The sequence below is a fragment of the Bubalus bubalis genome, chromosome 15 (assembly GCF_019923935.1).
Source record: "Bubalus bubalis isolate 160015118507 breed Murrah chromosome 15, NDDB_SH_1, whole genome shotgun sequence".
NCBI classification, from domain to species: domain Eukaryota; kingdom Metazoa; phylum Chordata; class Mammalia; order Artiodactyla; family Bovidae; genus Bubalus; species Bubalus bubalis.
In genome coordinates, this window is record NC_059171.1 from 69,147,210 (window position 1) to 69,291,388 (window position 144,179).

Here is a 144,179-nt window from a genome sequence, read left to right on the forward strand (position 1 = left end):
TAGCATATGACATCCCTTATATGTGGAATCTAAAATGAAATGATACAAATGAACTTACTTACAAAGCAAAAAGAGATTCACAGACTTAGAATGAACTTCTGGTTTCCTGTACACACTGTTATATTTTAAATGGATAACCAACAAGGACCTACTGAATAGCACAGGGAACTCTGCTCAGTGTTATGCGGCAGCCCGGATGACAGAGGAGTTTGGGAGAGAACGAGTACATGTCTGTATGACTGAGTCCTTTTGCTGTCCACCTGAAACTATCCCTACATTGTAAATCAGCTATACTCTAATATGAGATAAAAGTTAAAACAAAACAAAACAGAAAAAGAATCAGTCCGGTAAGTTCCTTTTGTCTCAACACATTCAGCCTTGTGGTTCTCTGAGGTAGAGCCATTTCCCTTCAATCTACAGGAAATCACTACAGAAAAGAACACCTGCCAGTAATGTGCACCACAAGGAGAGATGTCTCCCATAAAGAGTCAGGCAGCAGGTCACGGTGGAAACAGAACGGACTCAGGAATCATGGCCCCTGGATTGGGATTCCAGATCTGTCGCTGACACCACGCACATAGCCGTTAGCTTCTCTAAATCTTGGTGTTCTCATTCACAATGTGGGGATAATTTCTAATTCACAAAGTGACTGAAATGATTTGGAAAGATCACTTGTAGAGAGCTTCTAGCACATTTACTCCCTCAACAAACATTTAATCATGCTTTGTTGTTATCGTTCAGTCGCTAAGTTGTGTCCAACTGTTTGCGACCCCATGGACTGCAGCATGCCAGGCTCCTCTGTCCTCCACTGTCTCCCAGAGTTTGCTCAAATTCACGTCCATTGAGTTGGTGATGCTATCTAACCATCCCATCCTCTGAATCTCCTTTATCCTTTTGCCTTCAATCTTTCCCAGCATCAGGATCTTTTCCAATGAGTTGACTCTTCACATTAGGTGACCAAAGTTTTAGGCACTGTGTTAATTATGGATGAGAATATAAGATAGAGCCTCACAGAACTTTCAGTGGAAAATAAACATAATGAAGTAATAATTTTTTTGAAAGCATGGTAAAATGTGTGATCCATTGTAGGTCCTCATGAAATTCTTGATTTACCCTCCCTTTTACCTTCTCCTAGAGTCCTTCTTGGAGAAGGAAATGGCAACCCACTCCAGTACTCTTGCCTGGAAAATCCCATGGATGGAGGAGCCTGGTGGGCTGAAGTCCATGGGGTTGAGAGTCGGACACGACTGAGTGACTTCACTTTCACTTTTCACTTTCATGCATTGGAGAAGGAAATGGCAACCCACTCCAGTGTTCTTGCCTGGAGAATCCCAGGGATGGGGGAACCTGGTGGGCTGCCGTCTATGGGGTCACACAGAGTCAGACATGACTGAAGCGACTTAGCAGCAGCAGCAGCAGAATCCTTGGTGGTGGTGTTTTTTCTTCAAGACATCTTATTTGACCACTGAAAGCATAGTCACAATGTCCCTCCAATTTCTAGCATATTCTACAAAAAACTGAGCATTAACCATTCCCCATGATGCAAATCCTTTATTTTTATGGGAACATAGAATTTATCTTCCAATTGTGTGCCAGACCTACTTCTCAGAGGCCATGGAAGGGAGGGTGAAAACATTTCTTGCAGAATTTGGTCTGAAACTGCATCATGAAAAGCTGACATTTTTCAACGGATGGCAACAAAACCCTCAGGCTATTTGGAACTTGATGGGGAGTAGTGAGCAGGAGTATTGGTGGCAGTCAGGGCACTTGTACAAATTTGCAGTGCTTAACAGATGGCATCTAAGTCTGATGACTGTCCTGCACCTCCTGATGACGTGGCTTACTGCTGTCTGTCCACTGGTGGCACTTCTGTATGAAATGGTAGTGCCGGGAAATTACAGTGGACCTCAGGAAACCCAGGTTCTATGAAATAATGGGTTGGTCTTTGGTGTGTTACATTTCTCCTTTCTCAGCACCAGTTTCCCCAGACATAAAATAAAGGTAGTGGACTCCATAAGCCTTTTTCCTAGATCTACATTGATTTGATAATAGTCCCTTGTCAACAATAAGCTTCTCAGATGGCGCTAGTGGTAAAGAACCCAACTCTCAAGGTAGGAGATGTAAGAGACGCAGGTTCAACCCCTGGATCTGGAAGATCCCCTGGAGGAGGAAATGGCAACCCACCCCAGTATTCTTGCCTGGAGAATCCCATGGACAGAGGAGCCTGGCGGGCTACAGTCCATAGCGTTGCACAGAGTAGGACACGACTGAAGCGACTTAGCACATATTTCAACAATAACTGCTACCACTATTGAGCACTCTTCCTTACCCACTGCTTTGAACTTTATTTACATTGTTATCCTAATCTGTAAACAAATCTTGAGATAAAGGGCATACTGATGTTCATTTTTTAGGCACAAAAGGTTGTGTGAGCGACCTCCTCAAAGTCAGGGGCAGGACTGTAGTTTGGACTCAGGTCTCTGCTGTTTTAACCTAAGTGATTCTGGAGCTCAGACTTACCGAATGACAAGATATTCCAGAAATACTCAGGGCAAGGGTCATGTCCTATATCACACAAGAAGAATATAAAAATGAAAAATAATTCAGCCAAAAATATTTTAATAGGGATTTTTGCATGATTTATTAGGATTTTTATGTAATTTTAATGTCATTTTTTCCAGCTCCCATCTTACCATCATAGAATCTTAGGAAGTAGATTTGATATCCGTGGACTCAATTCGCCCAAGAGAAAAATTTTAGTAATGCTTACTACAAAGACAAAAAGACTGTCAATTAGAATAGAGAGCACACTTTTCACCTGGGAGGACTCAATATTTGTATGCCCAGAGCACCTTGTCAGCTCCTTTTAAGCTCAGGTATAATCAGAAGTTGAGGATCCCCATTGGACTTCAGAGATTTTGATTTGTCTACAGGAATTGCTGAATGCCTGCTATGTACCAAGCAATGTGTCTAGTCTTCTATACATGCATATTTCATTTTATCTCTCCACATCTAACCGGTGAGAGAAGTGCAATGAAATTTCATTTTGCAAATGAAGAAAATAGGGCTCAGAGCAAGAAAAGGGATTTTTCAAGGTTATACTGCAAGTAAGAGGCTGGAAAGGGATTAGAACCTAAGGCTGACAGTTTCTCTTCATTACACCAAGCCTGCCTCACATGGATGCAGATCTCCCATTGCTTTATTTGGAAAGGTCCGCTCCTCTCCCATTCATGAAAAGGTAACTTTATCTAACAAACCCAGAAGCAGATATGAAGCATGAAATGATGAAACCCAGGTGGCAGCAAGTATGGGTCTTGCCTGGAGTGAGGAGCAGTGAAGTCCTGGCAACATAACCCTGAAAATAACAACGAGCAGCTGAAACTAAGAAGGAAGAATCTTCCAAGGATCCTGAAATTGGATATTTTCTCAAGCCTCACCTATGATCAAAAATAAATCATAAAGCAGGAAAGATGCCAACCTCAAGGAAACACCAGAGTTAAATTCGTGTTGAAAAATCTGGCATTAAGGAAACATGTCATGTCTACATTTCTGGGAGATTAAGACAAACCAAATAACAATTACATCCAAAAGAAAATCAATGAAAAAACTTTTTTAAAAAAGAGACATCAGTGGATTAAGGTTCAGCAGCAGATGACAAGGAGAAATAAGACTTGTATCTTATTCATAACTTATTACCTATACCCTCTAACCTCCAGTACAATCTCTATAAGATAGGTAGTTAGAATTCCCAATTTGTAGATAAGGAAACTTATCTTCAAAGTCTTCATTTGCCCCTTCAGATCTTTTCTCCACCCATCTCCATCTGACCCTTACCCTAGGAAACTGACTTTTATGGACTACATCAATGAGCTCCTTGCCTTCTGGATTCCAGTAGGCTTTTAGTCCATGGGAGCCAGCAGGGAGATTGGAAGATAGGAGGATGACATCTGGCTTTTTATTGCTCCAACTCTTTTCCTGCCAGAACTTGGATTGGCTGCAATCTTCCATTGAAAGTTACAGCTCCCTCCAGGCAGCTCTTCCCTACAGCAATAACAGCTCTCCAAGCTCTGTGAAATGACTCTTCTGCATGTCCTCCGTCCCAGGCTCAGAGTGGTAATGCTTGTACTGTCACTAGCTCTGAGATGCTTCACCATTCCTTATGAGGGTCCTTTAGCTCTGCCTGCATCTTTGCAAACAGTCTTCTCTTTGAACTTCCTCAATCACCGCTTTTAAGGGTTCATGCTGGTTCCTCTGGGAGAAATCCTGACTGATGCTGAATCCAAGACACAGAAAGGTTAAGTAACTGGCACCAAGTCACATAAATCGTCTTAAGTAGCTGAGTCATGTCCGACTCTCTCAAACCCATGGACTGTAGCCCACAAGGCTCCTCTGTCCATGGGATTCTCCAGGCAAGAAAACTGGAGTGGGTTGCTATTTTCTTCTCCAGGCGATCTTCCCCACCCGGGGATCGAACCCAGGTCTCCTGTATTGCAGGCCGATTCTTTACCAACTGAGCTACAAAAGGCAATGCTGTAACATACAAACCCCTAAATCTCAGTGGCTTCAGTCAATATACACTGGTTTCTGACTCACCTGATTCCAAGATGGGGGTTCCTGAGTGGCAGGTGGCCCTTTTCCAAGTGGTCACTTAGGGAATCTAACTCTGATTTTCTGGCTCCACCATATTCATCATTCCTTAAGGAATCAACCCTGAATATTCATTGGAAGAACTGATGCTGAAGCTGAAGCTCCAGTACTCTGGCCACCTGATGCGAAAAGCTGACTCATTGGAAAAGAACTTGATGCTAGGAAAGATTGAGGGCAGGAGGAGAAGGAGACAACAGAGGATGAGATGGTTGGATGGCATCACTGACTCAATGGACATGAGTTTGAGCATACTCTGGGAGATAGTGAAGGACAAGGAAGCCTGGCAGGCTGCAGTCCATGGGGTCAAAAAGAGTCAGTCATGACTTAGCGACTGAAAAACAACATAGTTAACATATGATTTTCCAAGGTGCCCCTGGTCATTGGCATCAGACTGAAAGATATGGAACTTTGAATATGGAAGTGGTGTGCCAGGCCTGAAAGTGGCAGGCAACTCCACCACCTCTATTCCATCAACCAGAGCTCCATCATGTGACTGCCCAATTATGAGAGGCTCAGAGAAGCATGTCCAGGAGGATAAAGGAAAGGGTTTGGGGAAGAGCTGGTCAGTGTCTACTTTGCAGGCTCAAATCCAAAGCTTTCCCATTCAAAATTTAAGGCTTCTAGCTCATGGTATATGTTGTGTATTTAATATGTGCATCAAATAAGAATCAACTCTGTGAGTTCAGAGGACGGAGAGAGAGAGAGTGAGAACAAACTGAATACTTTTGTAGATTCTGTCAAGGAAATATCTGCTCTAGAAAGAACAAGACGGGGAGCAAGCGGCCTCAGCCTGTCTCAGTGAGCACTTGCCTTCATAATTTCAGTGTCTCACTGCCCATGAGTATGATTCCAGCATTTGTGTGCATACGTGCTAAGTCCCTTCAGTGGTGTCTGACTCTTTGCCACCCTGTAGACCCTGTAGCCCAGCAGTCTCCTTTGTCCATGGGATTCTCCAGGCAAGAATACAGTAGTGGGTTGCTGTGCCCTCCTCCAGGGGATCTTCCAACCCAGAGATGGAACCCACGTCTCTTACATCTCCTACATTGGCAGGTAGGCTCTTTGCCACTAGTGCCACCTGGGAAGTCCTAGCATTTAAGGGTACATATTTTTCTGCCATTCAGTCCCTATTTATTGCATAGACACAATCAGAAATGCTACTGTCACAAGATGCTATGAACAAAAATTTGCTTTCTATGATCCACAGTCCCTTTTAGAAATGTCAAGGGTAATTTTGATAACCTATCCACTGAATTTGGAACTTGCCCAATGTATCCCTAATCTCTGCTCCACCCAGACTGTAGATCCTTCTCCCCACTTGCACCTCTGTGGATTTCTCTCTCCTGCGTGTGAGTTTTATAGTGTCAGTACACACCCTCTGAGAATACAGACGGTGCAATTTTTTGCAGTACTCTGTAAATCTGAAGATTCACTACTCAATAAGTGTTGACCTGTTGACATCACCTTTTTCCCACCTTGAAGGCATTTCCAGTGATCCAGGAATTTAGAGAAAGACCATGTTTTATGAAGTTAACTTTTCCTACCCAAATAACCTGAAGGACTCATATAAAAAAGCAATGTTATTTCAAGATTAAAAAAACTATGTATTTGAATCCTTCCTCAGTAAGTAAAAAGTTCCAAAGACCCACTGTATAGCACAGAAAACTCTGTTCAATATTGTGTAACAGCCTAAATAGGAAAATGAATGACTAAGTCACTCTGCTGTACACGTGAAACTGTTACAACATAGTCAATCAGCTGTGTGCGCTCAGTCGCTCCAGTCGTGTCCGACTCTTGGCATCTTCGTGGACCATAGCCCACCAGGCTCCTCTGTCCACAGGATTCTCCAGGCAAGAATATGAGAGTGGGTTGCCATGCCCTCTTCCAGGGTACCTTCCCCACCCAGGGATTGAACCCGTGTTTCTTGCATCTCCTGCATTGGCAGGCTGATTCCTTACCACTGAGCCACCTGGGAAGCCCCCCAAGGCTCATACCTGGGATCAACAAACAATTTTTATCCCCCCCCAAAAAAATAAGATAAATACTGAAGGCAGTCGGGATGTAAAGAACATTGAATCCAGGTGGCATGTTGAAAAGTGTCCTGATATGGAGGACATGACACTTTAGATAGTGGTCAGAAAAGGCCCCAACTGTGACCAGTGGGAAGAAGGAAGAGAGGGTGGGGGCAAGACAGGAGTAAGAGATCAAGAGCTGCAAGCTACTGTGTATAAAATAAATAAGCAACAAGGATATATTTTACAGCACAGGGAAATATAGCCCTATTTGACAATAACTTCAAATGGAGTATAATCTATAAAAATATTGACTGACTACGCTGTACATCTGAAGCTAATATAATATGGTAAATCAACTATACCTCACTTTAAAACAAAGAAAGGACAAGACTCCTCGGAATGAGCAGGAGTGGGTCAGGTGAAGAGTGAGGGAACAGTATTCCAGGCATGAAGATCAATTATTTTGCAATGACCTTGAGCTCAGGTGATTTGTGGAAACTTGGGGAATAACCTGAGCCTGTGGGACTGCAACAGAGATATTGAACATGAGGTGGGAAGGTGACTGGAGTGTTTCCTTGGCCTTTAGAGCCTGTAAGTCAGGGCATCGAGGGTTCAATTGTTCTCTGTGTGTCATAGAAAAGTGCAGAGGGGAGGAGAGTGAGTGATGCAGAGTTATGATCTGTTTGGGGGTTTTTGTTTTGCTTTGTTCTTGCCTGGAGAATCCCAGGGACAGGAGAGCCTGGTGGGCTGCTGTCTATAGGGTCGCATAAAGTCGGACACAACTGAAGCGACTTAGCAGCAGCAGCAGCAGCAGCAGAAATCTCACCATCCATTCTATGCCGAATAAGCTTTAGGGGATTGACAAGGGTAGAAGCAGAGAGGCCAACTAGGAGATGAGAAATAATGCCTTGAACTGCAGTGGTAGATTTGGAGGTCGTGGCCATGGTCAGACTGAAAACTCAGTTCAGGATCTGCTGATGGATATGACATGGGCTGAGAAGGAAAGGAGGACTTTCAGGGGTAACTCTTAGGTTTGGAGCTTTGGTATCTAGCAGAAGTGTTGGCTGTAGCTGACATGGAGGTCCACGGAAGGGGTGTTCCACACTAGTGGTGGAAAATCCACCACTACCTGCCTCATGGCTTTCAAAGGGCTTCTCCGGTACTAGTCACCAGGCATTTGATGTGTATCTATTCAAAGCAAACATGGGCCCTATTTTCAAAGAGTCCTAGGCTGAAAGGAGAAATGGATATACAAACAGATCATCATGCTGAGAGAGAAAGCCCACAGACATTCTAGGAATAAAGGGAGAGACAATGAACCCAGAGTGTAGACTCCAAAGGGCTTTGTGGAGGAGATGACACCTATTAATAGATAAGACGTAAAAGATAAATAAAAGCCAAAGAGATTAGGAAGGGCAATCAGACAGAGCAAACACGTGAGCAAAAGCAGAGGGTGGAACGGCGTGACCACAAAGTGCATGCATTTCACCAGGACAGACTCTAAAGGCAAAAGCAGAGATGGCATGTACATTCTGTTGCCATCTATATAGGTAATTCCATCATGCTTACTGTCATAAAAGCTAGAACTTGTCAAAAATCGAAAACAGGTTTGTTTTAATTATTAATATTTTAGAAGATCTGTGGAAACCTTTTTTCTTTTGCTGCTTATATAAAGATTAATTCCACCACACATGGATATGCATACCCAGCATGCATACACCATACATGCGCACATCACACACACAAGCACACACACGAGTTTAGCCAAAACAAACAATAAAAGAAGCAATTTTCAGCAACTTCTGAGCCAAAGAAAATAGAAATAAACCATACCATGTAATACTAATTACAGCAAAGTGTGTGGGCACTAGGGTCAAACAGTAGAATCTTGGCTCTTTTGCTTGCTGGTGGTGTGATCGTGGGCAAGCTGATTAACCATGCCTCAGTTTCCTTATTTGCCAAAAGGGTATCTGTCTCACTTTAACCTGTAAGTATCTCAAGCAAGAGTCACCCTCTGAGAAGATTTGTGATACTCTTAGGTCTTCATACTGAACTTTATAATGCATTGGCTCTTTTTTGCTCAATTTGACTTCTAATCCACTTATTTTACATGGTTTGGAAATAAGAGTCTAGAATAGATGACTACCTGTTCTATCTCCAATCCCTATTAGCTTTAGTCATGAAATTATAGAGATAAGCTAACCCAAGTTTCTCTTTTTACTTTGGAGATGCTAACTGAATCCCAGAAGAGTCAGGTGCTTTTCTCAAAGTCACAGAGCAAGTCAATGATAAAGCTGAGACAAAAACTTAAAACTTCCAGTACCCAATTCAGTGCCTCTTAGCAAATATTTGCTGAGTGCATATTAATGACCCAGGGCTGGTGGATACAGAGATGATTAAAACACAGTCCCTGCCCACAAATGTCCCACAGTCTGGCAGACTTTATGGAACCCATCAGGTGACCAGTTGCAATGCTACCTAACCTTTTTTGAGAGTGAGTTTGAGAGGGAAGGTAAGAGCCCAGTGATTTCCCAGCTTGGGCTTTGGGCTCTGGAGAGCTGACACCCAGCAACTCAGTATCTACAACCTGGAAATCTAGCCCTCAACCTGTGCCAGTTCCCAGAAGAAACAGTTTCCCAGAAGAAACATTTGCAGCTGTTTTGCATAAGCCTCATATGGAAGACTAGGTTGTTTCTGAGGCAAAAATGCTAAAAGTAAAAAATCAAACCAATCATTTAAACCTGACAGAAAGATGTGATGTATTTAGCAAGATGTCTGGAGGCGAGGGTACCAGGACTGAGTCAGTCCCTCTATGACGCCTTCTGAACATCACATTTGGTCAGATTTTACCCACCATGCCTGGGTCCTCAGAGGCCTGTAACGGAGCTCTGTGACTCACCAGGCCCTGGAGTTCTGCCACGCACTAGGTCTCAGAAGTTCTATCAACACTTGATCTTCAATCCTATCCCCAAATGCTCTCTAGTCCAGCCATCAGTCAAGCCTCAGAGTCTGGTCATCCCAGAACCGCAGTCCATGCCCCTTCTGTTTCTGAGAACTTGAGAACAGGAAGAGAACAGGAAGAACGTTAAGACCCCAAATTAAGAACAGCCGACTCAGTACATCAACGTAGTAGATTCCAAGTAAATTGTCAGTTGCCGAGCAACCTCTCACGATGGCGTTAATGAAAAAACTAAATTCTCAAAGCCAACTCTGGGCCCACCCCTTTGTGACTCTGTCTCCTCCTCCCTCAGCATCTCACTTGGACTATGTCAAGAGTCTGTGCCCTGCGGCGCAGCTTCCCCGAATGAGTAATGACTCCTGTGAGGGGCGAGTCAGGAGTGTCCTGACGGGAAAGTGTGGCCCCCTGCCAGAGGAACTTTTCCCTTTTTCCCTGCCAGAGGAACTTTTCCCTTTTTCCCTCTCACACGCCTCTGCTTCCCTTTTCCTCCTAAAGGGAAAATCTAAGGTAGGTGTTCAGCTTAGTCACCCAGGGGAGTCGTTTTAACTTGTCGGAAGTAAGGACTACTCCAACCTCACTCTTTGACTGACAGACAAGCATGTTGTTTCAACATCACGCTTAAACCTGCTGAAACCTTAAGGCAGCCATCCGTGTTTTCCGTGTTCCAATTAGGTTGGACAAAACACTCTGGGGCAGTGAAAGTTGATGGCTGGTGTCATTCAAAACAAGCCAGATTCCCCATTTTCTAGCTCTGAGTTATTGGTCAAGTTACTCAATGAGCTTCTCATTCACCCCTGCAAAACAGGAATGACAACACTCACATTATTAGATTGCTGTAAGGATTTTAAAACACGTAAGGGAAGCAACATAAAGGCCCATCGACAGATGAATTAATAAAAAAGACGTGGTACGTGTCTAGAATGGAATAGTACATGGCCAGAAAAAGAAACAAAATTCGGTCATTTGTAGTGATACAGATGGATCTAGGGATGGATCTGTCCTACAGAGTGAAGTAAGCCAGAAAAAGAAAAGCGAATATCATATATTAACACATAGGTATGAAATCTAGAAAGATGGTACAGATGAGCCAGTTTGTAGGGCAGGAACAGAGAGAGATGCAGATGTAGGACATGGACTTGTGTGGAGGAGGAAATGGCACCCCCTCCAGTATTCTTGTCTGGAAAGTCCCATGGGCAGAGGAACTGTAGTCTGGCAGGCTACAGTCCATGGACATGACTGAGCACATACAAACCTTTGGAGAACTGAGTCAAGGATTCCCAGGAAAGAAAGAAAAAAGAGAGAGAGAGACTTGTGGACATAGTGGGGGGTGAGGGTGGAGGATGAGATGATCTGGAAGAGTAGGACGGACATATATACACTCCCAAGCATAAAATAGGTACCTAGTGGGAAGCTGCTATATAGCACAGGGAGCTCAGCTCAGTGCTCTGTGATGACCTAGAGGGGTGGGATGGGTGGCAGGGGAGGGAGACTCAAGAGCGAGGGAATATATATATATATATACACATATAACTGATTCACCTGACTGTACAGCAGAAACTAACACAATGTTATAAAGCATTTATACTCCAATAAAATCATTTTAAAAAACAAAATAAATAAATAAAAATAAAAAACATCTAAGAAAAGGGCTTATAATAGTTTCTGGGACATGGCAAGTAATTTTTAAAAACCCTTACACAGAAATGCACGTAGGCTATGAACATGTGTTTGTGCATGGACATATAGACATATATTGACTCATTCATTCATATATATTCAACAAAGATCTTATGCCCACTAAATGCCCAGACTTAATTAAGGTGCTGGATATATAAACATTGAACAAAATAGATAGATGTTCATCTTGGGTGTTACAGAGTGGAGACAGACTGGGTGTTACAGAGTGGAGACAGACAATAAACAAATAAATATGTAGATGACAGGTGTCAATATGAGCTGTGAAGAAAAATAAAGTGTGGGAAAGGAGTAACAGTGTTTGAGGGGACAAGCTGTTAATTTAAACAGGGTGGTCAGAGGCAGTCTCACTGCCTGGAGACGTGAAAGAAAGGAGGGAGGGAGCCGTGTGGCTGTCTGAGAGGAGAATTCCAGACAGCGGGAAGAGCAGGTGCAAAGGCTGAGGGGAAGGGAACCCCATGGCCTGGAGAGGAAGAACAGTGAGGGCAAGAGAGAGCAAGGGGGTCGTGACAGAAGCTCAGAAAGGCAGCGAGGGTTGCTCACATGGGACTTTGTAAGCCAGGTGAAGGTGAGTGGACAGAGGTCTGTTATGTTCCGAATTATGTTTTAAAGGACTTACTCTGGTTGCTCTGTGGAGGGGAGATTAAAGGGTCAAGTACAGGAATGAGGGGAAGAGTTAGCAGGCCTCCAGCCACAGCACAACTGGGAAATGGTGGCTGTCTGCAGTAGAGTGGTCATAAAAGAAGTCCTCAGAAGGCATTGATTAATGGTAATTATTGAGCTTCTCAGGTGGCTCAGTGGTAAAGAATCTTCCTACCAATGCAGGAGATGAAGGTTCAGTCCCTAGATCAGGAAGATCCCCTAGAGGAAGAAATGGCCACCCACTCCAGTATTCTTACCTGGAAAATCCCATGGATAGAGGAACCCGGCAGGCTACAGCCCATAGCATGACAAAGAGTTGGACAAGACTGAGCATGTATGCATGAATTATATAATAAAGGAGGTAGATATTTAAATAATGATAACTATTGAAGTCAGAGCTGAGAGATGTTGCTATTGGGACAGGCATTCCTGGGAAACAAAGCAGTCAAGGATGGCAGCACTATTTACAACAGGCAAGTCATAGAAGCAATCTAAATGCCCATCAACAGATGAATGGATAAAGAAGAGATGGCACATATATACAATGGAATATTACTCAGCCATAAAAAGGAATGAAGTTGGATCATTTGTAATATTGTGGATGAACCTAGAGAGTGTCATACAGTGTGAAGTATGTCAGAAAGAGAAAAACAAATATCATAAATTAACACATGTATGTGGAAAATGGTACATCTAGAAAAATGGTGCAGATGAAACAATTTGCAGGACACAATTAGAGACACAGAAGTAGGTAACAGATATGCGGTGGACATGGGGATGGATGGTAGTGGGATGAACTGGAAGATTGGGATTGAGGTATGGGCACCATCATGTGTAAAACAGATAACTAGTGGGAAGCTGCTGTACAGTCCAGGGAGCTCAGCTCAGAGCTCAGTGATGACCTAGAGGGGTGGGATGGGAGTAGGGTGGGAGGGAGGCTCAAGAGGGAGGGGGTATGTGTATACATACAGCTGATTCACTTTGTTGCCTAGCAGAAATTAACACGACATTATAAAGCAACTAAAACCCAATTTTAGAAAAAAAGAATGTCAGTGAGGATTTTGAACTGAGGAACTCCTAGAATGGAACAATCATTTACTGAAATTGGAAAGACTACAGAAGTAGTTTGGGGTTGGGGGGAGAAATCAAGAGTTCGCTCATCCAGTAGCCCTCTCTCATTCCAGGCATCATGCCTGGGAATACAGTGACGACTGGAGAAAAACAGGTTTCATATTCATGAAGCTCAAGGTGCAAAAATAGACAACATTTATGGAGTCCTTACCAAGAGTCAGGCACTGTGATAAGTATTTTTCCTTTAATGAAGCTCACTGTCTGGTGGGAGAGACAGCCATTAAACAAATAATTACTCAACTACTTAATTATGAGTGGAGAAGTACAGGACATATCCCTAGATAAAATCTGGAAGAACTGCTCCCAAGGCTTCTTAGGGAAGGTTATACTGGGCTGGAGCAGAGGATAGCTATTTTTAAGGACTGACCATCCTGGAAAGATTTTATGTCACACTCAGATTTGAGGCCACCGATCATGTGACAGGCATATGGCCTACCCAATGGTCCCTGGGAGAGAAGCCTGAGCATAATCATTTCATTCTCAGACCCACTCTCACAACTCTGCTGGGAGCCATCTCAAAGACAATTCCTTGTTCTGCTTTTGTATCCTCAGCAGGACATAGTACAATGCCAAGTGCTCAGAGCTGAGATCACTCAAGAGACTGTGAACTGAAGACCTTGCTTGACATCATCTAAAGGAAGATGCTTGGGGGGAAAAAAGTCATCTTGTCAGTACCTAGAGTTCAACCTGACAGGCTAATCAGTATGCCCATGAGCACGAGAAGCACACAGAAAATCAGTTTATTCATTTCCATTGGGAAACATAAATAGACCTAAATGTTCAGGTTGGCCAGTCTGAGTTGGTATAATTCCTTCCTTGGAGCCAAACCATAGGAGAGCTAAGTCACAATTAGAAATCATTTTATTTTATTCTATTCTATGTTATTTTGTTTTTATGAGAAGTCATTTACACAGAAACCAGAAAATAACTGAGCTCCTTACAATGTAGTATAGTTTTTCTGAGGGGAATCATGGCAGCATAAATTACCATTTATAACTAATGGATTTATTTCTCCAACCTGGATAATCTTTCCCATGTATTTTATGGAATCCCATGTAAGACATTTCCCATGTATTTTATGGAATCCAGATTTCTGCTAACTGGAATTGGTATAGGACCCCCTAGAGCTTCTCAGATTAACATCTTTAAGTTGTAAAAGATGACCAGTAAACAATGGGGAACAGACAAGGGGCCTCCCCCTATACTGGGTAGAACCTTAAAATGGGCTAATTTAGGTTCCCCTTTGCTTTTAGGCAGATTTAGAGAGAAAATCTACTACGATATAGATTTCTGACTCAAGAAGGAGAAGCCGAGGACTTGTGTGTTTTAAAAACAATCTTTAGATAACGATGTTTCAGATACCTAGTTTCTGAGACTAGTGGAAATACCTTATCATCAGCAACATCAAGAAACATTAGAAGCATTTAGAAACCATGATGATTTCAGATAGGCCACAAGAAAGCTAAGACTCAACCCCAAAAGTCTCTATTGAGCATCTAGGACTCTTTAGAGTCAATCTCTCTTTTCCGCATTGTCCATCACAATTGAGAAGGTGCTTTCACAAAACTTTGGAAAGGAAAAGAAAACTCACATTCAGGAGCCAGATTTCATGTTTAGGCTTTTGAGGTGTTGGTGCATATGCTCCTTGCTATGACCCTGTGCACTACGGGCTTCCTGTTAGAAGAAAACCACAGTGACGTTGGCTGAGTTACCTCTTGTCAGTAAGTCCAAAGGGACAGAGTGAACAATTGACATCAGAGTTGGGGCCCCTATGACCGAGCTTCTCTCATAGCCTACTTCTTCACCACCTAGCAAAGAGAATCACTCAGATCTGGGTTCAGCTCTGCTGAGGCTGTGGTTTCCAAACTGGTTGCACACAAAATCACTTGAGAAGCTTGTCAGACCCAGATTGCTAAGCCTCACCTCAGAGGTTCTGGGTGTGGTGTGGGCCCCAGGGTTGGGATTTTTGCTTCCAGCCCAGATCAGGCCCAGGGGTTAGCCCTGGGAAGCTGTGGATATGGGCTTCCTGGTAGCTCAGTGGTAAAGAATACGCTGTCAATGCAGGTGACGTGAACTCCATCCCTGGGTTAGAAAGGTGCCTTGGAGAAAGAAATGGCAACCCACTCCAGTATTCTTGCCTGGGAAATCTCATGAACAGAGGAGTCTGGTGGGCTATAGTCCATGTGGTCACAAAACATCAGACACGACTGAGCAACTAAACACGGAGCTGTGGATACTCCAGGTGCCTGCATTCATAGGAAGCACCATGATATAACAGGTAAGAAACAGTCTGGTTCATGCCCCCAGGGTGCATATCTGGCCCAATTCAAGAGTAGCCCTTTGGGTGGTTAGTGTACTCTGCTTCATTTGATAGGCAGTCCATGAAATTGAGGTCAATGGAAAGTTCACTGATCTTGCCATGTACAGAGAGACTTAGACCTAGACACCTAACCTCTCCAAGCTTCAGTGCCTCCTTTAATGCAAATGGCTTATAGTAACCACTCTTATTTAGGTGGCTCGGTGGTAAAGAATCTGCTAGCCAAGCAGGAGATGCCGGTTTGATCCCTGGGTCGGGAACGTCCCCTGGGGAAGGAAATGGCAATCCACTCCAGTATTCTTGCGTAGGAGAATCCCATGGACAGAGGAGCCTGGTGGGCTATAGGGGTCACAAAGAGGCAGACACGACTGAGTAACAAAACAGCAGTACCAGAGGTTCAAATAAGATAACGCTTACACTAGCATTAATAGCCAACATTTAGCAGAGCTAGAGGTTAAGGGCAGATTCTCTAGCCAGACTGCCTGGATTCAGTCCCAAACTTCCTCTCAATGACTATGTCAACTCAGAGGAGTCACTTCTCTGTGCTTTCATGCCATTATCTGTAAAATGGGGAATGATAGTCCTAGTACCGACTCAGAGATTGTTGGAAGAACCAAGTGAACTAACATAAAAAGTGTTTCATTCAGACCTTGGCTTAATGTTAATGAGAAGTTAAGAAATGTTAACAAGTATGTTTTCAGGGCATATACATTCTCATTTAATATTCATCAACACTTTTGGCCACCTCATGCCAAGAGTTGACTCATTGGAAAAGACTCTGATGCTGGGAGGGATTGGGGGCAGGAGGAGAAGGGGACGACAGAGGATGAGAAGGCTGGATGGCATGACCGACTCCATGGATATGAGTTTGAGTGAACTCCGGGAGTTGGTGATGGACAGGGAGGCCTGGCATGCTGTGATTCATGGGGTCGCAAAGAGTCGGACACGACTGAGCGATTGAACTGAACTGAACACTTTTGAGATAATTACCATTAATTTTCCTGAATTTACATTCTGTGTTGACCCAGACCTCACAGCTAGCAAATGGTGGAACTGGATTCTAAACTCAGGCAGGTTCCAGAACTTGGAAGCACGATGCAATATTGCCTCCCAATACAGCCCAAACATTTGTGACAGAAACTCGTTCATAATGCAGAGATCACCTCTCCCTCTGGCTGTAGGTTTCTGAAAGGGTAAACACAAGTCACCCTGTCTGCGCTCAGTCCCTCAGTCATGTCCGACTCTCTGTGACCTCATGGACTGTGGCCTGCCAAACTCCTCTGTCCATAGGATTCCCCAGGCAAGAATCCTGGAGTGCGTAGCCATTCCCTTCTCCAGGGGATCTTCTCAACCCAGGGGCTGAACCCGCATCTCTTGTATCTTCTGCATTAGCAGGTGGATTCTTTACCTCTAGCCTCCAAGTCCCATTGTACCTCCTGCCATTTGATAGAGGCTGGCTCATGTGAGAAGATTAAGCCTTGAAACAGCTAGAAAGATGGAAAACAGGAGTAGTATTTGCCTGTATAGTGGCACACATTTAAACAATTCTGGAAACCCAGTCAGGGGCCCGTGTGTGCACATTTCCTTGACAACTTTTCTTCTCCATTCAGAGCTTAATATGCTTCCACAGAGCTCTGCTAAGGAATAGTGTGCCGTGTTTTACACTCTGCTGCTAAAGTGAAAGGGAAAGTCACTCAGTCGTGGCTGACTCTTTTTGACCCCCTGGACTACACAATCCATGGAATTCTCCAGGTCAGAATACTGGAGTGGGTAGCCTTTTCCTTCTCCAGGGGATCTTCCCAACCCAGGGATTGAACCCAGGTGTTCTGCATTGCAGGTGGATTCTTTACCAGCTGAGCCACCAGGGAAGCCCAAGAATACTGGAGTGGGTAGCCTATCCCTTCTCCAGCAGATCTTCCCCACCCAGGAATCAAACCGGGGTCTCTCATATTTCAGGCAGATTCTTTACCAACTGAGCTATCTAGGGAAGCTCAATAATGTCCCAAAAACTGCTGCTAAAGTCTACTGATGTGACTCTTTATGGAAGTGAGGTCTTTATCCAGAAAAATGAGTCTCCTGTGAAGGAATGCTGATCCTTTGCTACATCAAGTGTTTTCTTAGTCTTAGAACATGTTATAGGCAGAAGAGATCTTTCAGCGCTACAGGTTCTAGTGTTAGTCGCTCAGTCATGTTCTACTCTTTGCAACCCCATGGACTATAGCCTGCCAGGCTCCTCTGTCTGGGGGGATTTTCCAGGCAAGAATACTGGAGTGCGTTCCCATGCCCTTCTTCAGGAAATCTTTCTGACCGGGGATCAAACCTGGGTCTCTCGCACTACAGGCAGATTCTTTACCATCTGAGGCATCAGCGAAGCCCACAGGTTATAGAGTCCAACCCATTACTAGGAAAATGAAGCTCAGAGAGAGAGCTCTATATGACACGGTGGTGGGGCAGTCAACCAAACACTCAGCCTTGTCTTGGGGCCTCCAGCTGGGGGCCGCTGAATCTCGGGGAGATTGAAATCCTAGCACCTTTGCTGGCTCCATCTAAAACTGGCCTTCCCTCCCGCCGTCTGCTTTTACATCCTGATGTTCCCAAGTCAGAGAGATTTCTTGGAAACAGAGCCGGCCCTTCCAGTAAGCATATATAACAGATCCGTGATGGCAGAGAGTGGGGCCCGGTGGAAACAGAACCCAGACACGTAAAATTTGACACCTGAACCGGCATAAGTGCCCAACACTCCCTCACAGTTCCCACTGCCTGCCTCACCCCACCTTCAGGGTGTCCATAATCTTATTTGAAAGAGAGAGAAACCACAACCAGTGCTTATCACCAGGAGCCAAATTCCCTGGCAGCAGCTTTGGTTTTAAAAGGGAGAGATGAAAAAAATTATCAGTACCTATGGGGATTTCTAACACATTAGAAGGGCCTCCCAAAACTGGGCCACACCAAGTATAATATTTTTATTTTCTTTAAGAGCTTTCTTAATTGGTTCCATGCAAAAGGCCTGCAGGTAATGAGTTTTAAATAAATAATAATTATATTCCACAATCCTGTCTGGCCAAAAAGTCAATGTCTTTTGCCCTGACTTACTTCAGTGTGGGGATAGGAAAGAGGCCTATATAAGAAATGTGGGCCTCATTGCCAAAGGCAGGACCTCCATTCTTGGACTCAGACGGAACCCACTCTGACTTAGACACTCAATTCTCTTTCAGTAATTTTGTGCCAAAGCCTGGTGCCAGGTATTGATGAGATGGAGATGACGGGCAGTATATCAGGATGCTAAGAAAAATTAAAATGGTAAGTGCATTTGGGCTTCAGCCTTTCTGAGCCCCTGCAGTTCCTTCTTGGCCTCCAGTTTTTCCACGTGTTGATCTCTGGTCCAGAATACCCTCCTTGAATACCCTGTTTTCTTGAATACCCTCTTTTAGGCATGGTCATCATCCCTGAAAATTTTCTGACTGCTTTTCTTTCAGGATTATGGTAATATTGCACCTCCCATTCACTTGAACTGAGCTATGCCTGTGAAATTTGATTTGGTTAATAATATATAAGTGAAAGCAATGCAGAAGCCATGAGAATGAATATTTATTTTTATCTCACTCCCTCTCTTCTTCTTGTCACTTTCCAGATGGTAAATTCTCCTTCAGCCTGGGTTCTGGAGTAAAGAGACAGAAAGAAAATTTTCAGCTGACCAATTATGGGCCTACTATAAGAAAGAAAGAAACCTTCAGTTCAGTCACTCAGTTGTGTCCGACTCTTTACGACCCCATGAATCGCAGCACGCCAGGCCTCCCTGTCCATCACCAACTCCCGGAGTTCACTCAAACTCACATCCATCGAGTCGGTGATGCCATCCAGCCATCGCATCCTCTGTCGTCCCCTTCTCCTCTTGCCTCCAATCCCTCCCAGCATCAGAGTCTTTTCCCATGAGTCAACTCTTCACATGAGGTGGCCAAAGTACTGGAGTTTCAGCTTTAGCATCATTCCTTCCAAAGAAATCCCAGGGCTGATCTTAATTTATCTTTAATAAAACTTAAATCTTCTAAGATCTAGGAGATGTTTGTTACACAGTATAACCTAGTCTAGATGACTGTTAGATGCCCCCTCCACCCATTCCCATTTAATTGCCCAGGAGCCAAGGGATACATGTGGCCTCTGGAAATTGCCAAAGGCAAAGAAATAGATTCTTTATTAGTTCCTCCAGAAGGAACACAATCCTGCAGACACTTTACTCTTAGCTCAGTGAAACTGATTTTGGATATCAGATTACTAGAACTTTAAAAATATTAAATCTGTGTTGTTTTAAGCTACTAACTTTCTCACAGTAACAGGAAACTAATATACTAATGTTGCCACCAAAAATACAGGGGAACCAGTTAGATTTGAATTTCAGAAAAACAGTGAATAATTTTTTGTCTAAATATATTCTACACAATATTTGTGTGTCTTGTAGCTTCATTTGCTAAATCTTGCCTACCTAACCAACCAAATCCTTCCCCATCTAGCCCCTGAGTCCCCACCAATCCTATTTCCCCTCATATGCTCTAACAGTATCATTATACCTGTCGCTCCAGGGTTAGTCTATGACTCAATAGACTGAAATTGTTAAGACCTCAGACAAATGGCTCTGGGGGAAAGTTATTATTCTATATCATTGCCTATCAATTATTTATAGTTTGTAATGCAACTCCATTTGTAATGGGTAATATGTTTTTCTATTGTGCCGTAATATCATCCAACTCATCACAACAAGCATTATGGAGATGGATTGGTCTGGTGCAAACACCGATGCCTTTTTTTAAAAACAAGCTGTATGCATTTTTTAATCTAAAAATTATTGCTATTTTAGATAAGAGGAAACTCTTCTTTGAATTCAAAGAGAAGGATAAAATTCTCCTTTTCTGATTATTTCTTAAGAAACAGGGCAGGAATTAAGGTGAAGCAAATGTGATACTTAGGGCACCAGATTTAAGGAAGCTTTCACTTTTAGGTGCTGACACTGTGCTTGCATGACCCAGTGAGTGAGTGCTTCCTTAAATTTGGCATTCTGGTAGCCTCACTTGCCTCTCTCTAGTCCTAGCTCTGCTAGAAATCTCATGTCAAGACAACTAACAAAAAAGCAGAGCTCATCTGGCCTTTTAACCTGGCCTGCTGCTACTGCTAAGTCGCTTCAGTTGTGTCCGACTCTGTGTGACTCCATAGATGGCAGCCAACCAGGCTCCCCCGTCCCTGGGATTCTCCAGGCAAGAACACTGGAGTGGGTTGCCATTTCCTTCTCCAATGCATGAAAGTGAAAAGTGAAAGTCAAGTCGTTCAGTTGTATCCAACTCTTTGCAACCCCATGGACTGCAGCCTACCAGGCTCCACCCATGGGATTTTCCAGGCAAGAGTACTGGAGTGGGGTGCCATTGCATTCTCCCTAGAAGAAACCAAATCCCAGAAAGTTATAGACAGGCCAAGATCTAATTATCTGAGTGACTGTGCTGTTACCCAGCATCTTTTGTACTGATCCCCCTCTGGGTTATAGCCAAAAGGCTGAGCTTTTTACTTCACTTCCAGTTCCAGGATTATGCCTTGTCCCAACTTGATTAAAGCAAATTAGTATAGTTGCATATCTCTAGCCTCAGTGATTATAGACCTAAGTCAGTCAACAGATGGTCTGCCCCTGGCCACCATGGTTAGCTCCAGAGTATGCACATGGCCAGAGTAAAACCCATGCATTTTGATTCATGGATAAAGAAAAAGATTCTTCCAGGGGATGGGGAAAACAAATGAAAAGTCTGGAACTGCTGCAACCATTTTATTATGATGAGGAAAGCCAGCATAAGAATGAAGCTGTCACATATGGAAGGGCAAATGTCAAAGAATCATAGGAAGGATGCCAGAATCTCTGTCAAATCTCACCTGAAGATCTGCTAATTTGCAATGGACTGCTTTGGTCATTGTGTGAAAAATAAACTTTTGGGTTCAGAGGAGAATCAAGGTGACAAGTTAGGCTACTTGCTGGGGTCCAGAAAAACAGCAAAATGAAGGTGGCAGAGTTCAGGGTGGCAGCGTTTGAGACGATGGGGCGTTTATTGTATTTGGGATGAGAACTACGAGTTGCTTGCTTTCCTTTGTCTTGGCTCTCACTCCTTTGACCTCAGTCCAGATAAGATCCTGAGTCAGCCTACATCCTCAGGTATCCTCTGTACCTTGACAATAGATCTCCACTCTGTTCTTTCTAAGGAATAAGATGTACTCACCCTCTGGGGCTTCCCAGTTCTTTCCATCAGGATAAAATCCCCTCCTTGCTGAATCCATCATCAGAGCCAGGGTCAGACAAAAATTAGAAGAGCCAAGTCACTTTCCCTCCCTCTTGATTTGTTTCTCCTGTGCAAAATGAAAGATTGCACATGATAGACTTTGGTGTCTCTGTCAATCTAACATTTTAGAGTTGTTTATGAAAGTTAAGTCGCTCAGTCGCATCTGACTCTGTGCGACCCCATGGACTGTAGCCCACCAGACTCCTCTGTCCATGGGATTCTCCAGGCAAGAATACTGGAGTGGGTTGCCATTTCCTTCTCCAGGGGATCTTCCCGACCCAGGGATCGAACCCAGCTCTCCCGCATTGCAGGCAGACGCTTTAACCTCTGAGCCACCAGGGAAGCCCATAGGATAAAAATATAAGGAGAAGGAGGAAGAAGAAGAGGAGGAGGTAGAATCAGAAATTTATTTTATGAGGCCAAAATGAAAATTTCTCACCACAATAAACACTATTGTCTGAGACTTTAGAAACTGGCTAAATGAAACAATAGGAACATGTACACCCACAGGCGAGGACTATGCTCAGAGCAGCATCTTTCACCCGCCTCACTTCTGATCTCCATTCATAACTCTGAAAAGACAGCAAAGATGCTCCCTAAAAAGTCAGAGTCAGAAGCCAGCTGCCTATTCTTTTCCTGGTTAATCTGAGCATAATTCTAGGCTCTGGGCCCCACGGAAAGGATTTGTCTCCTAAGCTGTTTCTGCCTGCCTGCTTGGCAGGCACACTCAGAAGTAATCTCAAGTGTCCCCTCAACCTTCAGGGGGACCTCATGCATCTTAAGAAGCAGTCACGCGGGTGGCCCAGGGCAGCTTACTTTGCACCAGTGTCCTGATTCCCAGGGCCCAGCCTGAATGTCAATGACCCAAATCCCATTACTGACTTTCCACTTCACTCATTACCATGAGTTCATTTCTCCCCATGTTCAGGAAAATATCATTTCCATTTTCAGGAGAAACAACTCTGCTTTACACTTGAGAATTTGCCAGGCCTTGATTTTTATTATTGCTGCAATTTTTTTATTGTATTCTTTAGGTAGGCTTAAAAAAAAAACAAAACAAAAAAACAAAACAAAAAACCTTTATTTATGTAGCTGGAATCAGGGGAATTTTCTCACTAAGAGAGTAAGTAGAGAATGGCAGAAAAATAAAAATTTCAAAGATTCTTTAAGATGGGGAGGGAGATATGACAAGATGGGCTTATATTCTAGAAAAAATAGAGTGTGTCCCTAGAAACACTAGATGGAGAAACGATTATAAATGAGAAAACCCCCTCAGAAGGAAGAGACAAGAAATAATATCACCTTGGTCTTTCAGATTGGGCCCCAGGATGGACACAAGCGCAGAGCAGACTGCCCCAGGGCTACCAGCCTTGTTGTTCTTTACGACGCATAAGCTTTCCAATGAAGACTGAGGAAAATCATGAAATCACTTCTGAATGTGCCTGGGAACAACAGGGCATTGTAGATTGCAACAACAGAGACAAAAAACCTTTCTCACACTTCCCATGCATTGTCCCAAATGGCCTTACAATTGTCCTCCAGGGCAGGGTGTTGTTCAGTCTCTAAGTTGTGTCAGACTCTTTGAGACCCCGTGGACTGCAGCCCTCCAGGCTCCACTATCCTTCACTATTTCCCAGTTTCCTCAAAATCACGTCCATTGCGTCAGGTCAGTGATGCTACCTAACCATCTCATCCTCTGCTGTCCTTTTCTCCTGCTGCCTTCAATCTTCCCCAGCATCAGGATCTTTTCCAATGAGTTGGCTTTTCACATCAGGTGGCCAAAGTATTGGAGCTTCAGCATCAGTGCTTCAGTGAATATTCAAGGTTGATTTCCTGTAGGATTGACTGGTTTGATCTCCTTGCAGTCCAGGAAAGGATAGACAGACTCATTTTAGAGTTGGAGAAACATACTGAGTACCAGTCCAAGTCACCCAGTCTGAAACTGACAAGAGTGAGATTTTATTTTTTCCACCCAATCCTTCTCTCTCTACAATGCAGGACTGCTTTCTGATTGGGAATGTACTAACAGTATTTATAACAGAAATGATAATATTTTTCATATGAAAAAACTGTTAGATACCCTACAAACACTTCCACAGTTATCTTCTCACTTGATTCTCACACTAAACTTGTGGGGTAAATAGCCATCCTCTCCTTCTTAATAAAGAGATCAAGGCTGACATTCCATGTACCTTGTCAGATGGCCCAGAGTAGAGCAAACCTCATTTCAAGTCCTGACTTTGTCATTTCCCAACCTTGTGACTTTGGAAAAGAAGCATATTTTCTCTGCATCTCAATTTTTATATTTGATAATTGGAAGAAAAAAGTACCACCCTCATAGGGAAGTTAATTCATTCTATAAATATTTATGCAGTGTGTACCATGTCCCAAGCTCTGGGGACACAGTTATGAAACAAAGATCCCTATTCTTGAGGGGTTATGTACTAGTTGGGGGGTTGCATAAAATATACATGAAGGTAATAAGAGCTAAGGAGAATAAAATAGGGAAAGAGTGTAGGGAGTTTTGGGGTAAGGGGTTCAGTTCCAGTAAGATCACCATGGAATGCCCATCCCTGAGAAAATGGCATTTAGTGAAGGAGATGGGAATACCAGATCACCTGGCCTCCCTCTTGAGAAACCTATATGCAGGTCAGGAGGCAACAATCAGAACTGGACATGGAACAACAGACTGGTTCCAAATAGGAAAAGGAGCACGTCAAGGCTGTATACTGTCACCCTGTTTATTTAACTTATATGTAGAGTACATCATGAGAAACGCTGGGCTGGAAGAAGCACAAACTGGAATCAAGATTGCTAGGAGAAATATCAATAACCTCAGATATGCAGATGACACCACCCTTATGGCAGAAAGTGAAGAGGAACTAAAAAGCCTCTTGATAAAAGTGACAGAGGAGAGTGAAAAAGTTGGCTTAAAGCTCAACATTCAGAAAAGGAAGATCATGGCATCTGGTCCCACCACTTCATGGGAAATAGATGGGGAAACAGTGGAAACAGTGTCAGACTTTATTTTTCTGGGCTCCAAAATCACTGCAGATGGTGACTGCAGCCATGAAATTAAAAGATGCTTACTCCTTGGAAGGAAAGTTATGACCAACCTAGATAGTATATTGAAAAGCAGAGACATTACTTTGCCAACAAAGGTCCATCTAGTCAAGGCTATGGTTTTTCCAGTGGTCATGTATGGATGTGAGAGTTGGACTGTGAAGAAAGCGGAGTGCCGAAGAATTGATGCTTTTGAACTGCGGTGTTGGAAAAGACTCTTGAGAGTCCCTTGGACTGCAAGGAGATCCAACCAGTCCATTCTGAAGGAGATCAGCCCTGTGTGTTCTTTGGAAAGAATGATGCTAAAGCTGAAACTCCAGTACTTTGGCCACCTCATGAGAAGAGTTGACTCACTGGAAAAGACTCTGATGCTGGGAGGGATTAGGGGTAGGAGGAGAAGGGGACGACAGAGGATGAGATGGCTGGATGACATCACCGACTCGATGGACGTGGGTTTGAGTGAACTCCAGGAGATGGTGATGGACAGGGAGGCCTGGCATGCTGCGATTCATGGGGTTGCAAAGAGTTGGACACGACTGAGCGACTGAACTGAACTGAACAGAACTGAAGGTATCAAAAGGACAATGTCACAAACCTTACAGATAACTGGAGGAAGAGCTCTCCAGGAAGAGGGGACAGCAGGTGCAGAGGACCTGCGGCATGAGGATGGAAGGGTGTGGTCCAGGAACAAGGAGTCCACGTGGCTGCACTGGGATGAATGAGAGAGAAAAAAGTAGGAGAGATGATCAGAGATGTAACTGGAGGTCCAGAGGGTGGGGCATAAATTATGTTGTGCTTTACAGGATGGTTACACGGACTTAGATTGGGAGCCACCAGGGGCTTTTGACAGAGGAGTGCTACAATCTGACTTCAGCTGATCAGGATGCTGAAACTAGACTGGAGATGTCAGGAGTAGAAACAGGACAGTCAAGGAGGAGGTTTGTTTTATCCAATAAGACAGGTTGGTGGCTTGGACCAGGGAGATGATGATGGCTATAGGGAGAAAATAGTGAGAATCCATGTTTATTTTGAAATAGCCAACAGGATTTGCTCATGATTGTATGTGACATATGAAAGAAAGAGTCAAGACTGGAACTTCACTGTTTTCTGGTCTGAGTCACTAGAAGGAAATGGTTGCCTTTCATTGAGAAGGGAAGAGCAGTTCTAGCAACTACGGATGAATTGAGAAATGAATGGACATTTTCTCCAGACATGGTACCTGGCACAGAACATGTGTTCCATAGCAGTTAGATATTATTAACAGTCTTGATTCTGCCCCAACTGGTTAAATATTTCTGGCAACATTTGCCCTACATCTAAGCATTCTCAGAAAATACATGGCTAGGCTATTTTCAACCAGTGAACCACAGAATCTTGGTACCGTAGTGGTTTTCAAAGCCCACTGGCCTACTGGTAACCATTGGTTTGTTCTCTGTATCTGTGAGTCTGCTTCTTTCTTGTTAAATTCAATAGTTTACTGTCAGTTTATTTGTACATTTTTCATTTGTTTTTAAATTTATTGGAGTATAGTCAGAGAGAAGAGGGCAGGGAAAGATAGGGGAAAAGAATTTTTTAAAAGGTTACTATAGGATTATATGAAACCATGTATGATGCTTTTGAAAATTGCAGAGTATAGAATTTAAAGAATCTTTCACTCAATAAAAAAAGTTTAAAAATAAAATGCATGTAAGAAATAAAGTTGAAGGCAGGAGGAGAAGGGGATGACAGAGGATGAGATGGTTGGATGACATCACTGACTCGGACTTGAGTTTGAGCAAGCTCCAGGAATTGGTGATGGACAGGGAAGCCTGGCCTGCTGCAGTCCATGGGGTTGCAAAGAGTTGGACACAACTGAGTGGATTGAACTGAACTGAACTGAAGAAATAAAGTAGTGACAACATTGTGAATTATACTTCAATTTTTTAATGAAAAGAATGTAAAAAACAAGTAAAATATACTTCATTCATTAAAAAAAAAAAAAAGGGCAAAACAAAAAACAAAGCCCATTGGCCACTCAAAATCCCTTTGACCAATCAGGTGCGCGCCAAGTACCAGACACAACAGTGCCCATGTGCACTGCTCTCTCCACACCCACCCCCTTTCCTCCCAGCTTCTCCATCAAGGCTATGAGATGAAGATGTGAACAAAGGCAAGAGCTAGAAGTCAGTGCAGACTCAGGCTTTGGTTTTGCTCAGAGGACATCACTTAGTGCTCAAACAAAATCTCGCTCAGCCTTCCCACATTACAAAAGAGAAAACTGAGGACTAGAAAGGTTGCAACTTCCTCGTCTATAAGATTAGAGAATTGAGTGAAATAATTTCTAAGGCTCCTCCCAACTTTGAGTCCCTCGGCAAATGGAAGGCAACTATAATAATGACCAAACACCCAGGAGTCACATTGATTCTTCTTTTCCTCCTCATTCAGTTCAGTCCCTCAGTCATGTCCGACTCTTTGCGACCCCATGAATCGCAGCACGCCAGGCCTCCCTGTGCATCACCATCTCCCGAAGTTCACTCAGTCTCACGTCCATTGAGTCAGTGATGCCGTCCAGCCATCTCATCCTCTGTCATCCCCTTCTCCTCCTGCCCCCAATCCCTCCCAGCATCAGAGTCTTTTCCAATGAGTCAGTTCTTCGCATGAGGTGGCCAAAGTACTGGAGTTTCAGCTTTAGCATCATTCCTTCCAAAGAACACACAGGGCTGATCTCCTTCAGAATGAACTGGTTGGATCTCCTTGCAGTCCAAGGGACTCTCTCACATCTAAACCACCAGCAAAGTTTGCTGATCTTACCACAGAAACATGTGCCTTTCTGTCCTGCTCTTGCCAGGACGAATCATCACCATCTCTCAGTGAACAGCTACATAAATATCTGACTGGTTTCTCCACTCAGACTTCTAGCCCTTCTCCTACCCATCAGTATGTGACAGCTTGAACCATTTATTTACAGTTTGAGCCAGATACACTTACTTCCCACCAATGACTTCCCACTATGCCTTACCTGGTCCTCTCAAGCCCTACCTGAACTGACCTCTGCCTCCCTCTTTGACCAGTCCTTGCACGGCTGGTCCCCTCACTCACTAAGCTCGAGCCTGTCTGGCCTCTTATCCATGCCATCAATATGTCAGGTTTCCTCCTCCCTGTTGTAGACAGGCTTCTATGATGTGCCCCAACCCTTGTATTCATGCCCTTGTGTAATCCTCTCCCTCACTGGAAAAGGTCAGTTTTCATTCCAATCCCAAAGAAAGGCAACGCCAAAGAATGCTCAAACTACCACACAATTGCACTCATCTCACACGCTAGTAAAGTAATGCTCAAAATTCTCCAAGCCAGGCTTCAGCAATACGTGAACCGTGAACTTCCTGATGTTCAAGCTGGTTTTAGAAAAGGCAGAGGAACCAGAGATCAAATTGCCAACATCCGCTGGATCATGGAAAAAGCAAGAGAGTTCCAGAAAAACATCTATTTCTGCTTTATTGACTATGCCAAAGCCTTTGACTGTGTGGATCACAATAAACTGTGGAAAATTGTGAAAGAGATGGGAATACCAGACCACCTGACCTGCCTTTTGAGAAATCTGTATGCAGGTCAGGAAGCAACAGTTAGAACTGGACATGGAACAACAGACTGGTTCCAAATAGGAAAAGGAATACGTCAAGGCTGTATGTTGTCACCCTGTTTATTTAACTTATATGCAGAGTACATCATGAGAAACGCTGGGTCGGAAGAAGCACAAGCTGGAATCAAGATTGCTGGGAGAAGTATCAATAACCTCAGATATGCAGATGACACCACCCTTATGGCAGAAAGTGAAGAGGAACTAAAAAGCCTCTTGATAAAAGTGACAGAGGAGAGTGAAAAAGTTGGCTTAAAGCTCAACATTCAGAAAAGGAAGATCATGGCATCTGGTCCCACCACTTCATGGGAAATAGATGGGGAAACAGTGGAAACAGTGTCAGACTTTATTTTTTTGGGCTCCAAAATCACTGCAGATGGTGACTGCAGCCATGAAATTAAAAGATGCTTACTCCTTGGAAGGAAAGTTATGACCAACCTAGATAGTATATTGAAAAGCAGAGACATTACTTTGCCAACAAAGGTTCATCTAGTCAAGGCTATGGTTTTTCCTGTGGTCATGTATGGATGTGAGAGTCAAACTGTGAAGAAAGCTGAGTGCCGAAGAATTGATGCTTTTGAACTGTGGTATTGGAGAAGACTCTTGAGAGTCCCTTGGACTGCAAGGAGATCCAACCAGTCCATTCTGAAGGAGATCAGCCCTGGGTGTTCTTTGGAAGGAATGATGCTAAAGCTGAAACTCCAGTACTTTGGCCACCTCATGCAAAGAGTTGACTCATTGGAAAAGACTCTGATGCTGGGAGGGATTGGGGGCAGGAGGAGAAGGGGATGACAGAGGATGAGAAGGCTGGATGGCATCACTGACTAGATGGACATGAGTCTGAGTGAACTCCAGGAGTTGGTGAGGGACAGGGAGGCCTGGCATGTCGCAAAGAGTCGGACATGACTGAGCGACTGAACTGAACTGAACTGTGTGTAGTCTGGACCTGGTGACTTTCTTCTAAAGAAGAACAGAACAAGGCAAAGGGGATAGGATGCCACAGCCAAGATTAGGTTACAAAAGACTGTAACTTCCATCTTGTGCGCTCTCTCTCTCCTCACTTACTGACTCAGAAGAAGCAAGCTACCGTGCTGTGAGCTGTCCAAAGGAGAGTCCTTATGGCTGTGGATGAAGGGTGGCCTCCAGCCAACAGCCAACAAGGAACTCAGGCTGTCAGTCCAACAGCCCAGGAGAAATTGGATTGTGCCAACAACCATGCAAGTGAGCTTGGAAGCAGATCAGTTCCCAGTGCAACCATACAATGACTACAGCCTTGGCCAATACCTTAATTGTAGCTTGGTAAGGGGCCCTGAGCCAGAGGATACAGATAAGCCAGGCCCAGATTCCAGGCCCATAGAAACTGTGAGATAATAAATGTTTATTGCTTTAACCATGAAGTTATGGAATAATGTGTTCATGACAATAGATAAGTAAGACATCAGTTCAGAGCATGTGATCCTGCTGTTCCCTCAGCTGGAAATTCTCTTTACATCCAGATCCTCCAATCCAAGCTTCATCATTCAGCCTTTTAGCTCAGATGACCAGTTTCCAGAATTCTTTCCCTGGCCAACCCAATACTTAACCCATTACTCTATTTTATTGTATTTATCCACTTTTAACTAGCCGTACAATTGTATTTTAGATATAGATAACATCACTGACTCAATGGACATGAACTTGAGCAAATTTGGGGAGATAGTGAAGGACAGGGAAGCCTGATGTGCTGCAGTTCATGGTGCTGCAAAGAGTCGGACATGGCTTAGCAATTGAACAACAACAATTGCAAGTATTTACTGGTATATCTGTCTCCCCCATCAAAATAAAAGCACCATAAGTAGAGAGACCTTCTCTGACATGTCCACAGCTGAATCCCAGCTCCTAAAACAGAACATGACACTTAATATCCTCTCAGTAAGTATGTGCTCAGTAAATGAATCAATGAGTGATGAAGGAAAGAGAGTTGTGAAAGAGAGATGGAGAGAATGAAGAAGCACTAAAACATGATTTTTTAAAAGCTCTTGGCCCACCAGCCAGCATTTGTTCTCATAATTCAACCCATCTGTCTCCTTGAAACATTTTAATTTTGAAGGATCCCAGAGTTGTTTGTTTCTTTCAAAAAATCACCCCACCATCTCAATTTCCCTACTTGAGTTTCCTGCAGATTTCAGCTGAATTTTAGGGTGGCAAAAACCCACATCCTCTTCCTCCTGGCTTCCCCTCTCTCTTTTCCTCCTCCATAACTCACCGACCAGTTTCAACACATCTCCTCTTTTAAGCAAAGAATATTTAAAAGATTGTAAAGCTTATTGAACTCTCACCACACAACATTTATGCTCGTTAAGTGCCAATGACTCAAAAACAGATTAGTCTCTCCTGAAATTCATGTGGTTTTACAAATTAGGGAGAAAGTTCTAGGCTCAGAATAAATTGCCAAGTTGTAAAACCTTGTTATGCACCTTCAGAAAGGCTGTTTTCTTCCTACTTGTATTTAGTCTGTAGCTTAAGGCAATAAAGAGAACTAAATCCCCCTATCCTCACAGAGAACAGAGAATAAAAGATCAAGAGTACCTTGGAGAAAAATGGGGAATTTTTGTTTATTCTTGAATGCAAATTATAAGTGAGAACTTTGCCTTAGATGGTAAAGAATTTGCCTGCAATGCAGAAGACCTGAATTCAAACTCTGGGTTGGGAAGATCCCCTGGAGAAGGGAATGGCTACCCACACCAGTATTCTTGCCTGGAGAATTCCATGGACAGAGGAGCCTGCAGTCTATGATGTCACAAAAAGCAGAACATGTCTGAGTGACTAACACTTTCACTTTCACTTTTCAACCCAGCTCTAGAGCAGAGTCAGGCAACTACAAATTGATCTATGAGCCAAATCCGGCCTCCCCGATTTTGTGTACTTTCTGAGTTTAAAATAGCTTTAAATGAATGTATATTAAATAGACAAGTAAGTCTTTATAAAAAGTTCTCAGTGTTGATTCTTAGCCCTCAAAACCTAAGAAATGTATTATTTGGTCTTTTATCAGAAGGAATTTGTGCTTCCCTACTCTTGAGTGTCTCAACCACTGTGAAACAGTTCCTCTCTAACTTTGAAATCATTACATGTGGCCACAAACATAATCTGCAACCTACAGCACTAAAATGATTTACTATCAACACAACAGTGATGTTGTCAAACTCATCCACTGCTACACCTGATTATGGGTGATGTGTGGGGTGAGGCATGTGGCATCGTACACAGGATCGCCTGTCATCAGGGCCATGAATACCCTGAGCACTTGGCGTGAGCACTGAAGCAAATGCAGTGGTAGAAGACACCATCTTCACCCTGGAGATTCACCACTGAAGTTTCCTGAAATAGAGCATTAAGACTCAAGAAAACCATTTTCTGGTAGATTATAAAGCCAACTAAAGAGGACAAATCAGGCAGACACTTAACCTCTGTGTGACTTTGAGAAAATTTTTTACCTGCTCTGTGCCTCCATTTTCTTATCTGTACAATGGGGCTGACTATGGTATAACATCATAGATACACTGTGGGATTTGATTGGGATTGTATACGTAAAGTACTTAAGTAAGTTAGCACCTTATTTGGCACACACTCTGTTCCAATAAATGGCTGCTCCTGTGCTGCTGTTTGTCGCTAAGTCATGTCTGACTCTTTGTGGCCCCATGGACTATAGCCCACCAGACTCCTGTCCATAGGATTTTCCAGGCAGGAATACTGCAGTGGGTTGCCATTTCCTCCTCCAGGGGATCTTCCCAACCCAGGGGTTGAACCTGCATTGCAGGTGGATTCTTTTTTTTTTTTTTTTTTTTTAATTGGAGGCTAATTACTTTACAATATTGTAGTCACTTTCGCCAAACATCGACACGAATAAACCATGGATGTACATGTGTCCCCCATCCTGAACCCCCCTCCCACCTCCCTCCCCATCCCATCCCTCAGGGTACAGGTGGATTCTTTACCATTGAGCCACCTGGGAAGCCCAATAAATGGCAATATTGCTATTATTTTTAGCCCAGCATATCTTAACTTTGTGGCAAACGCATCCCCCTGCATATGGGCATCAGCAGGTTCACAGACATCCAAAACTACATGTAAATTTTAAACTTAATATGCATCTTTCTGGAGAGAGGCTACCTAACTTCAGATTCTCTAAAGGACCTGGGACTCAAAAAATGTTAAGAAACACTGGGGTTCAAAGTGATACCAGCTGTGGCAAGTTCCAGAAGACTCTTAGTAGAATGACATGTGCACCTCTAGGGATGCCCAGTCTGAGGGCACCATGGGAGCATGTCAGCTGCTGCTTCTCTGTCCTCTTCACCCTCAACACATACATCCTCTTCCTAGGCTCAACGATTCAGGCAAAGAGAAAGAGGCAAAAGCCAAGGGCTGCACCTCTGAGGTCACTGCTTTCTGGAAGGGGTTTCCCAGGTGGTGCTCATGGTAAAGAATCTATCTGACAATTCAGGAGACACAAGAGACATGAGTTCGATCCCTGGGTTGGGAAGATTCTCTGGGGGAGGAAATGACAACCCCCTCCAGTATTCTTGCTTGGCGAATCCTCATGGACTGAGAAGCCTACAGTCCATGGGGTCGCAGAGAGTCAGACACAACTGAGCAATGGAGCACACACACAATGCATAACGCATAGTGTTCTCTGGAAGTCTCCTCAGAGAGGCCGTCTCTCCCAGGCTTTCCTCCTTGACACCCACTCATCATCACCATTCCTCGTAAATTTATTCCGGACCCCTTTTCCATGGATACCTGAAATCACCCTATTTATGCATTTACTTACATACTATCTCTGTCTACCACATAGGTTTCAAGATGATGAGGATTTGGTCTGTCTTGTGCAGACATATTTATTATGATAAATATGTAATCAACTAGTAAAGAGACCCAGTGGTCCACAGGAAATTTCGATTCAGCTTGAATATAAACCTTAAAAGGCAACCTGGGGCTCTTGACTATACTAGGGCAGCCAAACATTCTCCTTGACCAAAGTTGCCAAACATCACCTAAAGGATATGTCAGGATACATATTATGCATATTTTATGGGGAAACAGGAAGAGTAAGGGCATACCCCTTGTTACATTTGAGGGTCCTGAGTGTATAACATCCAGGTTGTTCTGACACCTGGGCTTATTTCATTTGACTGCTGCTACTCTCCTCTACTACCCTCCAGGGTAGAGCAGCTTACTTTCAAAAGTAAAATCCTAGTTTAATGAGAGGACAGATATCCTAGCTGAGGCTGTCTTTTTAAAAATTCTTGAATTTCTTTTCATTTTTGTTCATTCAACAAATATTTATTGAGCATTACTTTGCCCCAGGTACTGGGGACTCAGATGTGAACAAGAGAGATAAATCTTTACACTTGTAATGTTTTATTCAAGACAAAGACTTAGTAGAACAGCCCTTCATATCTGGTTGGTTAATCAACTCCCCCCCTCAACACGTTTAGCATAAAAAGTATACACACAGACATCCCTGGTGGTCCAGCAGTTAACAATCACTTACCAATATATGCAACATGGGATTGATCCCTGGTCCGGGAAGATTCCACACGCTGTGGGGCAACTAAGCTCGTGCACCACAACTACTGAAGCCCGAGCACCTAGAGCCCATGCTCCACAAGAAGAGAAGCCACAGCCGTGAGAAGCCCGAGCACCACAACCAGAGGGTAGCCCCCACTAGCCACAGCTAGAGAAAGCCCACCCAGACCAATGAAGACCCAGCACAGCCATAAATAAAGTGCGTATACCCACGCATCACCGACTCAGTGGACATGAGTTTGAGTAAGCTCCAGGAGTTGATGATGGACAGGGAAGCCTGGTGTGCTGCAGTCCATGGGGTTGCAAAGAGTCAGACATGATCAGTCAACCAAACTGACCTGAACTGAGTACCCATGGTACACCAAACATCTTAGGGCCTACGGCTGTGGTTCTCAACCAGTGATTGATTTTGCCCTCCAGGGGATATTTAGTAGTACCCAGAGATATTTGCGTGATCACAACAGGGGTCAGTACTGTTGGGTAGAGACCAGAGAAGTGGCTAACACTCTGCAGCCCACAGGACAGCTCTTCACAACAAATTATCTGGTCTCAAATCTCAAGAGTGATGAGACTAAGAAGTCCTACAGTCTAGGTCTATTAGTAGACCCAGGCAGCATTTCAAGAAATTAAAATACATGCAGCCATGAAATTAAAAGATGTTTACTCCTTGGAAGGAAACTTATGACCAACTTAGACAACATATTAAAAAGCAGAGACATTACTTTGCCAACAAAGGTCCGTCTAGTCAAGGCTATGGTTTTTCCAGTAGTCATGTATGGATGTGAGAGTTGGACTATAAAGAAAGCTGAGTGCTGAAGAATTGATGCTTTTGAACTGTGGTGTTGGAGAAAACTCTTGAGAGTCCCTTGGACTGCAAGGAGATCCAACCAGTCCATCCTGAAGGAAATCAGTCCTGAATATTCATTGGAAGGACAGATGTTGACGCTGAAACTCCACTACTTTGGCCACCTGATACAAAGAGCTGACTCATTTGAAAAGACCTTGATGCTGGAAAAGATTGAAGGCCGGAGGAGAAGGGGATGATAAAGAATGAGATGGTTGGATGGCATCACCAACTCAATGGACATGAGTTTGTGTAAACTCCAGGAGTTGGTGATGGACAGGGAGGCCTGGCGTGCTGCAGTCCATGAGGTCCCAAAGAGTTGGTCATGACTGAGCGACTGAACTGAACTGAAGGCAGCATTTCTACTGTCTCAGTTTTTTTTTTGTTGTTTTGTTTTTTTTTTTTTATGTTATCCAGCATTAAAAATCTCTAGTAAACATTTGGAGTTTCCCATGCTTGAGAATTTTCCACATATTTCCCACCCTCCCTTGCAACATACAACTTCAGCCCACCAATCACATACCCCTAGAGCTTCACAGAGAACAAAGAGATGAGAAATCAGACACCGGGTGAAAATCATTTTTTGACAAGAATTGAGTGACTGGCTCCTAGGAGCAACAGAAGTGAGGTTTCTGGCATCCCGAGCCTGATACGAGCTGTGGTCTTTGCGCTCAACAGCAGTGACGGGGCCTCGGCCGGCACATGCTCACGATGTGATTGGGAAGCGGCCCTTGTTCATAGGTAGAGCCTCCAAGTGTGACTTCAGCCTCTCAGAAGTCCAGGGAAATATCTAATATGCTTTTTAAGCCCACTAAAATGATTCTGTTAACTATTTTCACTGTCTGATAATAGTGAACACAAACATGTTCATGGTCAATCTATGATCCAAAGGGGATATGTTTATATTCACTTGGATCTCAATCACTCGCTCACCCAGTCACTTTACTTTGAAGTGAGAATCACCTTGACTGCTAACATAGTAAAATATCCTAGTGTGCATTGCATGGGGAAAAAAAACACTGCAGAGGTTTAATAACTTCATCAACAGCAAAAGAAGAAACCTTGCTCTCGCCCTGTGAAGTAGCCGGTATCTCCATCCAGCCAGGAATCAGCCCTGGCTGTAAATACTACCTACGTGCTTGTATCCCTTTTTTGCAAGCAGAAGAAGTAGGAGTCGTAAGCCACCTATGCAACCTTTCATATCAAACTTAAAAAGAAGAGAGAGTAAGATAATGAAAGAGTGAGTGGGAAAAGAAAACCTCAATAAAGATTTTAAAGCCAGACTGTCTTTGAACAATCTTGAAGTTTAGTTCAAGTGGCTTGTAACCCTCAGCTTGCTGAGGATATACCCTATGGCAGGCAAGGAGGAAAGTCATTCCATGGAAGATGCACCCAATTTGTCTTTGCTACTTTGGAGGAGGGCTGATAAATCAATCGCCAGCCCACCTTCTGCTCACCAGCTCATCTTTTGCTAGAAGAAAGAATGGGAGTAGAATTCTGCTCATTGTCCTTGCAGTAGTAGGATAAGCACAGAGGTCGTGATCTAAGCAGTTAGTTTCATAGCAACAGCCCAATCACCCAGAAAACAGGGTCTAAAATCACAAGTATATACAAGGCAATGGCTGCCACTTATGCTTCATAAGTGGTGCCCCTGATACACTCCTTGCATTATCTCTAATCTCCAATGGGTACATGATAAGGCATATTAGCACCATTTTATAGGTGAGGAAACTGGGCTTCTAAGAGAATATGTGATTTACCTAAGATCCCACAGCAATATCTTAGGAGAGTCTTCTGAATTCACCGCCATTTTTTTTTTTTTTTGCTGTATCATGATTCATCTCCATTCCCCTCCAACTGCATCTTCAAATCCTCTCCTCACTCACTAAATGACAACATTACATTTTCAGTCAAAGAATCTGGACAGTCATCTCTGTATCACCCCAGCAGTGACAACAGTGTTTTGACTACAATGGAAGATCATTGTACAGGCTTGTCCACTGAGATCCAGTTTCTTGTCTTGGTCCCTGGCACCAAACACAACCAAATACCTATGTGCGTTGTATACTCCCTTCAGTTTCCTAGGCTTTAACGTCCTTATTTATAAAACAAGGGTATTGGATCAAAAGTCTTGAAGGATCACTTCAAATAGTTTATTTGTCTGATAAAATGCTTTTTACTAATTGTGTTGATATACTCCCCAAACACACACTTAAAGAAACACACATGTGCATATACACAAGCTTTACCTAATGGTTTTATCCATTAGCTCAATGTATAAAAACTTTCTCCCCCTGAAACATAGACACAAACATTCTGTCTATAGAAAAATATTCACCATTTCTATAGAAAAATATTCACCATCTCCTTGGCCTAATCATAAGGCAATGTGGAGAAGCTAAGAGAGACAAAAAAAAAGTGAAACTGCAGCAAATTGCATTTGCATTTTTTCCCCAAGATTTATTCTCCTTTTCCTTTGTATGTATAAGAAGACTATTCATCTCTGCCCATTGGCATGTGCTTGAGTTGCCTCCATGGAAGAAATATACCTCTTTGTCGCATTAATAATGGATTGGTCACATGTCTTACTTCAGCCAAAAGAATGTGAGTGAGCACAATTTTGTGTGCATGTCTGAGCAGAAGCCATAAAATAATTGCCTGGTTCACGACTACCTCTAACATGGAACCAGCATGTTCTAGATAGAGACTGAAATCAGCCTTGACCCCATAGTGAGAAGATATCTGAGGCAAAGCTATAGCTGACCAGCAGTTGACATATAGCATGAATAAGAAATAAAACTTTTAGATGGTAAGCCATTGAAATTTTGGAGTTGTTATAGCAGCATAACCTGTCAAAGTCTGACTGATAAAGCAATATATTCAGATACAGTCAATCCTTATCATTCACCATAGCTGTGTTCTATCAAGTTGCCACAAACACTGAATTAGCAAATACTGGCTCATTGCTCTTAGCTTAAATCCTTCAAGCTCTGGTCAAAACATTTACATCAACAAAGTAATATGTAAGCTTGCTTTATGTTTGCTTCTATTTACAGACACCTTATTAAACATACGTTGTTGATTCATTAACAGTGAAGTCAAAGACAGCTGTGGTGTAACTCACACCTGATGAAGTTTATCTAACATGTACTTTATTCATAAGGCACCTTACTGCCTTCTCACACATAGGAACCCTAGACAACATTTCAGCCCTGTGACATGTTAAACAGCCAGCTCACCAACAAGCATAAAAATGCAAAAAACATGGCACTAAATAGACTGCCAAAGAGACACTTGTTCATTATGGGAGAGTTAAAACAAGAAGCCACAGAATCTTCTTGTTCAAACTCAGTTAGGTGACTCAAATTCTCACTGCTCTGTACCTGTCCACAAATGTCCATGGAAGCACAGCCCATATTGACTTGGCGGTTACAAGTCAACTTAAGCAAGCAGGTGAGTTCACCAAAATGAAATCCACTAATAACGAAGATCCTCTGTACTCACATGTGCTACTTCACCTAATTCTCAGAACAACTCCACAAGGTGGATATTTTTATCACACTATTATTTTGCAAAAAATAAAAGTTGAGATTCTGAAGATGAAATACCTTTCCCGAAGACATAACTAATTAGTGGTAAAAAGCATGGTCTAAACTCAGGTCGGCCTGTATCCAAAGCCACAGTGCTATTCCTTTTGAGTCGCCATATTGCTTCCCAGAAGATGAAAGACCTACCTGTGATGCCAGCTCGCGATTCCTCCACCTGAATTTCAAGACCCTGATTGCTTGTTCCTTGTGGCCTTTCTTACTCTCCATCCCTCCAGTCTTCACCAACCAATTTCTTCCTAGTGAAGAGTTTCTCTCCTATTTATGACCTACCTTTATTGCTAGTTCTTCTTCCACACCTAATATACTCTTCTGAAAGGTATCTTGTTCACATTTTTAAAGCTAATTAGGAACTTGGGGATTATCTAGTTCAACCTGATTGTTTTCAGATCAGACCCAGAGACTGTCATTGATTTGCCCAGTGTTAATGCGAGTTAGAGGGCTTCCGTGGTGGCTCAGTGGTAAAGAATCCACTGGCTAATTCAGGAGACAGGGGTTCAATCCCTGGGTCAGGAAGATCCCCTGGAGAAGAAAATGGCAACCCACTGCAGTATTCCTTCCTGGAAAATCCCATGGACAGAGGAGCTTGGAGGGCTACAGTCCATGGGGTCAAAAAGAGTTGGACACAACTTCGCAACTAAAACAACAACATTGAGAGAGTCAAAACTTGAACCCAGATCTACTGATCATCAGGAATTTATCCCTAGGATTGTTTCACTTTTCCTCTGTCCCCAAAAGCAATTACTTTCAACCTCAGAGCAATCAAATGAAGCAGAGGAGGGGCAGGAAGCATGAGAAAGGAAAGCAACGCCACTCAAAGGTGACTTCACATCATTTCAAAGGGCTCTTAGAAAGGAGACAGAGCTGACAACTATGTCTGCGGGTCAGGCAACCTCCTGCTCTCAAAGAGTCCAACCAGCCACTGAAGAGTAATAGCTTAGAGCTTCTAGGTTTTGAATTTTTACAGCACCTTTCATCTCTGAATCTCAAGGCTCCTTCCAGACATTATCTCATTCTTCTTCCCAGAACACAAGCAGAGGATGGTTGCAAGTATCATACCCACTTTATTGAATTTTAGAAAAACTAAACCTTGAAGACAGTAAGGGATTTTCTCAGAACTAGGCAAAACAAGAACCTCATTCTGAAGAAGCAGACAAATCTTGACTAGCACCAAAGCTCAGCCCTTTCCAATCCCAGCCTAATGCTCATAAACAGTTGTCTAGAAATGAGACAGAAGCAGCACGACTAGTGTTTGTCAAAGGCTTGCTAGGTGCCAAGTACCTTACATAGAAAGTATCACTGATACTTGACGTCCATCCTGTGAAATAAAAATTGTTATTTTCATTCTGCAGACAGGGAAAGTGAAGTTGAAGGAAGATTAAGGAAGAAGTTGCTCAAAGTGGTAAGTTGCATGATTTCATCATAGCTCTCCATGACCTCAAGGTTCATTGTTTATGAAAATGCAGTGTCTCATATGTGCAGAGCACTGTTCTAGGCACAGGAGATAGACAATGAAGCACAGGATGAACCCATGCAAGACCGTGTTATCCGCCAGGCACCAGAGGCCCAGAGAGAATTAGGACACCGTTCAGAAGCTAACACTCTACTTAAAGAGAGAAGAGAAGCATGTGAAAAACAGTTCAGAAAATGCTCTTTCATTTATTCAGTGACTTGTTCCTGAGTGTTTCCTATTGGCCAGGCACTGGGCTAGAGGCTAGAGATCCATCAGGAGGAAAAACACAGCCCTTGGCCTCACATAGCTGGCCACATTATTGCCAAGATAATCCTAGAAACACTGCATATCCGCCACCTCAGGGCAGTCACAGGGGAAGGGGGAGAACTTTGTGTTTTATCTCAAAGTCATGCCAAATTGTCATCCTGCTTTGTATCAAGATTCATTTTAAGGTTGCTATATATTTCCTTATAATTCAACAATTAGGTCCCCTGCCTATTTTTTCACAGTTTCTCAGGAAGAGTTGAGACTTTGGGATGAATAACTCTTAGCACACCGAACTGTATCACAGGACATAAGCCCAATTTAAAATGTCTAATCCACAGTCACAGTTCAGTTCCATCCAGGCTGCTTTGGTTGAATGTCCTCAGTATCTCTTATGTGCTAAGCAGGGGAGAAACAAAAACAAAACCTTGTATCCTGGAGAAGACAAACTCAAAGGATTTCTATCCACTGAGGCCAGAGTCATGCCCAAAATCGCCACAGGGGATCAGGGGAGTAAAAGAGGGGATACACAGCCTAGGCTAATAAGTTCTGGGGTCCTTTCATATTTGCACATTATAATCACACAATAAAACTTTTTCACTGATAGGTTCACTTCAGTTTTGCCCTAAGCTTGAGACTCTTTGTCTCTTGCAAAGGACATGCTTACAGCTAGGCTTGCAGCTTGCTATTAAGACGCAGACATGGGAGGTCTGCTTTCTGGATGTAGGTGTATGACTAAATGTTTCTCTGCAAGGCAGCCCAGTCCACCATCCATCCGTCACCCACCCCAACTCGTGGACATGCCCTTTGGCAGCACCTACAGGAGCAATTGCCTTCCTGCTGCCCAAGCAAAGAACATTTCTCACGTGGTGATTTTATGGATTTCTCTGCTCATGATTTCTCTGGTTCTTAATCCTATTACCTTCTGGGTTGGACTGACAGCTGCCGAAAAAAAGGATTTCCTCATGCCCCTGGGAAATAAATCTTCTCTCTGGCTAGGGCTTCTTTCTATGTTGCCATAGCTAGAGCAATTGAAAACACAACAAATGAATCATCACATTCTATCTACATCTAAATCCTTTTTTTTTTCTTCCTAGTTATAAACTGGCCCCCAAACCTCACTCTTCCTACATTTTCTGCCATCGTGTATGTTCATATTCAACTAATATTTATTGAGAACTGACTATATATCTCTCATGTTTATAAATAATATTTAATTGTGTCCCTGGATAGCCCCAGGAGGTAGATTATTGTTATTGTACAGACAGGTCCCCAGTGACTGAAAGAAAGCTACTATCTCTGTTACTAATCAGTGGCAGAGCTTCCATAATTCCAGCTCAAGTCTCCAAACTCCAGGGCTCCTTTCCCAATGGCATTGTCCGGACTTCTGGATGGATGGATGGATGGATGGAAGGATGGATTGTTAGATGGATGGATGAATAAGATAGAAAGATGGATAGATAGAGAGATAATTTTCTTTTTTTATTCTAGAGGCTCACCCTGAAACTACTGAATCAGAACTTCTAGAGTCTTGGACACCTATCCCAGCTGTTTCTGCAAACTGGAATTTACGAGCCACCGCAGGACACTACGTGCAGTTTCGTCTGAAGCAAATTCTTCATTTCAAGCACATAGGCTGGGCAGTGGCATGAGCAGCATGCTGTACTGCCCACCCCCAAGGGGGGAAAAAAAAAGAATGATGATGGCATTGCAAAGGGAAGATATGTAAAATGCACTATGAGAAAGAAGAAGAGCCTGATAGAAAGAAATCTTTGGGTAATTTCTCTGTATTCAGAATGGGGCCTGGGGGCACCAGAAGAGAATCTGAACGAAAGAGAAATTAACGTGAAGGGCAAAGACTTTGCAGAATTCTTTGCCTTCTCTTTTTCTCATGCTGCTTCCCTGACACAGGAAGACCTGAACTGGATAGAAGAGATTTCACCAAGCTGGCGATAAATAGAGACATGTTTGTTTTCTACATGGAATTTGAAATGATGGATGGTTTGTCCCCACCTTTTCCCACCCACAGTTATTTCCAATGTCAAAGTCAGCCCTGGATAGACTGGTTGACGCAGCCTCAAACATCCTGAAATTATCCCACTGCAAAGGAATGGAACTGATACCAATAAACCCACTCCTTATTCCAGAAGGCCAGGGTGAGGCCATGGAAGGGAAGTATTAGGGTTGGCGCCTTGAAGAAATGGACCATCATTCCTACCACTCACAATGTTAACCCCAAATATTGTGAAGTAAGAGTTTGGCTCCTCCCCATCCCCAGGTCCCCTCCTCCTCCGCTCAGGGACCATTAGCCCTCTGCAGTCTGCAGTAAATTGCTGGTGCTTTCTCTCAGCCCCTGCCTATTGAGAGAACTCTGCATCCAGAAACATCCTTCCTCTCTCCATCCGACTCTGCCATGCTCCTTGCCTCCCTGCAGAAGCCCTCCACGCCCCCCTCCATCGTTATTTCTCTAAGAGGGCTGTGTCACTCCCCTTAAACTCATTTGCCACCAGACATCTCATTCTAAATTGTAAATACCCCGTCTACCATCTTCCATCCGTTCCCTGGTGTGGCACGTTGCACAGCCTTGGCCCCCAGTGACACTTGGCCAGTGCGCCATCCATACCATTCGCAGGGGGCTACTGGTGGCAAGCTCATGCTTACTTTTAACCTCTCCAGGCATTTATCCTTGCCATTCTCTCTGCCTGGAATGACATCCTCAGCATCGATACCAAGAGATCTACTGAAGTCGATCCATGACTACGTCTGTCTTGTTCTGCCTGTGTCCTCAGGAAGCACCTCTGTGTCTAGCAAGTAAACAGGTGTTCAAGGTTATATGTTGAATAAGTGAGTGGCATGTGAGGGAACAAGAGAGAATGAAGGAATCCTTGAAGAGCCAATACCTTCTCTTAGCAGGCTTCTCCAGGTCTTGAGGGACAATGCCACAATTGTTCCTCTGTGCTTCCACAGCACATGAAACGAGTTGCCAGTCCAGGTTCTATGCACGATACTGGATGCTTGGGGCTGGTGCACCGGGACGACCCAGAGGGATGGTATGGGGAGGGAGGAGGGTTCAGGATGGGGAACACATGTATACCTGTGGCGGATTCATTTTGATATTTGGCAAAACTAATACAATTATGTAAAGTTTAAAAATAAAAAAAAATAAAAAAAAAAAAAACCCTTTGCTGTCACCTTATCAACCCACATCACATTGGACACTAGCTTCCCTTCTTGAGGGCATTCTGTGCCTTATTTCTATATCAGTAGCACATAACAACCACCTAATCCATAATCACTAACTACTTAATTGTAGGCACCCATTTGACCTACTTTTCTTATATTCATCACCTCTTTCTACAGCTTTGCCTAAGTCCCTACCTTTCACCCTATTTTTCTTACCTTGAGAAGGTTCTAGACCTTACTCTCTTACTCTAGGATTACAGGCTTAAATGTCTTCCCCAAACCCTTTCCTCTGCTCATTCAGACCCTGTACTGTTCACAGCTAGCAGACACCATCCCCTGACCCTCTTCACCCTTCAGAAACACCTTGCCCAGGTCATATACAGGCCTCTTTGGCAACAGTCATGCTAAGCGTCATGGCAACAAGTTTTGAGTTCCAGAATGAATCACAGGTACTTTATAGAGAACATAAATATACTCATTTCTGTAATCTCCCACACAATTTGGAAAGACAAGCAACTGAGGCACAAACGGGTTAACTACTTTTCTCAAAGACAAGCAAGTGATAAATGATAGAGGCAGTGTTTGAATCTGGCCATGGTTCATTCACACATTCATTTATAGAACAAGTATTTACTGAGTGCCTAGGAGGTATTTCTTCCAGACTTTGACACTTTGGGGGGAATCATTCATCTGGCAAACATAACCAATTCTGCTGTTTAGACAAAACAAAGGCAGACAAAGGAAAGAAACCAGAAGGGATTACAGACTAATTGACCCACACAGGAAAAGAGGATGAAGGGGGAGGCAAGTTTCAGGTGAGATCTTTGAAAAGAGGAGAGTTCTTAGGGAGTAGCTTCCCTCTTCGGGGGCTCCTGGTTGAATGAATTCCCTGAACTGAGGAACGAGTGTCGAGACTTGTTTTATTGGTATTTACAAAAGTAGGTTTTAAAGGATCAGCGATTTGCAGATTCCTTTTGGATGTGTCACACCCATCTTTCGTTCATCACCCAAAGAGAGCAGGGAAATGTGAAGGCAGAGACTTTGAAAGCCTGGAAACTGTGAGAGGGGCGACCTGAGATTCCAGTGGATGTTTTTTTTCCAGGACTTTGTTTTGTCCAGGAAGCAGCCGTGCCCTGGGCAGGGGTTTCTTTCCCTCTCTCATCTTCCAGGCAGTTAGGAGCTTGTCAATTAACCCTTTCAGGCTATACTCAGTCGGGGTTAGAGCTGAACAGAGATCACCTCTCTTCTTCGGCAGATGCAAGCAGCAACAGAAACTGCTCTGTTCATCTTTCGCCTGCCTCAGTACCCAGCACGGCACCTAGCACCACGCTGATAAGAGTTTGTAGGAAGCAAGGGACGGGGGAGAGAAGAAAAGGAGGGAAGGATAAACGGAAACCAAGGATATCTATTCGATACTTTACAAGGTAGTATTAATAGAACACACTCAAGGGTTCTGGGTTCAAATTCAAGTTTTGGTAGTTGTCTGTACACCTGAGCCGGTCACTCAGACTCTGAGAGCCTCAGTGTCTTATCTGGCAAGGTGGAAATAATAGTGCCTGTTTTATCAGGTCATTTGGAGAATGAAATGACAGTGGTTTGGATAATGCTTTGTAAAACTGTCCAATTGTATATGTTAAAATTGTTATTGATAAATGGTCTGATAAGAAAGAAGTGTACTGTCAGAATTTGAAGCCAGAGGCTTTTACCAGGATGTTTTCTGGCTTAGATGGGCCATGTTTCTTTTTTAAATACCCTAGGTGACCAGTAAACTCATAGCCTGAAAGGTGTGATATTTAAATAAGAGATGTTTGGAGTGTGGATCAAAGAGAAAAGCTCCAGCATACCGCTGTCCAGAGCAACACAGGCTGTGTTTCACAGTGAGTGAATTCGGTTACTTCCACCAGCGTGGAGCATTTACTATCTATGAGACTTTCAGAAGCCTACTGATAAGGACCAGAGAGCAAAGATAATTAAGATGCATGTTGGTGGAGGAGGATGAATTGTGAGATTAGGATTGACATATATACACTATTGGTACTATGTATAAAATAGATGAGTAGTGAGAACCTACCGTATAGCACAGGAAACTCTAAGTGCTCTGTGGTGACCTAAATGGGAAGGAAATCCAAAATAAGAGGATATATGTATACGTGGGGCTTCCCAGGTGGCACCAGTGTTAAAGAACCTGTCTGTCAATGCAGGAGACCTAAGAGACGTGGGTTTGACCCCTGGCTGGGGAAGATCCCCTGGTGGAGGACACGGCAACCCTCTCCAGTATTCTTCCCTGGGGAATCCCATGGACAGAGGAGCCTGGCAGGCTACAGTCCATGGGGTCACAAAGAGTTGAATACGACTGAAGTAACTTCGCACGCACACACACATGTGTATAGTATAGTTAATTCATTTTGCCGTACAGTAGGAAAAAGCAACATTGTAAAGCAACTATACTCCAATAGAAATGAATTTTTAAAAAAGATGCATATCATGTCCCGTGATGCTCAGTCTGCTTCCTCCCCTATGCCTGGTTTCTTGGTATGCCAAGTAAGAGATTTGATAGAACAGTCCCCAAGAAACTCCCTAAATACTTTCTACCACGACCTTTTGCATGTAATTCTCCAGTGCCAGAGTTCAAAGGGTAACTGTGATTACCTCTTTCTAGATGATTCTTCTGAGGTAAAGCTCTCTACTAGGAACCCCAAACGGATGATAACCCCAAAAATGGCATTTAGGCAATTCACAAAGCACGCTCTAATGCATTTGTTAACTGGACCCTCACCACCACCCTGCAAGGTAAAGTATCCTTCAAGCTACTGACAGAGGAAATTAATTGAGTCTTACAGGCAGCTAAATTATTTGCCCAGGTCAGTGAGAAAGAAATCAGCTGGACCAGAGCATGAAACCAGATTTTCTATTTCTAAACATAAATTTTTCTATCCCCTCCACCCTGCAAGAGCATTTTTTGACTAAGAGACTGAAAAGCGTAAGCTCAGGGAGGCTGAATTTAACCAAAGAAGCAGGTAGAACCACTCTGAAAGCCTGCAGATCCTCCCCAAACACTCTCAAGCCCAGAGTGGGTTAAGTCTTCCCTGGCTTGGTCCCAATCGACATTAAATTCACCTGTGCTTGCTCTGAAATAAATCAGTGTCCCTTTCTGCTGCTGCTGTTGTCTGGAAATAATGTAAATGCAATTGGCCTGCGCTGACATTGTGCTGCCCTGGAATGATCCACATAATAAATTGTCCCTTAATGCTGTTAAAGAGACGTTTTCCTCTTACTCAGGAGCTTTTGAGGTTGGACTGGGCGACTCACCCCGGGAGGAGGAGGCAGGGATGCCTGGTCCCTGAGCTCAGTTATTCTTGTGGCCGCTCCCTGCCCTCCGGCTCACTGCATTGCTAAGTTCAAGGATGCATTTCCCAGCCCCCAAGTTGAGCCACAGGACTTGCCAGCAATCTCGGTGGGTTTCACCGTTCGTGATTTGAATTCATTGTGCTGTATGGGATGCAGTTCTATGTTTACTTATTTGGATGCTTGAACGCTGAGGAAAACTGGCACTCCTGGGCCACGCCATTCATCATTTGGAAAAATGCCAAGCTGTTTCCACAGAGGACAGAAGGCATGGGTCTCCCCTGCAGGAAGCCACTGCTGCTCCTTAATTGTTTGCTAGAGGAAGAATCAAGAGTAAAATTTAAAGTAAATGGCTGGCCGGGATGGACTCATTCATCAAAGCATGTTTCCAGCCGGTAGTCAGAGCGTGCATCAGCCCCCGGCGCCACCACCTTCTAGGAGAAGGGGAAGCCAGCAGACCTCCAAGCAGATGAAATCATTAGGAGGCATTCGGCAGTGCTTGAAAAGCAAGGGGAGAGGAGGCGGGGATTTCTGTGCACGCTCTCTTTGGCCACATGGGGAAACACCAGTTGTCTGTGACCTAGTTATCTGGGAGAGGAAGCAGGGAACTCACAAAACTGTTCACTGCACGGGAACCCCATCCTTCAAGGCACCTTGCGTGCTGAGAAAACAATTAGAGCTTCTTAGTTTGACTCTATGCATTTCGCTTAGAACTTTTCTGGTAGTATTAAAGACAAGTCCACTTAAGATCACTTAAGAAAAGGGGGATTTTACACGGATACACCATGGACAGGAAATAAAACCCAGGTTCATTAGAGATTAGAGTGGGAACAGTAAAGCTTACAGAAAATCATCAGCATCTCCTCTCTCTGTGTCTGTCTCTCTCAATATGTGATCCCTTGTCCATGCAATACTTCTCCGTGAAGTCTCCTTGCTTTTAAGCATGCAATCATGGATTCACTCAGTAAATATGGAATCCTTCCATGAGACTGGCACTGTTCAGGAGGCTGGTGACATAGCAATGAAAAAATTGGGCAAAAATCCCTGCCCTTGTGAAATGTACATTGCAGTGGGGAGCCAGACACCAAATAGATAAAGAACTCCAGTGTGTTAGAAAGCAGTGAGTGCTTAGATCAGAATGAGAAATGAAACACTGGGAAGGCAGTTGAAGGCTTGTATAGGATGGCCATGGGGAAAATTCACTGACAAGGTTATTTTTAATAAAGATGTGAAGGGAGGAAGGGAAGTAGCCCCACAGATGACAAGCAGAGTGCACTGGGCAGAAGAAACAGCAGGTGCAAGGGGCCTGGGGTGGTTCACAGAGAAGCAAGAAGGCCAGTGGAGGGGGTACGAATGAGAAGAGGAGGACTAGTGAGAGATGAAATCATAGTCATAGGTCTTGTAAGTCATTGTGAGGACTTTGGCTTTTACCCTGAGTGAGATGGGAAGATCCAGAAAGGCCAACTCAGCTTGCATCACCCCATGGTCCACCCAATCAGGGGGTTGTTTGTTACTGATCACTTACAGAATCAAACTCTTTGCCTTCAAAAGAGAGAATTCAAGAGACAATGTCTGCATATAGAGTCATCCTGAGTTCTCAAGAATTACCCAAGTATCTGTACTGCTAACTAGGCTTAAGTCCCACCTGGATAATCAGTGTCTGTATAGAAGTGTGTCATTTCTTCCTGTTTGTCCCCAGAATGAAGAACAGTGTGTTCAGCTAGTCAGAGTTCAGGGGTGGAGACCCAGCTACAGCTCTCAATCTCCTTGTTTCTCTTTTTCTCTCTCATCCTACTTATCTTTCTTTTCTCTTCCACCTTGTCAGAATACTTGAGAAAGAGTAGAGGGTACAGCAAAAAACTTAGTTTCTGAGAGAAGATGCCCAGCCTGGCAAACACGGGGTCTCACAGAATCTTTGCTGAGGGAATGAATTGGCAGGTGCCAATAAGCATATCTGCATATCTGAAGTTATTGATATTTCTCCCGGCAATCTTGATTCCAGCTTGTGCTTCTTCCAGCCCAACATTTCTCATGATGTACTCTGCATAGAAGTTAAATAAGCAGGGTGACAATATACAGCCTTGACGTACTCCTTTTCCTATTTGGAACCAATCTGTTGTTCCATGTCCAGTTCTAACTGTTGCTTCCTGACCTGCATACAGGTTTCTCAAGAGGCAGGTCAGGTGGTCTGGTATTCCCATCTCTTTCAGAATTTTCCACAGTTTATTGCGATCCACACAGTCAAAGGCTTTGGCATAGTCAATAAAGCAGAAATAGATGTTTTTCTGGAACTCTCTTTCTTTTTCCATGATCCAGCAGATGTTGGCAATTTGATCTCTGGTTCCTCTGCCTTTTCTAAAACCAGCTTGAACATCAGGAAGTTCACGGTTCACGTATTGCTGAAGCCTGGCTTGGAGAATTTTGAGCATTACTTTACTAGCGTGTGAGATAAGTGCAATTGTGCAGTAGTTTGAGCATTCTTTGGCATTGCCTTTCTTTGGGATTGGAATGAAAACTGACCTTTTCCAGTCCGTGAAGAGGAACTAAAAAGCCTCTTGATGAAAGTGAAAGAGGAGAGTGAAAAAGGTGGCTTAAAGCTCAACATTCAGAAAACGAAGATCATGGTGGCATCTGGCCCCATCACTTCATGGGAAATAGATGGGGAAACAGTAGAAACAGTGTCAGACTCTAATTTTTGGGGCTCCAAAATCACTGCAGATGGTGACTGCAGCCATGAAATTAAAAGACACTTACTCCTTGGAAGAAAAGTTATGACCAACCTAGATAGCATATTGAAAAGCAGAAACATTACTTTGCCAACAAAGGTCCATCTAGTCAAGGCTATGGTTTTTCCAGTAGTCATGTATGGATGCGAGAGTTGGACTGTGAAGAAAGCTGAGTGTCGAAGAATTGATGCTTTTGAACTGTGTTGTTGGAGAAGACTCTTGAGAGTCCCTTGAACTGCAAGGAGATCCAACCAGTCCATTCTGAAGGAGATCAGCCCTGGGATTTCTTTGGAAGGAATGATGCTAAAGCTGAAACTCCAATACTCTGGCCACCTCATGTGAAGAGTTGACTCATTGGAAAAGACTCTGATGCTGGGAGGGATTGGGGGCAGGAGGAAAAGGGGACGACAGAGGATGAGATGGCAGGATGGCATTACCGACTCGATGGACGTGAGTTTAAGTGAACTCCGGGAGATGGTGATGGACAGGGAGGCCTGGCGTGCTGAGGTTCATGGGGTCACAAAAAGCTGGACACTGAGCGACTGAACTGAACTGAACTGAACTGAATAAGCACATCAGGGCTTTTCCAGTAGCTCAGTGATGAAAGAATCCACCTGCAATGCAGATGTGAGAGATGTGGGTTCAGTCCCTGAGTTAGGAAGATCCACTGGAGGAAAGAACGGCAACCCACTCCAGTATACTTCCCAGGACAGTCTCAGGGACAGAGGAGCCTGGCAGGCTGCAGTCCGTGGGGTCACAAAGAGTTGAACAGGACTGAGCATGAGTGCAATAAGCATACTAGGACCTCAAGAAGTAGAGATCCCTTGTGAACATTCTGATTTTCTAGAAAGATTTTCACATCACATCTCACACAAAAACAAAATTAGAATATGTTTATTCTCAGCAATCTTCTCAGCCAGAAAGTCCTCAGATGTGGCAGAAGGATCCGCGAGAGTTGCCATGAGCAGCAGTGAGGGGTGCCAGTCGCGTTACTATGAATAGATGCCATGCTGAAATCGGACATGTTTTTCCATAAATTAGAATGAATTCAATATTAACCCCCAAATATCATTATTCTCACTCCCCAGCATTCTAATATCCTTTTACGAGTGGAAGAAAAACAGTTGGGGTAAGGCTGGACTATCCAAACTGCACTTAACCTCAGGTGTGCCTTACATACAATAAAAATGCCCCTCAGTCTTATGTCTTTTGGTGGAAAATAACAAGAGAAATAACTTCCATGGGAAACCAGACAGTGCAAGAAGGTACTTATTTGCAGAATGACACTTCCTTTTCAGATGCCAGCCTCAAGGACAGACATGTTCTAGAACTTTTTTCTCCCTTGTTCTAAGAGTACTGAGCTCATGGAAAGACCAAAGAGACAAGGATCTTTTCCTAACAGCCATTTCAAAATGTTTTACGATGCCATTCTCGTAATGATATGCAAGAAAGTTACCATCTGTAGTTGAGCCATGGCTCTTCACATGGAAGAGGAAATGACTAAATATATATTTACATATCTCTCATGAATATGCATTTTGTAAATGCACAAATATGTACAATTACTTGATAGACTGTTTTGGTTCCTATCTTTCGAATATTTAATACAACTATAAATGTTTAATTCATATTTACTGGGTTGATTGAACAGTTTCCAAATTATGCCAAGTCTTGCTAGAAACGAGATTGAATGTCTCTAGCACATTGTGCAGCAGGACTTGGCCAGCAACATCCACGCTGACTAGTGTAATGATGGTTTTCTTATAAAGTATATTGAACAAAGCTGCTGGTGAAAATTGGCTTGCTGACTCTGGCTTAGAGAAACGGCACTGGGTTTACATTTCCCAGTTGCCTAGCGAGCCCCTGGTAATTTGGCTTCTCTGTTACCTCTTTGCAGCTCCTTCTACTCTGCCCCTCATCACTCAGCCATAAACAACCCACATTCCACCCGAAGTCCTCTCCACAGCGGACCCCAGGCCCAGTATGCTCTCTGCATAGACATCAAGACTTTGCTCTCACATCGCTTTCTCCATGAGGCTTATTCTTACCAACCCATTTAAACTGTAGGCACCACAAGCCTGAGGACACCTGATGGCCTCTTATGCACCTCTATTTTCACTTTTTCCACAGCCCTCACCTCTCATCCACAATATTATTTATTAATTTTAAATGTTCGTGAGTTAGTCTGTCTCTATCTTTCTGCAGTGCAAGGTAAATACCATGAGAGCAGAAATCTGTCTTGTTCACTAAAGCATCAGTCCCTAACGTTTTTGGCACCAGGGATTGGTTTCGCGGAAGACAGTTTTTCCACGGGCTGAGTAAGGGGCAGTGAGGTGGCATCAGGATGATTCAAATACTTTACATTTAGGGTGCACTTTATTTCCAATCTAATGCTGCTGCTGATCTGACAGGAGGTACCAGTCCACAGCCCAAATATTGGTGACTCCTGCACTGAAGGACCCCAAAAGCTGATACTTCCTAAGTGCTCCAGTGAAAGAAGGAAGGAAAGTCAAGAGACATGGGTTCAAATCCAGCATGGGAAAGAGACAAGGCCAGAACAGAACAGCAGTAGAAATCTCCCCTGAGCTCAGGTAGAGACCACCTGGGTGACTATCAGGAGAGCTTGTCTAGGGGATAACTTTCAGCCATCTGTGTAGGAAGGCTTTGTCATCATATCATGTACATGCAAAATGGGAATTGTAACATCTCTTTCTGTGAGTGATCTGAAAATTAAATGGGGGTCAAGTAAATGAAAATGTATCATATATAAGAACAGAGGAAGAATTTAAAAAGGAACAGAAGATTTTTCATTAAGTAGAGGATTATCTTTTAGGATAATGCATTCAGCCAAAAGCCAGGAGGGACTATAAAATATGACCCATCGCTGCAGTACAGACTGGTACTTCAAAGTGCGACTGCTGCCGCGGACGTATTCTGCAATAAAAGTATTAGGGAAAACCACGTCTCCTTGGGGTCAAGTGTTGCACATACCCAACAACAGCAAATAAGAAAGATTATCACCGCAACTATAGAAAAAGAGTAGATGAAGATGGTAGATCCTAACGTGTATTTTCAGCAGTTTGTGACAGACTGCATCATATTTATGACAGAGTGAGAATGAACATAGTACCTCAAACCCAAACTAAAATGAAGGCATCATTAAAACGTGGAGAGAAACTGTATGCAATTGAATGGGACAGGAACACAATGTGAGAATAACAGAGAGAGAACAAAGAACAAAGGTTAAAAGGAGGCAGCTGGGACTTCCTTGTCTGTCCAGTGGTTAAGACTTTGCCTTCCAATGCAGGGGGTTGCAGGTTTGATCCCTGGTTGGGGAGCTAAAATACCACATGCCTGGCAGCCAAAAAAACAAAATGTAAAAGAGAAGCAATTTTGTAACAGATTCAATAAAGATTTTAAAAATGGTCCACATCAAAAAAAAAAAAAAATAGCTTAATAACAAGGAGGGGCTATCCCAGAATCAGCGTAGAGATAGCCTCCCTAACTCTCCTGTATATGAATGTCACCAGTGTCCTAGTGAAGAAAATTGGTGATAATCACAGAAAGCACACACACTAGTTATAAATGAATATTATTTATAGCTTGTCATTCATGTGCTTGAATACTTTAAAGGATATTTCATGAAATGCAAATAGCGTGGGTTCTGTTCTGCCTAGCTAATCATATATGCCTTAACTACATATTGTATTACTAATTGCATTACTCAAGTAAATACCAGCCTTTGATTTATCAGAAAGAGATATCTGAACTAAATGGAACCGAACAGTCAAACTCCTGTTACCCTTAAGGGCAGGAGTACTTTCATACTCTCCGAGTGGCATTATAAACTGGTTGAAAGGAAGCACACTTCTGGGAAGTCATTTTGCAATTATTTCTCAAAGACTGTAAAAATGTTCATAACATTTATCCCTTGACTCCTCTCTCTCCACTCTTGCACTATAACTTCTGGGAATACAGTCTACAGAAATGATACAAGTCCCTGGAGAAACAAAAGTGATTTGCTCGCAGGTATCTGTGACTGCAGTGTTTTGCATAGTGAAAAATGAAAAACAACGTAAACATTCAATTATTTTGGGTATGGTTAAGTAGAGCAGGATGTTTCCTTTTTGTTTTTATTAAACTGAGTTTATGGAGGTAGAATTTACGTACTGTTTTATACGTTTTGAAAAGTGTGTACAGTTGTGTAATCACCACCACTGTTCAGATATAGAACATCTTCATTATCTTAAAATGTCCCTGGAGTAGCCAATCCCAACCCCTGGGATCCACTGATATGATTCTTTCCCTGTAATTTTGCTTTTCCCAGATCATTATATGAACAGAACCATAGGGCACGTAAACTGTTATGTATGCTTCCTCTCACTTAGCATCATGTATTTGAGATTCATCCAAGTCGTTGCTAAGTAGCGATTCATTACATGAACGTGCCAAAATGTGTTTATTCATTCACTATCCATTTCATTTAAAAAAAAAAAACTTTTTTAAAATTTTGAAATAATTACAAATTCATGATCTATAAGGATTAATTATCTGTAGTAAGGTCTGGAAAGGTTCCTGTACCCTTCTCTGAGATTTCTCCCGTGGGTATACCTTACGTAATTATATCAAACAACATCAAAACCAGGAAAGAACCACAGTGCAAAACGTGTATAGCGTGCCCACGATGAGTGTGCCATGTGCTCACGTGTTGACCCCGATAAACACCGCTGTAGTCAAGCTGCAGAACTATCCCGTCACAATGACCTCTCCTGTTTCCCCTGCATACTCACACAGTGCCAGCTTTACTTCCATCTGCCCTCTATAATCGATAAAATAATATTTTAAATATTTCCTGCTTTGCCATCCTTGATAACCACATCAGACAGTGCTATAATTTTTGTTTCAACCACCAAACATAATTTAGTAATCTCAGGAGAAAAAGGAAAGTCTGTCGTATTTAGACATATTTTTACTCTTTTGTTATCTTTTCTTCCTTTTTTAATCTTCCAAGATTCCTTTTTTGTCTTTTATTTTCCTTTTAGGGGAATTCCTTTAGAGAATTTCTTTTGCTGGTAATGAATTTCCTTAGTTGTCCTTCACCTTAGAATATTTTCACTTCAAGTTCTTTCTACCAAGATTTTCTGTCAACTGTGGTTAATAATTTTTATATTACATATTCAAAGAAAAGGACTGAAAGGAAATAAGCCAAATGTCAACAGATACTGAGTTAGTGAAAGAGAATGATGAAGTCTTTCTCCTCTATCTTCCAATGTTTTATAGAATAACAACATGAGATTAAAAATATAAATTCAAAGAATAACAAAAGTGATTCAGTCAACCAGACATGTAAAGCAGAAGCTTTTTTAAAAATGGAAGCATACTTTTCAACTGCAAGAGACTGCCATTCTAAATAAAACAAAAACAAAGCAAGGAAGTAAAGAAAACAAAAATTACTAATAAATAACTAATAAATAAACAAAACAGGACCTGCAGAGGATTCCCTTCCAGAATGACTGTGTTACACATCTATGAAACTCCATTGTAACCTTCATCCTTTATGAAGTACGGCGGCACTAGTGGTAAGGAACCTGCCTGCCAAATGCCGGAGACGTAAGAGACACAGGTTCGATCCCTTGGTCAGGAAGATCCTCTGGAGGAGGCCATGGCAACCCACTCCAATATTCTTGCCTGGAGAATCTCCGTGGACAATGGAGCCTGGCAGGCTATAGTCCATGGGGTCATACAGAGTCAGACACGACTGAAGCAATGTAGCGAGCATGGTTGTTGCTTTATGTTGAACAAATCAGCAGCTCTTTGAATGAGGAGAGTAATATGGTCAGTGGAAAGCACTTGAACTGAATCATCAGAGAAATAAGCATGTATTCTCTGGCACAAACGTGCAATAAATTGAAATGGATACCAACAGTTGGCTCAAAAATAATCAACTGCGAGTATGCTCAATGTACAAGCATTTTCCCTGACAGAGTCACAAGGCTTGCTCTGCATTGTTCCTCATAGCTCTTCAGAAGTTACCAGATGCAGTTCAAGCTAAAATAACACAGCGAGGTACAAGTTAATTACATAGTTACCAGCAAAATCACACACATTTTTTTGCAATAATAATGTGGTAAATAAATACACGCTCACTCCAGGGGAAATGATGGCAATTATCAAGAACACATGTTCACACCATCATATTGCTTACTGATAATTGTGCAATTAACCAATGGCAGCCAGCATGCTAAAATGGATATTTATTCTTCTTTGAGCTTTACATGCTATGCAGGATGCATGTGAAAAGCACATATGGGGAGTTTCAAGGGTGAAACTCAAGTGTGGGAGCATTTTTTGCGGTCACACCTCAGCCTCCAAATGTTTCCAGAAGGCAGCTTCTGCTTTTTAATAATGTCCATCTATTTTTAACCAATTGCCTAGCACGCAATTAATGCCCAATAAACTCTTTGTTAAATGAACTAATAAAAGGTAATAAAAGACTTGTGAGTAATCCAAAAGGAACAAATAAACTTGAAATACTTTGTGTGTTGGTATTTCGGGAGGAACTTTGCATTTGAAATCAGAAGTTCCTAATCCAAACACTGGGTCTACTGATGGCTAATTAAGGAATTTCAAACAAATTACTTCCAGTCTTTGAATTTCAGTTTTCTCGAGTATAAAGGGGAAGTAAAGAAGTTTGTTATGTCACTCAAATGAGATAATATGTGTGCAAACCTTTGTAAACCAAACAAACATTATGCACGTAGGAAATAGTCTTGGTAATGTGTTCCTATTTCAACAGCAGGAAATCCAGACCTATCTTCAAAGAGGTATGTGTTACCTAAGGACCTCTCGTTGGTGGCAAAAGAGAGAGAGTGAGAGAGTCAGCACAATAATTAATCGGGAAGGTGAGAGGGTAGCATAGAGGAATCCATAATGGGTCATGTGCAGAGTGAAAGAGACACAAAACAAATGTTGGATGAGATGGTTCAAGTTCAGAACCAAGTCAATGGCAGGAAGCTCCTAAAAATACAAAAGCAGTGTGATTTTGTGAATTTCCATGTCCGATGGCTCAATGGTAAAGAACCCACCTTGCAATGCAGGAGACGCAGGAGCTGTGGATTCGATTCCCAGGTCAGGCATATCCCCTAAAGGAGGATATGGCAACCCACTCCAGTATTCTTGTTTGGAGAATCCCAAGGGCAGAGGAGCCTAGAGGGCTACAGTCCATGGGGTCACAAAGAGTCGGACACGACTGAGCAACTGAACACACACACATGTCATATACATCAGCTCAGATAATCTGTATTTCTCATCTCAGCGAACTCATTAGGGAAAAACAATACATTTTTCAGATCATAAGAATAAAAAAGAATAAGCATCTGTGGACATTTATTGCCTACAAACCAACAATTTCTATAGCTCTTTAAATTTCTGCTTCATGCCATCAAGAACAACACACTGATTCTTAAGTTAACTGCAGTCAGAGAACCACATCTAGAAGAGGTTCTGCAAGCTGGAAAGAATTCCACAGCTAACTTGCTCTCATTTATTGCAGTTTACCCACACTATAGGACTCTTATTTAATATGAATGGATCTGAAAGTTGGTGGGTTAGTTAAAAATTTTGTTAAAATATATAAATATATTGTATCAATATATGTTTTATTATAGTTGAAAATATATAAATGTTCAATTGGTGACTCATCATTTAACTTAAGGGCCAAGTTTTTCCTTTATAGGTCTGTGATTGAAGACTTAATCATGTTTCCGTAAAATACACCCATTTTGCTTTGTCTACTAGTCCTAATCTTTCCCTGAAGTGGAGTGGTAACTTATAATACTGGGAAAGAAATTTGAGTACAGATTTCTTATAGATTTATTTATAGATTTGTATGGATTTTTAAATTAATTGTTTCCTCAATTATACCTAATTGAGGTTTAATTGTTTCCTCAATTATACCTAATTCAATTATCAGGAAGTCTTTATCAAGACTTTCTAGAACATTCAGTCTAAGTTTCACAGACACATCAACTCTCTTTTTGTACTCATATTTCATTAGTTTACATTAATAATTAACTAACATGATAACAATAAACAATATAGCTGTCATAAACAAATTTATGCACAAACACAACCAAGTACAGAATTAAGCACCAAATGTCTACCTTGCCTTTTCTGACAAGCACAGAAGTACAGACTAAGAAGAAAGCCTTTCTTTTTTTTTTAATTAATTTAATTTTAACTGGAGGATAATCGCTTTATAATATTGTGTTGGTTTCTGCCATACATCATCATGAATCAGCCACAGGTATACATATGTCCCCTCCCTCTTGAACCTCCCTCCCAACTCCCACTCCCTCCCAACTCTCGCTCCATCCCACCCCTCTAGGTTGTCACAGATTACTAGATTTGAGCTTCCTGCATCACGCAGCAAATTCTCACGGGCTACCTATTTTGCATATGGTAATGTGTATGTTTCAACGCTACTCTGATTGTCCCTCCTTCTCCTTCCCCCACTGTGTCTACAAGTCTGTTCTGTACGTCTGTGTCTCCACTGCTGCCTGCAAATAGGTTCATCAGTACCATCTTTCTAGATTCCATATATATGTGCTAATATACAATATTTGTTTTTCTCTGACTTACTTTACTCTGTATAATAGGCTCTAGGTTCATCTACCTCATTAGAACAGACTCAAATGCATTCCTTTTATGGCTGAGTAATTTTCCATTGTGTATATATAACACTTCTTTATCCATTCCTCTGTTGATGGACACCTAGGTTGCTTCCATGTCCTAGCTATTGTTAATAGTGTTGCAATGAATATTGGGGCGCCCATGCCTTTTTCAGTTATATTTTTCTCAGGGTATATGCCTAGTAGTGCTATTTCTGGGTGATATGGTAGTTTTAGTTCTAGTTTTTTAAGGACTCTCCATACTGTTCTCCATAGTGGCTGTATCCATTTACATTCCCATGAACAGTTCAAGAGGGTTCCCTTTTTTCCACACTCTTCCCAGCATTTATTGCTTGTAGATTTTTTGATGATGGCCATTCTGACCTGTGTGAGGCGATACCTCTTTGTAGTTTTGATTACTGTCTGAGCCTTCTTTCCTTTCCTTGTCCACACAAAATCACTAGAGTTTGGAATACATTTTGGGACAAATATGTACTTGTTTAATTAACGAACCTCAAAGATTTGGTGGCTGAGACGAACTAGAGAAATAAGGTGCTTTAAAACTCATCAACTACAACAAAAAAAATTAGTCTTGGTTTTCAGGGTAGTAATCAGGCATTACTGGAGGAAGTAATCAGACATTATATGCTTCAATATAGCCACCTCAATTTTCTTGAGCAAAAGCAGAAGTCATACTTCTAAGATTTTCAAGTACTTTATAAAGGGTAAGTATTCATATTCTCTTGCCCTTCAAACAATATAGGATCAGTATTTTCTCGGTTCCGTTGATACTAGATAGAGCTATTGACTCTTTTTTATGGCACCATAAAACATGTTGTACTGAAATAAAGGTTTACTTTGCAACTGAGAATTCATGGGCAAGGCTTCCTGCTGACTTCTGAGAACCTTGAACAAGTGTGTCACTGCTGTTGGAGATATTTTTAGAATGAATTAAATATCTTTTACAGAGTACACACACACACACACACACACACACACACACACAGAAATGCACGTGCTGCTGAAGAAAGAGAAAGTGTACCATGCACACACGAGTAATTAGATTTCTGCTAAATTAAAAGTTTGCTGAAGTTACAGTTTGCACTGAGACAATCTGTTTCCATTCTGCTAACTTCTGCTCAAAGCAGCCGCTGACCATAAAACCATCTTGCTTTCTTATTCCCCAGAGGCTAGAGAAGATTTTTGTCTCCTGGTAGGGAAAGGAAACTTTGCCAATTTTCTTCTGTGCCTGTAAAGAACAGACAGAAGACAGAGAGTGTTCAAAAGAAGATATTCAGCCAAGGAACTTAAGCTCAAGACATTGACTTTGTGGTTCTTCATTCCTTTGACTAAAAGTACAGCATTTGAGTTTCAATGTCATGAGGTTGTGAAGCAGGAAGGGAACTTTGTGATCAGCTAGGCAGAGAGGTATCATGAAAAAGAGACGGGCTCTGGAGTCAGGATTTCTGGACTTGAGTTCTATCACGATCATGTCCTAGCTATGTGGCTTTGGGCAAGATGCTCTGTGTCCTTGGAGGCTCATTTTCCACATCTGTAAATAGGGGACAGCAAATATTAAGGGTAACATGCTGCTTTCCCCACCAAATTGGGTCGAAGATCTCGTGAGTTGTGAAACAGGTATCTGTGAACTGTAAAGAATTAGAGAAATGGACTTTGTTAATCCTACCCAGTTTCACCCCCCTTTTCCCCAAAAGGAAACAAGGACCTAGAGAGGGGAAAGGACTTTTCAAGGTCAGCAGCCTGACTACCACCTAGAGGTCTGCTCCCAGGTCAGGAAACTTCCACACAAAAGTGTGCGAAGAACTTTCCAATTATGCAAATTTCTGCCAACGGAGCTATGTTCATCTACGATGTCAAATTCAAGCCTGGGGAACCAGTCTCCTCGAACCCAGCAGTCAACATTTAGATGGCTAACTCAGAGTGTCCAGGCTTATACTTTTTTTTACTTTAAACCAAACCATTTAATCAAAGAACTGGAGCATTTCTTTTCCCCAGCCACCTCATTCTCAGAATTACAGTTGCTGATACAAGTGAACTACTAGTTCCAGTTTGTCTAAGACTTTCCATCTTTTAACACTGAAAGTTCCCAGGAACCTTTTCAGCCATGAGAAGACTGAGACAGTTAGATACCCTCAGTTTCCACTTTTCGCTGAATGTCTATATTGTGACAGACACTTTGCTGAGTACTTATATTCTTCTTTTTCATTCCAAAAATTATGTGGGGCAGGTACAATTATTTCCACTTCACAAGATGAGGAACCCCAGTTCAGGGTGATCAAAATCATATGTCTCACGTCACACAGCCAACATGCTTTGGAGCCAGGACCCAGGGTGTTTTGAATCTAGAGTCTGTGTTTTTACCGGCACAGGTCACTGACTCCCAATATGTCTTGAACATTCTCAGGAAGAGGAGAAGAGCAGACTGCTTTTAAACCAGATTGTTTTACAATCAGCCAGTCGTCATGGTCCTGGATGAGTCGGAAGCAACTGTAGTATTTAAACTTGGGAGTCAAGTGTGTTAGTGAAAAGACAGATAAGAAGGGGTCAAAATCTCAGTTTGAGTTTCTACCGCCTTGCTTCCTGACTTTACCTCTTAAAGCCTTTTTTCCTTATCATACAAAGTGGGGATAATAAAACCTGTATCAACGTAGTGAGACTCAAAGTAAGTGTTATAAAAAACACTTTGTAACCAGAAAAACATTAGTAAAAAGAGGTTAACTTGTTCACTGAAGTTTAAATATGGTGTTACTACAGAAAGCTAAATACTTTATCTGCCTCTATTTTTTATTTCCCAAAATGTATCCCCACTGTTGCCATCTTTCAAAAATTCTGCACCAGACACGTGTGGTTGCCTACGCAGCAGGCATTCTGTCCCTTCCTCATTTTAACAGGATCCTGATTTCCAAATGGGATCAGCACCCTTTCTGATTTCTAATTAGGCTTTATCCAATAAGAGCATGAGTCAATCAGAATCATTGAGACATATGTTAGAGCGTCTGAGAAACTGAAGTTCCCTTCACCTTCCCTGGCAAATTTTTCTCTTTCCTATTGGATATTAAGGACAGCTTGAACCTCTAAAACTAACAGAGGTCTTGGAAATATCGAATGAAGGACAGAAGACCCCACATACCATGGAAGCAAAACCCCAAACTGAATATTGATCGTATCAGTTTAGCCTAAAGTCAGAGCAAGCACAAATTTCATGTCTGCCTCTTAATGGCCAAGTAACCTTGGAAATGGCCATTATTTCTCTGAGTTTTTGTTTCCTCCTCTGTAAGAGAGAGATAGTTATATAGTTCTCTTAATGTTGTGGTGAGTGTTCAATTAGACGAGAATTGTCAAATGCCTAGAACAGGACCTGACAATGAGTGAGTTCTCTGGCGCTACTGGTAAAGAACTCACCTGCCAATGCAGGAAATATGAGAGACACGGGCCTGATCCCTGGGAATGGAGGATCCCCTGGAAGAGGAAAGGGCAACCCATTTCAGTATTCTTGCCTGGAGAATTCCATGGACAGAGGAGCCTGGCGGGCTACAGTATACAGGGTTGCAAAGAGTTGGACATAACCAAAGTGACTTGGCCCACTTGCACGCACAGCTATTGAAGGCTTTCCTCATTGCCTGGCTCCTAGAGGAGAGACCAGGGCAGTGATGTTTGACTCAAAAATGAGATTCTTATTTGGAGTCTTATAAGAAGCGAAGGACTTTGCTCATGCTACTTTGTGTAATATTACACCTCTGCAAAGAAAGGGAGGAGGGGCATGCTAGGCTAAATGATTTCTTACTGCCTTATTTTCATATCTGTTTGCATAGTTCAATTTGCATGTTAATTTTCATATTGATTCACTTCCCAAGAACAACCCTGGACCAATCCCAGATGTAGCATAATATGCTTGTGTGTGTTTGTGTGTGTGTGTGTGTGTGTGTGTGTGTGTAATGTAAAGTGTGTATTTGGGGAGAGGACAGACATAATCCTGAGAAACAGGTGGCTAGGAGGTACAATTTCTGATTACAGCCATCCTGAACCTCCTCATTTCCAATCTCTTTGACCAAATAGTAAGGTCCTGGTCTCAGTGTAGAACTGTCTAATCTTAGTAAATGTGAGTGAGAGAGAGAGAGACAGAGAGATCTTATTCTTAGGAGAGACAAGCTCTTCTAGGTCTTCTCTTTCTGCTCAGATGTGTCTTGGAAACCCAAGGGCCCAGCTGACTTCTCTTCAACAACAGCAGTAGATAAGGAAGCAACATGTCTGACCCACTGGAACATCATCCAAAAGGAAATCCTCTCCATGCCTGCAGGAAACTCCCAAGACGACATCTGGCAAGAGAATACAGGCAGCAAGAGGCAGCAACTTTTGAGGGCAGGAACACAAAATCAGAAACTTACAGGCAGCTCTGCCCCTACTGTGCATTTCCCCTTCCCCAGCCCCAGGTCCCTGCCTGTAGAGTGGGCTTTCCTAGATAAAGAGGAGTAAGAAATGATGTCAACATCAGCTCTACTGCTCCCAGCACAATCCTGCAAGCTTGCGTTCTAGACCCATGGGACAATAGGAGTAGTGGACCCAGCAGGACTACCATAACCACCCCACTACTCCTTCCAGAACTCCTCCTTTTATTTCACGGGATCTTTCCTTTCCAACAAAAATCTTCTCTGTGTGATATTACCAGGTAAACCCAGTCATTCTCTGCTCCCAGTCCCATAATTCTCAAAATATCCGAAAGGTCCTAATGCATGATTGTTCTCAATGCTTGTCTCCTCTGCCTGGTTGTGAGTCTTCATTTGAATGTTTCAGAGTCTTCATCAAAACACTGAAGAATCAAAGTTCAAAACAGACATAAAGCACAGAAGTAGCAGAGATGTATCTTAGCTGTGAGCTGCGCCACTTCCTGCCATTAGAATAGATGCTTAGCCATGGGACCCACTTTCCAGCCATGCAATGAATATGTGCTTGCCTTCTCCAACTACGTTCACCCCAGAGCTGCACAACACACTTGCTGAGAGCCCCACGTGCTTCTTCAGTGCAGTGGCCCATGCCAGGAGGGAGAGTACTGTCTGTCAGGAATATCACAAGAGTTGCGGGTGCACACCCAGAGAATTCCACAGCCATGATCATGAATCGTTAGTAACCAGAGTCTCATGGAAAGAACAGACCTAGAAGCTCTTTGAGCAGTCACTTGGTGTCTCCATCGCCAGCTTCTTCAATGTGTCACACTATTCTATACATAAGCACATTTCTGAAATCTCTAACACATTTCCCATGAAGCCAAGGAGGATAAGAAGATGGGACCGAGTGTGGATGAATGAGCAGATGGAGACATGTAGATCCACTCAGGGTGGTTATTTCATGGTGACTTGGTGGAATGTTGTAGGACTGATCAGTGCACAGAATAATGCTCACCTTCAAGGTGATGGTCTGGACCCTGCTGCTCCCATATCATCCACGTGTCCTGCTCTGGTTTATGGCTCTGTCTCTGGTCCCCTATTAACATCAGTTAGAGCCAGCACTTTACAGTCTGAATCTCTGCAACAGAAAACAGCCATTCTCAGGACTGGGTTAGCATCCACAGAAATGACGATGCACAGAAAAGGAGCACATTCTCTGGACCATCCCCTTCTGCCCTGATGAAAAACTATGAATCTTCTTTGACTTCTTTTCAGTAAATGCTGGCCCTCACGCCTCAATGGTATAGTCCTACTTTTCTCCATATCCATTCTTAGCATTTGGGTCTAAGGCACCAGGGTTCTCTACCTTTCTCCTGCACTTCAGCTTCCACCCTTGCCCCCTGTATTCCATCATCCACCAGCAGCCAGAGTGCACTTGCAGAAACAGGAATGAGATAATCATGTCACTCCTTTATGTTAAAATAGCTCAATGGCTTCCATCACTCTGAGAACAAAATCAAAACTGTCTACCAAGGACCACATGATTTGTCCAGCCTCCCCAACATCCTCTTGAGCCATTCACTTCCTTTGCTGTGCTTCAGCTCTGTTGTTTGCAAACATACTCATTTTGCTCCTACTTCAGGAACTTTGCACTGCTGACTCGTCCTGCCTAAAATCTTCCCCACCCTATGTCCCAGTTCTTGGGACAGTCTTCTCTTATTTGACTCTTACTAAGCTTTCTACTTTCTGCCACAAACACATCATCTAGTTTAATTCTCTAAATAATATTTATTGCCCGTGCTCGTTCTTGTGTTCAGTCGCTCAGTCATGTCTGACTCTTTGCAACCCCCATGGACTGTAGCCCGCCAGGATCCTCTGTCCATGGGATTCCCCAGGCAAAAATACTGGAGTGGGTTGCCATTTCCTCTTACAGGGGATCATCCTGTACTAGGGATCAAACTTGCGTCTCTTGCCCTGCAGGCAGATTCTTTACCACTGAGCCACCAGAGAAGCCACACATAATATATCTTCAGTTCAGTTCAGTACAGTTCAGTCGCTCAGTCGTGTTCAACTCTTTGGGACCCCATGAATCACAACACGCCAAGCCTCCCTGTCCATCACCAACTCCTGGAGTTAACCCAAACTCATGCCCATTGAGTCGGTGATGCCATCCAGCCATCTCATCCTCTGTCATCCCCTTCTCCTCCTGCCCCCAATCCTTCCCAGCATCAGGGTCTTTCCCAATGAGTCAACTCTTCACATGAAGTGGCCAAAGTATTGGAGCTTCAGCCTCAACATCAGTCCTTCCAATGAACACCCAGGACTGATCTCCTTTAGGGTGGACTGGTTGGATCTCCTTGCAGTCCAAGGGACTCTCAAGAGTCCTCCCCAACACCACAGTTCAAAAGCATCAAATTTTCAGCTCTCAGCTTTCTTCACAGTCCAAATCTCACATCCATACATGACCACAGGAAAAACCATAGCCTTGATTACACAGACTTTTGTTGGCAAAGTAATGTCTCTGCTTTTCAATATGCTGTCTAGGTTGGTCATAACTTTCCTTCCAAGGAGTAAGGGTCTTTTAATTTCATGGCTGTAATCACCATCTGCAGTGATACTGGAGCCCAAAAAAATAAAGTCTGACACTGCTTCCCCAACTATTTCCCATGGAGTGATGGGACCGGAAGCCATGATCTTAATTTTCTGAATGTTGAGCTTTAAGCCAACTTTTTCACTCTCCTCTTTCACTTTCATCAAGAGGCTCTTTAGTTCCTCTTCACTTTCTGCCATAAGGGTGGTGTCATCTGCATATCTGAGGTTATTGATATTTCTCCTGGCAATCTTGATTCCAGCTTGTGCTTGTTCCAGCCCGGCATTTCTCATGATGTACTCTGCATAGAAGTTAAATAAGCAGGGTGACAATATACAGCCTTGATGTACTCCTTTTCCAATTTGGAACCAGTCTGTTGTTCCATGTCCAGTTCTAACTGTTGCTTCCTGACCTGCATACAGGTTTCTCAAGAGGCAGGTCAGGTGGTCTGGTATTCCCATCTCTTGCAGAATTTTCCACAGTTTATTGTGATTCACACAGTCAAAGGTTTTGGCATAGTCAATAAAGCAGAAATAGATGTTTTTCTGGAACCCTCTTGCTTTTTCCATGATCCAGCGGATGTTGGCAATTTGATCTCTGGTTCCTCTGCCTTTTCTAAAACCAGCTTGAACATCTAGAAGTTCACGGTTCACGTATTGCTGAAGCCTGGCTTGGAGAATTTTGAGCATTACTTTATAGCATGTGAGATGAGTGCAATTGTGTGGTAGTTTGAGCATTCTCTGGCATTGCCTTTCTTTGGGATTGGAATGAAAATTGACCTTTTCCAGTCCTGTGGCCACTGCTGAGTTTTCCAAATTTGCTGGCACAGTGAGTGCAACATTTTCACAGCATCATCTTTCAGGATTTGAAATAGCTCAACTGGAATTCCATCACCTCCACTAGCTTTATTTGTAGTGATGCTTTCTAAGGCCCACTTGACTTCACATTCCAGGATGTCTGGCTCTAGGTGAGTCATCACACCATTGTGATTATCTGGGTCATGAAGATCTTTTTTGTATAGTTCTTCTGTGTCTTCTTGCCACCTCTTCTTAATATCTTCTGCTTCTGTTAGGTCCATACCATTTCTGTCCTTTATCGAGCCCATCTTTGCATGAAATGTTCCCTTGGTATCTCTGATTTTCTTGAAGAGATCTCTAGTCTTTGCCATTCTATTGTTTTCCTCTATTTCTTTGCATTGATCACTGAGGAAGGTTTTCTTATCTCTCCTTGCTATTCTTTGGAACTCTGCATTCAGAAGCTTATATCTTTCCTTTTCTCCTTTGCTTTTCGCTTCTCTTCTTTTCACAGCTATTTGTAAGGCCTCCCCAGACAGCCATTTTGCTTTTTTGCATTTCTTTTCCATGGGGATGGTCTTGATCCCTGTCTCCTGTTCAATGTCACGAACCTCCATCCATAGTTCATCAGGCACTCTATCTATCAGATCTAGTCCCTTAAATCTATTTCTCCCTCCCACTGTATAATCATAAGGGATTTTATTTAGGTCATACCTGAATGGTCTAGTGGTTTTCCCTACTTTCTTCAATTTAAGTCTGAATTTGGCCATAAGGAGTTCATGATCTAAGCCACAGTTAGCTCCCAGTCTTATTTTTGCTGACTGTTTAGAGCTTCTCCATCCTTGGCTGCAAAAAATATAATCAATCTGATTCGGTGTTGATCATCTGGCGATGTCCATGTGTAGAGTCTTCTCTTGTGTTGTTGGAAGAGGGTGTTTGCTATGACTAGTGCGTTCTCTTGGCAAAACTCTATTAGCCTTTGCCCTGCTTCATTCCGTATTCCAAGGCCAAATTTGCCTGTTACTCCAGGTGTCTCCTGACTTCCTACTTTTGCATTCTAGTCCCCTATAATGCAAAGGACATCTTTTGGGGGTGTTAGTTCTAAAAGGTCTTGTAGGTCCTCATAGAACTGTTCAACTTCGGCTTCTTCAGCGTTACTGGTTGGGGCATAGGCTTGTATTACCGTGATATTGAATGGTTTGCCTTGGAAATGAACAGAGATCATTCTGTCATTTATGAGATTGCATCCAAGCACTGCATTTTGGACTCTTTTGTTGACCACGATAGCTACTCCATTTCTTCTAAGGGATTCCTGTCCACAGTAGTAGATACAATGGTCATCTGAGTTAAATTCATCCATTCCAGTTCATTTTAGTTCACTGATTCCTAGAATGTTGACATTCACTCTTGCCATCTCCTTTTTGACCACTTCCAATTTGCCTTGATTCATGGACCTAACATTCCAGGTTCCTATGCAATATTGCTCTTTACAGCATCGGATTTTGCTTCTATTACCAGTCACATCCACAACTGGGTATTGTTTTTGCTTTGGCTCCAGCCCTTCATTCTTTCTGGAGTTATTTCTCCACTGATCTCCAGTAGCATATTGGGCACCTACTGACCTGGGGAGTTCCTCTTTCAGTATCCTATCATTTTGCTTTTTCATACTGTTCATGGGGTTCTCAAGGTAAGAATACTGAAGTGGTTTGCCATTCCCTTCTCCAGTGGACCACATTCTGTTAGACCTCTCCACCATGACCACCCATCTTGGGTGGCCCCACATGGCCTGGCTTAGTTTCATTGAGTTAGACAAGGCTGTGGTCCTAGTGTGATCAGACTGGCTAGTTTTCTGTGTTTATGGTTTCAGTGTGTCTGCCCTCTGATGCCCTCTTGCAACACCTACCCTCTTACTTGGGTTTCTCTTACCTTGGACGTGGGGTTTCTCTTCACAGCTGCTCCAGCAAAGCGCAGCCACTGATCCTTACCTTGGACGAGGGGTTTCTCCTCATGGTTGCCCCTCCTGACTTTGAACGTGGAGTAGCTCCTCTCGGCCCGCCTGCACCCACACAGCCGCTGCTCCTTGGACGTGGGGTACTCCACATGGGGTAGTAATAATATATATTGCTAGCTCTTAAATCTATTGTCTCATATGTTTATGAATTGTCTGTCTCCTTCCAAAAGAAAACAAAATTTATAAGAGATCAAATGCTTTAACACCTTCATTTAAAGTATATCCCCCAGAAGCTACTACATTGCTTGGCAATGTCAATCAGTATTCTTTTAATGCATTTCTGAGTGAATGGACAAAACTCAAGCTTAAATTAATGCCAGCATTTCTTAACTACTGTTCTTTAATCTATTACTAAGTGCTAGGGCAATGGCACCCCACTCCAGTACTCTTGCCTGGAAAATCCCATGGATGCAGGAGCCTGGTAGGCTGCAGTCCATGGGGTCGCTAAGAGTCAGACACAACTGAGCGACTTCACTTTCATGCATTGGAAAAGGAAATGGCAACCCACTCCAGTGTTCTTGCCTTGAGAATCCCAGGGACAGGGGAGCCTGGTGGGCTGCTGTCTATGGGGTTGCACAGAGTCGGACATGACTGAAGTGACTTAGCAGCAGCAGCAGCAGCAGCAGTAGATTACAGATTACTAATGCAATCTCAAATCATCAAAGAGTGACAAGAAATTTCTTAAAGAAGTGATTCTGAATCCCAGTCTCACCACTGACTCTATGATTCTGGACAAGTCTCTGGAATTCTCTGTGTTGATTGTCACTTCTAAAATGGAGGAAATAGAAGAAACAGAAATACCTGCCTTATGGAGATGATGCTGATGAGGTAAGTAAGTACAAGTTGGGTGTTCTGAACAGTACCTGGTCCAGGTGATCAATGCAGAAGTAGAATTCATAGGATCTGGCTGTTTCAGATATTGGAGGAGTCAAAGATAAGAGATTGAGAATTCAAATCTGGTCAACTGAAGGAAGGATTCACACACAACCACATGTCAACATGGCAGATGCTCAGGGTACAAAAAATTCACCCAACCTGTGTACCCTTTCTTGGGGAACTCGAGTTCAAACAGGAAAAATCAACAGAGACTAAAACTAAGAATTGATGAGTGTTATCTTGGAGGTATGAACGAAAGGCTATAATTCACAGAATGAGATTTGATCCCTTCCAGTCATACAAGGTTTGTGTAGACATAGCAGAAAGAGCGACAGCCTCAGCCTTTGAACTGAATCCCTTACAGTGTGTCTCAGAACACTGGTGGGGGTGCCAAAAGCATGCCGAAACCATGAAGAGGAGAATCAGGAGCTAAAAGGACAATTCCACTTAAGCAAATAGCACAAGTCTACCTCTGCTCTAAGCCCCATTCATCTCAGATCTAGCTTAGCCTCCTACAGTGTCTGTCTGTTGGCCAAAGCTAGTTTACAATGCTAAAAGACTAAACTCATCAGGGTGGAAGACAGCACAAACCTGGATAAAACTGGCAACTGGAAAGACTAAATCATCAGTTATAGTCCTGGTCATTGAACTATATTAACATGAGTCAACAAGCATTAATTAAGTAAGTTCCCTGCATTACACTGAAAGCCAGTTATACCCTTGGAGTAAGTAACTTCCCTGGCTTGAATTTTGTTCTTTTCTCAAATCTCTAAGGTGTTAAAGTTAATTGCATTCATAAACATTTTAAAATCCTTCTCAACTGTACGAAGCACTTCCTTGCTGCTTGAAGGAGAAGATATAGCCACAATTTTACCTTATCTTAGTGATGCGTTGTTAAAAACATTAATTTTTTCTCTATTTAAATAGTGTACAGCTATATTTTCTTAAGGCTCCCATCGGCTGTGTGCTTATGTCTGTTATTTTAGTACCTCTGTCATGTTCACACTGCTAGTCTGTCCACTGTCACTTTTCCCAATACTCCATATATCTGCCCCTAAAAACTGTTCCCTTAATTCTAATTGTGCTGCTTCTAATCAGATAGCACCTAGATACTAGATAAGCATGTTCACAAGAATTGTTTATCAAAGGGAGACCAAGTGTCCTGGAATAATCATTAAGACTTCCCTATTTCACTGACAAAAGTGTTTAGGTTTGTACAGTAAAAAAAATATATAATTATCCAATTTATTTATAGAAGCTGGGAAACAAGAGAAGAATAGAGGTGAGAAGTAAGTTTCCCAAGTTCATAGAAGTGGTGACAATCGATTTTGTTTCCTGGGATCTTTTTTCAGTTTTTCAGTAAGGCTGGGAATGGTCAGGTTGTAAAAGAACTAAGTATTGGTTAGAAATAAGATTATCCATAGTAATTTTGGGGCTTCTTTGGTGGCTCAGAAGGCAAAGAATCTGCCTGCAGTGCAGAAGATGCAAGAGATTCTAGTTCAGTCCCTGGGTCAGGAAGATCCCCTAAAGAACCCACTCCCGTCTTCCTGCCTGGAGAATCCCATGGACAGAGGAGGCTGGTGGGCTACAGTCCATGGGGTCGCAAAGAGTCGGACACGACTAAGCAACTAACACTTTCATTTTCGTTTTGATAGTAATTTTTAACACAGCAAACACAACTAGGTGTATATACAATAGTAAGCTTTCAATTACCAGCAGGCTGGGAGACAAAATTCCATGTGCCAGATACTTGTTTGAAACTAGCCTACATTAACCCAAACTCCCAAAATGAATCCATTGACGTCTGTTATTCTTACCCAGAAGAGTTTACTTTGACACATTTCCTCTTTCTTCTGATGCATTTCCTATTTTTCATACTCTTGTTCTTTCTGCCTTGACTGGGGCCTTGCTCAGTCTTTTAACTCTTCTTCTTGGAAGATATGACTCAGGGCCATTAAAGCATAATCCCACCTATACAAAAGCTGTTCACCAGAACCTGGTAGCCAGCCTGTAATATCTGAAGTATCCCTGACTTATCCCAGACTTGGCTCCATGGCCTTGAGCTTTCAGATTGTCCCTTTCAGGACACTGAGGACAGTGGACTGAAAGGTGGGATTGGAGTCAGACAGATAGAGGCTCTAGGTATAGCAACTTTGCTTGCTGAATTTAAGACCTGGGGCAATGACATTTCTTCTTTAAGCTTCAATTTCCTAATTTGAAAAAATAAAATAGTAATGCCAACCTAATAGGGCTTTTTTGAACTGTGGTGTTGGAGAAGACTCTTGAGAGTCCCTTGGACTGCAAGGAGATCCAACCAGTCCATCCTAAAGGAGACCAGTCCTGAATGTTCATTGGACAGACTGATGCTGAAGCTGAAGCTCCAATACTTTGGCCACCTGATGCAAAGAACTGACTCATTGGAAAAGACGCTGATGCTGGGAAAGATTGAAGGCAGGAGGAGAAGGGGACAACAGAGAATGAGATGGTTGAATGTCATCACTGACTCGATGGACATGAGTTTGAATAAGCTCCGGGATTTGGTGATGGACAGGGAGGCCTGGTGTGCTGCAGTCCATGGGGTCACAAAGAATAGGACATAACTGAACTCAACTGAACTGAATAAATAGGGCTTTTTCCTGTATTCTCTGCCTCTCTTGGCCTTCTTGGCCAAGATGCTGGCTGACTGAAACTTGATTAAGTTCCAGGAGGTCCATGATGGGGTAAGGATTGCTACTGAAGGCAGCTCATGGGGTGAAGACTTAGAACAAGTTAATTCCAGATCTTTGGGGAAATTTTAGATTTCAGTGTTAGAAGGACTGGATGGTGTCTAGGGGAACATTTTGTCCTCCTAATCATCCTCACATAAGCCAACCAAGCATCAAGCAATTGATTTGGAAACGCAAAGATCCTAGGAACCCAAAAGAATGACAGCCACAGACCATTAAAATCAGCAAAGGCCTAAGATGCAACAAGAATGAAACCAGATACCTTAAAAACTATGTTTCCCTCTCCAAGATCCCCAGTGCAGCTCAGCACCGTCCTTACTGAGGATGCTCTTACGCCAAGGGTTTGAAACTCTTGAGTTCTCCTGTATGTAACTGGACAAAGTTGAGATATCCAGAAGTTAAACCCTTTCATTTATCTGGAAAGAAATATTCTGAGTTGGGGGGTTGGAGCACAATCACAGAATGCAAAAATGTTCATTTCACTGGTGAGTGCCACTGGGGCTGGATTCAGAAGAGAGTTATAGATTCGTATTACTTAATAAAGAGGCTCCCATCTGGGACATATTTTTTTTTACTTGGGGTGTAGTTGCTTTACAACACTGTGTTAGTTCCTTCTGTACAACAAAGTGAATCAGATATGATCCAGGCAAAGAAAGCATATTGTTCTGACATTTCTGACTGAGTTTTTAACTCTTTCTTCTCATTACCAGGATTTGGTCTAGAGACTTTGGTCCTGTCGTAAGTAGTTTCTCTTAGTTGTCATCTGGATCCCAGAAATAATTGTGAAGGCATTTAATTTTCATTTCTGTTTAAAAAAAAATTGTGTGCACTATTGCTGTGTGGTGTTAATTACAAAGCTTTAGAGAGAAAAAAATATTAAACCCAAAGAATGGCAAAGAAGAATGAGTTCCACGGAGAACACTGGGAAGGAGGTGAACTCTGAGCTAACACCTTAACATGATTGAGTAGGAAATGACCTCTTAAGGAATCACAGTTGCTTCAGTTAAACTAATACTAATTTGGCAAAAAAAAAAAAAAAAAAAAAAAAGAAGAAGAAGAAGCCTCTGCCCTTGAGTAGGTTACCCTTCTACTGGAAGAACGAAAGTACACCAGGAGTAACAAATTCAAATGCCTTCAGGGCTTCCAGTTGCAGCAAGATGAATTGTAACAAAGACATGGGAATGCCTGTGAAAAAGCAAAGTATTCACACCCTTTTTAAAGGTCCTCAAAGTCAGAAATAGTTTACATTTCATGATTGGCAAATAATACCCTTTGGGTGCTGAATTTTCATAACCTCACACAAATCCCCTTAGAACAGAGTTTCTCAACCTGAGCCCTACTGACATCTGGGGCCAGATAATTTCCTGTTACAAGAGACTGTTCCTTGTAGGATGTTGAGAAGTATCCTTGACCTTTATGCACCAAATGCCACCTGAGAAAGAAGTGCTAAATGTCACAATAGCGAAGAACAACACAAGAAGACAGCCCCACCCCCATCCAATGGTTTTGCAATCAGCTTTCATCCCCCAGCAGTTGGGTCAGGAAAAACCTATTATCCTCAATGAACAAATAGAGAAGCAGATGCAGAGTCAAGTTACAGCTGGATATGACAGCGTCACTATTTAAATCAAGCTTCTTTTGACCTAAAGCTGTGTTTTAACCCATCTGACATCATGCCTCAAGCAGAGGATGTTTCAAAGGATAGCATCATTGAGCGGAGACTCAGAGAAAGGACTGGTCTTACCTTCTGTGTTTGAAACATCTCTCCTGCCCTTTCTCTCTCTGCTATTGAAGATGAGCTGAAGAGACAATAGAGCAGTCCAGAGGCTGCTGCTGTCATGCTGATGATAAGCAACAAGGATCTGCACTTAACCACTGGCGTAGGGATATAGAAGATACAGAAAATATTAGGAAGAAAAAATTGTCAGGACTGGTGATTGGTTAAATTAGGGCATTAAAAAAAAAAGAACACAGATTCCAGAATCCTAGAAGGCTCTGGCATTAGTTAGATCAACACCAAAATCAACATCAGTTGCTTTTACAAACATTTCAAATATCTCAGCAACTTAACAAAGTCAAGGTTATTTCTCATTCACATCATAGGCCAATTAGGTATCTGGCCAGAAGACTTGGATGCTGTAAACCCCTGCTTCCTGTAATGCCATCATCCTCCAAGTCAGAGTTCAGCGAACTATAGTCTATGGACTCAATCCAGCCCCTCCCTGTTTTATAAATAAAGTTTTATTGGAACACAGTCAAATTCATTTGTTTACATAGCACTCGTGTCTGATTTCACTCTACAGTGGTAGCACTGAGTAATTGCTGCAGACACCAGATAGCCAGCAAAGCCTATAATATTTACTTTCTGGTTTCTTACAGAAAAAACTACTTCTTGGCATCTTCTACTAAATACCCTTCAATCAAGCAATGACTAATAAAAGAAAGTAAGAAAGATCCCCCAAGAGGTTTTAAGCCAGGTCTGGACATGGCGTAGAACATTTCTGGGGCCATAGATCTTTCGGCCAGAACTTGTCACAGGGCTGCCCTCCCTGGCAAGGGAGGCTGGACCATGTGGAGGACTCCATGGCTAAGGCTGGGAACTACCAGTCCATCCCATTGATCCATGGCTCTAGACAAAATTCTTTTTGCTTGATTATCATCCCGTGGTTTCCTTAGAATGGAAAAAACCCGCATATTCTTGCAAAGTGCTGTAAACAACCATATCTCACTGAGACGCATTAATGACCAACATAAACTGCTGAACCCTAAGTTTAAACAAATGTATTATGTGAGTTGATAATAGTAGAATAAACATGACCCCAATTAATGAATTTCCTCAAGAAAATTTTTCCTGAGGAAAATCCCGAGCAAAATTTTTGGCCAACTCAATATATGTTCTTTATTAGTTCAAATAAGGGCATAAATGGAAATTCAGTGTAACTCCATAATATGAATATCTGCTTCATGCTCAGTGCTGTGCCAAGCAGAAAGGAAAATAAAGACATATGGGTACCTGCCGGGGTCTCATTTTAGGCATGAAATATACAAATATAGAAAAAACAAAAGAAGCATTATTTCTTTTCCAAAAGAGTACAGGTTTATCTTTTCATCAGCCTAAAGAAAGAATATACCATGAGGAGTAGGGTGGTTGAGATACACTTCCTGGAGAAGAAAAATAAAAGCCATTATGATTTTTGTGATTTCCATAAAAATTAAAATAAGAGTGAATGGTGATAAAACTTGAAAAATGCTTTGCAATTTAGAAGTCATTATCACTATGTAATATCCTTTCATATTCATCAAAATCCCATGAATTCAGTATCCTCAAGACTAACTCACTTTCACTGAGAACCAGTAAGGGGCTGAGACCTGCTCTGTGAAACACCGCTTGTCAGGAAAACAGTAGGCCTGAAACGAGGGTTAGATTTATCTTTTTCCTTATCTTTTTTTCTTTTCCTGATTTCTCATCCTGGGCTCTTTCAACTTTGCCACATTGTCATTAAAAAAAAAAAAAGGTGTCCTTTGAAAGACTTGCACCGAGGTAAGAAGAAGAACTCGTGGTGTGCTCCAAAGCAAACAGCAGTCAGGAGAAAGCTTTCCACACAAAGACAGTGAAATTTCTATTGGCTCGAAGATGCCCCAGCCAGGGGCGAGAGAAACGAAGCCGCAGGCTGCAATCACTCCCCGAGGATTGCTCCATCCAGTTCTCAGGCTGAAGGCAGCTTTGAAGTTAAAACACAACCATCCAGACAGGTAAAGGAAGTGAAACTCCGATGGCTGTCAGTTTTGTCAGGTTCAGATAATGAATTGGGTACAGAATAGTTGACCAAGAATAGAGCACCCTTTGTGGATGGCTCAGAGGAACTCTGGCTTCTACCTGCTGTCATGTTACTTGACATCCAGGCCCCTTCCATTTGTCATCTTGACTCACAGGCAACTAAGACATTAAACTCCTGAACAGCAGAAGAGGTCTGAGTGTGTGACATACACACACACAGCCCGAGCCAGCAGCAGGCTCTCCCAGGAGGCCGGTGGAACAGAGAAATGCCATGTCATGGTGGAAGAAAGACCTGTTATGGTCCATTTGAGCCAAGCATTCCCTTAGGATGAACTAGAGCAATCACAAGGACCAGTTGGGCAAGATTTCTGTTTGGGTGAGGCTACCAATGGAAATGGGAAGTGAAATGAAATCCAGTTTGCCTTGATCCTAAGGGATAAAGTCCACACCCCTAGCATGACTATAGGCTATCCGTGTCCTGGTCCCTGTCAAGCTGAACAGTCTTTCTATACCCAAATCTTCCTTCCCTGTTTTCCACCAATAGGAGCCTCTCAACACATCACTTACCACATACCTGGGCTTGCTCCCAATTCCAGTTTCCACTATTTGGTATGCCCTTCCCACTGTCTCCACCTGACAAACTCCTATCCATCTTCCATACTCAGCATTCAATCACAGTTCATCTGTGACAATTTCTGCAACTTGTCCTTTCAGCCATTAGGAAGCCACTCCCTTCACTTTGCAGCCACAGCACCTTCTATGTCTCACTGCTACAGCACACATCACATTCCATTGAGAAAATGTGTGTTCTTGCGTGGCTCCCTCACTGGTCCAGAAAGTTGAGTGGCACGTAGGAGCCGACACGCAAACAGAAATGAGGTAGAAAAATGCGGTTGGATGTTAAAGGTTGTATGTGTGTGTGTGTGTGTTAATTGCTGAGTTGTGTCCAACTCTTTCTGACTCCATGGACTGTAACCCACCAGACTCCTCTGTCCATGGAATTCACCAGGCAAGAATATTGGAGTGGGCTGCCATTCCCTTCCCCAGGAGATCTTCCCAACCCAGGAATTGAACCCAGGTCTCCTACATTGCAGGCAGATTCTTTGCCATCTGAGCCACCAGGGAAGTCAAAAGGTTTTAACATGCTGTGGACTTGATCTGTAGCAAGTGGGGAGCCATTGAAGGATTTAGCATCCAGGAAGAACTTGGTCAAAGTTGGAGCTTGCATGCCTCAATTGATCAGGCTGTTAGGTGAGTTTCCAGCCCTTCCTTCCATGGAGGAATGAGAGACTGCAGTTCAACAGTGGTCTGTGGATGGGCTTCCAGCGGCCTCCTCATTCTAGGCAAGAAATCACCACTCACAGCCGAAGTCCTTGCAGCCACTGGAAAAAAGCAACTGGACCAGAGACAAGAATAATAGCACATGAAAGACCCTGGAATAATCCCCCTAGTGCGACCTCTGGCCCTGGGACACCTGCCTGTGAGAGAAACTGTGCCTGCATCTGTGCCATGTCTCACATTCCCTGAGCCTGGATCCCTTCCAAGCACAATATGTGCAGCCAGTGTCAAGCAGAAGAAGAGATAATCAAGTTATTCAGGAGAGGATGGAAAGAGAAAGATAATTTTCCAATGTGGGCTTACACAGTGGATCAGGGTTTGTGTTGTTTTCTCACTTTCCCCAAACCTCCATGATATCTTCTTCACCCTAAGAAAAAAAGGGATTAGGAAATGATTCATATAGAAGGAATGGCTGTGTGAGAAGGTTGCCCCAGGAAACCGTGCCAAAACTCTTCCTGATGAGCCCCTCTGCTAATGGGACCACTTGACCAAAGAGGGCAGTTTCCTATTTTTGTTCCTGAAACTTCCAAATGTCATGAAAGAGGGAACAGAACCAGACTGCAGCTTGACATGCACAGAAATCCAGAAAGGACTCATTGCCTCTCAGAGGCAGCCTCTTCTCATAGGAAAGTGTGGGTTTTCTGGGTGGACAGACACAGGTCCAAGCCTAGATCTCAAACCCTGCTTCCTATGTGACCTCAGCCCACTTGCTAAGCTTTTCTAAGTTTCGTTTTTATCATCTATAAAATGAGGATAATTCTTATGTTTCTGTAATGTTATAGCTAAACTAAGTTACATATTTTAAGTGAGCAGCATGGTATTTAGAATGCACCCAACACATTATATTTATTATTAGAATAGGGTTCCCACTTGAAAACATCACATGCAAGATGAATTCCCAGGTTCCAATTTAGTCAGGTAGGATGTACTTAAAAAAATAAAAACCCTGTAACATGAAAATCTTATTGTACTAAAAGATGTTTGAGGAGATAGCTATTCTATTACTATACAAGATTTTTTCACAGAATCCTTGACTGGCATATAGGAGGTACTCAGGAAATTTTGTTGAATGGTTAGATAAGCAAATTGTTTACTTAAGCAATTTACTACACCATACAAGTAGACGTGAAGAATATAAGCCTACAGAAAACAAGTTTGAATGTACAGGAAGTTTATATATACTGGTAAGATTGCAAAAGTAAAATTGCCAAAGGATTGAAAGAACAACTCAGAAAAGAGAAATCTGAAATCCTGCAAAACAATGTTCAATAAACCCACAGTTCTATAAACAAAGATACAATAAAGTAGAAATGATTTTTAAGCCAATAGCATTCAGTGATGGTCTGGGTCTGGTGAAATGAGACAATTCATTCACAGTTAATCAGAATGTACATGTGTTAAACTTTCTGAAAGGCCATTTATCAGTACAATTAAAATCCCTGAAAGTGTCTCTACTTTTTTACCCAATAATTCTACTCCTAGAAATCTATAGTAGAGAAACATTAGAGCCGTAGACAAAGAATGTCTCTATAGGAATGTTCATCATACTATTATTTATATAATAGCAAACAAAGAGGATGAAGAGCGAGAAAGAGAGGAGAATGAAAAGAAGAAAAAGAAAGGGGAGGAGGAGGAAGAGGAAAGCAGAGAAGCAGAGTAGAGGTTGGTGAGATAGAATTAAGACAAGGCAGCTCTGGTAAGGAGTTAGATGAGAAATAATCAGAATTAAAGTGTTACATATTTTTATGTTGTTCCAAGGTATAGTATAGAGAAGGCAATGGCACCCACTCCAGTACTCTTGCCTGGAAAATCCCATGGATGGAGGAGCCTGGTGGGCTGCAGTCCATGGGGTCACAAAGAGTCGGACACAGCTGAGCAACTTCACTTTCACTTTTCTCTTTCATGCATTGGAGAAGCAAATGGCAACCCACTCCAGTGTTCTTGCCTGGAGAATCCCAGGGATGGGGGAGCCTGGTGGGCTGCCGTCTATGGGGTCGCACAGAATCAGACACGAATGAAGCGACTTAGCAGTAGCAGAAGGTATAGTAAAGATACAAAATTTTGACTTTGTTAACATTTGTGTTAAAAGAGCTAGTTGACTCCTAAAATTACAGTCATAGAGCATATAACTGCCTAATGAGTAGAGGAAAAAATGGAAAGATAAATAATTTTAACAATCATAATAAACTTAAGATTGAAAAAAACGAAACAGAAAAGGACAATTTGCAAGTGTATAATCAAATTAGAAAATAAATCCAAATATATCAATGTCTTAGCGGACTCTAGGTGCCATAATAAAATACCATAAACCAGGGGTTCCCAGCCCCTAGGCCGCTTGGCCACCTATAAGGAACCGGCGCAAAGCAGGAGGTGAGGGGTGCAGGAGAGCAAGCCAGGCTTCACCTGCTGCTCCCCATCGCTCCCGTTGCCCCCAAACCATCCCCACACTTCCCAACCCTGGTCCGTGGAAAAACTGTCTTCCACCAAACCAGTGCCTGGTCCCAAAAATGTGGGAACCTCTGCCTTTGTCTAAGTGGCTTAAGCAGTAGAAATTGACTTCTTAAAATTCTGGAGGATGGAAGTCTGAGATCTGGGTTCTAGCATGGTCAAGTTCTGGTGACAACACTCTTGCTGGCTGGAAGACGGCCACCTTCTCGCTGTGTGTTCACATGGCCTTTCCTTGGTACATGCGTTCAGAGACAGAGAGGCAGAGAGGTTGATCTTCCTCTTCTTATAAGGTCGCCAATCCTATTGGAATTTGGATCTCACCCTTCTGACCTAGTTTAACCTTATGTGTGTGTGTGTGTGCTCAGTCATGTCTGAGTCTTTGTGACTATATGGACTACAAGGGGCTAGAGAACTAGCCAGCCAGGCTCCTCCGTCCATCGAATTTTCCAGGCAAGATATACTGGAATGCGTTGCCCTTTTCTCCTCCAGGGCATCTTCCCAACCCAGAGATCGAACCCACATCTCCCGCATTGCAGGCAGATTCTTTACCACTGCAGCATCTGGAAAGACCCATTTAACCTTAATTACCCCCTTAAAAATCCTAACTCCAGTACAGTCCCATGGAGGGAGGTGCTACGGCTTCACCATAATAATTTGGAAGGGACTTAATGCAGTTGCATACCAAAGAAAAAGCATCTTATTCTTTATCCTCCAAAAAATAGGACACAGATTTGTTATTCACATGTGATATACTAAAATTAAACCATTCCTGATTGTGGAAAGGTTAAGAATTCAGTCAGAATCATAAACAAAAAGAGTATGAAAGACAAAGAGAAAGAGCAAATCAATTTTTTCCAGTAAAAACAAGAGAGAAAATATAGTTCTAATGAGATATTTACAGTAACATTATAAAATGTAATGTACACAATAATTAACAAAAATGTGTATGCCATTTACTGGTATTATAAAACTTAATGGAAAGACATTAAAGAAAGTCTAAATAAATGTGAACCATAAAATATTCTAAGACTCAATATCTTACAGATGTTAATTCTCCCCAAATTTGATCTATTGTTTTAATGTTATTTCACTAAAAATCCTAATAGCATTTTTTTTCTTTTACTTGATTAACTGATTCTAAATTTGATGAGGGTATAGCACAAGGTTATGGGACTTCAAGTATTGGACATCAAGAACTGTTATAAAAATACAGAAATTAAGCAAGCGTGTTAGTGCAGAAACTAACAACAACAACAACAAAAAAAAAAAAAACCACAAGAAAACTAATAAAGAGGAAGAAAATAGCCTATGAACAAACATACACACACACAAACAGAAATTTAATTGTCACAGAATAGTAATTGCAGATGACTGGGGAAATGATAAACTATTTAATAAATTCTATTGTGATGATGGCTATTCATAAACTCTAATATAATATTTGATCCCTTGCCAAAATTCAGTTCTAGCAAAATGAAGATTTAAATGTAAAGAATAAAATTATAAGCCTTTAGAAGCAATATGAAAGAATATATATATACAGTTTGGGGTAAAGAAGTATTTTTTAACAAAACACAAAAATCACAAACCTTAAAAGAAAATATTGATAAATTTCCTTGTCTAGAAGTTTATAATTTTGTTCATCAAAAGACTCAATAAAGAAGGGAAAAGCTAATAAATAAATAATAATATTTTAAAATAAAATTATTATAACTTTAATCTAGGTAAAGATTTTTAAAACCAATAAAGGTTTTGTATCTGCTGAATATAAATATTTCCTACAAATCAAAAAATGTTTAAAGATGAATGACCAAACAAAAAAAGTTCAAAAAATGTATTTCACAGAAGAGAATGAAAAAATAGTCCAAAAATATAAGATGCTTAATCTCTTTGGTTGAGGCAAATTTTCATCAAGGAAGTACAAATAAAACCCACAAGTTACCATTTCACACATAACAAAGAAGCAAAAAATTAAAAAGTGGACAACATCAAGTGTTGGTAAAATTATGGAACAATGGAACTTCTATCCCATTACTGGTGAAAAAGCGTTTTGGTGTGGCCATTTGGGAATTGTTTTGGGCACTGAACAGTAAAGTCGAGCATGCATGTTCTTCCCTCCTTAGTAACTCTATTACCAGTTGCTTGTGGTTGAAAAGAGTTTCCTGCTGGATGCACTGTAAGATTCTGATACCCTGAGATCCTGGGGTGACCAGGTGAGGCCTAGGTAGCCATAAACTTTCCCACTCCAACCCAGCCCCCACCAGCATCATGCTTCAGTTTCCTTCTGACAGATTCTTCTAGATGCAACACAAGAGCAGATGAGTGATATCTGTGATCGTTCCTCCACGAGGAAGTGCTTAGAAAGGACAAAGATGCCACCAAGGCCACCGGGTCTGTGCCTCAAGGCCAGCATCCAGTAACACATGGCCAACACATGACCACTGGCTGTCAGAGACTGGAGTAAGGAAGGCTGGGTGCGGTGAGGTCCTACCGTGCACAGCTGGCAGTGGTGGTTCCATATCTGCGGCCTTTCCTTGTAGCCATCACATATTCGCGTCTATTTCCATTCACTGCGCCTTCTCAGTAGCACCCAAGCCAGCCCAGAAGAGCTGCGCATGAACCCTAGCTGGTGCGTTCATCCTGAACCTCCACATACATTAAAACTAGAGTTCACTGCGGTTTTGAAGTACTTGATAAGAACCTGCTAATAAGATTTAAAATGTATTTGCATCATGACAAACAATTGAACTAATAAAAGAGTTACTAGGTCCTGTCATTGCTGTAAAATTTTAGAGCTGAACAATGTAATGTTAATTTTATATCATCTACGTGTGCAGTTTCTTGTGTAGAGTGCCCATCAAGAATTTGAAGAGACTGCCCTTAGAAAGTTTCATGAGAAAAGATATATAACCACTTTAGGTGTATGCCTGATAAAAAGAAATGGTATTTATTTTTATCATACCTCATTTTTATCATGAGGAAACAGGCTCATGTTCCTCATTAAAATTTTGAAATTACGTCTTTTGATTTTATTTTTTCCTATCATATTTCTGTAACATACATAAAATTCATGAATGCCATATCAGTTTCCTCTGTGCTCTACTAATAGTATTATCAGTTTCATGAAGTAAAAAATATTAGGAACCCCCGCTGGACAGAAATCACACCTATGCACCAGGACACACATTCGAGTGTGTCCTTCACAATTATTGTCATCATAGCAAAAAATGGAAACTCTCCCACCTGTCCATCAACCAGCACAGTATATGGTGGCCTAATCCATACTCTGCGATCTACACAGCAGTGACAAGGAATAAACCACATGTGCGCGATTGTGGACAGAATGACGAGAGAGAGAAACACGTTGCAGAAGAATGTATAAAGTATAATTCTGATCACTAAAAGCCTCAAACAGAAAAAGCTAAACATTAAATTTTGGGAATTTTATATAGGTGGCCATGTTATCAAGAAACTCAATGGAGTGATTAACACAAGGGGAAGGAGAGGCAAGTGGCAGCTGCCCTCTCAAGAAATCATGATATGTTCCTTAAGCTCAAGGGTTGATACACAAATGTTCTTTATTAATTCAAAAATGTGTGTTAATTAATTAAATAGTTAAATAATCAAAGAAAAATAGAGGCTGTTGTATTTACCTGCAATTTGGACCAATAGTGTTAAAAATAGATAACCAACAAGGATCTAATATAAAAAAAAATTTTTAACTTTTTTTAATAGATAAAATTGAAGCAGAGGATGGAGGGGTGTAAGGAGGGAGTGACTGGCAGGGAAGCAAGGGAGAACAAGAGAGAATAAAACAGATAAGTACATTGAGGTTCATTATTTAAGAGTAAATTCCCCAATGTTTCCTTTACTGAGTTCTGCATAGGCTGTAACTACCTTTGCCCTAAATTGTTGCCAGGGCTCCCCTGATAGCTCAGTTGGTAAAGAATCTGCCTGCAATTCAGGAAACCCTGGTTCGATTCCTGGGTCAGAAAGATCCCCTGGAGAAGGGATAGGCTACCCACTCCAGTATTCTTGGGCTTCCCTTGTGGCTCAGCTGGGAAAGAATTTGCTGGCAACACAGCAGACTCCCTTGGGTTCGATCCCTGGATTGAGAAGATTCCCTGGAGAAGAGAAAGGCTACCCACTCCAGTATTCTGGCCTGGAGAATTCCATGAACTATATAGTCCATGGGATCACAAAGAGCTGGACATGAGTGACTTTCATTCTTTACTTCACTGGAAATTTCAACTTACATGTTGATAATGACCCTTCAAAGCACATGGTTCTAAAGGGAAAATACTATTTTAGAGAAATAAGCCTGTTATCAAAATCCATTCTGCTCCAAACCATCCAAACACACTGGCCTTAAAATGGGAAAAAACACTTAAGAGATGAATCAAGAGAAGAACTTCCAATAAGTAGAGAAAAGGCAGTTCTAATGTGTAACTCACTCCCCGTAAATCGGTGTCCTTATCTACCTCTTTCTATCACTCTGCATTTTGTGATGTCTATCACCACGGCACCAAGGCCATTAGCCAGGAGATATTAAGATTGGTAGAGAGCTGTGAAATAAATAGGGCTTTAGAGAACCTAATGAAATGTACTTTCCATATACAACAGGCCCTCGGAGGGAAGAATAGCCAGTTTACAGATGATTTATATGCTCCCTGAAGTTAGGTAGAGGCCAGATTTTCAGTGCTGGGTAAACTCACTTAATTCTATATTTATTAGGCTTAGGTGAATAATTTCTGACCATTTTAATGCTGACCCTAGCGCAGAGCAGGGGAAATAGAAGTGAGTGCTAGGCCAAACACTGTAATTCAGCAACTGTGATACTTTGGTTGAAACATTGAACTGAACTGCCGCTTTGTGTTAATATAATCACACATAAAGCCTGCGCCACTGATCTATGGAGTTTCAGTTCAGTTCAGTTTAGCCACTCAGTCATGTCCAACTCTTTGCAACCCCATGGACTGCAGCATGCCAGGCTTCCCTGTCCATCACCAACTCCCGGAGTTTACTCAAACTCACGTCCATTGAGTCAGTGATGCCATCCAGCCATCTCATCCTCTGTCATCAATCTTTCCTGCGTTCAATCTTTCCCAGCATCAGGGTCTTTTCCAATGAGTGGACTTTTCACATCAGGTGGCCAAAGTATTGGAGCTTCAGTCCTTCCAGTGAATATTCAGGACTGATTTCCTTTAGGATGGACTGGTTGGATCTCCTTGCAGTCCAAGCGACTCTCAAGAGTCTTCTCCAACACCATGGTTCAAAAGCATCAATTCTTCGGTGCTCAGCTTTCTTTGTAGTATATGGAGTTTTATGTGTGTCAAATGGTTTGATAGCAAAAAAACTTAGACCAATTAAAATGGACAATCATGTACACTGAAATTCTGGGATCTCAAAATTTTAGGGTGGGTTCTTTTCATCTTTGGAAAAAAAAAAATCAGCTGATGATACCTAAGGAGCAAGGAATAAAATTGCTGTGACCTTCCAAAGCAAGACCACTGTATGCGAGACAGCGAAAGAGACACAGATGTAAAGAATAGACTTTGGACTCTGTGGGAGAAGGCGAAGGTGGGATGATTTGAGAGAATAGCACTGAAACATGTATATTACCATATGTGAAATAGATTGCCAGTCCAGGTTCGATGCATGAGACAGGGAGCTCAGGGCCAGGGCACTGTGAAGGGGTCGGGGGGAGCTGGAGGGGGGTTCAAGATGGGGGACACATGTACACCCATGGCTGATTCATGTGAATGTATGGCAAAAACCACTACAACATTGTAAAGTAATTGGCCTGTAATTAAAATAATTAATTAAAAAAAAAACCAGATTCCCACTTAGACTGACCAACATGTTATCTTTAAAAAAATTTTTTTTGAAGTGGACACTTTTTAAAGTCTTCATTGAATTTTCTACAATATTGCTGTTTTACGTTTGGCTTTTCAGCCCCAAAGCAGGTAGGATCTTGGCTCCCTCACCAAGAATAGAACCTGTGTGCACCGGAAGAAGTCTTAAACACTGAACCACCAGGGAAGTCCCTGGACTTACCAACATGTGAATTCCAATGCGGTCATATCCTGATCTTATAAAATGGGGAGTGGGGAGATGAAGGGAGGATGCAGGGTTATAGATGCTTGTGTGCATTCCTAGTAAGTCCAATTGTACAACTGTCTCTTTAGAATAAAATCCACTATACACTACAGTAAAGTCCAAAATAGAGAGGGAAAAAATCTGCACAGAAATACTCATTGCAGAATGATTTATAATGAAAAAAAGGAAAGAGGGGAATAAGCCATATATGAAATAATCAATGAATTATGAATACCCATTGTGTGCCAGCCACTGTCCTGGACATTTTAAGCATATATTCTCATATAGTCCTCACACTTACCCTATGAGACACTTGATGGAGGAGGAAACTGAGGCTCTGAGACAGTAACTCTCAAGTAACACATCTAAGGATGCACGCCTAGACTAGGTCTATGTGAATTCTTGCCCTTATTCCCCAGAGTGTAGACTCTGAAGAGGGGTCATAGGTGAGACTGCCTGTGGTTAGGTGGTGTGCCAGGTATCTTCTCTGTGCCCTCTCACCTCCACTCAGCCTCCTTCTCTACCTGTGGGGGCTTCATCAGTGCACTCTCTCCATCCCTCTGGCTGCCACGGGGCAAGAGATCAGAAGGAGGAGACAGTGAAGTCAGGATATTGGGTTAAGTGCTGGCCACATCCCTCACACCAAGGTGACAGGTCCTGCCAAGTGATGCTCTCTCTCCAGGTCCTGGAACTATATTTCACCTGTTGAGGCCATGGGATAACACAGTCCCACTGTGATAGCTCAGGATTCTGCACAGGTAGCTCAGGATTCTGCACAGGTAAACCGCAGCATCACACATTTATATAAATAGTCCCTTTCTGGAACTCCCCTTGGTTATAGAATTAGCCTGTGCCATTGGTTCCTTGTACAGACCCCAATGATACAGGTGACAAGAAAATCCAAATAGAAGATGGACAGAGATCAGAGTAGAGCCAAAGCTGAGTGAGGATTTAGGACAGCACTAGGGATATCCCAAGTGGTTCCTTTTCAGTTAAGTCAGTACCACACAGATTTACTGTATGCTCTGGTCAAGAAGATCCCCTGGAGTAGGCAATGGCAACCTTCTCCAGTATTCTTGCCTGGAAAATTCCATAGACAGAGGGGCCTGGCAGGCTACCATCCTTGGGTGGCAAAAAGTCGGACACAACTGAGCGAGCACACGCACACATACATGCTCTGGTCCAAATGGGGTGTTACGATGGAGACAGGGATGTCATAAACAAGCAGAGCAGGACGGTGACAGGTACCACATCGTGGTAAGAACAAAGTCTTGAGAATGGATGGGAAAGGGAGTATTAACTCTGCCTTAAAGCAAAGGCTTCAAGGAGGAAACGACATTTGAAGGATGAGTAGAATTTTGCAGGCAGAAAGAGTGAGAGGACATCTAGTAGGTATCAACAAGGGCCCATTGCCCCCTAGATTCTCGTATCTAAGTAGATTCAGACCCTCGCCCAGCTTCCTCTCAAGGGGACATTTATGTCTCCAGACCCCGGGTTAACTATGACAGCCTTGTTCTCAGCCCTTGGCCCAGGACTAGATGAAGCTAGTTTCTCTGCACACGAGTGCTAAGTCACTTCAGTCGTGTCCAACTCTTTGTGACCCTACAGACTGAAGCCCACCAGGCTCCTCTGTCCATGGGATTTTCCAGCAAGAATATGGAAAGGGGTTGCCATTTCTTCCTCCAGGAGATCTTCCCAACCCAGGAATCAAACCCATGTCTCTTAGGTCTCCTGCATTGGCAGGTGGGTCTTTACCACTAGTGCCACCTAGGAAGCCCAGGTTCTCAGCACGAGACCTATTTTCCTGGCAGTCTTAAAGACAATCTTCTGTCATATAACCTGTCTTGGGCCCAGAATTGTAGAATTCTGCATTAATTAACACATAAAACCACTCAACATATACATGCTTCATTAATGTTCAGATACATAAATTCCACCCAGGGTAAGTGACACTGTCCCCTCTTAAACACAACTCCAGAGGGAATCAAGACTACGAAACCAGCTCAATCTTCCAACACATTGAAGTTTATGCCTCTCCCTCTCTACAGAGTGGTGTGCAGCTCAGTGTGCATCAAAAGCAAAGTATTAGTCAAGAACAAGGTGGTCTTGGGTTCCTAAATGTCCAGAAAGCTGACCCTCTCTGGAGGATAAAAATGGTCACTGATGTTTGTGGTTGAGAATTTCTTAAATTGCTGTGGTTTTATTCCCACCATCCCTACTCCAGAAGCTTCAGCAAAACAGTAGGTCCGGTGACCTATTTCCCAGAGAGACAGAGTTTTCTTTCCTCTGGACCTCACAGTGATACAGATGCTGTCTTTGGCTATATTTAATCCCTTAATTTTTACCCAGGGAATGGTAATATTAGTCTAATGAACATGGCAGGTGTCTGCGCCAAGAGCAGGATTAGGGCTTGCATGTAGCCTGGGAGTCCAACAGATGTAGATTCAGTTCCCTGACTCATTAGCTGACCTTGGGCAATCCACTTAGCAAATCCATTCCTCAGTTTCTCCACTTATAAAACAAGGATAATCATAGTTCCCACCAGAGATACTCTTTGTTAGGAACTTTGATGTCAGTTTCCATGGACCAAGAGCTGCTATAATTATCCTGGATGCAGTAATGAGGAAGGCAAAAAGCCAGACTGATTTTTATAAGACTTCTCAGGTACCAGTTTCCGGCTGCTGTTCGTGAGTCACGCTGGATAATGGGTCCAACTTGTCATCTACTGTAGCAGACTCCCACTGGTGAGGAGCAGTGGATGCTTTTTTCAAAAGCTGATGGATGCTTTTTTCAAGCTTCCTACATTTGAAGAGCTATGATGATTGAATGAGCTTCCCCAATGGCTCAGCAATAAAAAATTCACCTGCAAATGCGGGAGACACAGGTTCCATCCCTGGGTCGAGAAGATCCCCTGGAGGAGGAAATGGCAACCCACTCTAGTATTCTTGCCTAAAAAAACCCCATGGACAGAAGTCTGGCGGGCTGCAGTCTGTGGGGTCACAAAGAGTGGGGCACGACTGAGCACACACACGATGACTGAGTGAAGGCAAACATGATCTTCAGAACCTGACATATTTCTGTTCCTTTGCTTACTTTTCTGTGACCTTGAACAAGTGCTTATATTTTCTGAGCCTGAGTTCTTTAACCTGCTACTGGAGGCTGATGAAAGGATCAATGAAGTAGTGTATGCACAGTGCCCACCATAAAACCTGAAACATTGTGGATACTAAAATGTTGATTTCTTCTCTTCAAAAAAAAAAAAAATAATAATAATTTTCAAGTAGTTTTAGGTTCATAACAATATAGGGTAAAAAGTACAGAGAGCTCTCCTATATCCCACCCACAGCTTTCCCCACTATCCACTTCCCACACCAAAATGGTACATTGTTACAATCTATGAACCTTGATAATGAATGTTGAACAATGATAATGAACACTGATGTATCATTCTCACCCAAAGCCCATAGTTTCCATTAAGGTTCTCTCTTAGTATCATACTTTGAATAATTTCGGAAAATGTATCAATATAATGACAAGTATCCATCATTAGAGTATCATACAGATTAGTATCAGTTCAGTTCAGTTCAGTCGCTCAGTCATCTCCAACTCTTTGCGACCCCATGAATCGCAGTACGCCAAGCCTCCCTGTCCATCACCATCTCCCGGAGTTCACTCAAACTCACGTCCATCAACTCCATGATGCCATCCAGCCATCTCATCCTCTGTCATCCCCTTCTCCTCCTGCCCCCAATCCCTCCCAGCATTAGAGTCTTTTCCAATGAGTAACTCTTCGCATGAGGTGGCCAAAGTACTGGAGTTTCAGCTTTAGCATCATTCTTTCCAAAGAACACCCAGGGCTGATCTCCTTTAGAATGGACTGGTTGGATCTCCTTGCAGTCCAAGGGACTCTCAAGAGTCTTCTCCAACACCACAGTTCAAAAGCATCAATTCTTTGGCACTCAGCTTTCTTCACAGTCCAACTCTCACATCCATACATGACCACTGGAAAAACCACAGCCTTGACTAGACAGGGCCCTGAATTTCCTCTGTGCTCCAGTTATTCATCCTTCCCTTCCTCCTGCTGCTAAGTCGCTTCAGTCGTGTCCGATTCTGTGCGACCCCATAGATGGTAGCTCACCGGGCTCCCCCATCCCTGGGATTCTCCAGGCAAGAATACTGGAGTGGGTTGCCGTTACTGTCTTCATAGCTCTGCTTTTTCTGGAATGTCATATAGATAGAATCATTCTGTATGTAGCCTTTTCAGATTGGCTTCTTTCACTTAGCAATATGCATTTAAAGTCCCCCCCAACCTCGCATGTCATTTTGCGCCCTGATTAGCTCATTTCTTGTGAGTACTGAATAACATTCTATTGGTTAGAGGCACCACAACCTAAGTTTCCATTTAGAAGAACATCTTAGTTGCTTCCAAGTCTCAGCAATAATGAATAAAACTGCTATAAACATCGGTGTGCAGCTTCTATATGGACATATACTTTCAATTCCTTTGTGTAAATACCAAGGAATGAAATTTCTAGACTGCATTGTAAAAGTATGTTGAGCAATATAAGAAACTGCCCAACTATCTCTCAATGTGGCTGTACCATCTTGCACTCCCAACAGTGATGAATGAGAGTTCATATTGCTCTACATCCTCACCAGCCTTTGGTATTGTCAGGGTTTTAGATTTCAGTATTCTAATGGGTGTGTGGGCTTCCCTGGTGGCTCAGTCAGTAAAGAATCCACCTGCAATGCAGAAGACCTGGGTTCAATCCCTGGGTTGGGAACATTCCCTGCAAGAGTGCATAGCAACCCACTCCAGTATTCTTGCCGAAGAATCCCTACAGACAGAGGAGTCTTGCTGGTTACAGTCCATAGGGTCTCAAAGAGATGACTGAGAGACTAAGCATGATGGGTGTGTACATCCTGTTTTTAGGAATCACAAATATTATGAGATCAACCCGAGAATCTCAAACAGTCTGACATATAAGCCAAGAGACAGAGGGGGGAAGTACCCCCAAATATTAATATACTTCCACCTCTAAATTTTACAGAGCAAATAACAACTGATATTTATTTCACTTCCTGTCTCGATGGCATTACAGTTTCTCTTTAGCCAAAGACTCCCTGTCAAGTATCAGCAGATACACTCTGATCAAGCCCAGAGGGGGGAAAAAAAGTGAGCAAAAGTTTAGAATTACACAGCCACCTGCTTTCCATTTATTTCATCTGAGGCATCCTCAGAGTAAGAGTCAGATTCAGATTGGGCAAGGGTTGAAGTATTTCCACTCAGAGAAAGTCACATAAGCCAAGAGATTGAGAAAGGCTTGCTCTTGGGACAGGAAGATGAGGACAAGAATGGCAAAGACTCTAACCTGTCTAGACTGGAACTGGATCATGTGTAGCACCATCTAACTGGATTAGGATCCTCAGTGCTGATCAAAGATAGTTTAGAGAAAAGGTCTGTGCTTTGATCAATACACTTTGCATAGGGACACCTGCTGAGATCTCATGGAACACACTTCCATCTCATTTGCTATGGCACATTGCTTCCGTTAGCCTGTGCTGACAGCATTTTCAAACTTATTTAAATAAAATGGAAAACAGAGCTACGTCTATGCAGTTTAACTAAAATAGAGGCCAATTTGGGTGGCCATTCAGTCCAAATATTTGACATTCTGGTTTTCTTTCTTTGTGTTTTTTGTTTATTTTAGTTTGTGTCTCTCCAAAACAAGGACATTGGAGGGAATAAAATCTTAGGTCCTTATTATTCTATGCAAAAATAATTTTGTCCGAAGGCAAGGTAAAATAATTTGTCTCATTTGACAACCCAGTATTTTGTCTATCATCTCAACCAGAAATTCAGATTAGTATATGACTGGAGAAGGAAATGGCAACCCACTCCAGTATTCTTGTCTGGAGAATCCCATGGACGGAGGAGCCTGGTGGGCCACAGTCCACGGGGTCGTAAAGAGTCGGACTCGACTGAGCGATTTCACTTTCACTTAAGGTCAAAAGGGAAGTTTATGACATAATCTAGGACAAGGACATGAGTCAAGCTCTTTGTCTGGTTATTTGCCGTATTGAATATTACTGGCAAAAATGAACAGCACATTATAATTGGAAAGGTAGCTGATTTTGACTGAAAATAAAAGAGATGACTGAAATTCATCTTTCCTCAGACCATGAGAGTAATTTGCCAAGCTTTATTAATGGGCATCTTCACATTCTTAGTAACCTTAATTGCCAATTAATTAAGAGATGATTGGATAAACAATAGATTGTACTACATAATGAAGATAGTGAAATTTACTGTCATGGTGCCTAATGAACGTTCTTTATCCTATGCCCTATTAATCTTTCAGTGCCTTGATTTCTGAAGTAAAGAAACCCAAGAGCCATTTTCTAAAAATTAGAGTTAAATCAGATCAACATTAAAGGACTTCTGGGTCAAACTGTGTTGAGGGCCAGCCCCAGGCAATCATAATTTAATTAGAAGAGGAAAAAAAAAATCACAGCAAGTGAAACAGCCTGCAATAATGACAAGAGCCTTAGTCTTAAAATCATGCCTGCGTCTCATACATTTACTATTACAGACATTGTTGACAGATACTTTGATTTCTCTGAGCTTCACTTTTCTCCTCGGCAAAATGGAGATGACAAGTTCAGCTGAAAGAGACACAAAATAAGAGCAGTCAAAACAAGATAGAAGTTTATGTCTCTAACTTATAAAAGATCCAGAGGCAGTCGAGAACGAATGGCGGCTCTGCTCCACAGAGGTTTCCAAGCCTAGATTCACTCTATCTGGTTTTGCTTCCAGTGCCAAGATTGCCTCATAGTCTAAAAAGACTGCTCCAGCACCAGCCTTTACGACCACATTCCAGCCAATGGAAATAAATGCACCATGAAAAGGCACCAAAACACCTACACCAGATGACTACTAAGGGAAGACTGTTAGAAGCCTCCAGACAACACTCCAGCCTAAATCCCGTTGACCAGAACTTAGACATGTGGCCACATCTGTCTGCAGGGAAGACTGGAAAATTTAGTGTTGTTCTGGACAGGATGGGAGGTTTTACCAGTGTACGAAAAATAGGGAGTGGAAATTGGAGGATACCTAACTGTCTCTAACCCAAGACATAGTTCAAAGGGTTGTTATGAAAGGCCAGTGAAGTAATGGATATGACATAGCTAGCAAAGTGTCTGGCTCATATATTCAATAACTGCTGGCTGAAGCTGACAGACAAAAAGAGAAAGTTCCTGAACATGTTGAACCCTCTAAGGAGTAATGGAAGTGGGTCCCTTAGAACCCACACATGCAACGGGATCTAGATTCCCCAGGGGCACTGGTGAGCCAGGGAATGGCCTGTCTGTGAAGCAAGCTTCTCTTCAGGGGACCAGAAAGTGCTCAGTGTCTTCTGCAACCAATTTCTCCTCATCTCTGACTGTATGGTTTTCTCTTTCAAAAATCTTCTCTTGCTCCTTTTTCACCTTGCCAGGCTCCTCTGTCCAGGGGATTCTCCAGGCCAGAATACTAGAGTGAGTAGCCATACACAGAATCATTTCAATATAAGGTGAGTGCATATGAATCTGATGTAAACACTAAATTTGATCTTGAGTTGCTTTAGTAAAAGCAAAGAACTCTGAAAGAGGGAGGTAGTCATTGTTCTATGTGCTATCCTCATCAGAACACAGCAGGGAATATTGGATTCAGTCCCAGCAATCTCATTTCAGGGGCAAAGGAGAGCAGCCAGAATAGGGTGGGGCAAATAAAACAGGCCTGCTCCCTTCTTCAATGAACCAGGAAATGTGGCTGGACATCTGCTATGGTCCACACATGTACACACAGAGCTGGCTGAGACACTGATGCTTCTTTTAGAAATTGACGTTCTAGTGAAGAAGCCAACGTGTTAACATACAGTATCACAAAACATACAGGGTTGTCTTGAATAGCAGATCTGTGTTTTTGAGGTTTATGGAGTCACAAAATAAAGTATAAAGAGGTGACTCCTGTGTTAGGAGTGCTGTTCTGAATCTCTGTATTATTCAGTTGCTAAGTTGTGTTCAACTCTTTGGGGACCCCAGGGACGGTAGCCCACCAGGCTCCTCTGTCTGTGGGATTTCCCAGGCAAAAATAGTGGAGTGGGTTGGGCTGCCATTTCCTTCTCCAGGGGATCTTCCTGACACAGGGATCGAAGTTATGTTTTAGAAAGATGACCCTCATGGCAGAAGTGGTGAGACTCTTCTGGTAACAGAAATGGAGAGGAGGGATGTATTAAGAAACAGTCAGAAAGTACAAACATGGGAGGATAGGGAGAGAAAGATATCCAGGATAAATCTAGCTTAAAATATGAAAAAAGGATGATATAACATTGAAAGTTTAGCTTCAGAAAGAAGACTTCTGGGAGGCAGCCTGTTATTTCTATGTAAAAAGAGTTTATCTCATGAAAAAAAAAGTGCGGGGTTTCTTTTGTGTGGTACCAAAGGTTAAATCTAGAACCAGGGATGGATATTAAGAAAAAATTTTCTTGCATGACAGGAGGAATTTTCTGAGATTTATTGCTTGTTTTGCGGTCGTCAAGTTGTGTCTGACTCTTCACAGCTCCGTAACTGCAGCATGCCAGTCTTCCCTGTTCTTCACCATCTCCCAGGGTTTACCCAAGTTCATGTCTATTGCATCAGTGATGCTATCCAATCATCTCATCCTCTGTCACCTTCTTCTCCTCTTGCCTTCACTCTTTCCCAGTGTCCAGGTCTTTCCAATGGGTCAGTTCTTCACATCAGGTGGCCAAACTACTGGAGCTTCAACTTCAGCATCAGTCCTTCCAATGAGTATCAGGGTTGATTTCCTTTAGGATCAACTGGTTGGATCTCCTGCCTGTCCAAGGGACTCTCAAGAATCTTCTCCAGCCCCACAGTTTGAAGGCATCAATTTATTGCTATCCGAAAACTAACACAAGTGTTCTGCAGAAGATGGTGAATTTATTGAGACAGAAACCAGGAAGCCATTGGACAGCTGTCCTGGAGGACATATATAGAGGGTGAGCCTGCCCCTCATCTCGCCTCTTCTGGTAGCATCCTGCCTGTCTTTGGAGAACCACTCCTTCTCCCTCTCAGTCCATGTGATTCAGATAAGATGCTCCACACTCTTGCTCCAAAGGTGGTCCTGTGATCCAAGTCTGCACAGTGAAGAGTCTCAGAAAAGGCCATGAAGTGAGCACATACTCCTAACCAGGCACATCAGCCCCCTCATCAGATTCTGGACAGGAATCATAAGGAAGATTTGCACTCTTTATGGAGAACAGCTATGATGGCAGATGGAAAATGAGTGTGGGGTTACCCTGGGGGTCACCCAGCCACAACCTAGTAACAGTGGTCTGGAAATAAACATGACACAGAGAAAAGCCAAGTGTAGATGAGGAGAGAGATTGAGACAAAGGGAAAGAGAGATTAAAGATTCAGAGAGCAAGAGAGAGGTTGAGAGAGAGGGAGAGAAAGAAATAGAGGGAGTGGAGAGAGAAAGACTTTCTTTAAAAAAAATTTTTTTTTGTTTAATTTATTTATTACTTTTGGCTGTATTAGGTCTGATTTCAGTGTTGACCATCTGGTGATGTCCATGTGTAGAGTCTCCTCTTATGTTGTTGGAAGAGGGTGTTTGCTATGACCTGTGTGTTCTCTTGGCAAAACTCTATTAGCCTTTGCCCTGCTTCATTCTGTACTCCAAGGCCAAATTTGCCTGTTACTCCAGGTGTTTCTTGACTTCCTACTTTTTCATTCCAGTCCCCTATAATGAAAAGGACATCTTTTTGGGGTGTTAGTTCTAGAAGGTCTCATAGATCTTCATAGAACTATTCAATTTCAGCTTCTTCAGCGTTACTGGTCAGGGCATAGACTTGGGTTACCGTGATATTGAAAGGTTTGCCTTGGAAACAAACAGAGATAGTTCTGTTCTTTTTGAGATTGCATCCAAGTACTCCATTTTGGACTCCTTTGTTGAGCATGATGGCTACTCCATTTCTTCTAAGGGATTCTGGCCCACAGTAGTAGATATAATGATCATCTGAGTTAAATTCACCCATGCTGAAGTCCAATGCTGGAGACACAGGTTTGATCCCTGGTCCAGGAGGATTCCACATGCCCCAGAGCAACTAAGCCGGTGCACCACAACTACTGAGCCTTTCCTTTAGAGCCTGGGAGCCACAGCTACTGAAAATCCTGAGCTCTAGAGCCCCTGCCCCAAATCAAGAGAAGCCACCACACTGAGAAGCCTGTGCAATGCAACTGGAGAGCAGCCCCTGCTCGCTGAACTAGAGAAAGGCCAAGGGCAGCAATGAAGACCCAACACAGTTCAGTTCAGTTCAGCCACTCAGTCGTGTCCAACGCTTTGTGACTCCATGAATCGCAGCACGCCAGGCCTCCCTGTCCATCACCAACTCCCGGAGTTCACTGAGACTCACGTCCATCGAGTTGGTGATGCCATCCAACCATCTCATCCTATGTCGTCCCCTTTTCCCACCTTCAATCTTTCCCAGCATCAAGATCTTTAGCCAGCCAGTTTGATAGGTTTATTATTATTTGACCCCCAAAAGAATCCTTATTGTGGACGTTGTATAGGAAATCCAAGCATAAAATGAGAAGCGGCTTCCAGACAAAAGAGCAATGTCAATGAAGCTTTGAGACTAGTCTATTTTTGTAACAACTGGGCATCTTCAGGTTAAAAAAAAATAAAAAATAATATTTGACATGCTAAAAAGATGAAAATAAACCTGGACAATAATAGTAACAAAGAAACCTTTCATCACAATGGTACTTAGAGAATTTACCAAGCACCTCTCGGGGCATCAAAGGGGAACACATTTCTCTACTGGTTCCGGTGATTATTTTTAAAATTATAGTACTTCCTTTCAGGAATTTACTAACAGGAAAAAAAGAAAGAAAGAAAACAGTAAAAGCAGGAAAAGCTTCCAAACCTTAAACAACTGAATTGGAACAACTATATATATTCCATATACATGGAGCAAAAAGCATGTTTTAATTCTAAATACTTTGGACCTTGCAAGCATCATAACATCTCGGTGTGAATCTTTCTCATTAAGGATGCCTCTCAGCGCCTTTTAGCACCTCCTCCTAAGACCAATAGCATACTAAGTAGAACCGAAACCTTCTTTATTACACCACTGGATCATTCTTTTAATAGAGGATATAATCTCATTACAAGCTCTAATAGTCACCCAGATTACAATCTTAATTGCCAGTATAGGTAAAAGTGTAATAATGTACATGTATCCTTTTTTTTTTTGTAACAGCATAATTAAAGAAGAAATTTTTTTCTGTAAGCAAGCCTTCTTGGCATCAAGTTATGCTGACTTTCCCCCACATTTAAATGTGGAATTTCTGTGGTATCAATTCTTGGGAAACTACACAGTATTTTAGGGGTTCTCTTACATTTTAGCACAGTCATGAAGCAGATCTCTCTCTCCACTCCCAGATGCTCTCCTTCCTTCCTTCTGATCAAACATTGCCATGTAAACACTGATAGAAAATGAACTTGGGGAGCAAAAGGTCCGTGCTCATGGGTTGGAGTTTCATCGCTTTCTACTCCTGTTGACCTTCAGTCAGCCAGTCAATGTTCTGAGACTCAGTTTTCTTCATCCATTATATGGGACTGTAAATGCCTTCTACACATGTGGGCCCAATGGGAAAAAAAAACATGTAAGCATTCTTCTCAAACCGTACACTATTATACCACTTTAAAATGAGTTTTTTATCAAGGGCTGGCTACAAGTAATACATTGAGGTCACAGTGTTATCTACTTTTCCCTCTTCTAATACAGCCCTAAGAGTTTGAAGGGATCTTAAGGACTCTTCCTCTTATAGTTTCTTTTATTTCGTATGGGCTTTATTTATTTATTTTTAAATTAATTTTTATTGGAGCATAGTTGCTTTACAATGTTATGTTAATTTCTCCTGTACAGCAAAGTGAATGGGCCATAAAAATACATACATCACTTCCCTTTCAGACTTCTCTCCCATTCAGGTCTCCACAGTGTATTCAGTAGAGTTCCCTGTGCTATATAGTGTATTGTTATTAGTTATCTATTTTATGCATAATATCAATAGTGTATGTGCATCAATCCCAGTATCCCAATTCCTCCCACCCCTCCCTTCCCCCTCTTGGTATCCATATACTTAAACCAGTGTCAAGCTGCTATAGCAGAAAGGATCTGAGCATGCAGTATGAAATAATATGGCCAAGACTGGAACCCAACCTTAGAGTCTTGGGCAGGAACGTATTGCTAAGTTGCTTCAGTCGTGTCCAACTTTGTGTGACCCCATAGACGGCAGCCCACCAGGCTCCCCTGTCCCTGGGATTCTCCAGGCAAGAATACTGGAGTGGGTTGCCATTTCCTTCTCCAATGCATGAAAGTGAAAAGTGAAAGTGAAGTCACTCAGTTGTGTCTGACTCTTAGCCGACCCCATGGACTGCAGCCCACCAGGCTCCTCCATCCATGGGATTTTCCAGGCAAGAGTACTGGAGTGGGGTGCCATTGCCTTCTGCGAGGAAGGTATTAGCAGGTATGAATAAAGTTCAGAAGCGGAACACACATGAGCTAGTGATGGAGATCAGGTCAAGATGGAGGAATGGACATATGCTCAATACAGAGTATGAAGGTGATATCCAGGAGCCAGGAGTGGGTTAGAACCAAGGATCATGAGACAAGAGACACCAGCGATCTGGATGGGAGAGGAAGATCCTCAAGACTTGGTAAAGTTTTAGAACCTATTTGGCTTATTAAACTTTTGGATATTGAAGGCCCCTAGGTTCACTTTCACTTTTCACTTTCATGCACTGGAGAAGGAAATAGCAACCCACTCCAGTGTTCTTGCCTGGAGAATCCCAGGGACAGGGGAGCCTGGTGGGCTGCCGTCTGTGGGTTCACACGGAGTTGGACACGACTGAAGCGACTTAGCAGCAGCAGCAGCAGGTGAATCAGAACAAGTCCTCAAGTCATTACTACCTTCTGTACACCCCTAGCTCAGGAAAGATCCAGGAGACTCAATTTGAATGACTGCATGAACTTTTAGTCACATAATTACAGATGACTTCAAATTTCTCTAACTGCTTTTCTTGCTCTTCCCTCTTTCTGACTCTAATACTGGTACTCAATGCGTAGTCAGGATGGAGCACAGCCCCCAACAAAAGATTAATAACTATAAATTTAGATCTCTCACATGCCATGCACTGAGCTTAGCAAGCAAAATATGAAACTGAAAAGACAGGCATGGCTCCTCTCTCACAGAATTCATGGCTGACCGTGGAGACAGGCACTTAGAAGCAATTCTCTAAAGTAATCCTTCACTACTGTTGATAAACCACTGAGCATGGAATGGGGTGGACACAAAGCGGAGACAATTCGCTGGGATGGGATTGATGGACACAGATGCAGCAGCTGGAGGAAGCGCCTGGTTAGAGACCCCAGCCCTCAGAAGCGTGGCAAGTGCAGTCAAGTTCAATCCAGTCATTGGACCTAAGAAAGATTGTCATTGGGGATGAGCATGAGACTTCAGCTTATAAAGAGTGCATGTGCGCATGCTCAGTCACTCAGCGTTGTGTCAGACTCTTGTGACCCTATGAACTATAGCCCACCAGTCTCATCTGTCCATGGAGTTTTCCAGGCAGGAATACTGGAGTGGTTGCCATTTCCTCTTCCAGGGGATCTTCCCGACCCAGGGATCGAACCTGCAGCTACTGCACTGCAAGCAGTTTCTTTACCATATGAGTCACCTGCTGCTGCTGCTGCTGCTAAGTCGCTTCAGTCTGTCCGACTCTGTGCGACCCCATAGACGGCAGCCCACCAGGCTCCCCCATCCCTGGGATTCTCCAGGCAAGAACGCTGGAGTGGGTTGCCATTTCCTTCTCCAGTGCATGAAAGTGAAAAGTGAAAGTGAAGTCGCTCAGTTGAGTCCGACTCTTAGCGACCCCATGGACTGCAGCCCACCTGGCTCCTCTGTCCATGGGATTTTCCAGGCAAGAGTACCAGAGTGGGTTGCCATTGCCTTCCTAGGAAGCCCCTTATAAAGGGTGAAGCAGAGCAAAGCTACCATAAATGGTCACATCAGTGTGCTCAGCTCCACCGACCTCAATTCACGGCCTTGCAACCAAGAAGACAGGGCAGCAGATGTTAACCAAGGACCTAAGCGGTCCAGCCGAGAAGGGTTAGCAGAAGTGTCCCTCCTTTCAGTTTGGGGATCAATTAGGGCAGCCAAGTTAACCAATGGGATTTTTCTAGGATAAGGCATGGAGGGGAGAAGAGAATTGAGCTCCATGAAGGTTATGCTGGCCTATATGGTAGGCAGTCATGTAGGAGAATCAACAATAACCTAAGATTTACTGGACATCTACATGTCCTCAGCACTATCTTAAAATACACATGTACCTTAAAATAGAACACATTCAACATGTATCTTAGAATAGATATTCATTTGCGTGTGTGTGTGTTTAGGAACATTCATTTAATCTTCATAGCAAACCTATAAGACAGGTACTATATTATTGCCATTTGACAGATGAGAAGACTGAGACTCAGAGAGGTCAGATAGCTGCCAAAGGTCAGATAGCTAGGAATGGGGCTGGGCGCAAACCAGGCAGTTTAGTTCCAGAGCCCATGAGAACAAGGGCCTCGGGAAGGGAGAGATAGTTAATCACCAAGGACCTAAGTGGTGCAGCAGAGAAGGGTTAGCAGAAGTGTCCCTCCTCTCACTTTGGGGATCAGCACTTTTTGCTGTGCTTATGGGTCCTGGGGTATATAGCCATCCTCTCAGGAATAATGTGACAGAAACCTAATTCGGAACCCAACGGTTCATGAAAAAGGACTGCTGATACCATGGCTTCTGTCAATCTAGAAAGCCCTGGAATAACCTACATCTCACTGGATGCTTCTGAGAAGCGGCTGGGGTGGGGGCAGCTGACCTGTCTTGACAGGGGCCTCAGGCAGCATCAACACAAATAACAATTCTGAATTGGAGTTAATGTGCATCTAGCTTTGGTCAACTGTCCCAAAAATCAAATTCAGGTCCAAAACAACTAGCCTATATTAACCTTTTATGTCTCCAAATTGTAGCCTTAATCTCTTTCCATCAGCTCACTTATAATTGCATCAGAGACCCCACAAACCTATCATTATTCCTCTCTGAGGCCCTGAGGCAAATCATTTGTGTGCTCTCTGATTGAGTGCCCTGCTAGTTAAGTGCAGAAAAGGGAAAAACCTTCCTCACCACAATGCTGTGAGAATTCACAGGATGCTTACATACTGTGCTTTGAAGGTATATTATTCCCTTCAAAGAAAACTTGCCCCTTGATTATCAGGCTGCTTGGGGTGTAGGAGGAAAGGGAAAGCCAAGGTTTGTCACTGATTCTTGCTAACATAAACCTCTCATTTATTTATAAAAATAATAATAATAATTCTTGCACTCTTATTATCTACCAGATACTGTCCCAGGTGCTAAGGAGACACTGGTGAGCAAATCCCATCTTCAAACAGCCCTGAAGCAGCTGATTGGCTACTCAGAGCAGTGGTTCTTTGTCCTGGTTCCACATTGCAATAGTCTTTTTAAAAATCCCGTGCCCAGTGACCTCGCCTTAGGCCAATTAAATCAGATCTATGAAGTTAGGACTCTGGCATTTGTATTTTTCAATCTTCCTAAATGAGTGTGTTCCCTAAAAAGGCTTGAGAACCACTGATCTAGAATGAATGAATCATCCTTTCTCTCTGCCCTGGGCAGAGCATTTGTTTGAATACTTGATTACAATTGTAGGAGACCCTTGGCATCTGCAAGAAAGACCCCCTTGTCATTTTGTTTAAATAAGAGTCAAGTGGCTACTTGTAGCTTCTTGAGCCATGAGTTGGAATTCTTGAGTTGGAAGGCTGAGTGTAGAAACGAAGTCAGCACCTAGTGACCCAGCCTGGGCAACTCTTGGGTACCCATGAGTCTGTGAAGAAGGGATTCACATCAATCTTCACATTCTCTGTGCATAAGAGATCAATTAATACATAAGGGTGGGATGGCCATGTTTTGCTTTGATTTACCTGGATCCTTTCTTGCAAGGATTCTTCTCTACCATTTGAAGAATTCCTCCTCCTCTCTCTATATATATTCATGTGATTTTTGATAGGTTGCCCTCAGCCTCTTAGCTCCAAAAGATATAACCAGCCCCAGGTCAAGCTAGTGTGCGACACTGTATATACACTCTGCCTATGACCTATGCCAGACCAGTTACTGTCCATCGTAACCTTTCTCTAGAACAATCAGACATCATGTCTGTCCCTGGTTACTCAGCTGGCATGTGGTAATAGAGTTGCTGGTTCTAGTGGACTTAGCCATCAACTGGGGAGATTCTGGCTGAGAATAAGGTCAAAGCAGGCTCCTGATTATCTGATTTGAACACCTCGATCCAGGTGGGCTTAAACATCTACTCTTGATCTTTTCATTTGAGATGATAATTTTCCATTTTTGGTATAGCTTATCTGAACTCGATTTCATCTCTTATAATCAAAAGAGTGTTCTCTAATATAGTATATAAGTGAATGAATTATCTACTTCCTTACTCTTCAAGTTGTTGTTGTTTGGTCGCTAATTTGTGTCCAACTCTTGTGACCCTGTGGACTGTAGCCCACTAGGCTCCTCTGTCCATGGGACAATTTCATGTCCCATTCTTGCCCAGGCAAGAATTCTTGTCCGGGCAAGAATTCAATACTAGAGTGGGTTACCATTTCCTTCTCCAGCGGCTGTCCCTGACCTAGGGATCAAACCCATGTCCCCGGCGTTGCAGGTAGATTCTTGACCCCTGAGCCACCTGGGAAGCCCTACTCTTCAAGTAAGAAAACTGAAATGAAACAAGCATGGCTTCTCCACTTGCCTTCAAAATTAATGAGGGTATGGTGACAACTGAAAGCAGTCATCTGTTTGTTGAAAAAAACTTTTCCCAAAGTATGCTCCCCAGAATATTAAATTTTCCCATGTTCAAACAAGTTTAGGGTAAAACTGTTAAACAGTATGTAGAAGGCAAAATTTTTCAAACCTTACTGTATCCATGAGAACCATAAATCTGTCCCAAGAACTGGAATATACTGCATTTTCCCAATGTATTTGAGTACAGGGCTCTTTTTTGGTCCTGTGTCTCCTGGGACTAGAGCTTTGGAGGCAAGGTCATTCAAGCTGCAACCTAAAGAATGTTCTTCCCTCTTCCTGGAACACTCTCCCCACATGCTCACTCCCAAGCCTGTCCAGTAACTACTCAGCCGTCATGCCTCATGTTAAATATTATTTTTTTCCAGAAAGTCTTTAACAGAACGCCTACTGTCACCACCCTCCAAATCCCAGGAGATGGTTATTTATACTCGTTTGTTCTCTTAAACTTAATCCTTCCTCTTTTACAGTATTTAACACGGAGAGTAAATATTACTGAACCCTTTCACACTTAGAATGCATGGAGACCGTGCTACATTATGGCCCCCAGTGTTCCTCAGCTCCTGGTCTCCACGCCCTTCTGTGGCACCTCTCATAATGAATCATGGTTGGCCCGATAAACTGTGGCAGAAGTGAAGATATGGGACTCCAAGTTTAGGTCATAAAAGGCACTGAGGCTTCTGCCTTAGGTTCTTGAGTTGCTCCTTCCAGTGAAGGTCAGTCACCGTGCCATGAGGACACTCAGGCAACCTTGTGAAGAGGCACCGAAGCCCCTGGCCAACAAGCAGCACCCACGTACCAGTCCTGTGAGAGAGCCAACTCGGACGGGGATCCCCTAGTAAAGACGCCAGAAGAATGAAGCTCCAGGCAACATCTGACTACAATCCGGTAGGAGACCACTGAAAGGTCTGTCCAGCTGAGCCTTCCCCAAATTTCTAACCTGCAGAAACCGTGAGATTACAAATCCCTGAAAACTGAATTGCTTGCCATTGCACTACACTCCCCCCACACCCAGGTGGCGCTAGCAGTAAAGAGCCTGCCTGCCGGTGCAGGAGACTCAAGAGTTCACTCCCTGGGTCGGAAAGATCCCCTGGAGTAGGATGTGGCAACCCACTCCAGCATTTTTGCCTGGGAAATCCCAAGGACAGTAGAGCCTGGCGGGCTACAGCCCACGGGACTGCAAAGAGTCGGACACTACTGAGACACTGAGCACACACACACAGACACTCCGCAACACACTTGCATAGGGCGAGCACAAACACAATACAAGGATCCCAGTTACAGCACGCAGAAGGCACTCAACATTGTAAAATGGATAAGTAGCAACCAATGAACAAAATAGTCTCTCTCTCTCTCTGCTAACTCGCTTCAGTCATGTCTGACTGTGTGCAACCCCGTAGATGGCAGCCCACCAGGCTCCCCCATCCCTGGGATTCTCCAGGCAAGATCTCTCTCTCTCTCTCTCTCTCTCTCTCTATATATATATATATATATATATACACACACACACACATGCTGTGTGCTTAGTTACTCAGATGTGTCCAGCTCTTTGTGACCCCATGGACTATACAGTCCATGGAATTCTCCAGGCCAGAATACTGGAGAGGATAGCCTTTCCCTTCTCCAGGGGGTCTTTCCAACCCAGGAATCAAACCCAGGTCTCCCGCATTGCAGGTGGACTCTTTACCAATTGAGCCACAAGGGAAGCCCAAGAATACTGGAGTGGGTAGCGTTTTCCTACTCCAGAGGATCTTCCTGACCCAGGAATCGAACTGGGGTTTCCTGCATTGCAGGAGGATTCTTTACCAACTGATCTATCAGGGAAGCCTATATATATATATATATATATATGTATATATATATATATACACACACACACACAAATATATGGGCTTCCCAGGTAGCTCAGTGATAAAGAATCTGCTGGCTAAGCAGGAGGCATGGGTTTGATCTCTGGGTCGGCAAGACCACCAGAAGAGGAAATGGCAACCCACTCCTGTATTCTTGCCTGGGAAATCCCATGGACAGAGGAGCCTGGTGGGCTACAGTCTGTGGGGTCGCAAAAGAGTTGGACATGACTTAGCAGCTAAACACATACACAAGTGTATACAGATGTAGTGGCTGACAGATAATTTGGATTACGAAGTAAGAGAGGAGAAACATTCCTTCTAAGTTATTCAATACTTAAATCCTTATAAGACTCTCAAGAAAGAATTCGAATATCTCACTGTGACAATGGCCCCAAACTAGGAAATCTGGGAGCCCTCATTTTGGCATCAGAGCTGCATGGTTCCAGGCAAGTATCATACCCTCCCTGGGTTCAGCCCTCTGAGATAGAAACGAAGGAGTCAGACAAACGTATCTTCAAAGGTCTTGTCAGCTCTAATATCCTGTGATGCCAGCTCGGTGGAGGTTGGGTACAAACAGAGTCAGAGCAAGGTGGGAGTGGAACTCAGCTTGACTTACACAGGGTCCTTTTGTGATAGAAGGACAGAAGTATGGAAAGGAGACTATGTCACCTGCTAAATTCCTGTCTGGGCCTGCATTTCGGTCTTGGACTGGGCAGAACTGATAGGTCTCCGGTCTGTAGGAAGCAGACAGACACTGTCAGGACAACTGTCAGATCTCTGGAGCGTGCCAGCCTCCCAGGCTTGTGTCAGTGGTGCTGGTGGCCTTGGGTGGAGGAGGTGGTGGCCGTGTAGTCATCCACAGACAGACTTTGGTGCCCTAAGTCTTGGGGTCAATCCTCAGAACGGCTCCTGCCAACGGTTTCACACAGTCAGCTCTTAGCAGAAACAACAGCTGCTTTCTAAGAACACAGTGTAGCTTTTAGGCAGTCTGCCTAGAAATTCTTCTGCACCGAGTTCCTGGAAGAAGCTGCCCAATTTTCTCCACACCCAAGGCTCAGAGGAGCCCAGCTGACCAGAGAGCCAAGAACTGCACCTGATGAAATGGCGTCTGCGCAGCCTGGCTTGCCTGGGGGTGGAGGGGAGGCTCTGCAAAGATCTGGCAAATGTCACCCAGGGAAGCAGAGCCCATCATTTCCCTTCGTGTTGGGAGAGGACAGTGGGGACTGGAGTCAGGGCCATAATTTTGGCTGAGTACTTGCCTTATGTCAGGTCCATTACATTTGTATCTCGTTTAGTTCTTCTCAGAGTCCCGAAAGGTATACATATTTTTATTCATTTTGGGATTCACAGAATAGTGGGTTGAGTACCCAGAATGGTCTTGTCACAGTTCACGTCCTCCTTCACCTTTAGGCTATCTTGCTTCCTAAACAGAGTCACTGAGGATGTGAGTGCAAGTGTGTGTGTGTGTACATATGGCATAGAGGAAAGGGTAGAAAAATAGACACATTCTAGAGCTGCTGCTGCTGCTGCTAAGTTGCTTCAGTCATGTCCGACTCTGTGTGACCCCATAGATGGCAGCCCACCAGGGGTTGGCAAACCATGGCCCGTGGGCCGATCCAGCAGGCCACTTGATTTTATCAAGTTTTACTGGAATACCGCCATGCTGAGTGGAGAAGACAATGGCACCCCACTCCAGTACTCTTGCTAGGAAAATCCCATGGACAGAGGAGCCTGGTAGGCTGCAGTCCATGGGGTCGCAAAGAGTCGGACATGAATTCACTTTCACTTTCACTTTTCACTTTCATGCATTGGAAAAGGAAATGGCAACCCACTCCAGTGCTCTTGCCTGGAGAATCCCAGGGACGGGGGAGCCTGTTACTGCCATCTATGGGGTCGCACAGAGTCGGACACGACTGAAGTGACTTAGCAGCAGCAGCAGCAGCAGCTATGCTGAGTGAAGTTACCATCCTAGGGGTTGTCTCACACTGTGAGCTGAAGGAGTCAGTGGCATTTTAATTTAAAAGAGCTACCGCCCTAACCCATTCTGTGGGGTGATTGAACTACTCATGAGGGAAAAAGAAAAAATGCTGATGAGGCTGAATCAGTGGCAAGTGTCCCAATGCCCAGCCGTCTGCCTTCCCACCGCTAGCCTGCAAGCCCAGAGCACAAAGCCCTCCAGCAGAATTCTTGAGATCAAAGTGCAAGGGAAGCGGGAATATCAGAGGTTGAAACCACAGAAGGACTCCAAAGATCAACATCTTTCAGCAGAAATAAAAGCTTTGAGAAGGCAAGAAACTGGCCTGAAGGCACATGGCCACGATGGGGCAAAAGCTGTCATCCACATTCCCAAAGCCCAGTGCAGATCTACTCAAGTCTGAGCAGAGATGCTCAGAGGCAAACAAGAAACTTCTCAGTGGCACCTGCTCTCTGCCCTAAAAGCACAATATGGGCCTGGGTCAGTTTTTCCCAACCTTCAAACATTTCTGAAACACCTTTACAATTTTAACAGGTCTGTGACCTGCACATACTAGCATTGATTTCATATATTTGAGTCACTTTGGTCTTAATTTACTATACAAAAAAAAAAAAAATACCATTGCCATAAATGTAAAATCAGTAATAGTCACACTAAATAGAAAATACTATGTGAATACAGCAAAGCTATTCAATTCCAGGTGGACAACATGACTCGCTCTGTTCCTCAGACCTTTTCATTCCTTCTTTAGAAAGAATGGAGCAAATGTTGGAAAGGTTTTGGGAATGACACCAAACTGAGAATCTCCCCAGAAGGATAGAAAGAGAATTTTTTAAAGTATAACTTTCTCACAATCTCATACCATTAGTAGTCGTCTCCCCAGACATTTGGGAAACGCTGAAACCAGACAGTCTGATTTCGTGAGAATTACAAAGCCAGCCAAAGAGTTGGGAAGAGGGAGTAGAAAACAAGAAAGATTCCCTTCCTAAAATGGATTAAATCCCTCTAGCTTCCTTGTTGGAGTCTCATGCATAGCAGACACATGATCAATACTTGTTAACCCCAATGGAAATGACATTGTGTACTAGATGGAGTTTGGTCATCAGGGTCAGACCTAACTTTGGATCCTGATTACCATTTTTTGACTTCATGACTTTTCACAGGCTATGTATCCTCTCTGAGTCTGTGTTCTCCCTTACTAAAAAAGAATAGGCAGATTTGGGGGGGAATGATGCAGGAAGGGATATTAAGGAGTTTGGCATGGATGTGTATACACTACCGGGGAAGTATTAGTCTCTCTCAATCGTGTCCAACTCTTTGCAACCTCATGGACCATAGCCCACCAGGCTCCTCTGTCCAGGGGATTTCCCAGGCAAGAATACTGGAGTGGGTTGCTATTCCCTTCTCCAGAGGATCTTCCTAAACCAGGGACTGAACCCAGGTCTCTTGCATTGCAGACCGATTCTTCACCATCTGAGCCACCAGAGAAGCCCAATGTATACACTGCTATACTTAAAATGGATAAACAACAAGGACCTACTGTATGCCACATGGAACTCTGCTCAACATTATATGGCAGCCTGAATGGGAGGAGGATTTGAGGGACAATGGATACATGTGTATATATGGCTGAGTCCCCAAAACTATCACAACATTGTTTGCTAATTGGCTATAACACAAGACAAAATTAAAAAAAAAAAAATAGACAGATTTGTAGGAACATGGATGGACCTAGAGATGATCATACCAAGTGAAGTAGGCCAGACAGAGGAAGACAAGCATCTTCCTTGTCCGGTGTGTTTGGTGTGACGGCCCTCTTCTTCCTTCTCTACCACAGAATAGCTGGATTTTGTCTCCTTCACAGTCTCTGTTGTTGGGTCAGAGATCAGGCCCCTGCTTCCAGGCTAATGAGAACAATTGGTCCTCACCCCCTTCAGCACATCCTTTCATGTGTCTGCTACGGTCTGAACACCTCACCTGGCTCAGCAAGACTCATCTTTCTCAACCTCTGCACATAAATCCAACTCCCCAAACCTTTTATCACTCTCTACTGCTCTCCTTTTAACTGGTTCCAATCCCTCAGCGTCTGCCAGGATGTCCAGGACCAATGGCAGTCTGCCCGAAGGTCCGGAAGCCACACCAACCCTGAGCGGAGTGGTTACCTGGCGCATTGTGAAAACAAGTCTAACTGATTCCAGCAACGAGAGGATGCCAACCACGGCTCAAGGTGAAAACCTTGAAAAGTGTTGGCAAGAAAGGTAGATGGTGGATCAGCGATAAAGAACCCGCCTGCCAATGCAGGGGATGCTGGTTTGATCCCTGGTCAGAAAGATCCTCTGGAGAAGGGAATGGCTACCCACTCTAGTATTCTGGCCTGGAGAATCCCACGGACAGAGGAGCCTAGTGGGCTACAGTCCATGGGGTCGCAAAAGAGTAGAATACCACTGAGCGACTTAACAACAGCAAAGAAACATAGATAGAGGTAACCCGGTTGTTCATAGGTGTGAACATGGAAGTCAAACCCATGCAACAAAAGCACTGAATGTTAAGTAAGCAGAAGGCATGTCCGGGGTACAAAGATGAGGAGAATTGAGATACAAAGAAAAATAAAACACCTTTCCTTTCTCTGAAGGAACTCACTGTCCAGCTCGCCACTGGCCAGCACACAAGTCACTTGCCAAGTTGGTTAGCAGAACTTAGAGTAAGGCTGGTTGAAACTGAGATGTGCTGTGACGTGTGCACTCGAGTTTGAAGACTTAAGATGAAAAAGGTATGTGAAATACTGCAGTAATAACCTTTACACTGATTACCAGTTGAACTGATTCATATTTTTAATATATCGGGTTAAATACATTATTAAAATTAATTTCCTCTGTTTCTTTTTACTGTTTTTTTTTTAATATGAGGCTATTTGAAAATCTAAAATTAAAACAAAAAGAAAATCTGAAATTGCATGTGTGGCCCACACTGTATTCCTGTTGAACAACACTGATCGACTCAGCAAGGTTGGCATGGGGTCGACACACAAAACTAGTCAAACGATGACACATATTTAACCAGACACAATTCTCTATCATGGGGAGAGGGCCGGCAATCCAACTGGGGAAAAGCACAGTATTCACTTAGTTACATAATTCACATCATCTTCACAACTATTTCCTGCCAAGTTTTCTTTAACCCTTTTCTGATTATTTCCCTTATGTATGGTTAGATTAGTACTCTTGCCTGGAGAATTCCATAGACAGAGGAGCCTGGAGGGCTACAGTCCATAGGGTTGCAAAGAGTCAGACTCAACTGATGCTTTTACTTAGCATATACACACATGGCTAGATCAGAGAAAAAAACTCTGCACAAGATGGTATTGTCTTCATTTTTTAGTCATCCACCACCCAGAAGCTACTACAATCCAAGGCACATAAGGAATGCATGTAGAAGTGGATGAAGCCAATGCATGTTTATCTAGATCTTATTTCACATGAGCCAGTTTCTATGCAGACAATGTAGCAGACCATGTAGTAGAAAAAGACTATTGACTGAATGTAGACAGAATAGAGACCAGGAGTTTATCAAAGAGAGGAGCAGGGGCTTTTGCTGCTTGTTACGCATCAGGCTCTTAGCTGGGTGCTTAGTGTATAATAGCTGACATGAGCTTTAAAACAGACCCTGTAAAAAAGCTAATCTTGTCCTATTTTACAGATGAGAAAACGGAGGCCTCAGAGGTTACACAACTGCCTTAAGAACAGTTAATAAGAGGGCAGTGCTGGGAAGAGATCGAGTCTACCTGACTTCAAAGCTCAGAAATTTTCCCTTATGGGGCTCCCGACACTAGGATGTCAGCTTCTGCTTGAGATAATACTGCTGACTATTGTACAAGCAGTTCGTCTGAGTATTTGGGGAAAGGTGTGTAAGCACCCACATCCTCTCTATAGGAGGAAAATGCAGAGGGATACAGGTGGAGTAACTCTGTTCTCTGCTGGGTCCAACTGCCAAAGAGTAGCCTTCCTCTGTGACTCCAAACTGTGCTTTATCCCACAGGTTCACAGGGTTTGGGAGTCTACGTGTTTAGACTCCCAAATCCTAGACTCCCAAACCCATAGCCCAGGACTTGGATGCCAGCCAGTGGGAGGAGGGAGGAAAAGAATCTTTTCATAATTGCTACAAGAACTTTCCAAGAGCTATTCCTGGAGCTGGGGAGTGTTGACACCAGGCTGTCAGAGAGAGAACAAGGGAGGACTCTAATTTAGAAACATTTCACACTGTGTGCTTGACAATGCATGCTAGGTGTCAAAAAAAAAAAAAAAAAAGAAAGAAAGAAAAACCAGTGACAGAGACAGACTGGGTAACTGGATATGGGCTGGTTCATTGGTGGCCTGGTTAGTACAATAATCCCATCTAACGAAAGGTGAAGAGAGCCACTCTGTAGTGACCTAGAGGGGTGGAATGGGTAGGGAACGAAGGAGGCTCAAGAGGAAGGGGATATACAGATATAGAGATCGATATGACAGATTCACACTGGTGTACGGCCGAGATCACCACCACATTTAAAGCAATTATGCTCCAATTAAAAAAATGTGATGTGGGGTATTGGTTAAAAAAAAAAAAAAGTGTTCGTCACTCAGTTGTGTCCAACTCTTTGCAACCCCATGGACTGTAGCCCACCAAGCTCCTCTGTCCTTAGGATTTCCCAGGCAAGAATATTGGAGTGAGTTGCCCTTCCCTTCCCCAGGGGATTTTCCTTACCCAGAGATCAAACCCTGATCTCCCACATTGCAGGCAGATTCTTTACCATCTGCTCCATCAGGGAAGCCAAGGGTACTGGTTGGTGGGGTTCAAATCCTAGCTTTGCTGCTTGCCATCCAGTTGACTTTGAATAAATCAAGCTCTGTATACCTCATTTCCTCATCTATAAAATGTGAGCAACAATAATCTCTGTCTCATGCAGTTACTGTAAGATTTAAATCCACGTATATATTGTACTTTCAATAGTGGAAGCGGTAGCTGTTCTCCTTATCTTAATTTTTAGTGGGTTCTCCTAGCTGATAGCTCCAGCATCTTCAACAGAGACAGATAAAACCAGCATCACACTGTTCAAAAACACGCTGTTCCCAATGATGGATGGAAATGGTGATATGTTCTTCTTATATCTACACTTAGCACGGAAAGAAGTAGAAAACGTTGGTTGACTATGAGAAAGACTGATGAAAACATAAAAGAATTAGAAAGAAATTATTAAGAATGTAAATGTTTTTAAAAGAATGTAAACTTTACATAAGATGGGCTCTTAAACTTTCTAGGTCAGTGTGATCACAATCTTTCCCCCTCTCCATGCCTCTTTTGGTTATTTTCCCCCTATACACCATGTTTTGAAATGATGGATCCTTATTGAGTAATAATTGCAAAGCTAAAAATACTATGTGTTATTTAGAGGTGGAACTGACTGCCCAAGAGAAGTCCTGAAAAGACTGAGAGCACTAAGTTCTCTTGAATTGATAGAATTCTCTTGGAAGAATAGTGTGGTATCATGAACTGGATAAAATGCACGGTGGATTCTTTAAGAATTTGAAGCCGATTAAACCCATCATGAACAGCAGGCTGAAACAGAATGTCAGGAACCACCGTATCTAGAGCTATTTCTCTTCCCCTGATTTGTCAGAAAGAGCTCAGACACAAAGCTCTGAGTAATTGCAGAGCTGGACAACAATTTTCAGATTGATGGTGTTTGGACCCTAATCTGTAGCTATTTCACAAGCAATGTTTGCGTTGAACAGCTATTTTCTTATAAAGTAATTTTATATTACATCTCACTTGTTTTTAACACTGGAGAGAAAGATAAACAGGGGAGTGAACAACAAGGAAATCACTCTCTCATGATTGCTCCCTCCAAGTAGGTGTATGCCTCTTCTGTGTGATTAGTGTTCAGCGGACAAATAGGACTTTCTTCAGTGAAATGCCATTACCACCCCTCATCACAGTGTGACCATAAAACATCCAGTTTCACCATGTGTGAAATGACGCTTAAAGCACTGACTCTTGATATGAAATTTGAGGATCAGGTCTGCAACTTGAATCTATGTTTGTTCTTTCCCTCTCCAAGAGCTGCAGCTAAACAAAAAAAAGCAATCATGGTTGAGATCATGGGATTTAAAACCAACTCTGAGGTCTGGATCCCAGCTCCATCATCTCATCTCTGTCACCCTGAGGAAGTTTCACTCTCTGAGTTTCCTCATCCCTAAGGTGGTACTCACACAGTTGTCATGAGGACTTCGGGAGGTGTTAAGTGATGGGCACGCTGTCTGACAAATAGTGAGCAGAAAATTCATATCAGCTATGCTCTCATTTTTAGCTGATGAATGAAGCTCTGATAAGGTCAGCACGTCTTTCATGGATGTCAGTAGAGACAATGAACCAAAGTATTTGAGGCATTGTGTGCTAGAGCCCAGGGCAATGGTCCAGCAGGAGAAGTCCTTGATAAAATTTCTTCTGCTTTTGAATGTCACAGGTCACCAGGCTACGTGATTAAAGCCCAGGTGAGCCAACATCTTGGCTTCTCTTGCTTGAACTTCCCCCAGTCAAAGGATGTGGAAGAAGAAACTCACTCCCAGCTCTGTCTGAACTTCCAAATGTGTATGCTGGAAGGAGGGAGAGGTCCCATTTGTTCATCCCTGTCTCATTCCAGCCTCTTTCCTGAGGACCCTCCATGGCTGAGTACCTGACCTCTGATCAACCAAGCCTACTTTCCAGCTGGAGGAGGCTGGCAAAGAAGGGGCTGTGTCATAAGAAGGGGCTCACACCAAAGAAGAAACCTGCGGTAGGCTTGGGAGGCTGATTGTATTACCTAATTATGAAAGTGCTAGATACAATGGAAGCTAGCACTGTAGAAGATACAAATGGGTTCACCAAGTCAACAGTGAAAACAATTCAAAAACCTCCAGCCCTGACCCTGGGGGACCCGCATGCTTTGAGTCTACAGTCCAGAGTAATCTCCCCACTTCAAGATCTTTAATCCCATCTGCAAACTCCCCTTTTCCATGTAAGGTTACATATCCACAGGTCACAGGGAGTAAGACGTGGATATCTTTGTGGGGGCATTTCTCTGCCTGCTACAGTGATTGATGACAATCCAGGAGATAAATGAGATCATTTAGAGGGGATGTTTGCCTCTGAAAGAGAAGTGAGAGGAGAATAGCACTTAAGGGAACATTTAAATGAAGGGTCAGCAAAGGAAGGAGATGTTGAGGAAAGCTGGGAGAAAAGCGGGTGGGTATATTTCCTTCAAAGAGGGAATTTCCAAATTCTTGAGGCACAGAGTCAAGTTCTCAGAATATAGGAGCAGGCAGAGGGCTTCCCACGTGGCACTAGTGGTAAAGAATCTGCCTGCCCATGCAGGAGACATAAGAGACACAGGTCCAATCCTTGGGTCGGGAAGATGCCCTGGAGAAGGGCATGGCAACCCACTCCAGCGTTCTTACCTGGAGCATCCCATGGACAGAGGAGCCTGGCGGGCTATAGTCCACAGGATGCCAAAGAGTCAAACACGACTGAAGTGACTTAGCATGCACAGAGAGCTACAATGTCATGTGGGCACCCACCAGTGACCTTAGCAAAAGGGAGGTTTGGGCAGGGGTGGTGGCAAAATGGAAGCCACACTGCTTGGTCGGGCTCAGCCCAAACCCTCCGCTCAAGAGAAGCCCCCCACCACTGCCTCTTACCCTGGACCATCCCTCCAGACTGTACATGAAGCTTACTGGGACACAAAGCACGCAGCTGTCGTGTGTGCCTGTGTGCTCAGTCACTCATTTGTGTCCCATTCTTGGAGACCCCATGGACTGTAGTCTGCCAGGCTTCTCTGTCTATTGGGATTTTCCAAGCAAGAATACTGGAGTGGGTTGCCATTTCCTCCTCTAGGGCTCTTCCCAACCAGGGGATCGAACGCACGTCTCCTGCAACTCTTGCATTGCAGGCAGATTCTTTACCGCTGAGCCATCGGGGAAGCCTGCAGCTGTCACCCAGATGTAATTTGAAAAGTCAGGAGTTAACCTTTGGAAAAGTTGCTTCAGACAGCAAGAATGTTTTAGCTCAGGGAGAAATATATTCATCTGATGAAAGGGGTGGAGACCAGGGACGGGAGGGAAGCAAGATTCCCTCTGTACCTCCTGGAGCCTCTGCAGCCATTGTTTTATTTTACGAGGCATCGCTGTCATCTTCTGAGAAAAAATGGCATGACTGTTCAATGCATATTTCATCGTGGAGGGGTTCTTTTCCCTGCTGTGCCTTCAGTCCCCTGGCTCAAGTCTTTCTAAAGCCAAAACTCCGCTTATCAGACCCCAAAAGCGACAGCTTCTCCTCTCCACACTGGGACTGTGGCACAGACTTCAGCTTAGGTTCTGAGCAACAGATGGCTGATTAGCAGCAAGGGACATTTTGCAAAGATACCAATTGATGGAGGCCTAGATTATCCCCAGGGAAGACCATTAAATCTCAGAAGCCATTTGGCAGTCCTGTGGAGGCACCTGGATGCAGAGGTCGCAGCCAACAAACTGGTCTCGATTAGGTTCACGCAAAGCAATTTCTCCCTGCTGTCCTCACTGACCTGTTCAGAATGCCGAGGAAGAGCTCAAGACACCCACTGAGTGATGGAGAGAGAAGCAAGTCTGATGAGATTACAGGGGAAATCTTTCCTCCACCTCCACTTGGGCGGAAGAAACAAATGCAACAACACCTCTTGCTTTAGGAAGGTGAGAAGGATCATAACAATAGACAACTGGCATTGCTCTTGTCCTTACTACACAGCATCCCATGACACACCCATCCCAGAGATGCTGGACTAGTTTTATCCCATTGTTAGGTAGGTGGAAATTCAGGCTTAGATAGGTTAGGCAAGTCTCTGAGTTCCCAAATATGATGAGTCACAGCATCAACGTTCAAGGCTCAAGCTTTCTCTATCTGATTTCAGAGTTGATGTGAGTATACACCACAGCACACTGATCCTTGTGGGGCCAGACTCTGAGGATGGAGCATGGGAAGGAGGTTCAAGAGTGAGGGGATATATGTATGCGTATAGCTGGCCGCCTGATGCGAAGAGCCAACTCATTGGAAAAGACTCTTATGACTCGGGAAGATTAAAGGCAGGAGGAGAAGGGGACGATAGAGGATGAGATGGATGGATGGCATCACCGACTCAATGGACATGAGTTTGCATGAACTCCTGGAGATAGTGAAGGGCAGGGAAGCCTGGCGTGCTGCAGTCCATGGGGTGGCAAAGAGTCGGACACGACTTGGCAACTGAACAACAACAAATAGCGGATTCACTTCATTGTACAGCAAAAACACAACATTATGAAGCAAATACATCCCCCCAAAAAATAAAAGTCCTTAAGCACAAGATCTCTGTCCTGTCTCACTTGTCATTTTACCTGACTCGTTCCCCACCCACCCACCCACCAGGCAAGCAGAGGGCTAGGCATGATGAGCAAGTTTCTTCCCCACTTTGAGCCAGGAGTTCTCCATCTGGAAAATGGGGGTGAGAACACCCACCAGGGGATGCCGTAGATTCCAGTCCATCTTCATGAAAGATGCCAAGGCCTGCATATCTCTGCAACAAGCACTGAGCAAGCACAGCTGTGGGTGCCGGGCTGGGAGTGGTGCAGAGAGTTAGGGAGATGGACGTAATGAAGGCTCAGCAGGAAGATGTGAGCACTGCTGCTCAGCCCTGCTTGTGCTTCCACTCTGCTTGTTGCTGTGCCAATCGCCTTGCGCTGCTCTTGTTTTTCAGTCGCTAAGTCCGGTCTCTTTGTGACCCCATGGACTACAGCACGCCAGACTCCTCTCTCCTCCATTGTCTCCTGGAGTTTGCTCAAATTTGTGTTCATTGAGTCAGTGATGCTATCTAACCGTCTCTTCCTCTGCCTTCTCCCTTTGCCTTCAATCTTTCCCAGTATCAGGGTCTTTTTCAATGGGTCAGCTTGCATGCTTTATCTCATTTAATAGGGGTGTGCATGTGTTTGTGTGTATATGTGCACATGTGCGTGCCTGTTCAAGAGAAAGAGAGGGAGAGGACATTCCTGCTGGGTAAATAGGAGGAGCAAAGTTTCCAAGGTAGGAACACGCAGTGCATGTAAAGAGGACTGAATAAGTTCAGAACATTCTTTCACTTATTTGCTTAACAAATATTTACTGACATTGTCTATGTATCAGGCAGAATGAGAAAGGGCAAAGAATCAGATATGGTCCAGGAGGGAGATTGATAGCAAACACTTTGAAATCACCATAACTGTGATAAAGTTACAAAGTTAATCAGTAAGAACACAAGATGGTGGAGAGGTAAGGGGTTCACCTTGTCTGAGAAGTTAGGGAAAGCTTCATTGAAATGACAGTAAGTATGAAAATAGGGCTTTCCCCTCCTGGCTATGGGGTAAACATTAATTTAGCAAGAAGCTCCTGAGGGAGCTAAGTCTTGGAATCTGGCCATGCCAGCACTGGGGTGAAATGGGAAGCAGGAACTAGCCTGCAGCTTCGTCTGCAGCCAGAAGATGTGGCATCAATCAAGTGAGACTCGAAGCAGGATTGGGACTGCAAATCTCAGACCAGGGCCAAGAACACAGGCCTCCCAGGAGGGTGCCAGGCTCATGGAAGAAGCACCGTGCATTTGAGTAGCTCCAGGACCTTTTCCAGACACTTTCCCTCTGGATGTTTAACACGAATTATCTCATCTGAGCCTCATGGCAGACGAAAGGAGGTGGGAGTGACCAGAAGTGTCCTCACCTGACCCTGGAGAGCCCAGACAGGAGAGCTGCCTGGAGGCACCACACTCCTGGGATTAGACACGGCCCTTTCCACCCTCAACCAAAACCCCAAGCTCAGACCTTGGTCATCAACCTGCTACTCAAACCCAAGTGCTACTTTTGTTTTCTGTTTATAATAACCACATAAACAACATTTGCTTCCTGTTTCACTTTTATTTTCTTAGGCACTCTCCTTTCCATTTTCTCACTGAGGCATTCTCAACAATTCTGTTATAAAGGCTAAAAAACAACAACAAAACCCCACAAGGTTCAGACATGTAATTTGCCCAAAGCCACTCAAGTAAAACAAAAGTGAAAAGAAAGTGAAAGTCACTCAGTCATGTCTGACTCTGCAACCCCATAGACTGTAACCTATCAGCCTCCTCTGTCTGTAGAATTCTCCAGGCAAGAACACTGGAGCAGGTTGCCATTTCCTCATCCAGGGGATCTTCCCAACCCAGGGACAGAACCTGGGTCTCCTTCAAGGCAGGCAGATTCTTTACCATCTGAGTCACCAGGAAAGCCCATGGTAAAGCAATGGAGAAACCAAATTGTGGATTCAGGCTCTTCCAGAGAACGCTTTGCTCTCTCAAATCCATCCTATCACACTGTCCCTCAGTCCATTTATTCCACAAACACTCATTGAAAAGCTCCTTTGTGCCCACCACTGTTCCAGGTACTGGAGATGCAATTCTTTTAAGGAATTCACAGTAGCAAACAACCTGACCCATTCCTGAATCAGGGTGGCAGCTAAGTGCTGAGGGTTGGAGTATCCAAGGAGCAACAAAGCCTGAGTGATGAGGGCACAGGGAAATGGGGAGGGCCCCTAAAAGAGCAGGCACTGGGGCTGAGACATGATAGAGGAGGGGAGGAGTTGTCCAGGCCAACCCAGCAGGGCAAATATTTGAGGCAGAAGGAACTATGGCACAGTTGTGGGCAGGCTTGACAACGATTCAGGGAACGTGGCTAAGACTGGGGACAGGAGACTGATGAGCTAAGAAGCCGGAAAGGAGGGAGCCAGACTTGATACCACAAGCAAAGGAAACCATGGAAGTGTTTCCAGCAAGCGGTACCACATTCAGCTTTGTGATTTGAGGAAATAGGCAGCATGGAATTTGGAGTAAGTGGTCAGGAAAGAGCCTGGAAACTAAAAACGCAGGTAAATGATGAGGGGGCAGTGCAGAAAGGATATTGTACCTAAGAGAAATCTGGGACCACACTGAACAAAACTTAGTGACCTATTGGCTAAGGTTGTGAGAGAGAAGTGACACCAAGCCTTCCTTGAGAGGCTAGACAAGCAGCAGAGTCTCTGAGAAGATCCATTTCCTCAAACACACACGCACAAGCACACAGTACATAAATAAAAGACAAATGGAAATACTTCTGCATGTCAGCTGTACTTAGTCTTGAACAACAAGTACTTTCCAGAAATTTCCAAGTGTTCTAAAATTAACATGTGCTATAATCAGAAAAGGTAACATTATTTTTTAATTTCTACCCATAATAATAGCTATGTTTTTTAATATCTTCTACATCCTCACATTTTTATGAGCTAAGGACATTATCCCCATTTTTACAGAGGAAAAGCTGAGACTCAGAGAAGTGAAGTAACCTTCCCGACCACATATACCTCTTAAGTGGCCAAGTCATGATTTGAGTCCATCATCTGTTTGACTCCAGAAGTTGAGGTCCGACAGAATACCCAGTGCTGCTGTACGAAGAACCTGAAAGTCACTGAAAAAGGTTTGAGGCATCCCAGAGACAACTGGAGATGTCAGAGGAGCAGGTTAAATTTTGAACCTGGAGTTGGAGAGGAAACTCCTCATTGGGAATGTGGATTCGGGAGTTATCTCCACAACAATGGGAAGAGAAAACCATCCAGGGATAACGTACAAACAGATAAGACTAAGAAACTGCCCCAAAGAGAAGAGAAGTAGCAGGACAGACATGAGAAGCTTGGAAGCCAAGAGGAAGGGGAATTTTGGTGAGCTAAGAGTGTCACATGGAACAGAATGGTTTTTGGCTGGAGTCTTGCGATGAGCTTGACAGAGAGCATAAACCAGGCTGTACCAGGTCAAGGTGGGAAGGAGAGAAAGTCCATTCAAGAAAGGGGTTGATTAGGGCTTCCTTGGTGGCTCAGTGGTGAAGAATCTGCCTGCCAATGCAGGGGACATGGGTTCAATCCTTGGTCTGGGAAGATCTCACATGACATGAAGCAACCAAGAGGAATACATTTCAAAGTCTCCGAAGTTGCCGTCTTTGAATAGTGTGATTTTTAGCTTCTATTACTTATCTGTATATTTTGTTTGCATCTTATATATTGATGATATATTAGAAGCATTTTTTAATGAAGCCATTCTCAAAGGAGCTTAATCAGCCCTTGGACTTGACCTTTTTCAGGACAAGTCCAGGGGCAGCATCAGCTGGGTGGAAACAGAAACTAAACATCTGCCAGGCACGTACCAAGGGTTGCATACTTGGCACCACCTTGTCTGAGAGATGAGATTCCCACACCGTGGGGTTGAATCAGACCTTACGCCAAGCAGAGGAACTGACATGGGCTGAGAAGGTCATGGAGATGCCACATCGCAGGGTGGGTGAGGAGACCCAAGGTGTCACTGAGCATCACGCCTCAGCATTGAGTGCACGGGACTGTGACCAAATGCCCCAGGTCAAAAATCTTGCCTGCCTTTCTTGACATAACAAACTTGATGCTGGTTGAAGGTCCTTTCTACCTTCTGAAACTCCTCCAAGATGTTACCAACTCATACTTGAAAGACGGTAAGTGCATCTTAGAACCACAGCAGCCGCCCCCCTGAGATCACAGCCCTAGCCTATAAAGATTTAAATTAGGGTTTTATTCGTGGAAAGGAAAATGTCATCATTGTAATGCAAGTTGAAATTTTTAAATAGCAGGCCTTGATTTTGCTTTCAAGGAAACATAAAACATAGGTTCAAATCCAACTAAGCCTTATTGAGAACAGTGTCTGGCACTGTGCCTGGTTGCTTGCCATAAATGTGTATTTCTGTCTTCCCAGTAGTCACCCTGCCTTCCTCTGTCAACCCAAAACCAGGTGGGGCCAGACAGTGTTGTCTGAATTCAGCGGCCACATTCACCCAGAATCTAGTTGACCTTGGTTGCACAATGCATTGGGGTGAGGAGTCCGGGGACCAGCCTCCGCTTAGACACTGTAACACGAGGAGAAAAGGCTGAGGAACAGGACCAGGTGTCTCCAAGACCCTTCCAATCCTAAGTGTCTGTGCTTCTTCAAGTCACAGATACAAACCCGTCTCTTGTTACATCATAGACGCCCTTCATCTGTCATCCGACAGCTACACACCCACAAATTACCCCCCAGGAGACACACAAACACACCTTCACACACACACGCCAAACCACACCCCTGCGGCCAGCAGCCCCACCCAGGTTCACCCACCAGGAGAAACCACCAGCATCAGCAACCAACCCTAGCGCTCCCAAGAGGTTGTTCCTCTCAGTTCTTCCAGGTAGAAGAGATGTATTCCCCTCCCTGAAACTTCCTTCCCATAAGAGGAGGGTTGAAGCCCCCCTACTCTCTGCCTCCTCCTTATCTGGAATTTCACCCTATTTATTTTAATTGCCTGTTTACCTACTTATATGTTTCACCAGACTGTGAAACCCATAAGGAAGAGCTGTGTGTCATTTTATTGAGTGTTTTGGCTCCAGTAACTGGCTTGAGCTGGGGGTAGAGGAGTGCGTGCTGGGTGTTGTCATTACCTCTCCAGAGAGTGTTAGTGGCTGTCAGTCGTGTCCAACTCTTTGCGACCCCATGGACTGTAGCCCGTCAGGCTTCTCTGTTCATGGAATTCTCTAGGCAAGAATACTGGAGTGGGTAGCCATACCCTTCTCCAGGGGATCTTCCTGACCCAGGGATTGGACCTGTGTCTCCTGTATTGCAAACAGATTCTTTACCATCTGGACCACTAGGGACACCCCCATCACCTCTCTGGGCCCACACTCCTTGTGGATGAAAAATGGCCCCGTGTTCTGAGACTTCTCCCATCATGAGGTGGGGTCTACATCCTCTTCCCTTCAGTCTGGGCAGGCAGATGTCAATCTTGTTATTCCTGGTCTATAGGCAGGAATCTGGGGCACAGAGATGTGAAGCATCTTACTCAGGGCCACTCAGCTAATAAGTGGTAGAGACAGGATTTGAGCCAAGTCTGTCTAACTCCAAAGTTCAAGTCCTCTGTAACCACTCGGGCATCTCTCCTCCTAAACAAAGGTGCTGAGAGTGCATGTCCATGTGACTTTAAGGGAAGTACAGAAAAAAACAAACACCTCCCACAGCAAGGGTTGACAAAGGACAGCCTCTGGGTCAAATCCAGCCCGTGTTTATATATAACATTTGATTGAGATGCAGTCAAGCTCATTTCTTTAGATACTGTCTGTGGCTATTTTCACACTGCCACAGTCAAGTTGAGTGGTTGCAACAGAGACCATGTGTTCACAAAGTCCAAAGTGTTCATTATCTGATCCTTTAATGAAGATTTGCTGCTGCCTGTTCTCAAGGACCAGGGAAAAGCATCACTGACATCCCAGACTCGAGGGTACTACAGGCCTTGTTCACCAAAGGTCACCTTGTGTGTGATTTGTTTTTAATTTTTATTTATTTGGCTGCACTGGGTCATTGTTTCTTCACACCGACTTTCTTGGGGGCTACTCTTTGTTTCGGTGAGGAGACTTCTCACTGCAGCGGCTTCTCCTGTTGCAGAGCACAGGCTCTAGGGCTCGTGGGCTTCAGTAGCTGAGGTGCATGGGCTCAGTAGATGTGGCCCTCCTGGCTCTCACACGCTGGCTCAGTAGTGCAGCACATGGAATCTTCCGACCAGGGAACAACGGACTGGCAGGCAGATTCTTACCCACTGCACCACCGGGCAAGTCCAGCGCATCATGTGGTGCATCTAGCGATCACCTTGTCCTCGTTTGCCTGGGACTTCCTTGTTTTTTCTCGGGGAACCCCCACCTCCAGCCCTGTCCCGGGCAAACCAGGACAGCTGGCCACGCCCATTCTAGATCATGCAGCACAGACTCCAGGCAAGGGCACAACCCTGCCCCAGCCGGAAATGCCCTACACCCTGCTTCCCTACATGCTGATGGGAAATCAACACCCTGAGCCCAGGAAGGCATTTCCTCTTCTCCCCAAGTCCTGCCCCAGAGGTGACCCAAGGCAAAGCTGCATTGTTAATGAACTTAATTAGATTGTGCCAGCCGGGCCATGAGCTCATTGTCCCTGTCAACGCTTTGCCTTCAAGAGCCAAGAAAAATTCCTGGAAGAAGCAACGATGACACGCTGCCTGAGCCCTTCTTCTCCTTCCCTCCCCACCTGGAGCCTTCAAGTAGCCCGGGACAATAGGAGTGATTGTCACTGATGCAAACTTCTTAAGAAGTTGCATCTGAATAAACAATAAGGACCTACTGTATAGCACAGGGAGCTATATTCAATATCTTGTAAAAGCCTATAATGGAAAATAATCTGAAATATATATATGTATGTATAACTGGATCACTTAAATTTAACTTAACACTAAAATAAAGTTTGGGGTTTTCCTTGTTTTTTAACTATAGAACTACCTTTTTTAAGATTTTTTTTTATTTTAATGTGGGCCATTTTTAAAGTCTTTATTGAATTTGTTACAATATTGCTTCTGCTTTATGCTTTGGTTTTGGCCATGAAGCATGTGGAACTGAACCCGCATTCCCTGTATTGCATGGTGAAGTTTTAACCACTGGACTGTCAGGGAAATCCCTTAACCATGTGACTTTCAGGTTATTGGGGTGTGTCTGATAGGATCAGAGTAGGTGGCTGTGAGACTGAGTGATGTGTAGATGTGTTGTCTATGCAAATTTGTTTTCAGAAGCACAAATTTTGTAAGCTGAAAGCCTCGGGGACTGCTCACCTTTGAGATTTGGTTCTTAATGTGCAGGAATTGATATAAATGAAGTTGTATGGACAAGCCACTGGTTAGTGTAATTGTCAGGACGTGGCACTAACTAGCTGGGGGCACCTGAGGTTGAAGTAGCCCTGCCTGTGCTATTAACAGAGGGAGTCAGGACTGTGTGGACAAGACCAAGAACAGTGCCTCTTGCCTCAAGTGCTAAGCAAGGGTGGAACTCTCAAAGGATGGGCTCAGCTTCCGCAGTCCCAGGGACAGAGCCCCGAGAAGGGAGAAAAGCCTAGAACAGGGAGAAAAGCCTAGAACTACAGACTGCAGGCCACATCATGCCTGCCACCTGTTTTGGTACAGCCCAAGAGCTAAGGATATTTTTTTACACTTTTAAGTTCAAAAAAATGCAAGAAAGAATATTTTGTGAAATGCAAAAATTATAGGAAATTTAAATTTTAGCCCCCATCAGTAAAATGTTATTGGAACACAGCCAAGTCCATTTGTGTCTGTTTCCCATTTTACAGATGAAGAAACTGAGGTCCAGGGAAACAAAATAAATAAACTATTCCTAGATAATTTGAGCCCAGAACTTGTCAACAGACACACTGTAACTCTGACAAGTCTCCTTCTTGAAAGAGTCAAAGAAGCTGGCTCTCAAGTGAGTGAATGGGTGGAGAATGACCGACAAGAACACAGGCCTGAGATACAATTCAGCTTTAATGGCCGTCTAAAGTGGAATGCTCAAACAGAAGAAAACCCAACCGACACAGAAAGAGACACTGAAAAATACTCCACACAAGCCCTTCATTTTATAGACAAAGAAAGAAAACATGAGAGAATTTGCCCTAAAGCATCCGGGCAGTCAGAACAAGATGCAGAAACCACCTTACCATCAACTCCAAGGGTGGGAATTGGAAAGCTGCTGCAGAAACGGAGTCAGATGACAATCTACCAGCACCAAGTGCTCTGGCGGGCTGATTTTGTTTCCACAGGTGACCCCGGGCAAGGTAAGAGATAATATGTGAGTCAGAGGCCGAACTGAAACAGAATCCACTACCCTTATTTTTCCAAATTTCCAGAAGATAAAATAAATTACTATTTGGAATAATACATGTGAAATAAATTGCGTATGGGAAACTGATCTATTTGAAAAGGAAATGTCATGAGAAGGACCCCACTTCAGAGCCCACTATTTACACTTAGAAAGTGAGCACCACTGACCAACTCCTTCCACGTATGTGAATTGTATCTCCTTTTCCAGCTTGGACTGACCAGAGAATCAGAAGCTGGAACACAGAGAAGAAAGCCGTGTGCAAAAGTCAGCAACCCCGAGAGCAGGCATCAGTTGTGCGTTGGGTACCCTGGTGCAGTGTCGTTGCTCATCCTGATCAGGATCCTGACGGGCAAGTGATTTCCATTTTAAAAGCTTTAGTTACTGAGACATGTCCGAATTCCTGTGCGAGTTCGATTCATGTGGCAATGGCAAGGCCATTGACAATAGCCCGCCAGGCTCCTTTGTCTGTGGAATTCTTCAGGCAAGAATAGCAGTGTGGGCAGACATTCCCCTCTCCAGGGGATCTTCCCAACCCAGGGGTCAAACTCCTGCATTGCAGGTGAATTCTTTACCATGTGAACCACCAGGGAAGCCCCAGTTTCCATTTTACTGACAGAGGAACTGAGGCTGAGTGGCTGTACCGCCACTAAAGTCACACAGCGAGAAGGAACCAGCGCCGGAAGCCTCCATGCTGAGGGAAGGTTGTTGTTGTTATTCAGTTGCTAAGTCATGTCTGACTCTTTGCGACCCCATAGACCATGCATGGATCCCTGCCTCGTGGCAAAGGGGCTTGCATAGCTCAGTGAAGCTCTGGGCCATGCTGTGCACTGCCACCCAAGATGGATGGGTCACAGTGAAGGGTTCTGACAGTATGTGATCCACTGGAGAAGGAAATGGCAACCCACTCCAGAACTCCATGGGCATTAAGGAAAGGCAAAAGAAAAAAAAAAAAAGACTCCTTTCTCCCCTGTCAGCTGGAGTCCTCTTCACCTGGAGGACATGGCCAAATCTTGCCTCCTTGGCAGGATGTCCTCAGGATGTCTTCTGTCAAGAGCTGATGACTGAAACCAGGTTATTGGGGGGAGAGGTTGCAGCCCTGGAGAGTTTATACTCAACAAAGGCAGATAAAAGCTCTATAATCACCATCAGATGATCCAGATTCCTCATCAAGGTCAAATGCCACCACAAATGTCTTTCTGATACAAGCTCAAGGAGCTGATAGTATAAACCTTAATAAGCAGGGCAGGGCACTTTTCATCTCCCTGCAAGCAAGGACACATCCCAGGATGAAATGGGCCGCGGGGAAGGCTTTGCAACTCAACTCACAACTCCAAAGGTTCCGAAAGATAAGCTCTCGCCCTGTGCAAAGTTACGACAGGAAGCCCCACGGGGCCCTTGTGATAAGTGCTCCAAGCCCATGACCGGGGACTGACATTTGTTTGACAAAGGGGTGGTGTTAACACTGCTTCAACTGTGACTTTGGACCAGAGAGTTTTAACAGACGTGCGTGCCTCTCTCAGGCTGGTTAACAACGCCCTATCTGGGCTTAGGGCCTGGCTGAGATTGCTCCAAGAGGGAAATCGATGATGTTAAATCCCTACTTGCTGTGAGTGACAAGCTAGTGGCAGGTGACAGCCCTGGATACGTGTCAGAGGAGTGAGGGGACACCCATTGAACTGACTGCGATTGGGTTCTGGACTGGGGAGTGGTGCCTCCACTTTGAGCTCTAGAACCAGGCTTTCCTATTCTATGTAACAAATGACTTCCTGCTACTCCCAATACGCGGCGTGTGTCTAACCTTCTCAGAAAACGTATGGGTGTGCATTTGCCCAGAGAGCTTGTGGAATCTTGTTTTGCCCCCTTTGGGAGAGGAGTTACATTGGACACCAACTACAGAGAAATGCTGAAGACCCTGGCATTGCAGATCATGGAAATCTGCCCAGCCCATTTCTCCAAGGCTGTCATAGCTGATCTCTTGGGTTTGGTTCTGTGCTTCAAGAGCACAAAATTTCTAGGAGTTCGTACACTTACACAGCATGCCCCAGGGCCTTTGCACATGCTGTGCTCTCTGCCCAAAACTCTGTCTCCCTACTAGTCCACTTGCCCATCCTCTCCTCCTTCCCCATAACTTGGCTCATACATCTTCTCTAAGCTGACCTTCTCCTGTTCCTCCAGGTTGAGCTGGTGGCCCCTCTCTGTGCTCTCACCATGACCTCTGTCTCTCAGTTCTTCTCCTCTGCTTTTAGACCAGTCTTCACCACCAGACAAGCTTGCTGAGAGCATAGGCCTTGTGTTTATCATTCCCATAGCTGCACATGGGCACTTGGCCACAGGAGATGTTCAATAAATGCTTCCTTGATGAAACAATGTGAAGAAATGAACTGAAATTACAGACCAAATCCAGAGTGGTCCCTTTTAGAAATCATCTCATTCATTCATTCAGCAAATGTTTTTTGCACCCTTGAGGGGTATGCAGAGAGACAGCACCAGAACACAATGGTGAGCACAGCAGGCCTGGCCCCTGCCCTCGGGGTGCTTCTGTGCAGGCAAACCACAGCACAGCTACTTCCTTCATTGGAACTGTGATTCATGTAAGAGCCAGGCCATGATGAAAGAGAAACTAGAGGCACATTTGCTTGGGCTGCAATACTAAGGAGTTGTCAAGAAAAAAAAAACGAAGTTGCTTTAATGCAATATTTTTAAATCAAAATTGATACAGAAACATCCATGCAGAACAAAATATCCAAAATATAAACACAGACTAGTGTCACTACAACCATGACATGAAGTCCATGTGAGCAATAAATTAACTTTTCTTTGTTAAGCCACTGAGATTCCTGGCTTTCTGTGCATCACCGCAATGAACACGAGAAACTATTTCTCCCTTTTGGAGTTGTGTGGCGACTGAATGATATGTTATTTGATGGTGGTAATGGTATCACTGATATATGAATATGTCCACTCTTCCAATTATATATCAATACGTTAAATATGTACAGCTTATTCTGTAATAACCTATACAGGAAAAGGATCTGAAAAAGAACGGATGTATATGTATAACTGAACCACTTTGCCGTACACTTGAAACTAACACAATGTTGTAAACCACTACACTCCACTATAAACTAAAAATTAAATTTAAAAATATGTGCAGCTTTTTCAGCTATCAATTATACGGGCAATAAAGTCGCAAAAATAAATCTTTCGGAGAGTAAGTGATCAGAATAAAATTACAATTCATTAAAATTTTCATCTAAAAAATTTTTTGTTAAACCAGTTATTGAAAGAGACACCACGTGCCTGGGAAAATATACCCAAGACAGCGAAGATAGTAACATGTTCTCATAGATCTACTCTTTTCCAAAAAGAAAAAGAAAATAATTTGAGTACCCCCACCCCAAAAAAAGAGATGCTACATTCAAACTATTTAGCACATAGTATGTGCCTGAAGACTGTTAGCCGTTATTAGTGATTATCACTTGTGGCAGGTGCTAGAGATGGAGAAATGGCTACTCTGTCTGGCTCTGCAGGGCTTCACAGTCTTGAGCGGAAGACAGATGGAAACAGATGATGACAGAAACACAAGAAGGGCTGCGTCTCAAACCTGTACAGGGGAGCTCACACCTGAATCCACCTGGGGATGGAATAAAATGCTTCAAGGTTGGAGTGAGGCTTGAGTTGACGTTTGAAGGATGAGCAGGTGCTCCTAGGCAGACAAAGGGGAGAGAAGCATTCCCAGCAGAGGGGTTGAGCATTTACAATAAAGTAGGGCAACTCTTCTCTGGGCTCCAGTGGTCCCTGTAGGTATTTACATAAGGATTCACATTACCTGTTGTATCGGTGACCTCCAGAGTTTAGAGTCCCACCTGCCACCTGACTGCATGGCCCGAGACAAGCCATGAGACCTCTCAAAACTTGGGGTCTGCAGTGGTTGGGCAGGAATGATTGCATCTTGGGGTGAGAGTTTGATTTCAGGACTGGGCGGCACAATACCTGGTCAGGGTCGATGCTGGATTCCTGTTAGCCCTTCCTCCTTCCTTCCATCCTCTCTCCATCCTACCCCAGGGCTTCCCTTCCAGAGAATCAGCTTCAAGAGCCCCTTGCGAGTGTGTGTGCTCAGTCGCTTCAGTCATGTCCTACTCTTTGCCACACCATGGACTGTAGCCCACCAGGCTCCTCTGTCCATGGGATTCTCCAGGCAAGAATACTGGAGCAGGTTGCCTTTCCTCCTCCAGAAGATCTTCCTGACCCAGGGATCAAACCCATGTCTCTTGTGTCTCCTGCATTAGCAGGTGGATTCTTTACCATTGAGCCACCTGGGAAGCCTTCAGGAGCTTCTTGGCTGGTACCAAAAGTTCTCATCTCCCAGCCTTCTTAAATGCACTGATTCCATCCAAACCAGAGCCTGAGCCACTTGCTATGGGCCAGGCACTCCCATCAGCTCTGTGACTATTCCTCCACAGGCTCCCACTAGAAGTCCCTCTGCTCCTCCCCTTTCCCCCTGACCTGCTCCGTCCCTTAGAGAAGTTTGAGGAAGTATCGTGTATCCGATACAAAGTGGGTTCCAGTTCTCTGGCAGCCTGTCTCGCTTTTAGCGGTCCTCCAGCCTCTTGTGTGACTCTCCCGAGGTCCTTGGTTGCCAGATATTTTCAACAGCAACAGGGATGTGCCTGGGTACAAGTGAGATATGCGCTCTGAGTCCCTTTTACCTAAATATCTGTGGCTCCCAGCCAGCAAGTCCAACAGTCCAAACTTCTTTCCATGAACTTGGTTCTTCTTCCCTATTCCCCAAGCCCTTTCTTCCCATATTTTTGGTTCACAGCCAGGAAGGATCATTTCCCTTTCCCCATAAACCAGCAGGGAGAAGCTCCCCTCTCCAAACACAGGGAGACTGGAACAGGAGGGGTTGTGGGACTATATTGGGCATTTCAGCTACTAAGAGAGAAACACACACACACACACACACACACAAGAGAGAGAGAAGGTTTAAGACTTTAAAGATTAAAATTTTGTTAAGAAACCACAATTTAGGGCTTGAGTCTTATAAGTCAAGTTTGATGGCCATGGCTAAAAAGGGGAGCTAAGATCTGATGCTTCTGAACCTGAAATGCAACAGCCAAGTGGTGACCCTCATCACAGAGCATGTGAGGAAGCCCTGGCTGGGGAGTGAGTGCCAGAGTTGGGTTCAGATTACTCAACCTCTCTCTGAGCTTCAGTTTCCTCATCTGCAAAATGGGATTATGAGTGATGCCTTCCTCACAGTATTACTGTGGGCCGTTGATGAGGTAATGTGTGGAGGTTCTTCTCACTGCCCAGCTCACTATGAACAAAGATGGCCCAACTGTTCATCAACAATGAACGGATGAACAAACTGTGGTCTATCCATACAATGGAATATTGTTCAGCCATAGTAAGTATGGCTTACTGGGTCTGGAAGATCCTGTGGAATAGGGAATGGCAACCTACTCCAGCATCCTTGCCTGAAGAGTCCCATGGACAGCAGAGCCTGGTCTTTTCCAATGAGTTGGCTCTTCACATCAGGTGGCCAAAGTATTCAAGTTTCAGCTTCAACATCAGTCGTTCCAATGAATATTCAGGACTGATCTCCTTTAGGATGAACTGGTTGGATCTACTTGCAGTACAAGGGACTCTCAAGAGTCTTCTCCAACACCACAGTTCAAAAGCATCAATTCTTCAGCGCTCAGCTTTCTTTATAGTCCAACTCTCACATCCATACATGACCACTGGAAAAACCATAGCTTTGACTAGATGGACTTTTGTTGGCAAAGTAATGTCTCTGCTTTTGAATATGCTGTCTAGGTTGGTCATAACTTTCCTTCCAAGGAGTAAACATCTTTTAATTTCATGGTTGCAATCACCATCTGCAGTGATTTTGGAGCCCCCCAAAAAAAGTCTGTCGCTGTTTCCACTGTTTCCCCCATCTCTTTGCCATGAAGTGATGGGACCAGATGCCATGATCTTCGTTTTCTGAATATTGAGCTTTAAGCCCTTTTTCACTCTCTTCTTTCACTTTCATCAAGAGGCTCTTTAGTTCTTCTTCACTTTCTGCCATACGGATGGTGTCATCTGCATATCTGAGGTTATTGACCTTTCTCCCAGCTATCTTGATTTCAGCTTGTGCTTCATCCAGCCCAGTGTTTCTCATGATGTACTCCGCATATAAGTTAAATATGAGTTAAATAATTTTACCTCAGTTTTTTTAAATCAAGCTTCACTTTTCCCTTGCCCTGGTTGGCTTGAAATTAGCACTAGAAACCACAGTACCAGGCCAGAGCCCTGGGCACCTGTACAGCCTTCAGTTTCCAGCAGAAATACAGAAGACCACTCCAACCCTGTGAAGTTCATAGACAATCTTAATGCTCCCAAATTATAGAGCTAGCTTCTCTGGATGTGTTCTGCTATGTGCTTAGTCACTCAACCATGTCCAACTCTTTGTGACTCCATGGACTGTAGCCCACCAGGCTCTATTCACAGGGATTCTCCAGGCAAGAATACTGGAGTGGATTGCCATGGCCTTATCCAGGGCATATTCCTGACCCAGGGACAGAACCCGTGTCTCCTGCATTGCAGGTAGATTCTTTATCACTGAGCCACCAGGAAAGACAATCCAGGATGACCTTCCATTAATTATTTCTACAAAGACTCTTTTTCCAAATTAGGTCGCATTCACAGATTCTTGGAACGACAACATGAACCAACTTTTGAGGGGTCACCATTCAACCCAGTATAGGGGATAGTCAGGTAAAGTTCTTTGGGGCACTTGGTATATGTCAGATATTTCGTCGTTGTCATCACTGTCATGGTTGTCATTATTATTATCAGCTAGGCCCTGTCTCAGTCTCTCTCTAGGAGAGTAGGACAGCAGCCGGTTGACATCTTAACTCACCAGAGCTCCTTTCAGGCCTCAAGCCTTCCACCTTCTTTGTGAGGCGGCTACAGCTCTCCTGGTGTGCCCTGCCCAATCCACTCCCATTCCTAACTAGATTCTCACTGGATCTTTGCAACTTTTCTCCATCATTATCAACAACCAACTGAAGCCTTCCATTTCTGGGTCCCACCCACTATTGATGGAGCCATCCCAGACAGTGCTACTGGGTAAAGAATCAGCCTGTCAATGCAGGAGACATAAGAGACTCAGGTTTGATCCCCGGGTCAGCAAGATCCCCTGGAGAAGGAAATGGCAATCAGCTCCAGTATTCTTGCCTGGAGAATCCCATGGACAGAGGAGTCTTGCGGGTTGCCGTTCATGGGGTCCCAAAGAGTCAGACACGACTGAAGTGACTTAGCATGCACGCGGGCCCACACCCCCTATTGAGATATTAGACCTGACATCCTGATCCTGGTTCATCCCTTGGACCCCACATCCTAGACCACGCTGATGCCCTTACAGAGCTGACCTTCTGCAGCCTCACAGCTTCCTCTGCCCCATTCCTTCCACCTGGACTCTTGCTTTTCTCTTGGTTGCAGTTGAGGGACCAGCATGCCTCCAATCCTTAACAAGGGAGCTCATAAAAATCTAAGGTCCAGAATGGACACATGTATATGCGTAGCTGAGTCCCTTTGCTGTTCACCTGAAACCATCACAACATTGTAGTCAGCTAGACTCCAACACAAATGAAAATGTTCAAATTAAAAAAAAATCTAAGTTCTAGGCTGTATGCCCAAACCAAGTACAGCAGAATTTTTTAGGATAAAATACAGACATTCTACTCTAGGACATAAGTACTCAGAATGGCATTGCCCCATCACCAAGCACTTGAAATCCCCAAAAACTTCCATGGGGCTCAACCCATTGAGTAGATATTATACAGAAAGGCTGTGATCACTGGATAATACTGGAACAGAAAGAGATACCATGAGAAAAACTTGGGTTTTGATGACAGTCTTGGGATCAAATCTTGCCACATACTCAGTTGTATAGTCTTGGCCATGACCCTTAACTTCTCTGGAGCTCTGGATTCTTGTGTTTAAAAGGGAGGTAATAATACTTAGAACTGGTGTGCCTAAGTGCAGGATATTAAAATCTAGCAGAATTTCTGGATCACAATAGGAGCAATCAAAAGTCTTTCTCCTTCCCTTCCTCCTGGAATTTACAGTTTAAATCCAATTGCAGATGCCAAAGCTGTATCTTCTATGAATGGCTCCGTGGCCCTGGAAAGGGGTTAATTGTTTAGCCTAGATTCTTTAACACGTGTTCACTAGATTAGTTAATTCCAGAAATTGACTCCTCGGTGATTAAAACAGGGTGGGGGAAGGGTGGAACTGATTTGGCTATGGCTTCCAGCCACTTGGTGGTGATTTGACTAGGTTAACACAGGCTGCAGCACAGAGATCTGGCCCCATGACAGGCTCCACAAGCTGCAGACGTTCTGAGTCTCAAACTCCTTGCCAAAACCCTTGTTTTCCTGCCAAAGCAGAGAAACAAGAGGCTCTGGTTCTCAGCTGCTTGGTCTTCCGAAGGAGCCCCAGAGTCCCTGCTCCCGACCACACAGTGTTTTTTTCTGTTGTCCCTGTGAATTGGGAGGCAAACTCCCCTGTGAAATCTGAAGCCAGAATCCACTAGGAAGTGAAAAAGTCAGAGTCTTCAAACGGTCTCAGTGATGATGGTGCTTTTTGCCTTCCCCATGAGCACCCTATGGAATGCTGCTGCCAAAAAAAATTAAAAACAACACTCAAACCAAATTCCCTTTCCTTTGCACTTTCCACCTGTTCATTCTTCTAATAGGCAGTTTACAAATAATCTTATTACAGTCCCCCTGTGAGATAATAAGGGCTTCTCAGGTGGCTCCAGTGGTAAAGAACCTGCCTGCAAAAGCAAGAGACATAAGAGACATGGGTTCGATCCCTGAGTTGGGAATATCCCCTGGAAGAGGGCATGGCAACACATTCCAGAATTCTTGCCTGAAGAATCCCATGGACAGAGGAGACTGGCAGGCTACAGTCCATGGGGTCACAAAGAGTTGGACACGACTGAAGCAACTTAGCACACATGCACATGAGATAATAAAGACATCTTTATCTTTTCCCCATTTCTTTCTCCCCCACCTCCTTTCTCTAGTGCCCAGTTGAATATCAGACACATTCAAACATTCATTTACTCAGTAAGTATTGATGGAGCACCTGTTATGTGCCAGACACAGCCCTTTACCCCCTGTACAGGCTTAGAAACCGACACATAGATGGTGATCCACCAAGTGATCATTGTAGAGACCAAACTTATTTAGAATGCAGTTACACAAGTGAAGTAGTTGACAGATAAAATGTTAGCAAAATGCCAGTGGGCCATGGCCTTCTCATATGTCCTGAGTAAAATGTGTGATCCAATAGGAAAGCTCATATTGGTACTTTCCATCTTCATCATGGAAGGAATCATAGCGTTCACTTAGTTCATTGGATTACATCTCTGGATCTCCTGGTGATTCCCAAGTACTACCAGAGTTAAAAATTATTCATCTAGTCCAACCTCTCATCCATAAAGCATGTCCCTGATGGGGCTCCCCATGGACCTTTTTATAGAGAACCCAACTGCCTCACCATGGTGTACATGTGTCTTACACGATCTTGCCCCTGCCTGGTTTCATCTCCAACGGCCCCATCCCTCTGCTCACTAAGTCAACCACACTGGCCTCTCTTCCTGCTTGAGCCCATCAGTCTGGACCTTTGCCCTTGCTGGTCCTTCTGATCATCCAGGACTTACCTCACAGTTTATCTCCTCAGAGATACTTTCTCTGACCATGTGCTGTAAAGTATGATTCATTGCACACACAAGCACATACAACATACAGGCACACAGAAGCACACACAGTCATCCTCATACACCCTCTTCTTTTACTCTTTACACCCTCTCTTGTAACACCCATCTCCAGCTGCAACTATCTTCATATCTATTTATTCATTTCTTTCTTGACTGTCTCCACCATGAGAAGGGAAATTGCATGAAAAACTGCATGAGGAACACCATGAGAAACTGCATGAAAGCAAGGATCTTATGTCTTTTTCGGCATTGCATCCATGTATCAACCACACAGAAGATGCTTAAGAAGTACTAGTTAAATGAATGGACCGATCAACAAATCATTCCTTGAGCTGGAAGAGGGAGCCGCTCCTTGCACACTTTCTTGCACATTCTAGACAGAAGCTTCTCTCTCCCACCCAAGGTAATCTCACTCCCTTGTGGGCCAGTTGAAATTGTTAGAAAAGTTTTCCCAACACCAAGCTGACACGTGCCTCCCTCTCACCTCCAGCCGCTGACCCGAACTTAACTCCCTATAGCTGGTCCCCCCACTACATAACAGTCCCTCAAATATTTGAAGACTGTTAACTGTCCTACCAGCCTTCTATTGTCCAGGTGAACGGCTTCTGGGAGATGTTGTTAAGAAATGTGGCTGTGTTTGCCCTCGATGACTGTGCCTATAAAACACTTCAGTTTTCTTCATCGGTCAATGGCCTGAGTTTTTATTTTTCAGAACAGCTGCCGATACATGCCAGGATGGGGCCGATACTTGCATTTTCCCATCTCAGAACTGTCACTGGTAAGGGTCCAGGTGTCCTCTTCAGATGTCCCTGAGAAATATGCCTCTGGCTGTGTCAATTTCTATGAGAGGTTTTGGGGACTTCTAACAGTACTTTGGCCACCTCATGCAAAGAGTTGACTCATTGGAAAAGATTCTGATGCTGGGAGGGATTGGGGACAAGAAGAGAAGGGGACGACAGAGGATGGGATGGCTGGATGGCATCACTGACTCGATGGACGTGAGTCTGAGTGAACTCCGGGAGTTGATGATGGACAGGGAGGCCTGGCGTGCTGCGATTCATGGGGTCACAAAGAGTCGGACATGACTGAGCGACTGATCTGATCTGATCTGAACAGAAAAACAAAGAGAAGGGTGTGGATCAGAGAAGCTCCTACAGGAAGCCCCAGCGTTGCGGGCGTAGTGAAAGGAGAGTAGGAAACGTTTTCCTTCAACTTTTATCTTGATCTTCTCCACCAGCCTTCCCATCTTCCTTCCCAAAACAGCACACACACCCCACCACTGCCGATCATCTATCAGCACTTTCCATTCAGCTCCAAAGCTTTATTTTCTTTACAGCATATGGCTCTGTTTATCTATCTGGTCTCTTGTTTACTGTCTGTTCCCTTAACTAGAACAGAAGCTCTATGAGCATAGGGACCTCACCTGTCTGGTGGAGCAAGGTATCACCAGGCCTGGAATGGTGCCTGGTGCAACATCAGTGCTTCATAAGCAGAGAGAGAAGGAATGGAAGAGTGCATAAGGGGCGGTGAGATCTTAGACACATCACCTATGTTCTCTGAGCCTCAGTTTCCTCTTCCGCAGAATGGGAGAAGGGACAGTAATTCCCTCCTCATCAAGCTCTTGTCAGGATCAACTCAGACGATGTCTGGAAGTCCATCACCAGCTAATAACTTCAACAAATGCTCATGTTTGTTGTGCTGTATTGCTCACACAGGGCTGGTCCTCTAGTACAGAAAATCAGTGGTTGATCTTTGAATGTGATTTGAAGAGCCCGATTGCCCAGAAAAATTTGCTTTTCTAGTTTGACTGTCTGAAAACCCCACCATTAGACATTCTTTTCGGTAAAGGCAGCGTGTTTCCACTGAAACAGAAATTCTTCCCTCAGTTTGAAGACGGGAGGGTAGAGATAATGCAGGAGGACATAGCTTTCTTTCTCTTCATCTCTGCTTCTACCTTTCAGCTCCCAAGTCTTGCTAATTTTTGCAGCACTTCAAAGTCGGGAGCCTGGATTCCTTTCACTGCCAACTGTTCTTTAAATGGAGGAATTGCCTTTACTATCATTCACCTATCTTTCCAGCCTGGCTTACTTGGGAGGCTTTTTTCCATCTGGCTCTCAGTCCCCTCGCAACACACATTCCATGCAAGAGGAACCTCACCATGCAAGTGTTTCCTGCTGCAGTCCTGCCAAAAGAAAACCGGACTCCAAAGATGGGACTGCAGGCAGAGCTCCGGCCCAGACGGGTCAGGCAGGATTATCACCGTCTGGAAGCAGAGGCGGGGTATCCCCCGTGCTTTCAGCGGTGGCGGGAAGAGGAAAATGTGGAAGAAGCATTAAACCAACTCCCCAGGGGGGACGCCCACACCCCAGTCCACCCAGCTGCCTGCCCTTTCCACCGCCGTCCTGCCTTCTCCCACCTTCCAACCTCTTTGTGATCCAAGCATCCAAGGCCAGTCACTTTAGCAAGCAAGGGTTCAGCTCCTGCTCTGATCTGGAAGTGCCGGGATGGTGTTCTCCAAGACCTCAGAGTCAAGCAAGAGGAACAGAAGAAAATGGCAGGCAGAACGCAGGGCAATGCAGCTATTCCTGGGACAGAGATGTTCAGAGGACGAAAACTGAGGAGGGTGAGGCAGGAGGGTCTCCGAAGGTTCAAGGATGCTTTTGACAAGAGGGATGAACTGGGTCTTAAAGAACAAGTGTATGTTTCATGTGTGCTGTGCTAAGTCACTTCAGTTGTGTCCGACTCTGCAATCCCATGGACTGTAGCCCAACAGGCTCCTCTGTCCATGGGATCCTCCAGGCAAGAATACTGGAGTGGGTTGCCATGCCCTCCTCCAGGGGATCTTCCTGACCCAGGGATCAAACCCATGTCTCCTGTGTATCCTGCTTTGGGAAACGGGCTCTTTACCATTAGCATCACCTGGGAGGCTCCAAATGTGCATCAACCCAGGACAAATGGGAAGAAGGGTGCTGCAGCCCCAAGGAATAGAATGTGCAAAATAAGAGCAGGACATCTTCAGGGAAGTGAATGAGGCTGGTTTGGCTGAGAGAAGGGTAAGTGTGAGGTGACAGCCAAGAGGGGCTGGGAAAAGCCACTAGGGTCAGACGAGAAAAGCTTAGAAAGGTATACTGAGAGGTTTGGGCTTATGTCATAAAGCAAAGTGGTGTATCCCCTGGATCCTATAAAGGAAGTCACTGAAGGAATTTAAAATTGACCAGTGTTGCATTTAGACAAATTATCCAGCTGTAGTTTGGAGGATGGATTCTGAGGAAGGAGGTTTGATGGAAGAGTGGAAAAAAGGAAGGAGCTGTAATTAAAAAAAAAAACAAACCCACCTGAATGATGGTGAGAATTACAATTAGGTGGTGCTGCTGAGGGGAGGGGAGGAGCTGAGCCAAGAGCATCTTCAGGGTCAGATGGACTGAGGTCCTTATCCTGGCAGTGCTTTGCCCACTGGTATGGCCCTGGGTGAGGCAACCAGCTTTCAACCCAGTCATTTTCTCTGGAAAAAGAAGATGATAATACCCATCTTGCCAGATTCTTAAGATCTGAACTGCAAGTGCCAAATGACCAGAACAGTCAGGCACACAGGAGGTCCTTGACACACAATAGCTTTTATGTTTATCCCAACTGTTGAGGAACAGAAGACCACAATGCTGCATCATTAATCATCTACTTTGGCGATGCCAAGTGCAGGGGTTATGGGCTACCCAACGTTGTGTGAGTCTTGGAACATCATCTGTCCTTACGAGGTGTGGGCAGTTTATAAATAAAGGCACTGACTTAATAAGGGACCTGAGCTACCAACAGCCCACAGACATTCTGCCTGCCTGGCCCGGCACCAGAAACAACGGAGACCCAGAGAGCACAACGAAGTGCTGGATGCAGCTCTTGACCTCAAGAAGCTTCTGTCTGTTTGGGGAGATAAATCAGAAACCCATGAAACCACTGAAGAACAACATCTCTTTCCAGTTCTTATCGTGGACTTCTTTATAGCCTTTGTCCCTCGTGACCTTGCCCTCCTTCCTGAAACTCACTTCACCCTTAATTTCCAGGGAACCATTCTTAATGCTGATGCATTTTTTTTCCATCCTCTTTTCCTAGTTCTTCTTCCATCTGCTTTTAATGGTTGGTATTCTCTGGGGTCCTTGGGTCTTCTTTTCTTCTCACTGCACACAGCTTCCTACCCTATTCACAGCTACGTGGCCATGGGCAGCTACCTGGACCTCCGTACTGAGGTTAGAATGGAACTACTACCCCACCTTCTAGGTGATGATACTTGGGCACCCTACACATATGCCGGACACAACATTCCCAAGGCTGACCCATTGTTTTTCCCTCAAACCTGCTCCTCCTTCAGGCCTCCTGGCTTCATGACTTTACTGTCCACTTAGCTGCCCAAGTTTTCTTGACCAAGTGGTAGAGAGCACAAGCTTGTGTTTAATTTGGTTAAAACACAAGTACTAGGACGAGGTTATCTGGGTTTAGTTCCCAGCTCTCCTTTCCTGATTTGCTCTGTGATCTGTAAGTTAGTAAACATCTCTGTCTCAATTTTGTCACCTTTAAATGAACACTGTAGTCGAACCTATCTGGTAGAATTGTTGAGAGGACAAAATGAGTTAATATCTATATAAAGTGCATTAAAAACTGGTACACAGGGAGTGATATATAAAGATCTACAATTATTATTATTGTCATCAACATCATCTTAGATTCCCCCTACTCCTTAAAACCTCTACAAATGATTAACTCTCACCTCCAGCAAATGCATCCTGTTTAGATGATCACTTCTGCAGTCAAAGTGCTGCTGTCTGTGTTCAGGTCTTCTTTATCTACTGCGCGTGTGTGTGCTAAGTCAACTCAGTAGTGTCCGACTCTTTGCAACCTTGTGGACTGTAGCCCACCAGGCTCCCCTGTCCCTGGAATTCTTCAAGCAAGAATACTGGAGTGGCTTGCATTTCCTACTCCAGGGATCTTCTCAAACCAGGGAATCGAACCCACATCTCTTAAGTCTCCTGCATTGGCAGGTGGGCTCTTTACCACTAGCGCCGCCTGGGAAGCCCCAATTTACCTACTGTAGGAGTTTTCAAAGTAGCTGCAACTCATCCCACACCTACCCAGTGATGGGCCTTAGGGCTTGAGGCCCAGGTGTCATCTCACGAAGCTATTGTCAAGACCTTCTAACTCTCAGGTTCTCTGGTTCTAGAGCCTGATGTCCAATCCAGGTAAGCATGGGTCAGTGTCGGGTCAGAAAAGCCCCCTCTGCTTTCCCCCAACGCCCCCACTTAAATCCACTCTCCTATAAGCATTCTTCCTACTTTGCTTTTCTTCCTTCAGCCCTTTCTTTTTCCCTGGTCCTTTTCATTCTAAAAACCAGTGGGAAAAAGAAAGCAATCAGATCTTTTGCTCCCTCTTGCTCTCCCCAAGGCACCGCTCCTTCTGAGTTGATAAGGGTGAGAACGTTCGAGCCACAGATAAGACTTCAGCTCCCCAGCAGCCTCCACTCCCTTGGCTCAGCTTTGAAGTTCCCCAAACGCTGCCCCTGTAACCTGATTGTGTTATCTTGGAAGCCAAGGTAAGAGGGCCAGAATGACTTTATGGCTTCCAGTAAGCAGTCTTCCCCGGAGCCAAGATTTCTTATAATGGGAGGGAAAGGAACTGGGGGCCGAGGATTGGGGAGGGAAGACCAGCAGCTTCTTAGCAATTAGAGTACTGTCTGGCCTGGACTAGGGCTTACCTGGTGGCTCAGTCAGTAAAGAATCTGCCTGCAATACTGGAGACTGCCTGTAATGCAGAAGACCCAGGTTCTGTCCCTGGGCCTGGAAGATCCCCTGGTGAAGGAAATGGCTACCTACTCCAGTATTCTTGCCTGGGAAATCCTGTGGACAGAGGAAATCGTCAGGCTGCAGTTCACAGGGTCACAAGGGTCGGACATAACTCAGTGACTAAACCACCATCACCACCTGGTATGGAGTAGGGGCCAATGAGGGTTTAGAGAGTGGAAGAGAGGCAGTTAGCAGATACTCAATTGACATCAGAGCAGTGGTTTTCAACCAGGATGACTGCACTCTCCTGGGGAAATTTGGCAAAGTCTGAAACATACCATTACAGCTTGGGGGATGCACGTCACTAGCATCTGGTGGGTAGAAGCCAGGGACTTCTTCTAAACATTCCACAAAGTATGGAACAGCATCCCTCATCAAATACTTCTCAGGCTCAGAATGGAATAGTGTGGAGGTTCAGAAACCCTGCTTTAGAGATTGGAGGAAAAAGAAAAGGAAAGAGAGAAAGGAAACACAGAGATCTCACTTTTACTGCACCCTCTTTAAAATTAGAGTGGGATTTTGGACGTCTTAAGAATGCAGATACTTGAAGATTAAAACATAGGAGAACAAAAATGCCAGGGTAACTTGCCTTTATATTAGTAGAAAGATCTCTTGTGCTTACACTCCATTGGTCAAAATTAGGCACCTGGCCACACCCAACTGCCCAAAGCCTAGGACAGGGAACCTAGCTGTGTGCTCCAAATAAGGAGAAAATGCATTGGCATGAGGCCGTGGCAGGTTCTGTCACAAGGGCTTGGTGCTCTGTATGGGGTCCTTGACTTTCAGAGTGACTCGGTGAGAGTCTGCCAAACACTCCAGTGGCCTCAAGAGGAGGTCTGGCTGGCCCAGTCAGGATTCCGGCCAGTAGATAGAGGTCAAGGTCAGATTCCATAAGACTGGAGCTGGGAGCCAGAGAAGCAAGCAAGCCAAAGGCTACTGGGTGGGGGAAAGCTGAATTTGAATCTCGCAAAGACCAGAGTCCAGAGGGAGGAATTAAAGTTGAGTGGCAAAGCCAGAAAATCAAAAAACAGGAAGAAGAACAGGGAGAGGAAGGGGAGGTGGAGAAGAAAAAGGGTAGAAATTGGGAGAAGAAATGAGAACCATTCAGAAGGGAAAAGAGGGGAAGGATGCAAGCACAATGAGCCCCAACTCTATGTTCCTGGGCCATATTTAGAGGCCAGTGCCTGTATAGTGGGGACACAGGTTGGATTGGTTCAAAAATCTAGGACCAAGAACTTTCTGGAAGAGTGAGGAAAGGAGAACATGGTTGACTATCATGGTCTGAATTGTATCTTTCTCCAAATTCATATATTGAGGTCCAGACCCCCAGTCCCTCAGACTGTGACCTTATTTGGATGTAGGGTCACGCTATATGCGTTAGTTAATTTAAAATGAGGTCATAGTGGAGTTGGTTGGACCGCTAGTGCAATCTGACTGGTATCCTTACACAAAGGGGAAATTGAAACTCAGACACACATGTGGCAGGAAGGTCATGTCAAGATGAAGGCAGAGATCAGGGTGAGACTTCTATAAGGCAAGGAATGCTAATGATGGCCAGCAAATCACAAATCACCAAAAGCTAGGTTGTGAGGCATGGAACAGTCTTCCTTACAACCCTCAGGAGGAGCCAAACCTGACAACACCTTGATCTTGTACTTTTAGCCTCCAGACCTGTAAGAATATAATTTTTTTATTTTCAGCCACCCAGCTTGCAGAACTTTGTTCCACCAGTCCCGGCAAACAAATGCCTACGATGTTGCAGAGGGAGAGTCCAGGGAGTGCCGTGTATGCACTAAGTCACTTCGGTCATGTTCCACTCTTGTGACCCCATGGACGGTAGCCTGCCAGTCACCTCTGGCCCTGGGATTTTCCAGGCAACAGTACTGGAGTGGGTTGCCATTTCCCTCTCCTGGGGATCTTCCTGACCCAGGGATCAAACCCACGTTTTTTAAGTCTCCTGCATTGGCATGTGGGTTCTTTACCACTAGCGCCACCTGGTAAGCCCTAAGGGAGTGCAGAGGAGGTGAACTCTGCCCAGAGTGGACACCATCTCTAGCCATCCTGGGACAATATAGGACAAAAGAATGCTAGGACGGAACCAAAGCAGGGCCATCTATTGCCACTGACTGTTTGTTATACTCTCTTTTCTATCAATTCACTTTCAGAATAGACTGTGCTCCCCAGATGTGCCTGGCTCCAAGGATCTAAAGAAAGAACACAGCTGGTGCTGTGACATCATCTTCCCAGGTGCATCCCCACTGAAGGAAAGCTGGCGTCTTCATAAAAGTTGTCATCTGAGCCTCTGAGTCAGCAGTGGTGAGCAGGACAAGTACCAAATATAAAGAGGGGCTGAGTGAGTGGAAGGGAGATCAGAGGAGAGGGAACTGGCTGTGCCCAAGGCTGGAGGAAATGGGGACTGACCTGAGCCTTGAAGGTTGAGTTCATCAGAAAAACAGAGAATAGAGAGAGAAAATTCCAGTGCTGTGGACCTCTCTGTAGTACTCCTGCCACACATGGTACCACTTCCTCCTCCATCTCTGTTGTAACTATAACAGAGGATGCTGAACAAGCCGGCTTCATGGGGTGCAAGCTGAAAGTAACGTCATCATGCTCTCACTGTCCCTTTAAAGTATATTCAGGGACTTTCTGGTGGTCCAGTGCTAAGACTCCACACTCCCAATGCAACCAGTGACCCAGGTTCAATCCTTGGTCAGGGACCTAGATCCTACAGGCTGCAACTAAGACCCGGCCCACGCAGATAAATATATTAAAAAATAAACTTAAAATGTATTCAGTTGGGGAAGGCGATCATGCTCTAGGAGGAAAACTTATACAACCCAATGAGTTCTCTGGTCGCTCTTAGTTCATAAAAATCGATGTCCCTTTATACCTCCAGAGTCTGTATTCAGATATTGGAATGTCTTGTCATACAATGATTTTTACTCCAAATTTGATTCCAAGTTAAATCGTGTCTCCTTCCCGAGGTAAGGTTTGTGCTAGATGAGCTTAGACCTGGGGTTCTCATTTTCTTCCATCAACCTGCTAAGAGGTTTCTTTCCCTCCAAACCCCACCACCCACCCAGAATCAGAGGAAGGGAGGTAAGAAGTGTGTGAAAATTCTTGCTTGTCTGGTATTGCTATAAACTGGCTTCATGCTATGTGAGCCTAGTAGATATTTAACGCTGACTTGTTTTCTTAAGGGATGCTTTTGTGAGTCCTTTGGTCACAATTGCTGAGGAACCTGGGCCATAGCTCCCTTGATGCTGGAGATGGAGTGCTTTAGTTCCAGCTAATGGATTATTCCTTCCACATGTCCCAGGAATATGGCCATAGTGTCAACTGAGATCCTAGGTAGCCTTCGGGAACAGAATCAGCTACAATCTCACAGCAGCTGTTTTGCATATGTACCCCAGTCTGCTCCATGAAAACAGTCACGATCCCTTATTGCTGACAACTCCCAGAGGACAGGCTGCCAAGTCAACCACCTTTCCTTTGCAAAGCCATCAGCAGCTGGCCAGCCCATCTCTAACTCCTCAAATGCCCCAGATGAGAGTCAGACTTGGGTCCAATGCAACCTCTAACTTCTAACCACTCTCCTGGTGGTCCTGCCATAGACCACCTCCAACAACATAAGGTGAGGCAAAGCATCTTGCCCCTATCATTTTGGAGCATCACAGAGCTCAGCAAGCAAGCTGTTCCTGCTTCCTTCCCATTAAATCATCTCTTCTCACAACACTTTCATACCCTGATGTGGGTCAGGGGCTTAAGAGATAGCTAACGGACTCTTCACTGCACACTTTTTACAAATTCTTTGGATGGTGCATTTCAGCACATCATGATGTATCAGAATCTATTACCTTAGGGTCTCAACCAAAACGTCCATGTTAATGTCCTCCTATAACTCTTCATTATTCTGTAAATTCCCCACAAGCAAAGTCCCCATCTTTTCATCTTTGTAGCCCAGCCCCAGACACACAATTCAAGAGTCATTAGTTGAATGAATGAACTGATGGATATTGGAGACTTCTACAAAGCATGTTCCTCAAACATTAAGACAGCAACCTGGCTGGAGGAGAGAGTTTGCTTAGGAAGGATCAGGAGCTACATTGGAAAGATTCAAAAATATTTGGAGCATAGAAAACTATAGATTGGAGACTGGAAAGCAGAGCAGGAAAAGCATGAACTTCAGGAACAAATGAGTGCAATTGGACACAGCTCTGTTGCTGAGGTTAACTGTATACCAAAGGCAAGTTACCTAACTTCTGTGACTCTCAGTATTCTCATTGCAAAATAAATACTACTGTTCCTATCTGGTAAGGTTGATATGAAGTTTCATGGAAACAGTGGGTACAAAGCACCTGCTGCGGGGCTTATCACAATAAATGATTGACGTATGGTCATAATAACAATTTAAAAGCCATCTTTGAGTGCTGCTATGGGTCAGAGACTGTGTCAAATGCATTTCAGGCAGTATTTATTTAATCCTTATACAGAGCCCACAAGACAGGGGGCATGTTAGCCTGATTCTAGCACAAGGAATTGAAGTTCAGCACCTTGCTCAAAGTCACCAAGCTAGTGAGAAGCAGACTTGGGATTCAGAGGCACATCTCTCCTTCTGCAGAGCCGGCTGTCTGTCAGCCTGACTTCCTCATGCATCTTTAACGAAGGATCACTGCATGTCTCCCATTTAGAGACTCGAGGAAACACGTGAGAAACGGAGCCACATCTTAAGGCACAGACATGCTTCAGCCCCTACCCTAAAAGCAATTATGAATTCTCTTCTTTTAATTAAGAACAGATCAGTGATGTAGAGAAGGAAATGGCACCCCACTCCAGTACTCTTGCCTGGAAAATCCCATGGACGGAGCAGCCTGGTGGGCTGCAGTCCATGGCATCACTAAGAGTCGGACACGACTGAGCGA